General features: G+C 33.3%; 3 protein-coding genes and 1 pseudogene across 7 annotated transcripts; 2 read left to right on the top strand and 2 right to left on the bottom strand.

Annotated features, from left to right (window-relative positions):
• Window positions 1-24,767: 24,767 nt before the first annotated feature.
• On the bottom strand, window positions 24,768-51,259 carry LOC141561105 (arylsulfatase D-like). Its single transcript, XM_074300211.1, is given in 12 exon segments — window positions 24,768-27,581; window positions 32,383-32,504; window positions 33,639-33,801; window positions 34,482-34,616; window positions 38,270-38,406; window positions 38,647-39,070; window positions 42,534-42,656; window positions 45,070-45,103; window positions 45,105-45,195; window positions 47,938-47,970; window positions 47,972-48,076; window positions 51,025-51,259. Coding segments are annotated over 12 exon segments (1,815 nt in total). The 5' UTR covers window positions 51,102-51,259; the 3' UTR covers window positions 24,768-27,210.
• Window positions 51,260-58,470: 7,211 nt separating this feature from the next.
• On the bottom strand, window positions 58,471-90,195 carry LOC141561104 (arylsulfatase L-like). Of its 5 annotated transcripts, XM_074300208.1 has the most exons (12): window positions 89,639-89,928; window positions 79,168-79,348; window positions 77,046-77,102; window positions 75,824-75,973; window positions 75,188-75,309; window positions 74,084-74,206; window positions 71,591-72,014; window positions 70,112-70,248; window positions 63,077-63,211; window positions 61,646-61,808; window positions 60,128-60,249; window positions 58,471-59,425 (listed from the first exon to the last, which is right to left on the bottom strand). In XM_074300208.1, the coding sequence occupies exons 3-12, from the start codon at window positions 77,066-77,068 to the stop codon at window positions 59,067-59,069; spliced, it is 1,758 nt and encodes a 585-aa protein (XP_074156309.1). In that variant the 5' UTR covers window positions 77,069-77,102; window positions 79,168-79,348; window positions 89,639-89,928; the 3' UTR covers window positions 58,471-59,066. The 5 variants fall into 5 exon arrangements, with proteins under 5 accessions (XP_074156309.1, XP_074156307.1, XP_074156310.1 ...); XM_074300206.1 differs by lacking the exon at window positions 79,168-79,348 and having other exon boundaries at window positions 89,890-90,195; XM_074300209.1 differs by lacking the exon at window positions 79,168-79,348 and having other exon boundaries at window positions 89,639-89,774.
• Window positions 90,196-92,241: 2,046 nt separating this feature from the next.
• On the top strand, window positions 92,242-96,124 carry LOC141562000 (ATP synthase F(1) complex subunit alpha, mitochondrial pseudogene; annotated as a pseudogene).
• Window positions 96,125-117,641: 21,517 nt separating this feature from the next.
• LOC141559447 (arylsulfatase H-like) lies at window positions 117,642-143,800 on the top strand. The gene is made up of 10 exons (XM_074297318.1): window positions 117,642-117,661; window positions 123,717-123,866; window positions 126,494-126,615; window positions 130,159-130,284; window positions 131,663-132,086; window positions 133,957-134,093; window positions 136,398-136,532; window positions 138,071-138,233; window positions 139,229-139,350; window positions 143,284-143,800. The coding sequence occupies exons 1-10, from the start codon at window positions 117,642-117,644 to the stop codon at window positions 143,649-143,651; spliced, it is 1,767 nt and encodes a 588-aa protein (XP_074153419.1). The 3' UTR covers window positions 143,652-143,800.
• The last annotated feature ends 379 nt before the right edge of the window (window positions 143,801-144,179 follow it).

Raw genomic sequence — 144,179 nt, 5'->3', positions numbered from 1 at the left:
GAGACTGAACAGTAAAGGCGACTCAAAGCCTTGCCTATGCGTCCCGGTGGGGAGTGGATGTCAGCGGCAGGTGAGGTGAAAAGCCCCTGCACTCAAACTGGAAGTGTCTGCCAGAAACTGCAGTCCCTAGTTCAAAGGTTCTGCTTCTCTGGGACTTCCGGGGCTGAGTACCACAGCCTCCAGACGAGCCAGGCACTATGAGTTACTGCCCTGTCCACTTTTCAATCTCTTAACTACCCCCAGGTAAAAGCCTGGATTGCCTATATCGGCCACACCCACAGTGCTGAGATCTGCTGAGTCACCCCTGGGATCCGGGAAGATCTAATCTGGTTTCAAATTAAGTTGGCTTGATTTCTCTTCTGAACTGCTGTATTATAAGCAGAGAAGAGCTAACAGCCTGTGCCAGATTCTTCTATCTCAGTGGCTTCTCTGATCCCAGAGCCCTCCCCAGCAGATTGGCGTGCCCCCTGTGTGCCACTACCCCACCGTCTGCGCTGGCTTTCTTCTTCCTCCCCTGGGAACTGACCTTTCCTGTTGAAACTCCAGATTCTCTTCAGCTGGTAAATCCTGCTTCCAGTCCTTGTGGATTCTATCAGTCCAGCGCTATTTCTGAGGCTGATTATATCTAGTTGGTTGTGAGGGAAGAAAGGAGCTTACACAGTGGCGTGTATCTTCTCCGCCATCTTGGCTCCGCCCCCTACTAATGATTTCTTAATGGCCAATCCAATGGCTTTTTCTTGTTGCTCAATCTTCTTGACCTCTCAGCAAATTTGACATTTTCACTCACCTCATCTCCAGGTGAGTTTTCACTCCAGGTTTTTGCTCTTTCTTTCCTGATCATTCTGTCATCTTTATTAGATTATTCCAAAAGGCAAATACTCTGTAAGCTCTATTCTGTGTCATCTTCTTTTCTCCCTCTATACTATTTATTTGGTGACCTCATCAGCTTCCATGGTTTCAATTAGCATGTCTATGCAGATAACTAAGCTATCTCCTGATCTCCAGTCTCACATCTCCAATTCCGTTAGATATATCAAACTTGATGTCTTGTAGACAACAGAAACTCAATATGTCCAAAACTGAGCTCATAATCTTTCTTAAAAAAATAAGGAAAAACAAAAAACAAAACAAAACCACCCACTTCCTAACTTCCCATTAAAATTGAGTATGTCTTCATTCTTCCAGTCTTTCAAGCTTGCAGTCTACATATCATTTTTGACTTTTCACTGTATTTCATCATCTATGTCCAATTATTTGCCAAATAATTTCTACCTTTATTCCTTCTCTTGTATATGGCCCCTTGCTTCTCTGACACAGCTGAAGCAGACTCTTATCACCTTATAACTACACTAAAACAGTAAGTGCAAGGTGGTGGTGGGGACAAGGGGAGGGCTTTCTACTTTAAAACTCTTCATTCTCCAGTCTATCCTCCATTCAGCTTTCAAATTAATCATCCTGAAATAAAAGTCTCACCATGGGACACCATCTTTTCAATTCAATAAACTCTAGAAATTCCCTGTTGCCTCCAACATCAAATATAAAATTGCTCTCACTCCTGAACTCTGCCTCCTACATGGCTTCCTCTAAATCTCATCTGAAATTCCACATCTATAGGAAACCTTTTCCTAGTCTTCCTTATTCTTAGTACCTATGAGACCTTTGTGTTGAAAGCAGCAATGAAATAAAGATTCCATTTCAGAAGGTCTCAGCTCAACTATATGTGTGTGTATGTGTGTATATGTGTACATATATATATATATATATATATATATATATATATATATGTGTGTGTGTGTGTGTGTGTGTGTGTGTGTGTGTATATATATATATATATATATATATATATGTGTGTGTGTGTGTGTGTGTGTGTGTGTGTATATATATATATATATATATATATATATATTAATATTATGTAATTTCTGCTACAGCATAGACTTTATGTTTTGGATTGATCATAAACTACTGCATAACATAATTGAATGAGATTTGTGAAAATATAAAACCTATAATAAAAAATGGGCAATTCTGCAAAATAACACATATTCATCTGGAAGAACAAAAGGTCAAGAATATCAAAGGAATTAATGAGAAAAAAAACATATATATATTATATTATATATATATATATATAAAGGATGGTGGCTTAGTAGTACCAGACCTAAAAATATTGCAAAGCATCAGTCATCAAAACCATTTGGTACTGACTAAGAAATAAGAGTATGCATCAGTGGAACAGGTTAGATGCACAAGACACAATAATCAATGCCTGTAGTAATCTAGTTTTTGATAAATTCCCAAACTCCAGCTTCTGTGATAAGAACTCACTGTTTGACAAAAATTGCTGGGAAAACTAGAAAATAATATGTCAGAAACTCAGCACAGATCTACATCTCATATCCCAGGTCAAAATAAGGTCAAAATGGGCACATGATTTGGGCACAGATATTGTAAGCAAATTAGGAGAGCAAGGGATAATTTACCTATCAGATCTTTGGAGAAGAGAGGAATTTAGGACCAAAGAAGAACTAGAGAACATCATAAAAGGTAAAATAGACAACTTTGATTACATTAAATCATAGGGTTTTTGCACAAACAAAATCCACAGAAACAAGATTAAAATGGATGCACAAAGCCAGGGGAAAACATCTTTACAGTGTTTCCGATTAAAGTCTTATTTTTTAAATATATAAAGAGCTGTATCAAATTTATAAGAATGCAAGTCATTCCCCTATTGGTAGATGGTTAAAGGATATGAATAGATAATTTTCAGATGATGAAATTAAAGTCACCTATAATCATATGAAAAAATGCTCTTAATCAGTATTGATTAGAAAAATGCAAATCAAAACAACTTTGAGGTATCACTTTCCACCTCTCAGATTGGCTAAAATGACAGGAAAAGATAATGATAAATGTCGGAGGAGATGTGGAAAAACTGGGACACTAATGAATTGTTGGTGGAGCTATAAAATGATCCAACCATTCTGGAGAGTAATCTGGAAAAATGCCCAAAAGACTATAAAAATGTGCATACCCTTTGAACCAGTAGTCCCAATACTAGGTCTGTATCTCAAAGAAATCATAAAGAAGGGAAAAGGAACCACATGTGCAAAAATGTTTGTAGCGGCTCATTGGAAAATGAGTAGATGTCCATCAATTGGGGAATGGTTGAATAAGTTGTGGTAATGAATGGACTATTATTATTGTATAAAATTGATGAACATACTGATTTTTCAAAGGCCTGGAAAGATATATACAAAATAATGCTGAGTGAAATGAGGAGAACCAGGAATACATTGTATGCAATAACAGCAAGAATGTGAAATGATCATCTATGAAAGATTTGGTTCTTTTCAGTGATTCAGTGTTTTAAATCAATCCCAATAGACTTTGGGTAGAAAATGCCACCTGCATCCAGAAAAAGAACTATGGAGACTGAATGTAAATCACTTCTTTTTTCTGTTATTTTTTTCCTCTCCCATAGTTTTTCCCTTTTGTTCTGGTTTTTCTCTTCTAACATGATTTATAAAGCAAATTTTATAAAATGTTTTTTTTTTTTTTAATGTAAAATCTTATCTAGAAAAACAACATCAGAGCACCATTACCCTTTAGGTTTTCAGGATGTTAAGATCATTATAATGTAAGAGACATTTTCCAAAATTTTAATGTAAATTTTTTAAAAATTTAAACTTAATAAACATCAACTAAAGTGATCTCTTCCACCTGCAAAACAGAACAAAAGAGATTGTATAAGAAGTTGTGAATATTTAAATTTGGAGCTTACTTTTCTATTTAAATATTAAATTGGTATGTAAAACAAGATAATATTGTAAAGCAGTTTGTAAACCTTAAAGTCTTATATAAATGTGAGCTATGATCAGAGAAAGAAGAGGAAGAGGATAATAATGATGAGGATGATGATAACAATGATGATGTAATTTTTCTAGGTTCCTGCTTATCCATCATTCTTTCTGGTTTTTTATATTCTATGCATTCAAAAAAAAAGTTTCAATGACCTTCTTTCTTTTTCTTTCTTTTCCCCTTCCCACCCACCCCTACTTTGGCAACCCTATTCCTAACTCACTTCTCTACTTCCTCTCCCTCCAAAAATGAAGGAGGAAAAGAGGAAAAAATATGTATAATTGAAGAAAAAATGTTTCAGAAGTATATTTTCTCATTCTACAACTCATTTCAGAAGATTTCATCGTCCAACATCAGATGTCTTCTAGAATAATTATTTATTGGATTAATAAAGCTCTTAATTCTTTTAAAGTTGTTTATTCTTTCCTCAACTTTAAAATAAGGATGATAATAACATTCATTTCACAGATATGTTTCAAGGATTAAAGGAAATAATACTTGTAAAGCACTTCGCATAATACCTGGCACATAGTTGGGACTATATAAATACTATGATATTATAATTGTTCATTGAATTAATAAAGCTCTTAATTCTTTCAAAGTTGTTTATTCTTTCCTCAACTTTAAAATAGGGATAATAATAACATCCATTTTCACAGAAATGTTTCAAGGATTAACGGAAATAATACTTGTAAAGCACTTCACATAATACCTGTCACATAGTTGGGACTATATAAATACTATGATGTTATAATTGTTCATTGAAATAATAAAGCTCTTAATTCTTTCAAAGTTGTTTAGTCTTAAAACAGAGATAATAATAGAACCTATTTCACAAAATTGTTGTGAGGATCAAATGAAAATGTAAAGCACTTAGCATCATACCTGCCACACAGAAGGAATTATATAACTATAATGATGTCACTGTTAGTTCTATAACTAACAATAACATGGATAAAAATGGATTATCCATACTTTTAACTAAGCACAGAAAAGGAGAGGACAGTAATTCAGTCAGACAAGGAGTGGCATGAAGCTTCCTTTGACCCCACCATTCAGTGGGAAAGCATCTTGGGTGATGATCCAGATGATCATCAGAGCTTTTTATTCTATGAATCCAGGTGTAATAAATCCATAAGAAACTGATGATGAGGTCAATGCAACACACCTTTGGGGCCCAGGATAATATCCTGCTCTGACTCTATCCATTTTTTTTTCAAAATATTTGTCTCCTTTATTGGCATGAAGAGTCTCTACAAATGTATATCTTCTTTCTCAAAGCTATAAATCAGAAGACAGATTTCTCTTTTCCCAAGTTCTCAACAATTCAGCAACTCCACCCCTCATGGTAACAGAATAATTAATCTTCATCAATTAGGAGAATCCTATACAAATGGGTTTGGGGCCTTGAGTTACCACAATTAATGAGTATGTGAAACAAATATTGAAACAAAGTCAAAGTTGAAAAAACAAAACAAGAAAATGCAAAGTATCTCATATTAAATAAATACTTCTGTATGTTTTCTAATAGATAAATGAGAGATCATTTAAGAATTACTAGATTTTCTCAAAGCCATGACCACAAAAAGCAGGTGGAGGGAGGGGAACTGGAAAGGAGAGGGGAAATAAACATAATTTAAAAATCAATAAGCAAAAAACTCTTAGATTTCTTAGAACCAGAAGATAAAATATACTTAACTTTGCACTGATACAGAGTGATAGGAGTAGAACTATGAGACTACTTTAAAAAATAACATTGAATAAATAATTTTGAAAGATTTAAGAATCTAATCCACAAAATGATCAATCATAATTTCAGATGATTGATGATTTACAATATGTCTATCTCCTTCAAGAGAGATAAGAATTAGATATATGGCATGAAACACATATTTTTGAATATGGACAATATGGGATGTTGTAGGGGTTTTGTTTATGTATTTTCACTGTGGAGATTTCACTGTTATTTTTTTCTGGGGGGAGGAATAAAAGGAAGGGAAAATAGATATTTGTTCATTTGAAAAATAAAATAAATTTGATTTTAAAAACTAAGTTTTGTGTTGTACAGCCTTCTAAATTTTATGTAAACAAATTGTCTATATTAACTCCTATAATCTGCATTAATAATGAAGTCTTTCCTAGCCATAGTTGCAATTGTCCTTCCTTATTCTTCTAATTTCTTTGAGATATCACCTTTTTTATCTAAAGTGTGTATCTAGTTGGAGCTCATATTGGTAATATAATATGAGAACTTGGTCTATCCCTAACTTATATCAAAGTGATCTTCCAATTTTCCCAGTATTTTTTTTATTAGGGTGACATTGCTCCCATAATCCAAATGCTTGATTTTATTATTATTATTACTATTTTTTTTTTGCTGAGGCAATTGGGGTTAAGTGACTTGCTCAGGGTCACACAGCTAGGCAATATTAAGTGTCTGAGGCCAGAATTGAACTCAGGTCCTCCTGACTTTAGGGCTGGTGCTCTATTCACTGCACCACCTAGCTGCCCCATAAAATGCATTTTTAATATAGGCTCCTGGTTTCTTTTGCTAAAAGTAATTTATGAAAATTATTGCTCTCCTTTTGACTTGTAGATGAATGGAAAATAAGTTGCCATTTGTATTTTGTGATATTTCTGAATCTTGGAAATCATGCCGAGTTAAATTTCTCCTGTAAAAACAACACTCTTTACCAGAAGAGTTTTTTGAAGGAGAGAGTAAAAATTATTTTCACAGTTCCCATAGGTAGAGTGATGGTTTCTGAGTGTTTTTTAAGAAATAATGTCAACAGAAATTGAAAAGATGACCCATAATATTTCTTCTTCAGGTGGCATTGATTTAGTCCACAGTATGTAGTCAGCAGTTTTGAACTTATTAATGTCTTTAAAAGTGTAAAGCTAAATTGTTCTTCTATTTTTTTTTTCCCTGAGGCTGGGGTTAAGTGACTTGCCCAGGGTCACACAGCTAGGACGTGTTAAGTGTATGAGACCAGATTTGAACTCAGGTCCTCCTGAATTCAAGGCTGGTGCTCTATCCACTGCGCCACCTAGCTGCCACCTAGCTACCCCCTAAATTGTTATTCTAAAAAAAGCTAAATATATTGTTAGGAACAATATAATGCAGTTTACAAATTCAGTACAGAATTACAATTCAGTGTATAACTAATAGCAAGTATGAATTTCAAATACATATGCTTAAACTAAATTTTTGAAGGTTTCATTATTTCATCAATATAACTGCTCTCCCTATCAATTCAAACATCTTTTATATGCCTTAATAGGCCATATACATGAATTTCTCTAACCAAAAAAAGTTATCTAGTACCTAATATTATAGCAATAAAGCTCTCTGAATTTAGCTAACCTGATCTTTAAATGACATATTTCATTGGGTCTATCTTAAAGGTCTTTTCCAGCTTGGTAGAACCTGCCAAATTTGTATTCCATTGCCAAAGACCATCTGCTTTTTGTTGTTATTGTTATTTAGCAATTTTTCAGTCATGTCCAACTCTTCGTGACTTCTGGGATTTTCTTGGCAAAGACACTGGCATGGTTTGCCATTTCCTTCTCTAGTCCATTTTAGATAAGAAATTGAGGTAACCAGGGTTCAGTGATTTGCTCAGGGTCACATTTAGAAAGTATTTAAGGCCAGCTTTGAACTCAGAAAAATAAGTCTTCCTGATTTCAGGCCCAGTGCACTGTGCCAACTAGCTGCTCAGACTATAGACCATACTTTCTAAAATTTCCATTTCCAACACACACCTGAATTATTTTCATCATGCTACAAAATGGAACTGAATGAAATCATATAATCAAGCTAAATATATCTAAATTTATATCATCCAGCATAACTGTTTGCATTATATAATCTCAGCTATATCTTCAGCACAGCAAAATTGCAGTGTGCTTTCAAGAGCCCTCACACTGGGATGCCAAAATATATCATCTGGCCTTCCTCTCTGGAGTATCTCGAGATAGCTAAGTCCTTGGTCTTAATGGAGGAGTGATGAAGCAGGGGCCCATGAGGATGGTCAAAGATGAAGTCCATTTATTTCAAGTATTCTCAGCCCCTAAGTATTTTAATACAATTACATCACTACAGCACACTGAGCAAGTGCTAACTATAAGCACTCTGCTATTAATATGTAAATGCCTTTCTTACTGTAAGTAACTCTGCTTCAAGTAGAACACAGGGGGTCATGCCCCCCACCCCCACTACTCAGAAAGGGTGAGATGCCCCAAGGGGAGATGAGAGCTGAACCAGACATTGTCAGTAGTTTCCCTCTGGGCTGAAGGGTCTTATACCTCACTGAGAGTTCCTCTACTGTCTGTAGCTCTCTATAAATTATATCAAACCTTCCAAATTAATTCATTAACCCATTCCCCACAGAACCTGTTTCAAAACATTTCTCAAATCAACCCTACCACTCTCGCTCAATACCCTTTCAGTGCAATATCTAGCTTCATACTTAGCCACAAAAGTTGAAATTATTTACTGTAAACTACGTGCACCTTTGATCCTATCTTCCACTTTCATTTTTTCCCATAGTTCACCTATCACCATCATCATGTCTCTCTAATCTTCAGTCTTTGCTTATATTCCTATTTCTTCTGTGCTGGCAGGAAAGGAAGGAAGGAAGGAAGGAAGGAAGGAAGGAAGGAAGGAAGGAAGGAAGGAAGGAAGGAAGGAAGGAAGGAAGGAAGGAAGGAAGGAAGGAAGGAAGGAAGGAAGGAAGGAAGGAAGGAAGGAAGGAAGGAAGGAAGGAAGGAAGGAGGAGGAGGGAGGGAGGGAGGGAGGGGAGGAAGGAAGGAAGGAAAGAAGAAGGAAGGGGAAAAGAAAAGAGAAAAGGAAGGAAGCAGGCAGGGATGGGAAGGGAGGAAGGAAAAAAAAGAGAACTTCACTGGATCCTACTGAAATGGACAAAAGACTGGCCCCCTCATCCCTGGGTTAAGGGGCCTCAGGCTTATAGAAAAATGTTGCTCAATTATGTTCAGACAGAATGCTTGCTTAATAATGTCAGACATCCTGTAAGCTCCCCAGCATCCCCTTCTCAAGTGAGAAGTCAAGTCACTGTTGTAACCACAAAGCAGAACAAGAATTATAAGCCTGTCTCTACTTGGGTTCTGGACAGAACTTGATTCAGAGATCCGTCCTGTCTGGTTAATAAACTATTCTCTAAATTGCAACCACCTTGGCTGTCCTGAATTTTATTGCCTGGGCTATTTCACTATTCTACTCTCAAGTAATCATCCTATATGTCTCCACTTCAATTAAAAAAAAAAAAAAGTCAAACTCCTTGCCTCTACTTTCTCTCCCCTCTCTTCTAAATTCCATGCAGTATAACTTCTGACTTCATCATTGAAGTGTAATTGCTATCTGATTGTTCTCAATCCTTTCCCTCTTAACCTCTTGTTGACCACTGAATTGTTGACCACTATCTTGGATATTCTCTGCTCTAATTTTCTTCAGTGTTTTCTCTTTTGTTTCTTCTCTTCTTTTTCCTTGTTCTTTCTCTTACTTTGATTTTTAAATTCCATTCTGGCTTTAATCTATGATCCTATGATCTTATGAGTCTTTTACTATTCATATACATAAATGACAAAACTGACTTCAGTTACAAAATTTCGAGTTGTAAAGAACTTTATAGGACATCTAGTTCAATCAACTGAAAAAAACTATCACATATTCTAAAAGTATTCATTTAATCTTTTTCATAAAGACTTCTAACAAAGAATCTACTATCTCTGCAGTCATTTTTCAACAGCTCTAATTGGTAGGATGTTTGTCTCTATTTCAAGACCAAATCTGCCATTTTAGAATGTCTTTAAAATTATTCTCTTTCTTTCTATTTTTATCCTCTTGTAATGTTCTGTTTCTCTAAATTGCAATCGTTCTCTGGGAGTAGGATTTCTTGGGGAGCTTCTAGGAGCAGCCTTAGTTTCAGTTCAGTTCAATAATCTCAAAATGCAGCCAGGAGTTAAAAGTCCAGATCTTCTATTGTGCCCTTCAAAATCCTAAATCTTTTCCTGGGACCCAGTTAAGCTTTAGTAGAAGCCTATCTCTCTTCTTGGCTCTGAGAGCTCTTATTCAAATGTCTCCAGACAGCACAAACGTGGAAATTAGAATGAAACAGACTCTTCCTCCCAGAGAGTGGGATTGTGGGTTTCCCAGAAGTCAATCCTAGTTGTGAATATCCCAAAGTCCCCTTGGCCCTGAGAGCTTCTCCCTTATATGTTCCACACTGAGTATACACCAATCATTTCATCACTAGGAAACCATTATTTTTTGTAGGATTAAATCAATGCTAAATTAGATAATTATTGTCTCTTATCCATTCCAGTGACTTAGCACCTTGTAAGAATCCTAACAATCCTCTAGAGCTAAACAAAACAATCTAATTCCTTTTTCACATGTAAAATATGTGAAAGATATGTAAGATATATTATCCATATAAATTGTTTAAAAGTATGATGATTGATGGCTTTGATAGATATCTTTGAAATCTGATCTCTGAAGAAAGGTAGGGAGTCATGGGTTTTACTTGTACCAACATGCAGCTGCTGGAATGGAAATACAGTGGGTAAGGTAAGAGAAAGAAGGTCTCAGAAATACCTTAAGGGAGGGAACTTTTTTTTTTCCAGCCCAACAATTATCATCAATTAACAATTATCAATAAAATCTCAAATGAGATCATAGAGACTCCCACAGGACTGAAATGACTCCATATCAAAAAAGGATTAAAATAGATTAAATATAAAGGCCACTTTCCCAGAAGAGGAGATGGAAGCTTTTAGCTTTCACTCCTCAGTTTAGTCAATTCCCACTGAAAGCTAATAACAAAAAAGACGATCACAAATAACAAGTAGGGAGCAAGTCCATTAATACAAACAAACAGAAAACACATATTGGAGAAGCAATACAGAGTGCTTTTCATTTTTTAGTCATGTTCAATTCCCCATTCAATGATCCCATTTGAGATTTTTCTTTTCTTTTCAAAGATACTGAAGTGGTTTACCACTTCCTTCTCCAGCTCATTTTATGATGAAAAACCAAGGCACTCAGGGTTAAGTGAATTAGCCAAAGTCACTTAGCTAGTGTCTGAAGCCAGCTTTGAACTCCAGAAGATGACCTTCCTTACTCTAGGTATAGCACTGAATCCATTGTACACTTAGCTGCAATACCCGTTAGGATATACCAAAGAATATACAATTGTAAATAAGCTTTTAAACTAGGAAGATGCAATGTCAGCTCAATTAAAAAAGAGGACCTGATTCTACAAGACTATAGGGAAGCAATTTAGAAATCTGGGACATACTGAGAAGTCAACTTTCCCTAAATAGTTACTTTGGAAATAGTTACTTGCCCAAATACTTTCTTTGGAAAGCTATTTCTTTATGAAAGCAGCAATGGAAGCAAGACTTTTACACAAATGACTACACAGAGATCACTCAGTAGAAAACAGAAAAGTTGTTTATTAAAAACCTCAGGATGAGCCACCCCATCACAAGATAAGAAAGAGAAAGCTTGTGTAGGAGGGCTAAAGAAGTAGTAAAGATATACAGTTTTTATAGTTTCTGTTACAAAGGATTACATCATTGGTTGGGGAGCATTAAGAAATAGATACCAAGAGCAGATTAGAACAGAACATTTTCAGTTTCCCTGATTCCGAGAGGAATCATCCATCAGACCTTCAAACTTCAGATTCCTGAGCTGATGGCATTTAATAATCTAAATATTGATAACACTGAACAAGGATAAATGTCATCATCTCTGGTTAAGTAAATGTATCTAAAGTTTAAGTAAATATTGGCTAGTACACACCATACTTATATAGGTCACAGATACAAAGAAATAAATACAGAAGAAGAATTTAAACATTCCTGTAAATTCTTCACCTTTTTTCTCCATTCCACATACTGAGAATCTGTGGCACCAACTCCACCCCTAAGCCATGTAGCCCCTTTTTAATATTCTCTCAATCAATCAAGAGCCAAATGTCCTTCCACATATGTAATAGCACAAGAAGTGGCACACTCTCAGTTATAAGTTTGGTTTTATATAAAAAATTATGTTTTTGACACATATCAAAACTTAAGAATGTTGGCATATTTGTCTAATTGTGAAATGTGAGGGGAACAAGAGGAATTATTCTGAAACTGTTTAGATTAGGTTAAAAAAGACTTACAAAAACCATATTCTTATAACTCTGGTAATCAGCCTATTGCTCTTGATAAAACAACTAAAAGCAAAATTATTTCTTATATTTTTCAAATGCAGGGGAAAATGTTCACAAGTAATTCAACAAACAGTTTTTATGGGTTATAATTATCTTCATTCTTCATGTGGAATCCAAAATTATTCAATCTGCAAGAAAAACCACCAAGGCAGTGCTTTGAGTCAATGTTTTTATTAAAGGGACTGGACTCCTTCAGTGAATGAGACCTCAGATCTTTCTCTCACTCCAGAACTTTAATGTAGTAGAGCTTGATACCCAGACACACACAGAAAGGCAAAAGATAATCCAGATATTCATTGGACCTTGATTTTGACCTTCCAGGAGGACCAGAAATAAAGCATCGGTATATATGGTTACAGAAGATGGCCCCTCCTCATGTTGAGCAAGAAAGTATGGTTTCGAGATACAAAAAAAAGAAAGTTGGGAGGCCTTTTCATAGCATGGGACATTCCACCCACACTGGTCTTGGGTAGTTACTCTTCACTCAAAAGAGTGGAGTTTTTGTCAGCATTCTCATGGTTAGACAAGTGAACTTGTAACAGTCTAATAAGCAGTGATCTTACAGCTTATAGTCTAGGGTTTGGCGGCTAATAAAAGAAAGAAATCTATCTAACCTTATCTAATTATTCCTGTATCTAAGATATGTAAAATATGTGTTAATATATATAATTCCTATATTCATGTTAGTTGAACAGAGTGATTAAATGTATGTTACTAGATGAGTATAATATTAACAACTGTGAATGATTATTATCCCTATGAAATTACACTGAACTGGCTAATACTGATTGAAATAAAATATGGGCCCAATAAATCACTTTTCTTATCAACAACTTCAAAGCTGTGACTATGCAACCTAAGAAGCAAATCAGAAGGCATGAAAACCATTCTCTCTAACTGTCTTCCATGAACTATGTCTATAAGAATATAGCCTATAAATTCAAAAAGTATGCAAGCACACATTTTATATTTTCATAAATTGATTATAAATTCTTGTTCTTGTTATTAATATTGTCATTTATGTTAATTTCCTAATATTAGGACTTTTATTAATATAATGTTAATATATTAATATATAATATAATATCATGATAATGATATTAGTAATAGTAATAGCCAAAATTTAAATAATACATTAAGGCTTGCAAAGCATTTTATACATATCATGTCTTTTGATTCAGTCAGATAATACATAAAAATCTTTGTGATATGTTGCTAAACCTCTTTGCTATTTTTAAAAAAATCAATGTTCATGATAATGTAGAGAAAGTACTTCTCCTAATGGAGAAATGATGAGGCAGGACTTGGGTATATTTTAATCACACCAATGTGGGGGCTCTAGAAAGCACATTATATTTGTCACCCCAACTTGGGGGCTCTAGAAAGCAGGACAAGTAAGGGATAATGACTCAGGTTATATTTAGTTTTCCCTTTTACCAATTGTAACATGATAATCCCAATTCTGTTTTAAAAGAAGCCTCCAAGTAAAAACTTCCAGAATCAAGATTCAGAGTGAGGAAGGAACCTTCTGAAACAACCAGAATTTATTTTGGAGCAGGGAAACATCTTACCATTCTGGAAGGGAAAGTCCATCTCACCAGGGTAGGAAGGAAGCAAAGTCCAAGAGCAGCAGCAGCAGCAGCCAATTTTATAGCACAGACTCTGTATCAGGGCCATTGGCCTAGGACTAACAACCACCTAGGCAGGTAATCAGTCTGTGTAGTAGATCAAAGAACAAATCATGGAAAAACAGATAATTTTAAAGAAAATGACAACAATGAGAAAAAAACAAAATTTATGGGATACAGTCAAAGTGGTTCATAAAGGGAAATTTATGTCTCTAATTATTTATATCAATAAAATAGAGAAAAAAGCAGATCAATGAATTGGGTACGTAACTAAAAAAAACCTAGAAAATGAACAAATTGTAAATCCCCAATTAAACACCAAATTGTAAACCCTGAAAATCAAAGGAGATATCAATACAATTGAAAGTAAGAAAAACATTGAACTAATACATAAAACTAGAAGATTTCATGGAGGAGGGACCCAAAACCATGCATAAACACTTGGTTAACTTGATTTTACATAGGACAGAAGCAAACCAAATTATAGTATCAAAAATGAAGGGGGTAAATTCATTGCCAATAAAGAAGAAATTAAAACAATTGTTAAAAGCTATTTTTCCAAATTATATGCTAATAAATTTGACAATCTAAATGAAATGGACAAATATCCATAAATATATAAATTACTCAGATTAACAGAAAAAGAAACAAATTAAATAACTCAGTTTTAGAAAAAGAAATTGAGCAATCCATCAATGGACTTTCTAAGAAAAAAATATATCCAGGACCAGATGGATTTACAAGCAAATTCTAGCATACATTTAAAGAACAATTAATCTTGATCCTGACTTTCTGGAGTGGAGCCAAGATGGCAGAGTGAAGCCAGGAAGTTGTTCAAGCTCTCCCAGTTTCTCTTGAAAACCACATGAAACCAAATCTCTGAACAGAATTTGATGGAATAAAACACTCTCCAACTCAAGATAGACTGGAAAAACTTGAAGAAAGGCTGGTCTCACTGAAGTGAAGTGTTCAGTTCAGTTCAGAAAGCCAGTGAGAGTGTCTTAATCACAGCAAATTAACAACTAAGACTCTTGGTTCTAAGTAGTGAAATAGGCCAGTGAAACATCCGACAGTTCCAGCTCTGAAGGCTAATTCTAGGAAATCAGACTATTTCCTGCAAAGAGCACTCAAAGCTATCCCCTGAAAACATAAGGGGCCTTATGCTCAAAGCCAAGGCTCAGAGCTGCACAGGAAGTTTGACACAGTGCCCCTGTACCTCAGAAGCAGAGTTTAACCAAAAAAGTAAGAAAAGAGGAAATACAAAAGAAAGAAAAAAAAAAGAAAAAGAAAAAGAAAGAAAGAAAAAGAAATTAATCAAGAAACAGAGGGAAGGAAAAAAAAAAAAAAAAAAAAAAAAAAAAACCTTTGACCATAGAAAAGTACTATTGTGACAGGGAAGGTCAAAACACCAAATCAGATGAGGAAAAAATGTTCACAGAGGAAATCTCAAAGAGTGATATGAATTGGTCTCAAATCGAAAGAGGCTTCTTGGAAGTGCTAATAGAAGACTTTAAAAGGCAAATAAAAGGGGTAGAAGAAAAAAAAAGAGAGAGAGAGAGAGAGAGAGAGATATGCAAAAGACAGTTAACAGCTTGGAAAAGGAAGGCAAATCCTTAAAAAATACAATTGGCAAATGTAAAAAAAAAAAAAAAATCCACTGAAGAAAACAATACCTACAAAAGTAGAATTAATCAAATGGTTAAAGAGATACAAAAGTTTAACTGCAGAAAATCACACATTAAAAATTAGAATGGCTAAATGAAAGCTAATGACTCTATGAGATACCAAGAATCAGTCAAACAAACTAAAAAGACAGAACAATGGAAGAAAATGTAAAATGCCTCATCAGAATTAAAAAAAAAAAAAAAAAAAAAAAAAAGGATTATCTATCCAGCTACACTGAGCATCATCTTTCAGGAGACAAGATGGATCTTCAATGAAGTGAGACTTTCAATCATTTCTATTGAAAAAAAACAGAACTGGGGGGTGGAGCAAAGATGGCGGAGAAGATACAGGCGATACTGTAAGCTCCTTTCTTCCCTCACTACCAATCAGATAATTTCAGCGTCAAAAATAGCACTGGACTAATAGAACCACAAGGACTGGAAGCACGACTTACCAGCTGAAGAGAATCTGGAGTTTCAACAGGAAAGTTCATGGATCCTATACAAAAATTGACCATATATTAGGACATAAAGATCTCAAAATTAAATGTAGGAAGGCAGAAATAATAAATGCCTTCTTCTCAGATCACAATGCAATAAAAGCTACATTCAGTAAAAAGTTAGGGGTAAATAGACCAAAAAGTATTGGAAACTGAATAATCTCATCTTAAAGAATGACTAGGTGAAACAGCAAATTATAGAAACAATTAATAATTTCACCCAAGATAATGACAATGATGAGACATCATACCAAAATCTGTGGGATGCAGCTAAAGCAGTAATAAGGGGAAATTTTATATCTTTAGAGGCTTATTTGAACAAAATAGAGAAAGAGAAGATTAACGAATTGGGCTTACAACTTAAAAGACTAGAAAAAGACCAAATTAAAAACCCCCAACCAAAAATTAAACTTGAAATACACAAATTAAAAGGAGAAATCAATAATATTGAAAGTAAAAAAACTATTGAATTAATAAATAAAACCAAGAGTTGGTTTTATGAAAAAGCCAATAAAATAGATAAACCTTTGGTAAATCTTATCAGAAAAAAGAAAGAGGAAAATCAAATTGTTAGTCTTACAAATAAAAAGGGGGATCTTTCCACCAATGAAGAGGAAATTAGAGAAATAATAAGGAGTTACTTTGCCCAACTTTATGCCAATAAATTTGATAACTTAAGTGAAATGGATGACTTCCTCCAAAAATATAGGCTTCCTAGATTAACAGAGGAGGAAATAAATTGCTTAAATAGTCCCATTTCAGAAAAAGAAATAGAACAAGCTATTAATCAACTCCCCAGGAAAAAATCCCCAGGACCAGATGGATTTACATCTGAATTCTACCAAACATTTAAAGAACAAGTAGCCCCAATGCTATATAAACTATTTGAAAAAATAGGGGAGGAAGGAGCCCTACCAAACTCCTTTTATGACACAGACATGGTACTGATACCTAAACCAGGTCGATCGAAAACTGAGAAAGAAAATTATAGACCAATTTCCTTAATGAATATTGATGCTAAAATCTTAAATAAGATATTAGCAAAAAGACTTCAGAAAATAATCCCCAGGATAATACACTATGATCAAGTAGGATTCATACCAGGAATGCAGGGCTGGTTTAATATTAAGAAAACTATTAGTATAATTAACCATATTAATAATTAAATTAATAAAAAACATATGATCATCTCAATAGATGCAGAAAAAGCATTTGACAAAATTCAACATCCATTCCTACTAAAAACTCTTGAGAGTATAGGAATAAATGGACTATTCCTTAGAATAATCAGGAGCATATATTTAAGACTGTCAGTAAGCAAAATATGCAATAGAAATAAACTGCAACCTTTCCCAGTAAGATCAGGAGTGAAACAAGGATGCCCACTATCACCATTACTATTCAATATAGTACTAGAAACGCTAGCCTCGGCAATAAGAGCCGAGAAAGACATTCAAGGAATTAGAGTAGGAAATGAGGAAATCAAACTATCACTCTTTGCAGATGACATGATGGTATACTTAGAGAACCCCAAAGACTCTGCTAAAAAGCTATTAGAAATAATTCAGAATTTTAGCAAAGTGGCAGGATACAAAATAAATCCACATAAATCCTCAGCATTCTTATATATTACCAACAAAATGCAACAGCAAGAGATACAAAGAGAAATTCTATTCCAAACAAATATTGAGAGTATAATGTATTTGGGAATCCATCTACCAAAGAATAGTCAGGAATTATATGAGAAAAATTACAAAACACTTGCCACAAAAATAAAGTCAGATTTAAATAATTGGAAAGACATTCAGTGCTCTTGGATAGGCAGAGTGAACATAATAAAGATGACAATACTCCCCAAACTAATCTATTTATTTAGTGCTATACCAATCAGACTCCCAAGAAACTATTTTAATGACCTAGAAAAAATAACAACAAAATTCATATGGAAGAATAAAAGGTCAAGAATTGCAAGGGAACTAATGAAAAAAAAGTCAGAGGAAGGTGGTCTAAGTGTACCTGATCTAAAGCTATATTATATAGCAGCAGTCACCAAAACCATTTGGTACTGGCGAAGAAATAGAACGGTAGATCAGTGGAACAGATTAGATACAAAGGACAAAAAAGGATACATATATAGCAATCTAATCTTTGACAAACCCAAAGATACCAACATTAGGGACAAAAATTCATTATTCGGAAAAAACTGTTGGGAAAACTGGAAATTAGTATGGCAGAAATTAGATATGGACCCACACTTAACACCACATACCAAGATAAGATCAAAATGGGTCCATGATTTAGGCATAAAGAATGAGATCATAAATAGATTAGAGGAACAGAGAATAGTCTACCTCTCAGACCTGTGGAGGAGGAAGGAATTTATGACCAGAGGAGAACTAGAGATCATTATTGATCACAAAATAGAAGATTTTGATTACATCAAACTAAAAAGTTTCTGTACAAACAATACTAATGCAAACAAGATTAGAAGGGAAGTAACAAATTGGGAAAATATTTTTAAAAGGAAAGGTTCTGACAAAGGTCTCATTTCCAAAATATATAGAGAACTGACCCTGATTTATAGGAAACCAAACCATTCTCCAATTGATAAATGGTCAAGGGATATGAACAGACAATTCTCAGATGATGAAATTGAAACTATTTCCACTCATATGAAAGAGTGTTCCAAATCACTACTGATCAGAGAAATGCAAATTAAGACAACTCTGAGATACCACTACACACCTGTCAGATTGGCTAAGATGACAGGAACAAATAACGATGATTGTTGGAGGGGATGTGGGAAAACTGGGACACTGATACATTGCTGGTGGAGTTGTGAAAGAATCCAGCCATTCTGGAGAGCAATTTGGAACTATGCCCAAAAAGTTGTCAAACTGTGCCTACCCTTTGACCCAGTATTGCTGTGATTGGGATTATATCCCAAAGAAATACTAAAGACGGAAAGGGACCTGTATGTGCCAAAATGTTTGTGGCAGCTCTTTTTGTTGTAGCTAGAAACTGGAAGTTGAATGGATGTCCATCAATTGGAGAATGGTTGGGTAAATTGTGGTATATGAAGGTTATGGAATATTATTGCTCTGTAAGAAATGACCAGCAGGAGGAATACAGAGAGGCTTGGAGAGACTTAAATCAACTGTTGCTGAGTGAAATGAGCAGAACCAGAAGATCACTATACACTTCAACAACAATACTGTATGAGGATGTATTTTGATGGAAGTGGAAATCTTCAACATAAAGAAGATCCAACTCACTTCCAGTTGATCAATGATGGACAGAAATAACTATACCCAGAGAAGGAACACTGGGAAGTGAATGTAAATTGTTAGCACTACTGTCTATCTACCCAGGTTACTTATACCTTCGAAAGCTAATACTTAATGTGCAACAAGAAAATGGTATTTACACACAGATATTGTATCTAGATTATATTGTAACACATGTAAAATGTATGGGATTACCTGTCATGGGGGGGAGGGAGTAGAGGGAGGGAGGGGATAATTTGGAAAAATGAATAAAAAAAAAAAAGAAATCATTAGTAGCTTTGAAGAAAGGAATTTCAGTTGAATGAAGTTGGAAATCAAATTGCATATAAAGGGGTGACAGCTATTGTAGATGCTCATCTCAAGGAGTTTAGCTAGAATAGGGAGGAGAAAAATAGAATCATATATGACAGGGTGAAACAAGAGAAAATGTTCAAGGATAGAAGAGAATGATAATATAAGTTTTTAGATAGTAGGAAAGCAGCTGGAAACAGAAAGATTCAAGATTAGTGACAAAGTAGCATGATAGAAAGGACAACCTGCTGGAGAATATAGGCGAGAATGGGATTGTTTATGCATGTAAAAAGATTTGTCACTTCAAGGGGAAATGCCCAGCTCTTCATGTGAAACAAGAATGGATTAAGATACTGGTTTATAAGGTAAGGAACTGAGTAGAAAAGTAAGCTCTCAGGGAATGATATAATTTTTTCCCCAAAGAAATATAAATATGTTTCAAGGTTCTCAGTTTAAAGAATTGGGGAATGGATTGTTGTGGGAAGCTTGGATAAGCCATTGGAAAAGCCACTATGATGACTGAGATGGTGAATTTATTAGAGACAGATGAAAAGGATTGCCTTGTTGGAATAAGGATTCATTTGAGGTTACAGAGCATAAAATTGTAGTATACACAATCAGAAATTAATTGTGATTTTCTCCTTTTCCCCCCCCAGCAGCATGCGACTAGGAATAATGGCAGCAGATGGTGAGGATATCCAAATATGAACTTTGGAATAGAAATACCTTCAATAGGATTAAAACACAAAAGCCTCCAAAGAAAATAATACTTTAGAGTAGAACTGATTCATCAAAGGCTCAAAATGGAGAAGGGAGGAGAATGTAGCCAGTGCACATGGCTTATGGCTTAAGAAACAACTGAGGAGGGTGGAAAAGTTGGAGATTGTGGTGGGGATGAAAATAAAGGGTAGAGAGGGGGTGAGGCACAAATAAGAGATAGAATGAAGACAACTTATGATGCTGCCCCAAAGGAGAGCCAGAGAAATTGTATCTCCTAGAGTCAGCCAGGTCTCCATAAATACAAGAATATAAAGGAAGCACGAAAGGAAAATATTTAAGATGAGTTTATACCTTATAGAACACGGGTCCTCAAACAACGGCCTGCAAACCAGGTGCAGCCATCTGAGTTTGTTTATGGGGCCCTCCAGGTTATGGTAAAATCAGACCGGAAGTGACCTTCGACCTAAACTCGAGCTAGCAATGCACACTTCTGGCACTGGGCTGAGGTGGCTGAGACAGAGTGTGAGGCGATACGGTGAGGTGAGTTCCCAGGCCTGGGTGTATGGTGTGGGGAAGAGAGAGAGATGTAGAAGATGGAGAACTGACGGCCTGAGGTCTTGTAAAGAGAAGCCACCACAACAGACAGGTGTGAGGGATGTGCAGTGCATGCTGCGCATGTCACAGCCTCTGCAGGGGGAATATATGGGCTGTGTCTGGTGCTCGGGTATAGTAACAGTACTACAAGTCCCAGCTTGACTCTATCATTGTCATTATGCTGTAATGTAACGGCTTCCTCTCTAGGGCATGTTGCAGTACTGACTGCTATTGTCATCCAGAGTGAGGCTCCTGTTACCAGGCTGTGGCCCTGTATCCATAGTGACCTCATGTCTGGCTGTTGTGGTCGTCAGTTTTATCATTGTGTGTATGTTCTGTAGTTTCATAAAGAGATGGAATATTGCTAACATATGTCATCACTTATCCTGAGTATGAGGGGGTGCAGAGCTGGTGTACTGCTTCATCCTCCTCCAGATTCTTAAGGTCCCCATACACTTGTGCAGCTTCAAGTCACACGATGACTTCCCCTGGAAGCTCCAATGTACGATTTGTCAGTGAAGCTCATGCTGCACATACAATATATCGTGCAGTTATATACATGTATGTCTTGCCTGCGATTATGATAAATTATGAGTGCAGCACATACGATCATGCAGCGCTGGATCATGAGAACTGAATCCCAGGGCATTTGGGAGGGCCGCCTGAGTGGTGACTTGTGTGCAGTGAAGGTCTGAAGCGGGAGAGAGAGTGCGAGAAACGGAGGCATCACAGCACAGAGGCAGCTTGGAGGAAGTTGGGCATTGCAGTCTGTATGTCTCTGTGCGGGCAAAGTTATTGCTGGTATATTGTTTTTGTAGTGCTTTTTACATATATATATATATATATATATATATATATATATATATATATATATATATATATATATATATGTATGTATATAGGTATTTTACTAATAGCAATTTGGAATCCCTTAGAAATAATGATGTCAAGGAAAAGAAAAATTGACTTGGAGTGTAGGATATTCAAAGAACAGTGAACTTATGATTACTTTTTCATGCAGTACAAGGAAAGAGCTGTATGTCTACTATGCCAGAATATAATGGCTGTGTTCAAAGACTATAATTTGCATCGACACTATGAAACTCAACATAAAGATAAATATGATTGTTTGGTTGGAGAAATGAGAAAAGATAAAATATTAAAACTGAAAAATACATTGACAACTCAGCAAAATATTTTTATGAAGCAGAAGCAGTTAAATATTTCATCACTGTGAGCAAGTTTTCAAGTTGCTAAGCTAATAGCACACACTGGCAGACCATTCGTGGAGGGAGAATTTGTTAAAGAATGCCTTCTTTCTGTTGCCAAAGAGATGTGTCCAGAGAAGGCCGATTTATTTAGTACAGTGAGTCTTTCAGGACCTACAATTACACAGAGGATTGAAGACATGGGAGACAATCTGCATCAGCATTTGCAAAACTCCACAAAAATTTTCATATTTTTCCTTGGCACTCAATGAAAGTAATGATGTTCATGATTCTGCACAACTTCTAATTTTTATTCATGGGATGAATGATTATTTTGAAGTCATAGAAGAGCTTGCTGCACTGCAAAGCATCAAAGGAACAACTACAGGAGAGGATATCTATGAAAAGGTTTGCCAAACTATGAATGGTTTGGAGCTGGACTGGGCTAAACTAGCCAGCTTAACAACTGATGGTGCCCCTAGCATGGTGGGATCTAAGAAAGGAATAATTGTTCGCATTAACCAAGAGATGGACAAACATAACCATTCACATCCAATAGCCATACATTGCCTCATCCACCAACAAGTGCTGTATAGTAAATCAGTGAAGTGGGACTTTGTTATGAAAATTGTGGTATCTTATATTAACTTCATGCAATAAATCACAGACAATTTCAGAAATTTCTGCTGAGCTAAATGTTGAGTATGAAGATGTTCTATACCACACAGAAGTCTGTTGGATGAGTCAAAGGAGAGTTTTAAAATGTTTCTATGACTTACTTCCACAGATGGCAACTTTTCTGTTTTCAAAAAACAAAGAAGTACCAGAGCTCAATGATGCAGAATGGAAATGGCACCTTGCCTTTCTGACAGATGTAACAGAGCTACTCAACAATTTCAATATTCAACTTCAAGGAAAGGGGAAGCTCATCTGTGATATGCAATCACATGTCAAAGCATTTGAAGTAAAATTAGGCCTCCTCATCAAACAAGTGAAGGAGGAAAACTTCTGCCATCTTTCCACAACTCAAAATCTGTTAGCAGAAAAACCTCTGATTGCATTCCCAAACAAAACATGTGTGGATTCATTGGAAAAATTGCAAAAGGAGTTCCAATTTATACTTAAAGAGCTTCATCTCCATGAACCGGACAAAAAACTTTTCTGCAACCCATTTTCTATTGACATTGAAAATATGATACAATTTACCAAATGGAACTGGCTGAACTGCAGAATTGTGACTCTCTGAAAGACGTATTCAAGTCAAGAAGCCTTCATAATTTCTATGCATCTCTCTCCTCTGAGACATATCCTAATCTCAGGAACTATGCCCTCAAAATGGCAACCATCTTTGGCAGCACTTATGTCTGTGAACAGACTTTTTCTAGAATGAAACATTTGAAATCTCTAACCAGATCAAGACTAAGGGATGCACACTTGCATCACTTGTTATGACTAGTAGTGACAAATATGGAACCAGACATTGACCATCTCATTAGCCAAAAGCAGGCCCATAGTTCCCATCGAAATACTGATAAGTTTGTTGATTTAACTTTACTTCATTTTAAATATTGTATTCCCATTTTGTTTCTTCACTTCAAAATAAGATATATGCAGCAGGAATTTGTTCATAGTTTATAGTCTGGCCCTCCAACAGTCTGAGGGACAGTGAACTGGCCCCCTATTTAAAAAGTTTGAGGGGCAGCTAGGTGGCACAGTGGATAGAGTACCAGCCTTGAATTCAGGAGGACCCAAGTTCAAATCTGGTCTCAGACACTTAACACTTCCTAGCTGTGTGACCCTGGCAAGTCACTTAACCCCAGCCTCAGAAAAAGGAAAAAAAAAAAAAGTTTGAGGACCACTGTTATAGAACAAGTATTCCAGAAATTGAAGTGAAATGTGTAGGAGATTATGAGGGAAGGGAAGAGTTAAAATGGAGAGCAATATGAGAGTGTACAGTGAAAGATGCAGATTGTGATCTGAACAATGTAACCAGGGGTATATAATCCCTCGAATGGGGTAGAGAGTTATTAATTGCTAATTATATAGGTGGTAATATGATGCCCATTTTTTATGGGAGGTAACTGAGGCTGAAAGGTTGTGATTTGACCAGGATCCCATACCAAGATACTATTTGAGTTAGGCTTCAAACCCACATTTTCCACCTTCCAAGTCAATTATTCTATGCACTGTGCCACCTAACTGCTTTCATTGAAGTGAAGGCAGTGGAAGAGCTGATGTATTTTTTCACTGGATATACTACAAGGCACTTGAATTAAAAAGAGAAACAAGAAGTTTAAGAAACAGGTCACATGTCTGGCACAAAAGAATAATATAATAGACTTCAATTATCTAGATATTTACTGGAGCTCTCTCTCTGCGTGTGTCAAAAGAAAACAATTTCAGTCTTCCAACAGCAAAAAACTAATCAACCAACCAAAAAAGTCAAACAATAAAACCAAAACAAAACAAACACCTCTCTACCCCTCCATATACACACATATATGTACACACCAAAATAAGGGCAATTTCTATTCTGGATCTGACGGGCAAGAATTGGTAGCTGGTGTAGAAATGATGTAAACAAACTCTGGAGGGAAATGTAGTTTGTAACTGGGAAGAGGAAATATAGATGTAGTCTGACCTTCACTTTAGATATTGAAGAAACAGATTTCAAAGCCTGCAGAGGAAAATAGATATAATTTCATGAACTAAGATATTTCAAGAATGGGAGATGGTAAAAAAAAAAAAAAAAGAAATTTGGAAGACAATTCCTATGAAAATTAAAAATGGAATTTATTTGGAGAGACAGATTAATTTACATTGTTAAAAAGAAATATACAGAAGATAGAAGCAAAGCTAGTAACAAAGAGAATGTGAATATGGAATATACTCATGCGGAGGAGCCTCATTCATCACCTTGTAATAAGAACTTGAAAGAGTTGTAAAGTCATTTCTGACTCTTTGCATTTGGGGCTTTTTTGGAAACAATACTGAATGGATTTCTATTTTCTTCTCTAGCTCATTTTAGAGTTAAGGGTCTTCCTGATCCAGGTCCAGGATTGTAACCATTGTACCACCTAGCTGCGTAAAGAGATTGTCTAAAGTAAAGTATCTGCACAACTCAGTCTCACATATCTAATTCATGAACAAGTTAAGTCATCATCTATTATATATCATGACATCATAGGTTCTCTTGGAAAATGAAGGATGGACAACAGCAACAACAATGGCATTTTGGAGTATGTCAATTTTTGTTTAGTTTTCCCCTGGTTTCCAGAAAAAGCTCTCTTCCTACCACTTTAGAGAAATGACTTAATATATGGAGTATGGCAATGTAAATATGTTTTTACCTAGGTAAATTTGAGACTGAACCTGAAAGTTCCTGGTTAAGCATTTTGTTTTGTAATTCTTTCCTTCAATCCAAGTCATTAAATAGCAACTCAGGAAAAATCATCCATGATGATGTAGGCAGGGATAGAAAATCTTTATTTTCTGCCAAAAGCCATTGGATATTATAACTATTTGTGGACCACACAAAATTATAACTTAAAAATTCAAACAAGTTCTTGTATTTGCCTTTCAACTTGTCACCATCTGCAGCTGCCTTGCCAGGGCCAGACCAAATGACTTCAACCTTATATTCCTTGCAGGCCAGATGTTCCTGATGTAGAGCAATCCATGATACTGATTTTAGGATACAGAAGAATGCCAGGAGGAAGCTAATATTGTTACATCAACTAGGGAGATTAATTGTATAGTTTTCTTAGATAAATGCTGACTCATATTTACTTTTGCATTTGATAAGTGGATAAAGATTGTGCCAATTCATGTGCCTACTGACAGTTTAGAAAAATTTTTTAAATAAATAAGAGATGGGACAGCTAGGTGTTACAGTGGATAGAACACCAGCCCTGAAGTCAGGAAGATTTGAGTTCAAATCTGGTCTTAAACACTTAACACTTCCTAGCTGTGTGACCCTGGGGCAAATCACTTAACCCCAATTGCCTCAGCAAATAAATAAATAAATAAACAAGAGAAATTCTAATACCTTCTAAAGTAAAAAAAAAAAAAAAAAAAAAAAAAAAAAGCCAGCAGGGATCTGAATAATCATGAATTGATTACAGTGTTTGTTTTTGTTTTTTTTTTCACAAAACATGCTTTATAAAAACATTTCACATTAATCTTATAAATCATCCACAAATCAGCAGATTCCACATATTTTTGCCATTTCTGTTCATTGATTCCTTTAACTCACCAATGATTACTAACTTCAAAATAATTTTTAAAAGTTTTAACGGTATTTTCCTCCAAAGATTACTGAAAATAATATATATATATTTTCTTGTTATATTCTCAAAAAAAGACATAAGGATACTTCAAAAGAGTTAAGGAGAATTAACTGAAAGGTTGCTTGGTGTGTTGTGGAACAGTCATTTCCTAGAAGTTGGGAGACTTAGGGCCTAAAGTCTTTGTTTTGCTCTTTCGAGATTGCTTGACTAAAGGTAAGTTGTTTTCTTTGGTCAATATTTTATAAGTTGTAGAGTACCTATTCATGAGCTATCAACACCATCATCATCAAAAGGAGGAGCTAGAACCAGATAATCTCTGAGATTCTTTCCAATCTCTCTAAGATTCTAGGAATGTTCAAAGGAAAATTTGGATTAGTTGGTTGTGACGTAGACATAAAGTTCAGCATTTGTGTTTAAAAATTAAAGGACATGAAAAATTCAGGACAATTAAAAGCAATTTTCCACTGAAATATTTATCCTCAAATTTGGAATGGAGAATAAACTGAATTCCACAGGACTGTGCTATTTTAAACATAATTACACATATATAGACACTTTTGCATGTAAAACTACTGTATAAATATAGATTATGCAGTTGTGTGACAACCTAACATTTCAATTTTAAGAGTAAATTAAAATTGATCACTTTATTAAAATATTTATGCCTAAGATGAAGTTGCATATTGTATTCCCCAACTTGGGAAATGCTTTAATTGACATTATGAGACCATTAATTTAGAGATCATATACTACATTTCTGTACAATCTTCTATTATACCTATTTCAAAATTTTGTGCATGATATATATTCAATAATCACTGTGTCCTAACATTCTGTAGTCCTGTCCAAAATAACTTGATTTCTTTAAATAAAATTACCTTAAATAAAAATTTCTGAAACTTACAATGCTCTACTTATTCTTAATTATCTAGAGTGTAATGTGTTCATTGTCAGCTTCCTTGTCACATGAACAAAATGGGAATGTACCACAACATGGCTGAAGCCATGGTTTCCACATGATATTGTTCATAGAGAATTGCTGGGAAACAGGATGAAGTGTTTTCTGATGCTTCCTTATTGCCTCTCTTAGTCTTTCAATCACAGTATGATAGAAGGGCTCAGTATCAGGTGAAAGAGGGCTGGTCTCTGAGGGATCATTTGAGAGATCAAATAGCAAAGGTGGGTCATGGTAAGTCACATGTTCCCCGGAACATGGGCAAACTCCTCTCCCATAGCAAGCTCCAGCTCCTTTTGGGTGAAAATTTGGAGTTACATAATGGACCTTCCAGACTTTGTTACCTAATAAGAAAGAAAAACATTATACAGATGAGAAAGAAATCTCCTATTGTTACCTGCTGTGTTACAAAGTAAATTTTGTCTTTATAATGGAAAAAAAGTAACATTATTAACAAAGAATTTTTTTACCTTACTGATAAGCTACTGTATGCTTATCAAAATCACCTAATAAGCTATGTGAACATAATTTTTGAAGTTTCTATCTTTTGATTCATCATATTTTGAACTCTTTGTTTACTTAAAGTTATCTTAGTTCTTCCCTTTCTAAAAAGTATATTTAATTCCAAATTGTGAAGTGCTTCAAATTGCTACTTATTTCAGATTTCAACACAATTAGTGATGGTGTTTTGCTGTAGCATCTTAGTCTAAGAGTCATATTTCTTTTTCTCCTAATATAAAGATGTAGGAATCTAAATCTATATCTGTCTATATTAAGTTCTTACCATGTTACCAGGTACTATGCTAACTACTTTGAAATACCTCATTTAATACGTTCATTGATAAGAATGAAACTTCCAAAAATAAATAAGATAACATTTTTTTCTAGTCCCCTTTGCTTATCTTTTCATTTATCTAGTTTTTAAAACACCATGTCTATTTCATAGGATCATAAATTTTTAGTTTTATTAAGGTTAAATTTGAATGTTGACTTGAATTTCTATTTAGGTGATCTAACTATTATGTAGTAGTTATGTGATAGAATATTATTTTTGTGTTTTGGAAACTTGATTTTTTTTTCTAGTTAAAAGGCTTCTCAGATGCCTCCCCATTTTCTATTTATCTTTTATTTTTAAAGTAATCTCTCCATTTCCATTAAACATTTGTTCTGTAACTCCATCCTAGCACTATCTTATCTTATCAATTAAATCTTTCTTAAGATACAAATTCTTTGCTCTAACAAAACAAAAAGAAAACTAACCAACTTGTATCCAAAAAGTATTTAAAACTTTAAAATTTATATAAAATGTTTTTATCCATTATAGTCAGTATTACAAGTTAATCTATATTGTTGTTGACATCAGGGAGGACATGCAAGTGAATTGGATTTGGATGAGGGTAGGCTATGTAAAATCACTGGCCTTATTTTCCCCTTTAGAGTCATTTGGGTCCAGTGGCCAGATATAGGTCAGAAGGACTGAATATGGCCTCCATGAAATGGGAGACTTTGTCCTTAGCTAAGATCTTCAACAGGTTTCAATTTGACTGAAGCATCACCCATTCCATGATTAAGTAGCAATTGAGGCAAATAATCTCCTTTTTCAACTAGTCTCTCTTTCCCCCACTCCCCATATAAATAAATAAATAGATGACTGGATGAAGAATCTGGGAGGGGAAGACCCTTGGGGTTGCTGGCCAAAGCAGAAATGATTGCTATTTACATTCAATCTGAATCAAACCGGACCCAAACAATCTCTCCCATTTCACCCATGTTCTATATCTTGCCACTGGGACCTAGATGGCTCTGGAAGGAAAAGTGAGGCAAATGATTTTGCACACCTCTCTCCCCACCCACCTTAAATCCAATTCATTTACATGACATGGCATTACCTCCCTGATTTCATGATCTTCAAAAATGAAAGACAAATAACAACCTCTGTGAATAAAGCTGGCTTGGCATTGGTCAGCTGGAAGGCTCTTTTCTTCTTTCCTCCCTCTCTCCCTCTCTGCCTTTCTACTTTCTTTCCTTCCTTCTTTCCTCCTTCCTTCCTTCTTTCCACATAGGGTTTCATACCATTACCTACAGATGCTCTTAAAAACTTTTTTTTTCTTTTGCATTTGTGAATCCTTCAAATATATCTTGAGGTTCAATGGCTAGATTTTTCTCTTAAGGACCCCACCTTAAACTAAAATAAATCTGATTCTAATTAGTCACCAGTAGGTCCCAGGCCAAGCCCCATTTGATTAGTCTATGTTAAGGTGTTGCCAAATAAGCCTTATTCCCCATATATTCAATGTATGACTAAAGAAATAGTATTTACAAATTTACCTATGTACTCAATTACATTAATTACTATATTCTAAAGCAAATAAATGAGATACCATTGAATTGAATGATTAACAGGAGAGAATAAGCATTTAGACTTATGTCTAGTCCAAATGAGTAAATTTGTTTTATGCTATTCTTTTTTTTAAAAGAAAAATAGGGATGATTATATGAAGTTAAAATCTTGGGAATAAATTACATTTTTAGATGAATTTTGTTAATTAAGGTATCATATAACTATATCTTTTTTTTTTTTTTTTTTTTTTGCTGAGGCAATTGGGGTTAAGTGACTTGCCTAGGGTCACACAGCTAGGAAGTAGTATTAAGTGTCTGAGGACAGATTTGAACTCGGCTCCTCCTGACTTCAGGGCTGGTGCTCTATTCTCTGTGCCACCTAGCTACCCTGACTATGTCTTTTTAAAATTAGCTATTTTATATTGGTTTTATCATTGAACATGTGGTAATATCAAGTAATGATATGCTAATAATGTTCATATAGTTCTTTGTTAAGCCATATCCAATGTTGTATTTTATAATGTCCAGGCTAGCTTTCTGGAGATCTCTGGATGGACCTTGATCTTAGCAGGAGAGTTACCACAAGGATGGTCAGGTATAGAGTCTGGAGTCTGGATTTGAGATCAAGCTCAAGCACACACTCACACTCACTCAAGTCTGCTTATTTCAAGTCCTCTCATCCTTAAAGACCTTAGTACAATTACATCACTATAGCACACTGAGCATGTGCCAACTATAGAACCATTACATCACTATATCACACTAAGTACTAAGTATATGTGAACTACAGAACCATTATCTCATCAATCACACTGAGTAAACACCCTGTTGTAAGTATCTTTGCTTCAAATATACTTTTCTCAGAGTTCCCCAATAACTGCAGCATTTTATATTTTTATAGACTCTTAAGGATTTTCAAATATATTCTCTGTAGGCACAATGTAGAAAGAAAATGATACAGATTATATTTGTTCTCTTTGTTATCCATTAAGTTGACTGATTAGGTTCAAAGTTCATATCGTAAAAAAATGGAAGAACTGTTTGGATAGTAGGAATTGAATGTAAGTGATGTTAATAGTTTTTAGCACATAGTAGGTGCTTTATTAATACATGCATATTGGTCACTGAACACAGGGAACTGAATCATGAAGACAAAAGCTAATTAAATATTGAGAGATCAAATAAGTTGATTACTGAGGAAATTATACTCTCATCTTTACCTTGGCTTAGGCCAAATCAATACAACACTGTTATTAGAGACTTAATTACTAAAGGTTATTATGAGAAGGGTTAAATATTCTTTGAGTGGCAGCCTAATGCTGTATATGGAGAAGTGACCTCAGAGTCAGGGAGGCCTAGGTTTAAGTCCTAGCCACACAAATTCACTGTTTACCTCTGGGCAAGTTACTATATCTGTCAGTGCTCCATGAATTATGACTTGAAGTACTGTGTTAATATGAGGTGGTTTGGATTGGTAAAGGGAATTTCCTCTTTGGGAGATGCCCCACCTAGTGATCGTCAAACATTTTAGTTTCAGGAATCCTTTATAAATTTAAATATGATTGAAGACAACAAAGACCTTCATTCGTTTGAGATACACATATATACACACATAGGTTTTATACACACATGCATTTTGTGTATGTGTGTGTAGAGAGAAAAAAAAATGTTTAGTTTCTAATATGCTAACAGATTACAAATTCTTTAACATATTACAATCTTCTGTATGCTACATCAGGCTGCCACTTAAAGAGTAGTTAAACTTCTCATAATAATCTTTAATGATTCAGCCTTGGATAACAGCATTGTTAATCTAAACCAGAATAAAGATAAGGAATTATAATTGCCTTAAAAATCATTTTACATAATCTCTCAATAACTAATTCGTTTTTACCTTCATGATGCAGTTCCCTATGTTATATCAACCAATATGTATACATTAGATATGTGCTATGGTATAATAGGTTAACATACTGGAAATTACAATGTATTAATATAGTGTGTGTGTGTGTGTGTGTGTGTGTGTGTGTGTGTGTGTGTGTGTATGCGCACGAGTGTGTGCGCACTGCCTGGCTTCAGAAACTTAAAAGTTATGTGACCCTAAGCAAGTCACTTGCCCCTGTTTGACTCAGTTTTCTCATCTATAAAATAAGCTTGTGTACCATTCCATTAACTTTGCCAAGAAAATCCCAAATGGGGTCATGAGGAATTAGACACAATTGAAATGATTAATGACACACATACACATACACATATATCCTCACACAAATAAAAACGTTTTCATTGTCTTCAACCATTTTTAAGAGTGTAAAGAGATCTTGTAATCAAAATGTTTGAGAACCCAGTGGGGTAGAATATCTCCCAGAAGGAAACTCCCTCTACCAATGCAAATCAATTCATTCTATGCAATATTCATGTATACATAGATGTATGTATATGTATGTATATATACACAACATATTAGAAATTAAAACATACTGTCATTATGAAAATAATTTTGATTTTGTGGATACCACAAATGGGTCCCAGTAGTCTCTGGACAATATTTTGAAAACTGCTGGATTATATGAAATCAGCTTCCCTGTAGGACTCCTAGCCTCAGAATTCTTTAATTAAAAATTTTCAATATGAATGAAATGAATATTTTGTAAGATATAATTCATTTGTCTAACAAAGTATAAAGATGAAGTTTCTATTCCTCTTATGAAACTCTAACCTCCTCTTATGAGACTCCAATTTTATATTGTATGAAATAATAAAGAAATGAAATTGTTTGTATTGCTGTGATAAAAGTTTCATACTCACTGTCCTTTTGGTGCCATCGTGCTGCATGTAAATGAATCCCACAATAGTGAAATAGGAAATGGTGTTCTGAGTGCTTAACAATTCCTTGCAACAAAGGTATCAGGTTGTGGCCATCAATCACCCTGGTAAGATAGAAAGTAAGAAATCCAATCAATACCTCCTCTGGAGTGCTACATCAATATCTGCTATTTCAACTCAGGACAAAACTCAAAAAGTCCTGAGCTGTCAAATTTGACCTCAGTTGTTTGATATAGTTATTTAAAATCCCACTGCAGCTGAATGTGTCCATTTAAATAACCCTTCGATCTATAATATTCCCTTTCATCTTTTTCCTTATGAAGCATTGACAAATGTAAAAGAGTTGGATAAAAAAATTTAGTAAAAATCAAAGTTGTATATATGTTTATTCATAAATAAGGATTTTTTAAAAAATTACATTTCCTGAAAGATTCTTACTTGAATTATGTTGTTTATGCAGAATTCAAAAAGAATTCAAAAAGTTTTTCTTCATTTTTAAATTGACTTTGGCTCTCTTTATAAACTTTATAAACTGTGTGTGATTGTACATATACATATATATACACACATTCACACATATACACATGTATGTACATATACATAAACATGTATAGATATAAATATGTACATCTTGCTTGTCCATTTGATAAATATGTTCCCTGGTTATATGCAGGAAAAGCAATGTTTTTTTTTTTTTGTTTTTAGCAAATTGTAACTTTTATTATGATGTCTTCTTAATTTTACAAATGTTATTGTAGACCTAGTCTGTGCAATATTTGATTATTTTAGGTATTACTTATAAAGATGAAATAAATATAATTGTCATTGTTCTTCAAGCATTAACTAGCCTTAATGTTTTATCTGAATTCCTTTATGTTAAAAAAAAGTCTAAAGAATAAAGAATACTGTGCAGGAAAAAAAAGAAAAACTAAACACATTTGCAATGATTTATGACAAAATATTGCATTTGAAATAATTTTATAGAAGAACATTTTCAAAGATATAGAAACTTTAGATATATAAATAAATACCTTTCCAATAGTGCTAAGTTATGACCTATAAACTTTACCAGTGTCTTCCTAAATAAATGGTCTGTCAAAAATGTCATTTAATTTAATGCTACAGACTAGACTATTATTATTCTAATATTTTTGTAATTCTTAAAATCAAATGACTACAAATCATGTTAAATACATGGAATAAAAGAAAAAAATAAACCAAGAAGCTTATTTCTGTACCTGTCATGAGGCATTTCACCTCCTCCTAGATGAACAACAGTTGGGTAGATATCCATCAGACTTGTAGGCTCATCAATTTCTTGACCTGCTGGTAATGCCCCAGGCCATCGAAATATTCCTGGCACACGAATTCCACCTTCCCAGCCTCCCATGCCTTTACCTCCTACAATTTGAATGACAGAGTAAGAAGTTACCAGAACACATTTATATAAACCTAAGTTTGAAGCTACTTTATTGATTCCTAACATAAAAAATACTAAATCAAACATACTAATATGAAAGTTTATTATAATATAAGTTGAACTGAAATAACACCTTCACAATGATCACCTATATTTTATTGTTTTGAATATAGCATGAGGAAGAAGCATTTGGTCATCATTCTTAATACTCTAAATTTTTCTTCAGTGTTGTTGTCAAGATATTTAAATTGTCAGCATTATGTTATCAGTTTTAATGGTACCAAAACCAGAACAAAACAGACAAGCAAACAAACAAACAGAAATTTTGGTTTTGGGACAGCCCCATGTTATTTCTTTGAATGTCAGATTTATTTTTCAAGTTGTTTAACCAAGAGCAATTTTCAAATCAGTCTTAATTCTCTCTATTATATTCCAATTGATGAGAATAATCATGGGAAATAGACCAGAAACAAGTTCTGTTGTAGGAAAATACTAATCAAAAAATTATCCAAAATTACAAAGTAATTAGTAGAGAAACCAGGACTACCACCAAATTCTCCTGTCTGGTTAAGTGCCTCTTTCACTATTTACCAGACATTATCAAACTGAGTCTATTTTTTCCCCTACATTTTAGATCTTTGAACAAATGACTCTTTGACACCTTTGTATATTCCATTTGATCCACCAAGCTGAGTATGTCCTTCTCTAGCTTCCAAATGCCCTCCATGGTCTGAAGTAAAGTAAATGAATGTTGTATTTTTCAAGCCTTCTTTTTCAATAGCATCAAGAATTTTACCTGTGATAGAAAAATAAAAATTTATGCAAAAAAGCAAAACTGACAACCACATGATAGAAACAAGTAAGTCTTAATATGGGGCAGCTGGGTAGTACAGTGGAAAGGACACCGGGTATGGAATCAGGTCAAAAAGATCTGAATTCAAATCTGACCTCAGACATTTATTAGCTGTGTGACCCTGGGCAAGTCATTTAATAGTTTTCTTTTCTCATATGTGAAATATAATAAGGAGAACATAGTAAACTATTCTGATATCTTTGCCAAGAAAACCTCAAATGAAATCATGAAGCATCTTAAATAACTGAACAACGTAGCTCTATTTTCCATCACTCTTTGGTAATAAGGAGGTGTAATGAATCACATTAACCCTAGTGAGCTGACCTGATTATGATTATCATTAAATTAATCTTTAAAACTTCTACCAATTATTAAATATCTTATTGTTGACACATAACTTTGCAAACATGAAATTAGATAGTCAAAATAATAAAACTATTAAGCCAATAAATAAGCAATACAGTTCGAAAAATATTGTATATTGGGGTTGTAAGAGTGAGAATGGAGCAAAGGTATGGAATAAAACCAACATTTTTGAGGTCTTCTGTAAATCCCTGGGAGCCATAAAAGAATCAATGATGCTGAAGAAGAATCATGTGAAAAATGAAACTAAAGATTGCTCTGAAAACCTTTTTTCCTCTCTGAAGGATTGGTCCTTGGATATTTTATTCCTACCTTTAGGAAAATGATGGTTCTCTAGTATACTCCTTTTGGCTGATAATTATAACCACAAGAAATTGTAATATGTTTGGGAATTTTAGTGAGCATAAAAGACATAATATTTGACCTTTAATGCCTCTCTTTATAATGACTTTCTGTATCATAAAAGAATTTTTGAGTTTATTTTAAAGGAAATAGTAGAGATATTTATCTCTCTTTGAGGGTCCAAGAACTTGGTTACTGATTGTCAGGAAAATCATAGAGAGCTTTGACTAGTCTAGGCTAGATAGTTAGATATTGGTATAAAGAAGGAAATGTAATCTAGTGAAGTAATTACCCTCTATGTAAAAACTCAATCTTGCTTCTGACAGAAACTGGCTGGGTGATCACAGACAGATATTTTTTCCCTTTCAATACATAGGCAAATCTCAAAGACTATTAAGCTGAACAACAGTTGTTGATATGAATTGGCAGAGATCACTTTCTCACTCAGAATTCCAAAACACTAGTGAAATCAAGGTCTATAATTCACATATATGGAATAAATCACCAGGATACACACACAATTAAAACAATGAAGGTTTTTTTGTCACAGTGTACAGGTATACATCCCGGTGGCTAAAGAGATTAATATTCATCATTCATATATACTTCACTTTTATTAGTGGTTTTCAATAATTAACTTGATCTTTGGACATATTTTTATCAATGAAGGGTTATAGTGAAAAACGATAAATAAATAAACTGAATGTTCAAGTAATCAATGAGTAGTTTGGAATTAATTTCATTTTTATACAATGGATACTAGTATTATACCTAAGAAGCTGGTGTGGAATGAACTTGTGCAAAGTGACTACAAGTAGAGCAGCTGAAGAGTTATTCAAAGAGTCCAGGGAAGAAAACAAAACACATTTTCAAACAATGTGGTATAATCACAAACAGTTGCACAAACAACCACAAAATATAACAGGCCAGTCTGGTAGCAGGTAGAAGGAAAGGAAAGATAGCAATAATTCTTAAAATAAGGAATTCATACTATTAAAATTTATATGAAAAACTCTAAATCATTTATACTACATGTCCTCAAAGTCTTAATATATTTTATTTTTAATAACTTTGAACTGAAAAAAATATGTTTTGAGATGTTATATGAGAGAAATGCAATCCAAAATAACTCTGTGGTTTCATTTCATATCCAGGAAATTTCATAAAAAGAAAAAAGATAGAAATAATCAGCTTTGGAGGGGTTTGTGAAAAAAATAACAATAAGCAAACTATTCTTGAAACTTGTTAATTAAATAAACTACTAACTATTAAATCAATCAATTGACTTTAATAAAATTAATTTTTATTCTTGAAATCAAGCTAAGGGACTGAGTGAAATATCTATAACTTTTGACCCAGAGATCCCATTACTAAGCTTATACCTCAAAAAAGATCTAAGCAAGGTTCTTCACCAAAATATTTGTAATAATAGTTTTAATAGTAGCAGAGATGTAGAAACAAAGTAGATACCCATTGATTAGGTAGTGGTTAAGCAAATTATGGTGGTGATTGTTGTTTGTCCTTCACTCCCAAAGAGGACCAAGATATTAGGGAGGTGATGCCATGACATGCAAACTGGATTTAAGTGAGGGAAGTCTGTGCCAGGTCATTATCTCATATCCCCCTCCAGAGCCATCTGGCTCCAGTGACAAGATAATAGATCAGGAGCATTGGAGATGGCCCTGGATGAAATGGGAGACCTTGGTCTTTTTAAGATAAAACTTTCAACAAGTCTCAATTTAACTGAGACAGAACCTTCTCAGTGATTAAGGTGAGGTAGCAATCTAGGCAAAGAATCTATTCTTTCACATAGTACAAAAAATCTAAATAAACAAATGAATGAATGAATCTGGGAAGAAAAGACCCTCAGGGTTTCTGGCCAAAGCAGAAAGAACTGCTATTTACAATCAGTCTGAGTCAATCAGGACTCACATAAGACCAAACAAGGCTTGGCCTAGGACTTATTGGTGGCCAATTAGAATCAGTTTGCTTTTTATTTAACCTCATCCTTAAGAAAGAAATCCTACTAGTAAACCCCAAGATAGCTTGGGAGGGTTCAGAGATAAAAATGAAGAGGAAAAAATGCTTTTAAGAGCATCTGTAAAGATATGGTTAAACAAATTATGGTACAGTTGTGTGATAGACATTATGGTACTATAAGAAACAATGAAAAATTCAGAGAAGTACAGTGTGCCATAGATGAACCAAAACAAAAGAAAGTAAGCAAAACTAGAAACACACACATTTATATATGGTAGTTATATTTATATACACATAAATATAATATGGCATCATATTATATTTATATAACTATATAATATATGTAATAATTATATTAAGCAGAATAAAAATAATCATAAATAAAAAGATATATATGTAAGCATATATAGTTATTTATTTTTGCTTATATTTTATATGTATTTCTGATATATATAATATACACATATGACATATTGTATACTTTGGCATACATATGTAGATATTTAAACTACAAAACTGCAAATCTAAAGAAAAACAAAATGCTTTGTTATATAAATGTAACAACCAAGTTTATTCCTGGAAAGAGATGTGAAAATGCATCTTATTCCCTTTGTACAGCTTGGAGTGGAATGTTGAATTTCCTTATTGTTTGGTCAAAGTGTTGGTTAATTTTGCTGAATGACTTTTCCGCTTATGGAGAATTATTATTATTGTTATTATTAGGGATAGCTCTCTGGGTAAGAGAGAATGTAATGATTTACTCTGAAGTTGTGACAACAAAAGATATCAATATTTTAAAAATTGCACATCATAATCTCTGCTTTGTTTTAAGAAAGAGAACAGAGATTATTACTTGTATCTCCATGAAACATATTTTTAAGGATATAAAAATAATTATACCTTTCACTTACCCACTATCCAGTCCATTTCTTCTACATTGTCTCCATATAAACCATGTTTGCTTTTCCCAAGAAATTGTTTTGTGGTAACAAGAGGAATATGGACATGCAGCAAAGAAAAAAAGAGGAGGAATGGCCTATGCTTGTTTCTAAAAGAAACAATATGGATACATTTTAGAAATGCATGACAAGAGATTATTATAGAGTACATTCTTTCTGTCAATTGAAAAAGTTGCATTGGTTTCCACCTGCATTGATAATTTTGTTATGGATTTCTCTGATGAACTTATCATATAGCCTTTAAAAAAAAACTTCACAAGACTAATGTATGATATTCAAGAATCCAAGAAATTCTTGAACATACTTTAAGAAAATAAAAGTTAGATTACCTGGCAATAAATGAAATTGCTTCCTTTAGCATGAGAGTTGCTGTTCTCTCTAAAATCATTGGTTGTTCAGTAATTTCATAGTTTCTCATCAAGATACAGTTCCAGTATCTTATAAATCCAAAACTGGAGTACCAGGAAATGAAAAACAGAAAACTAAGAATAATCAAACACATCAGTATTTTCCAGGGTACTGAGACTAAGCCAGAAAGTTTACCAATGGTAAGTGTTAGCATCCCAAGGACTATTACCTGGGTGTAAACCCAAAGTTTAGCTCTAAAAGCAGCATCTACTTCTGGAGGTTTGTTTATTTGACAATCATTTATAAGTGTGAAAGGCATTCCATAAAAATAATCAAATCCATGGCTTAATGGATGGTGGCAATGATCACTTCGAAATTGACAGTTTACTCCTTGATGCCATTTTCCTGGAAACAAAAGGAAAAAAAAATTAAATTATCTTAAAATTATGTTTTATAGTGCTAAACAGTCTTTCAAAGTATCTCTGGGATCAAAATTCCATAGTTTATTTTAAAGATGAAAATACAATATAAAAATTTTATAGTATGCATAATTATTAGTAGAGTTTTATCAAGCTTAAATATGTCAATGATATTTGATATGAAGAGATTAAGGATCATGGGACCATAATATCCTAAGGAAACACAATTGAAATTTTAAAATTTATTCAATAAAAGCAGTAACAAAAATTTCTTTTTGAATATGTTTACATATTCAAGTAATAATTTGCTCTTTTCCTTAAACTTTTTTCTCCTCTATATCTAACCAGTCTCTTTAGTTTCTTTCTGAACTTTCTTTTGAGTACTCTGCAACCAAAAAGGTAGGAAATGTTTTGATAAAAATGGTCAAAATGTATAGTTAGGAAGAATAAGGATAATTGAAGAACAAAATTTCTCAGCTAGTTAAAAATTATAATTAAACAAAATAATCAAAAATAGATGTTGCAAGATTATAAAGAATATAATGCTTGGCCTCAAAGAAATATGAGAAGACATCTTTTCCCTCACATATTTAGAGAGACAGGGATATAAGGCAGTAGAAATAGTATACAGAAGATATAGTGTCAGTTAATATATATATATATATATATATATATATATATATATATATATATATTACATATATATGCATATATATAATACATATATACAAATACACATTAGTTTTGTTGAAGTATTTGATTTCCTGTTTCTTTTTTTGATTTTTGAGTTTTTTTGCCAAATCTTTACTTTTATTTATTTATTTAGGTTATACATGTACATTCACACTTTTTTACATATTTCCAATTGGTCATGTTGGGAGAAAAAAAATCAGAACAAAGGGAATAAAACACAAGAAAAAAAAACAAATAGAAAAAAAGGTGAAAATAGTATATGTTGATCCACATTCAGCGTTCATAGTTCTCTCTTTTTTCTAATCAAAGTCTATTGGAATTGCCTTAGATCACTGAATTGCTGAGAACCAAATTTATCATAGTAGATCATCCCAAAATCTTATTTTAGCTGTTTATAATGTATTCCTGGTTCTGCTTGCTTTACTCAGATCAGTTCACATAAATCTTTCCAATCTTTTTTCTAAAATCAACCCATAAATAATTTTTTATAGAGTAATAGTGCTCCATTACCTTCCTATGTCATTCCCCAATTAATGGAATTCACTCATTTTCCAATTCTTTGCCACCACAAAAAGAGGTGTTACAAACATTTTTGCACATGGGGTCCTTTTCCCCTTTTTATGATTTCTGTGGGATATAGACCCAGTAGTGACACTGCTGTTTTATAACTATTTGGGCATTGTTTCTAAATGCTCTCCAGAATGGTTGGATCAGTTCACAACTCTTCTAATGAGATATTAGTTTCTCAGTTTTCCCATATCCCCTCCAATATTTACCATCATCTTTTCCTGTCATTTAGATATTGGGTATCTCAGTTGTTTTAATTTGCTTTCTCTAATCATTAGTGATTTAGGGTATTTTTTCGTATGACTATAAATGGCTTTAATTTCCTCATCTGAAAATAATCTGTTCATATCATTTGACCATTTATCAATTGGGGAATAAGTTGTATTCTTATAAATTTGACACAGTTCTTCATACATTTTAGAAATGAGACCTTTGTCAGAAACACTGGTTGTAAATATTCTTTCCAGTTTTATGCTTCCTTTCTAATCTTGGCTACATTAGTTTTGTATGTGCAAAAACTCTTCAATTTAATATAATCACAATTATATTAAATATAAATTATATATTATATTTTGCATTTCATAAGGTTCTCTACTTTTTAAAAAATGTGTTTTGTCCTTCTTGCTTTGTCATAAATTCTTCCCCTTCCCAACAATCTGATATGAATACTATCCCTTGTTCTCCTAATTTGCTTATAGTATCACCTTTTACACCTAAATCATGTGTCCATTTTGACTTATTTTGGTATGGGGTGGGAGAGGGTGATCTATGCCAAGTTTCTGACATACTGCTTTTTAGTATTCCCAGCAATTTTTGTTAAATAATGAGTTCTTATTCCTAAAACGGAAGTCTTTGATTTTATCAAGCAGTAGATTACTATAGTCATTGATTATTGTGTCTTGTGTACCTAATCTACTGATCTACCACTCAATTTCTTAGCCAGTATCAGAAGGTTTTGGTGACTGCTGCTTTTAGTCTGGTACTGCTAGGCTACCACCCTTTGCATTTTTTCATTAATTCCCTTGATAGTCTTGATCTTTTCTTTTTCCAGTTGAATTTTGCTATTTTTTCCAATGCTATAAAATATTTTTTGACAGTTAGATTGGTATGACAATGAATAAGCAAACTAATTTAGGTAGAATTATTATTTTTATTATATTAGCTTGGCTTATCTACAAGCATTTTTTTTAGATATGACCAATTATTTAGAATTGGCTTTATTTGTGTGAACAGTGTTTTATAATTGTGTTCATATAGTTCCTGGGTTGGTTTTGACAGGTAGACACCTATATATTTTATTTTGTTTACAGTTATTTTAAGTGGAATTTTTCTTTCTATCTCTTGCTGCTAGGCTTTTTTTTTCTTTCTTTAGAAAAAAATTCTCCCTTACAAGGGATGGGGGAGGAGAAAGAATAAAGGAAGAAATCTAGAAAATTTAAAAATAAAAATATATTTTAATAATTGTGGTTAAGTAAAGAATCAGTCAATGTTGCTTGATGGTCTAATCTTTTAATTTCTCTCCCTTTATAGACTTACAAATAAAAGAACGGTTCATTACCTGGAGATAAGAATATAAAAAGTGAATGATGATTTTTAAAATGGTAGGAACAATAAATAAATAGTGAAACCTTACTTAGTCTTAGAATCTCAAATTGAAAATAATGGGGAACTCAGAAATACTTCTGTGGTTGATAAGGCATGAGCTTTAATTTTACAGGAAAAAGAATTTCATATTTTCTGACAATACCTTTAAAAAAATAAGATACGGTAAACTGCCATGAAATAAATATTTATTTTAGTAAATTGAAACATGTTCAACAGGATAAGACAATCACAACCTTGTAATTTCTGAATTTAGAAGGGTCAAAGTTTGGGTAAAAGTGTAACTTCTGAAAAATTCTTTAAATTTGTAAGTTTAAACTATATTAGAACTTGACCAATGAAAAAAATTAAATAATCATTTATAGAACAAAGAAAGTAATCATTGCCATAGTAATTTAGATTGAAAAGACTGATTCTCTTGAAAATATAACATAGTTATGAATTATCTAACAGAGCTCAGAACCACCTTTGATTTTATAGTGGATAGTAATTATTTTTTTGTTTGTTTTTAGAAATAAATGAAGTTCTCTAATAATCAAAAGCAATTTAGTGCTAATGTGATTTGGATAAAACATTCTTATATGTACCTATAAGACCTGTTGCATATCCTTGCTGCTGTAGTATTTTTGCGAAAGTTGTTTCATTTGCAGGAAGTCCTCCTGAACCTGCATTCCACTGAAGTGCACGATATCCATTAGTGGCATCCATTCCTATTATATATTAAAGAGAGAATGATTTTCCTCTTTTTTTCCCCTTAGTTATTTTAAATTCTGAATAAAAAAATAAAGTAAGGGTATTCTAAAAACCCCAGTATTAGAAATTGCAGTGATATTGTAATTTGCAAAATTGAAAAGTAGTTTATGCTTTTCTTAACTTTACTTTGGACCTGTGGTATCAAACTCTAATCAAAATGAAGGCCATTAAATCCAATATAAAAGCATCTGCAGGCTGCATATTTACTTTCTCTCTCTCTCTTCCAAATTGTAGCAACCCTACAATTTATTTGATGCTCTTGGAGCAATGGTCTCAATTTAAAAAAAAAATTCCCTCCCTGTTATTAAAAATTTATCCTATACCTTAAACATAAAATGAAGGGATGGCAAGTGGGCTCATGATTCAATTGGTTAAGAAATATTCATTTCTTGCCTCAGGTCAGCAAATTTCCTGCAAACTATAGTTTTAGAAAGTCATCTAAGAGCATCTAGAATTGGTACTTCCTCAGGGACCCAAATCCAGTAAATATCAGTGGTGACATCTAAATCCAAGCCTGCCTTTCTGGATTCGAGGCTATTTTATCTCTTCACTGTACCATACCAACTCTCATGTGCACATTTATTATAAAACTTAAAGAAAATATTAAAGGATTAATAAATGGAAGGTAAAAATGAATTAACACTTGCAAAAATTGACAATCATTAGAGTTTATTGAGTAGGGAAATGGCATGGTCAGACATAAGTTTTTGGAGAAAAAAATTTTTTCAGCACATATGTAGAGACTGGAGAGTTAAGAGGGAAATCAAGTGAAAGGGGCTAATTAGAAGATTTTTTCAATAGCCTAGATAAAGATTATCAGAATATGAATTATGGTGGTGGACATGTGATTAGAGAAAAAAGGGATAGATTCAGGCAGTTAGATGACATCATAAATAAATCAAGAAAACCTGAGATCACATGACTTTGCATATATACTAGCTATGTAACCCCAGGTAAGGGACTTAACGTTTGTTTGCCTCAATTTCTTCATCTGTAAAACAGGAATAATAACTATTTCTCAGAGTTGTGATGAGCATTAAATGAGATAATGATAAAATGCTTAGCATAATGCCTGGCAGATAGTAAGTCCTATATAAATATTATTTATTATTATTTTGGAATAAAAAATGGCAAGATTTAGCAGTTGACTAGAAATAATAAAAATGATAAATAAAAATGAAAAGTCAAGATGACATTGAAATTGTAAACTAGAAGAATGCAGGAACCCTTTTTTTTTTTTAAGGGGGGGAACAATTTAATGAGATCCATCTATGCCTAAACATCATGAAGAGATTTCCTTCTGTTTCACGTACAAGAAAGGGGATTTATTTCTTAGTTTACTGCCTATAATACAGAGCCTACATTCAGAGGGACATTTGCCAAACCCATTACATGATCTAGGACAGTGCCACATTCAAATAGAAATCATATTTTAATTTGGTTCAGGCTTTCACTTGAAAGTTTTGCTGTCATTTATAGACAGTGAATATAACTCCTCTGCTCTGGATGACATAGGTATTCTGGGGAAGGACATAGAATTTTCCTGATAGCACATTCACAGATATTGCTGTGGCTAAAAGTAGGATTACAGCTTTCCTAAGAGGCCTAAGATTAGCTCAGATAGAGGGATAGATAGGAGTGAAAAAAAGATTGAGTTATATTCAAAGATAGCCTCATAATTGACTATCACTCTGTGTATATGTGTGTGTATGTGTATGTATGTGTGTGTATGTGTGTATATGTGTGTGTGTGTGTGTGTGTGTGTGTGTGTGTGTGTGTGTGTGTGTGATACAGCTCATCCTCCTCACTATTTGATTAGTTAATTATATAAATATAATGGCAGTCCACAACCCTTTTGGGATCAAAAGATTACTATTTTTGTATATCATTATCTTAAAGAGCTAGTAGGACCAAAATATTTATTATAATTCAGCTAAATAGTAATGAACCTTTCCAATTTTAGCTGTAGTTTTTGTTAATCTAGATATAACATCCTTCAGAACACTGTATTTCAGTACTTTCTAGTTCAGTAAAACCCATCAGAGCTTAAAATCTTTTGTACAGCCTCTGATAACCAAGGTCATGCCCATATTGTAATGGCCAAAATGAAATTAACTATTACCAGCTCTATAGACAGATGTTTGGTTCTCTAAAAACATCTTAAACATAAATTTTTGTTACTACTAATTTAAAAATGCATGTAAAATAATATCCTCAGACTCAGTGAGTAGAAAACATGCATTCATATTATTTTTATCCTGCATATATTTCCCCTTTAAGAAAGTCCCAGTGCATTTCTTTATTGATAAAGATAGATCCAAAAGATATGAAAATCCAGAATTTACTCAATTATTAATTACCAGCAAGTACTGACTGATCTGAAGGCATGTCTGCCAGTCAGGAAAAGCAGCTCTGCTGGGAGTACACAGAGGAGCAGCAGCTAAATGTTGCAGAAGTTTTATTCCTTCCTTTGCAAGACGATCAATATTTGGGGTCCTAAGAAAAACATTCTGATGTCAATGCATGTTGATGCTAAAGTATTTGTAATATTGAATAAATTTTAAAGGAAATGAACATTGATTGGCTTAAGTGATTTTGCTGAGAAACTATATTATTCTTTTATTTTTCCATTTTAAAAAATATGGTCAACTTCAACAAATATGAACATTTCTATATACAAAGAACAAAGAAGAATTTTCAATTTATACCATAATATTTTAAAGTATATATATGTATATATAATACAATCATACATACATATATAATACATATAAAACACATATATAATGTGAACATTGTGTACTATATATTCTCTGATCCCACTTTTCTCCTTTTAAAATATTTCATTGATGATCTTTTCTTTCCTTACTTTTTCTTTTTTTTCAACTCTATACTATTCTTCCCACTCCTTTCTAAGTAAGGGGCTAATGATAGCCCCCTCCTTCCTGCATTATCTCATATTTTATTCAAACAATCACATTTGTAAATGGATCAAAAAAATGAAGGATTTTTTTTTCTTAATGGCAATAGGCATTTTAAAATTAGATTTTCTCAGTCTCTAATTTACTCATTCTGGAAGCTGCATCATTCTTTTAGCTCACCAAGTACCCATGGAAAAAAGAACACTGGATTTTGAGTGAATAGAAAAGTTCCCATCCTAGCCTCTGTATTTTACTATCTATGTGATTTCAGTGAAGTCATAACTTTCCTGGTCCTGGATTGAGAGGGAATACAGTAAAGTGGAATAGATGCTGAACTTAGAATCCAAAGAGACCTATGTTCAAATTACATTACTGACACTGGGATCAAGGCAAGTCACTAAAACTGGATTAAATTATAGTTTGTTATTGTTTTGTTTGTTTCTTGTAAAAGGCTGAAACTCTGAGCAGATGTACTTGGACAACCTAGCACTTAAGGCTAATTACCAATTGGACAATACTCTACTAACATATGCTTGGAGGATGACTCTATTCAACTACTTTGCTGGCTCCATCTGTGGGTGTGGACAGAGAAGGAGGAGAGAGATCAGAGGGTGGAGAGAGAAAAAGGAGGTGTGTAGATTCCTATATCTAATCCCCTGATGACAACCCCAAAAGACCAAGAATAAAGACTTTTGCTTATCCTAACTCCGGCTGATTCTAAGATATCCAGGGACACAACAGTTTCTGACATCATCTACAGTTTTCTTGGCAATTATACTAAAAAAAGTTTGCCATTTTCTTCTCCAGTGGATTGTGGCAAAAAGCAGTTAAGTGACTTGCTCAGAATTACACAGCTAGGTAGTATTAGAGTCATGTCTTCCTCACACCAAGTTCAGAATTCTATACACTGAGCCACCTAGCTGCCTAATTACAAATTACAATTTGCCTATCTGTAAAATGGGAATAATTATAAAACTAACACCTATAGTAATTGACTTCATAGGTGATTGTTGTCTGAAAGAAGAGAATTTAGAAAAGTACTTCATAATCCTTAAAGTATTATGTAAATGTCAGTTTTTGGTATTATAATTATTAGTTACTTTATACACAAGAGGTGTTTGGGCAAAATGACCTTAGAGGTTCCTCTCAGTTTTAAATGCTATCATCCTTATGACTTTAGACTGATGGAATCATAGAATTTCAGTGCTGGAAGGAATCTTGGATTTTTGCCCCACTTCCCTGATTTTACATATGTAGAAAAAACAAATAAACAAACATAAACAAAACAGGTCAAGACAATTCATATGCACATACAATTATCCTCAAAATAAGGATTGGAATCAAGACATCCAACTTCTAGTCCAAGTTCTTTTCACTATACAAGTGAAAAAGGCAGTAAAAAGACATGAAAGTATGGTGAGGAGTCACTAATTGGTTAGTTCTGATACCTTGGACAAACTATATTAATTTAATTAAATTCAGGAAAAAAATATAAAATGTCTGCTAAACACTAGGGAAGGTGGTAGAACTGTATAAACAAAGACAAAAATGAAGTTGTCTTTTTCTCAATAAATTTATATGCTAAACAAGTAACTTCTTCCAGGTGTCAAGTTTTCTTATCTAATGGGATTGGATTATATTACATAATTCTTAAGGCCCCCTGAAGCTCTAAAATTCCATCATTTTATATTGCTGGAATATTTCTCTGTTGCCATCAGCTGTTATGTATTCTTGTAGTGTCAAATAATTTTATTAAGTGGACCAAAAGAATGAGGAAGGCTACGTGCTCCTTAAACAGTTTCTATGCATAAGAAAATTCATTCCAATGCCAAATATAAATGATTTGGGATTACCCACTTTGAATTGCTCACACCATTACAAACTCTCAGTCATCACAAATAATTGACAATTGACTATATTTAACAGGAAGTTTTAATATATTTAGAAATACTTGCTAGTACTCTGATTTTTAGAATTGTTATAGTTGCTAAAAGTGAAACCTTTGTTTCAAGAGACAGTTTAGCCACTGAGAGTATCTGAATTATGTTACATGAAGATTTATGCAGAAACAAGATGAAGTTGAACATGTATGCATTCAGTACACTGATTTCTCAACAAAATAAAATCCTATGGTAATTTCTAAATTCTTCTTAACACTAAGAGATGTGAAATATAAATTTCACAAAGCATGATTCCATGCTTATAAAGGCTTGGTTTCTTCTTTTTCTTGAAATAAATGTCAGCATTTTTAATTCTTGTCCAGCAAGTTTTCTTTTCAGTAAATAAAACTGACATGGTCATTAAGTGTAGCTCTTACCTTAATGTGTCATTACCATAACATCCCACATCCCAATGCAAGGTCATCTGCCATTATCAAGACAATGTTTGGTTTTGAATCATTTGCTGCACAAATTCCTAGAAGTAGATATGTGACAAGTAGGATGGAGAAGTAGGTTCTAAAAATGAAAAATAACACATAATAAAAAAGACAAATGACTCATGACAAACTAATATAAGGCCCTATATATTTTAGATAGATATTCAAATGTCTGTTCTACTTTATTGTGTAGTAGATAAACCTGAATCACACGGATGATTGATGTCACCCTTCATGATTAGCAAAAGTATAGTAAAGGTTTAGAATCCCTCTGAAATAATAGGCATTTTCTATAAGATGCCTTTAAAGCCATTCTCAACATCTGATTTTTAAGAAAATATGGAAGATAATGGCATATCACAATTGCCATATATTCTTTCTTTCTCAGGAATTTTAATCAGCAGAATGAAAGCAGGGAAGATGTCTAGTTGCACCAGTAGTCTTAGCATTAGTCTCCATATAATGTACTGATTGGAACATTTCTATCTTTCCAGCTGTTAGATCTTAGTCTGACATCAGCTGCTTCCATAAAACTGGCTCTTTTTGAAAGTGACTTTGGCTTTGAGTCTTGTGTTTCCATTCTTTGGTGGAACATCTTAGTGATGTGATTTAATCTTAATGATCACAATCTCAGAGATTCTGTTCAAACACACTGAATTTCAACTCACATAATGCACTTCTACGTGTAACTTCTCTGTATAATTTAACATTAATAATTTAGTTATGAACTGTGTGAAGATATCTGACACTGTGACAGAGACTGTTGGAAAAAAGAGACCAGACAAATAAATAAGGAAGATTCTCCATTTTGGAAACTAATCTTTAATTCAAAGAGACTTGAGGATTCTTGCTGTTGAAAGCAGTTTAGCAGGTGTGGTAACTGTGATGGTTAGGATCAAAGCAATAAGATGCTACAGTACTGAATAGATCTGGTTTGGTGAGTCACTTCTCACCTCTTTAAAGACATTTTCTTTTTACCTTTTACTTTCAGCTATATATGAAGTTGCTGTGTTAACCATCTTTTCTCAGCTGTCTGAAGAGGGTGGGGGAAGGAATAAACACAACCCAAACCTTGCTTTTTTCTTGCTCTTTCAGTCAGAAGTATTAAAGCATTAGTGCTATAATTCTAATTAAGTACATTGTTAGCACTTCACAAGCCCCTTCCCTTTTTTGATTTCTATCCATTCCTTTTTGTTCTTGGATTTCAAACTGCTAGATAAAAATAAATCAATGCTATGCTTTCTTCTATGTTATTTGTGTAATAGAAGTTGGGGATGAATGGGGATGGAGGTGGGGGATGAATGAATATGGATTGCACCAGCTGGGGAGGCTGGTATTATGTTGTGGAAGCACCTTTCCCCTAGAACTCATTTGGTGGTGCTACCTGTAACAACTTTTGTTCCTCTCCTACATGAGCAGGAGAATTAAAACAAATATGGAGATTTAAGAAAAGAATATGCTAAGTTGATCAGTATAGACAACAATATGAATAATGCAGTAAGGCATTTCCCTTACTCCTTTTTGACAATTCTGATTCTAAATGCTAGATTATTTCACTAAGATGATTTAGTCATACCCTTAAAGGAGAAGTTGTAGATTTTTATTTATAGTTCTCAATATCCTCAATCTTTGCTTTGGCAATATAACAAAGGCATTCTGACATAAGGACAAAAGTTAAGTATTGCATTTGAGAAACCTGGACTTTGATCTTGTTTCTGATATTTTCTAGCTTTTTGATCATGAATGTGACATTTAACCTTTTAAAAATCTTAGTTTCTTCACTGGTAAAATGGTATTAATTCTGTTATGATTAATAAACTCTGCATGATTCTAAATGCCACACTTTTCATCCCACTATTATTTTGCTGAAGTATAAAGCATAAAAAAAAAAAAAAAAAAAAAAAAAGCCTAGAAGGAGTTACAGAAAACAATGAAGTTATAAGGTTGGCTTTCTCCAGGGATCAGCTATATGAGATGATGCTTAAATTTAAAAGGCAAAAAGCTTATTTATTTTTTTTTAATAATGCATTTTTCTGCAAATAAGCCAGCAGATGTCCCTACACCATCATCAAAGTTTAGAGAGCAATAAGTTTGTTTGCACTGCAGCCAAACCAGTAAAGAGTTCAGAAAGTAAATTTATTAAAACAAAAAGGAAATAGATTTATCGCTGATGAAGGGGAACCAAAAGACAGCTTAGGAGGGCAATGTCAAACATGTGTATAACGTGTTCGGGCCTATTTGTATTTTCCCAAGCTTAAGATATTGAAAACCAAACTGAAAATGATCTCAGGATCAGTACCTGTGAAAGAAAGCCGTCAGCTCTGGGGACTTGACAGTTTCAGTTTTTCCACATTCCTTATCTTTTATTTTACTTTCACTTTTTTTCCTATCTCCAGTTACATTTTCCGTGTTGATAACTCGGCACCCCTTCCCCACCCGACCCCCAATTCCAACCCCTCAATGTGCAGAAGCATATTTTCAATTTATAAAATATACTGTAAATGTTTCCTGCGAAACAATGGCTGATTTTTCATAATAGTAGCCATTTTGAAAATAAAGCTCACAAAAGCAAGTCACAGTAAAAACAACAGGAGCAAGGAGTTTGGAACATTTTGTAATCTCTGCCCGAGTCAGAACACCGGAATCTCATTTCTGCGCAGAGCAGGGCAGAGTGACCTGGACATTGCCAGGGATGCTCACGCGTGCCCCGGGGAACAGAGGAAAAGAAAAGAGGGTGCTACCTCCAGGCGCCCTAATAGTCACAATCAGGAACCAGAAGACGTCACAAGAGGAGAGAAACTGAGCGAGGGTAGAAACATTCAAAAGGAAGCATGCCTTGCAAAAAAGAAGCATCAAGTGACTAGACTTGGAGGTAGTTTCTTTGTGTTTTGTTTAAAAGAAAAAAAAAAAAAAGCCCGACTTTAAAATGTCTACATATACAACCACACAAAACAAGTGGCTTCAGGGTGAAAAACACAGGGTGGGTGGTTTAGAATTCCCCGAACACCAGCACAGTAATTTACACACCTGCAAGGAATAAGGGCGTCATTCAGTCTGTACCTCCCGCGTCTTTCTGTGATCTGGGTCCACCCGCCGACCCCCATTCGCAAAACAAGCGAAAGAGCACAGGAAAAAAACAGCAGGGTCCAAAGGCGCCAAGCCAGAAGTGAGAAGCAGGAAGAGCTTAACCTGTGGCAATGAGATAAAACCTAGGGAAAGGGAATTGTAAACCTGTACCAGTCTGGCGTAATAGCCCTTTGAATGAACACTGGAAAATTCTTACGGCGTCTTTAAAAAAAAAAAAAAAAAGTGTGTGTGTGTGTGTGTGTGTGTGTGTGTGTGTGTGTGTGTGTGTGACAGACAGAAAAGCAGACAGAAAGATAAAGTGTTTTGTGTGTGAGAGACAGACAGAGCAACAGAAATAGAAAAGAAATGTAGAGACAGTGTGAGTGTGTGTGTGTGTGTGTGTGTGTGTGTGTGTGTGTATGTGTGTATGTGTGTGTGTGAAGGACCAGATGCTTAAAGGAAAACTTTGTAAAGAAGTGCTCATTTAGCAGAACCAGAAGATCACTATACACTTCAACAACAATACTGTATGAGGATGTATTCTGATGGAAGTGGAAATCTTCAACATAAAGAAGCTCCAATTCACTTCCAGTTGATCAATGATGGACAGAGGTAGCTACACCCAGAGAAGGAACACTGGGAAGTGAATGTAAATTGTTAGCACTACTGTCTATCTACCCAGGTTACTTATACCTTCGGAAGCTAATAATTAATGTGCAACAAGAAAATGGTATTTACACACATATATTGTATCTAGGTTATATTGTAACACATGTAAAATGTATGGGATTACCTGTCATCGGGGGGAGGGAGTGGAGGGAGGGAGGGGATAATTTGGAAAAATGAATTAAAAAAAAAAAAAAAAAGAAGTGCTCATTTGAAAGTCCAGTTTGCTTTCTTGCAAAACTATGTCCCCTTGTAAAGCATTAGACTTTATCTGAAGCTCTAAGAAAGTTAGCTATATTTAAAACTCAAGGAGTTATTCCAGGCATAATAGATAACACCAATTAGTATCAACACAACTACTTTAGTCAGGAGCCAAAAGGTTTTGTGCAAAACAGTTAACTTTCAGTATATCATTTTTATGTCTGGGTTCTTCACAACTGAAAAGATCTAAATATTAGAGTGTTAAGAGATTGGCTTAAGGCAACACAGAATAAGGATTATTTCATCCATACCAACATTTAAAATGTCTATTCAGAATGATGTATTTCTTCAATAATACATAGCACAGCATACTGTTTTATAGCAAAATGAATAGCAGATAAAGCATAGAACAAAAATCCTGTCTTCTGAAGTTTACAGTACATCTCAATTTATTCTGAGGTATTTTAGCACATAAGTTGGTGCAGAGAATAAAGTGCTGGGCTTGGAGTCTGAAACATCTAAGGTCAACTCTACCCTCCACATATTTATCAGCTTTGTGGTCCTAGGTGAGACATTCAACTTTTGTTTACTTCAGGTTCCTCATTTATAAAATACCTCCTGAAGTTGTTGTGAGAATTAAATTAAATAATAATTATAAAATGCTTGGCAGAATGCTTAGCTCATAGAAAGCACTAATAAATATAATCACCATCATCAACATCATCATCATCATTAACATCATTTTCATTATATTGAGTGTTAATTTAATCATTCCAAATAAGAACTTCTACATTTTCCAGCACCTTCAACTTTTGAGCCCTGTTTTATGTTGTTTTTCTACAGTAGAATGTGGGATCCTTGAGGGCAGAGACTGACTTTTTTTTTTTTTTTTTTTTGCTTATTCATTCTTGCCCTTGGCCAGAGGACCAAAATAGCATCACATATTGGGGTCAAGTGTATCTGATTGTAGCTGATCAGACCAATACAAGCCCAGAAGCTTTGCCACACGTTGGACACAAATAGACCACATGAATATTTGGAGTGAAATTATCTCTAAATTTGCACATCTCATGTTTCTTTTGAGCCCTAGACATTCTGCTTTGCTCTTTTTTCTTGGAGTTAATTGTTAGACCAAAATTAACAAAATAACAGAGAATCAATTCATATTTTGTTTTCTCTCAGCCTCAGAGGCTGCAGTGAGTACACAATCATTTGCAAACAATTTGTAGCCTTTTCAAGTTAAATAATTTATCATCAGCCTAGTAGTTGATCTTGATATCACTTTCATTCTCATTAAAGTTGTCTGATAACATCACTAAAAACATGCTAAAAAGTGTAGGAGCACTTCCTAGCTATGTGATCCTGGACAAGTCACTTAACCCCAATTGCCTCAGCAAAAAAAAAAAAAAAAAAAAAAAAAAAAAAGGAAGGAGCAAGCACACAGCCCATGTTTCATTTCACTGGTGACTAGAAAAGTGCAATAGTATTGTCTATTTTCCAGAACCTTGGAAAGCATGTCTTCATGAAACTGATGTACAAGACTGATAAACTTTTATAAAGAACTGAATCTTGCCATAATTTTACACAAGCAACTGACAATATCAAAGGTCTTCATTAAATCAGGAACCATTGTGAATGTGCTCCTGAAATTTCTCTTGATGTTATCAAGCAGCAACTACCATATTGACCATTGCTTGACCACTCATGAAACCACATTGCCTGTTGGGTAGATGACTATTATCCAGGTGAAGAATGAGTCTATAAAGGAGAACTTGTCTGTGGCAAGAAAATTGGCAACAATAATTAAGAAAGAGAACACCTTTGTGAATGTCAAAGGACAAATTATTTTCATTTCCTTTATAGAAATAGACAATGAAGACATACTTGAACCCCTGGAAAATAATCTATGTAATACAAAATTTTTCTCTCAGCTTTTGTATGAACAGTAGACCAACTGCCTTTTAAATCTCAGGTGGAATAGCATCAGCATCACATATATTGCCACACAAGAAAACCTTAATAATAGCATGCAAAACCTCTTCTTCAGTTGGAAACTCAGCTAGAGAGGGACTGACTTCAACCTGTGGTACTGTAAATAGCTTCAGTATTGATTGATAACAGTCTGTTGAGAACACTATGGAAGTGTTCATTCAGCCCATCTATACAGGACCATTCTCTTATCAGTAATCAATGTGACTCCATCAGTAGTTGTGATGCACCATAGGTCTTTGGCTCATAAATAGCTTTCAGGACATGATAAAAGTCCTTTGGCTTTTTACCATCAGAATAAGACTGAATTTCATTGCCCTTTTACTGAGCCAAGAATTCTGCAATCCAGCTTCACTTGCATACTTTTGATGAAAAGTAAATGCTGCCTTTTATAAACTGTGAGAGTTTCTCATTTTATGCTTAACAACTTCCGAATTTCCCTATCATTTTTATCAATCCAATTTTGATGTTTCCAAGTGTTCTGGCCCAGATGAGTAAATCTAGTGCTATACACTTAATTTCTGAAGGCTGCCACTCCTTTTCTGCTCCATTGTTCCCAACTATGTGCTAGCTCAGCTGACAAGAAACTCTTCATGCTTGGACAAGTGTTCTAATCTGTAGACTTTAAGTCTTCTGGTTGTTGTTTTGCATTGTCAACACTTTTGTTGAATAAGAATGCTTACCTTGAAGAGGTTAAGTCAATGATTGGTGTAGTACTCAACACTACACCTTTACTTCATTTTCACATCTTTTCTGTTTCTTCTTACAATGGCATAATCTACATGGAACACATACTTAGCAGATTTATGGGCAGGCAAATAACTTATAAATAAAAAAGAGATGGAGAGCAAAATTAGGTGTAAAATGGATTTTTTTTTTCTTTTGCTGAGACAATTGGGGTTAAGTGACTTGCCTAGGGTCACACATTTAGGAAGTATTAAGCATCTCAGGCCACATTTGAACTCAGGTCCCCTTGACATCAGGGCCAGTGCTCTATCCACTGTGCCATCTAGCTGCCCCATTCCTCTTGTAGTTGTTCCCTTTTGCTCTGATATTTATTTCCCAAGATGATTCATAAAGAAATGTGTATTAAAATTAATATATATAACCAGAAAAAAAGCAATAAAATTAAAAAAAAAAAAAGGCTGCTCCGAAGTAGCTAGATAGTATAGTTGGGGCAGCTATATGGTACAGTGCATACAGCACTGGCCCTGGAGTCAGGAAAAGCTGAGTTAAAATGTGACCTCAGACACTTAACACTTCCTAGCTATGTGACTCTGGGCAAGTCATTTAACCCAAAATATATTCAGGGTTAATGTGTGAAACTTGCAAGTTTCAGGGACATATAATTTAACCCCTGCCAAATTATCCCTTAACAAGCATTTATTAAGTGCTTACTATATACCAACCACTGTGCTAAATCCTGAGAATACAAATATAATACAAATACAAATACCAAAATCTCTCCCCCAAGGAGCTTACATTCTAATAGAAGACAACTCAAAAGGAAGCTGAAAACATATCAGTTATGGTCTGTAGGCAGGAGACAAGGGTGTCAAAGACAAAGTTTGGATTGAGTGCAAACTGGAGATGAATGAGACATAACTAATCTGGGCATTCTCCTTAATTGTATATTCTGGAAAGACTCATCTAATCAGAGGGACAGTTTATATGCAGGGTTAGAGGGAATTTCCAAAGTACCAATTTCAGGGTTGGAGTGAGCTTTCATGATGAAGAGGTCTTGGGAGCATAGTAAGGACATCTAGAGTGCATCCTGGAAAAGAATGAGAATGTCTTTTGGGCCACCTAGAGCATAAAAAAAGCTAGATTTCAAGAACTCAGGACCACCTCAGACAAAATATATTCCATTACTGAGTAAATCAACATTTGCTTTTTTTATGGAGAATAGGGGAGCTGAGCCCATCTGATCCAGTACTGTATCCCTCCTAAATATACCTTCTAGTCTACTCTTCTAAGTGACTGGAACAAGAAGAAGTAGCTGGCTATATGTAGTCCAAGGATAAAGCCCGATTTTAAATACAAGTTGAGAACTACTTTTGAGTGTGTGACTTTTTGAAATTTGCTTTAGCAAAGTTTATCTTCCCATTTGTAAAATGAGACTAAATTTTTCTCATGAAAAGTTCAGAAGTTATTTGGGTCAGCAACCAAAGAGAGGGCAACAAGATCTGACTACTGATGGACTTGCCAGTCATGTCTTTGCCTCCTCTACATTTAAATAAGACTCCAATAATGGTGTAGTCCAAGATATGTGCCACTTCTTGAACTCAGAGATCCTTAATTAGCAAGGACATTCGTAATGATAAGTCACTTATCAATTTGCACCTTTATCCTCCCTATACTTGCTCATCTCTTACTTTTAGTTTTCCCCTAAAAGGGTTTAGAAACATTTTCTAAGAAAAGGTTAAAAATTTATTTTGAGAAATTCTGGAGCTTTAAATAGAAGTGATCATTTTATGATATGAAAGGCAAGGCATTTTGTTTGTTTCATTTTTACATTGTGGTAATATGGGGGGGCAGAGAGAGTACCTGGTTCTAATCAGGAGTTTAGAACCTTATTTGAGATTCAGTAGCTGGGCTATTATAAACAATTCACCTCTCCTTTCTAAGCCTCAGTTTTCCCCTTTGTAAGGTGAATATAATTCTTGAAGTATAGACTTCATAGTATCTATCAAAGGACAAATGAGGTAAAAAATATGTAAACAACTTTGTAAACATTAAATGCCTTGTATAAGATCAACAGTTATACAGATAAAGTGAAGTATAGATTTGAAGACAACAGGAAAATCAAGGAAGGACAAGCTCATTATAGGAAGCTAGGTTATGCAGTGGGTAGAGTGTTGGACTTTAAGTCAGGAAGACCTAAGTAAAAACTTTTCAGTTCCTAGCTGAATGAGTCACTTCCCCTTAATTTCTTCACCTGTTAAATGGAAAGAATAATAGCATCTACCTCCCAGGTTGCTGTAAAGATAAAATTATATACTATCTATGAAGTACATGGTTCAAAGCCTATTACCAAAAGACTCGCCTCTTTGTTAGTAAGAGCTGAAGACAAGAGACATCTTGGTCTTCTCGCTTCTAGCTTCCAGTGAGAATGCATATAGCTCCAGATTCTCCTCAGGAGGAAGGAAAAGACTCCGAAAGAAGCTGACATATAGAGAAGCCAGCACCTTGATCATGTCCTTATTACCAATTTACTATCGTATGAACTTGGGGGAGTTTGCCTTTGGGGTGAGATCTGGGAGTCAGTATCTTTTTCTCTCTGTCTCTCCCTGGAGCTGGGATAGTTCTCCTCCAGTGGAAGAGTGTATTCATTCTGCGTATTGTCTGCTTTATTCTCATTAGTGTATTTTGTTCTAGTTAAGGTGTGATAATTGTAGAACTGGCAGTTGGTGGAGGGCAAATCCTTGGATAAATAGCTTGAAGCATTCCTTCCTTGTTAAGGGATAGCAATCTGGAGCTCAACTTTTGTCTGTAAATTATTTCCCTTAGACTACCTATCTACCTACACACACACACACACACACACACACACACACACACACACACACACACACACACGTTTTAATTTTTTTGGTGGGGTGCAGATATAATTCTAGCCTAGCACTCATTCTTTGAGGAAAACAGAATGTCCAGACTGTGGTGCTAATATTCTATTCCCTTTTTGGGTCAGAATCAAACTTTCCTTTGGAGAAGTGTGGGCATAGGAGGCTCTAGAGAAATCTATTCATGTCTATCTTCCTATAAACTACAAGTGGACAGATCTACATGGACATACATAACTTATAGGGTAAATACTTCCCTCTACACACATGTCCCCTACAATTTGCAGTCTTTAAAGTGCTATATAAATGCTTGCTACTGTTATTAGAGGGAAATAAAGCTTTACTGATGCAAATACCACAGATTAATTTTCTATATGATCAAATTAGTCAAATAAGTGTTAAGAATTTTACCTTTTCTATGTAGATAAAATGACTTGCTTTCTTTCCATACTCTTTATTCTGTTGATTTCTACCCCTGTTCATTTTTTTTGCCCCAAGTGTATTCTATTTATAACTTCTATTCAGAATTTAGACTGGAATTTTCTACTGCCTTCTAAATATTTCTATATGAAAATCCCATAAGTACCTTGATCTCTAAATTTTTAAATCTATGCTCATTTCCTCCCAAACCCAACTTTAATTCACTATTGGTCCCATTCAAAATCTTCCCAACTCCATAGGGCCTAACAGGTTATATACCACTGACACAGTTTTTGAAAACCTGGGATTGGATCTACCAATTGGGGATGGGGGGTTTCTGGAGAATTATTAGCAGGTAATAAATGTCATACTTCATCATATTTCAGCATTTTTAAAATGTGATTTTGGAATGATATATATTTTATCTTGCCCATCCATGTGCAATGTAAAATGGAGAGTTATAGAAATTACTAAGAACATTCCAGGTTTCAACCTGTCATCTCTGATCCTAAAGTTACTTTAGTTGTTTGGTTTTATTTGGTGATTGTCATCAAAACTTAAATAAGAATCACTGAGTCAGCAAGAATTTATTAAGTGAATAAAAAATGCCAGGCACTTTGCTAAGTTCTAGGGTGCAAAAAACAAAAACAAAAAAACCCCAACCCACTTAAAAGCCAGCCCTTGCTCCCAAGGAGCTCACAGTCTAAATGGGGAAAATAATATGAAAACAACTGTATACAAACAAAATAAATTGGAAATAATCAACAGAGAATATAGACTGTTATAAACATTGAGAAGCTTTTTCTGGCTCTAGAGACTAGGGGCAGACTAAATTCAGAGTCTACATCTTAAACTCTATCCTTGAGACTATGTTGGACATGCTCTAGCCTTTGGAAGTATAAAGAGAAGATTTTATTTTTAAACTTGTTTTCATTTTGTTATTCCTCGTATTTGTTTGTTTTGTGATTATTTGTCTTATGGGATTTGGTGCTTTTCAATATTACAAGTTTTATAGTACTAAGAATTTAATTAGTGGATATTTTAAACATACTGCATTTCATTTTAGACATCACATTTTACATTGGTAATTTTACAATGGTTCTCCATATGCATCCCATGTGAAGAATCAGGGACTTTTGTAACTTGTACATTGACAAAATTCTCTTATATATGGTCCTCTTCCCAATCACACCAACACAATGGGAATGTGCCACAACATGGCTGAAGCCATGGTTTCCATATGTTATTAAAAGTGTTGAGCTGTTCGGAAACTGGTGTCAGTGTAGCCTGATGATCTTGTATAGCACGTTCTACTTTTTCAATTACTAAATCAAACAAGGGCTCAGTGTCAGGTGAAAGGGGGTGAGTCTCAGAAGGATCCTTTGAGAGATCAAACAACAAAGGTGGGTCATGGTGAGTTACACCCTTTCCAAAACATGGACAAACTCCTCTTCCATAGCAGGCACCAGAACCCTTTGGGTGGAATACTGGGGTCATATAATGTACTTTCCACACTATACCACCTGAAAAAATAAAATACAGAGTTTGAAGCATTCCTGATTCTACAAGTTGTTCTAGTCTGACTCCTGAATTATTTGAACACCTAAAGATTTTCATTCAGATTTTAACACCCAACAAGAAGCAGCATGATAGAGTTGAGAAAAAGTCATTCACGAATCCAGGAAGTTTGTTGTTGTTATTTGTTTTTCCAAACACTTTCTGACCTCTTTTGGGGTTTTATTGCCGGAGATACTAGAGAGGTTTACAATTTCCTTCTCCAGCTCATTTTATAGATGAGCAAACTGAGGCAAACAGGGTTAATGGTTAAGTGACTTGCTCAAGACCACATAGCTATTATGTATCTGAGGCCAAATTTTAACTCAGGGAGCTGAGTCTTTCTGATTCCAGGTCAGGCACTCTAGTCACTATACTATCTAGCTGTCCTAAGTCCAGGAAAATCTGGGTTCAAATCACAGCTCTGATACAATCTCACTACATTATCTTGGGCAATTCACTTAACTTCTCAGTGCTCTAGCTCACTCTCTGAGACTAGCCTGAACAGGTCCATGGAGTTTTCTCACTCAGTAGTTCCCTATATTCAAGAAATTATAGTTCTAACAGAAATGTAAGGATCTCCAGTTTTCCAATTACTTTTGTAAAATTGTAAATATATTCTATTTCTATTGACTTTTTAGAGCTTTGAACAGAAAACACTTTCTACTTACTGTCCTTTTGATGCCAACGAACTGCGTGCAAATATGATAGACAATAATGAAACATGAACTCATGATCTGATTGCTGAACTTCTCCCTGCAGAAGAGGCATCAGGTCTCTGCCGTCAATCACTCTGAGGGAAGAGAGATAAAAGACTAGAAGTGAAGAGCACAGTATGTTCAAACATTTCATCCAATGCAGAAGTATCACATAGTGGGTAAAGTATTGGGCTTGTAGTTAGGAGGATCTGGGTTAAAATCCTCCTTTGGACACTTACTAGTGTCATGACACTTGGCCATTTTTTATTTATTTAGTCCATTTTGTTTCTGTCTCCTTTTCTATAAAATGAGGTGACTGGAGTTCATAATATCTTATATCCTTTCCAGTTCTAAAGCTACAATTACATGAAAATGTTTAGTTTCTTCCTGTAAGGAAAAGAACTATTAAAGATCACTTGTATTTAAGTAGCAAATAACACAAGGTGATACAATCATTTAAGGAAGCAATTCACATAATTTACCTCCAGCACTACTTTTGACTGAAACACACCAGAATAAATGGAGGGAGGGGGAATGGCTTAAATTAATTTATTCTCTGCATATTTCTGAATATAATTCTTGTTTTTTTTTCCTGACTACAAATCATTGGATATTTTCTTCACTAATAAGTGTGTCAGAGTGTGTGTGTGTGTATGTATGCATGTACATGAATGCATGTTTTTTGAGGCAGTCTTTTTACAAGTTTGTATTCCCAGAAACTGTAATGGTATTTTGAAATTGGCTGGCACTTAATGTATATTTGTTGAGTGAAATTACTTTAGCTGAGACATTCTGCTAAATAAATTCTAGTTTCTTCATCTGTAAAAGGTTGTTGACTACGATGGTCTCCTCTGATTAGCAATAATAATAATAGATAGAATTTATCTAGTGCCTAGGAGTTAGATGCTATTATTATCTCCTTTTTATAAATGAGGAAACAGAGGGTAAGTAATTATATAGCTAATGAATGTATAATTCGATTCAGGTTTTCCTGTTCTAATGCAAGGGCTCTTTCCACTATACTATCTTGCTCACTAAAATAATAATTCTATTGCATAATACATCATTTAGATTTAAATTTTATGTATACTAGTGTCTTAATCAGACTCCTTCAGCTCTAAAAATCTCTCATAAATTCAGGCAAATGCAAAATTAGGTATTCATACTTTTTACCTTTCTCTTAAACATTAATTTTGTGTTTTACATGTTTGATATTAAATCATATGAATGCATTTTTTCTTTTAAAATGTTAATAATAGCTTTTTATTTTCAAAATACATGCAAAGATAGTTTTTTGGCATTCACCATTGCAAAACTCCTAATTTTCTTCTTCTCTTCCACTTTCTCCCTCATCTTAACAGCAAGTAATCCATTATAGGTTAAACATGTACAATTCTTTTAAACAGTTTTTCACAAGTTAAAATTAGGATAAGAATTGATATATCTTTTTGTAAGTGATATGAAATTAATTATATATAAAAATGTCTTTACCTATCTTGGGGCACTTCACCCCCTCCCAAATGAGCCACCGTTGGGTAGATATCCATCAGGCTTGTTGGGTCATCAATCACACGACCTGCTGCTAAGACTCCAGGCCACCGCAATATTCCTGGGACCCGAATGCCACCATCCCAGCCTCCCATGCCTTTGCCTCCTTTGTTTAATTTAATAAAATGAAACCCAAGATTAAAAAAATAGAAATGTGACAATGTTTTTGAATAAGATATCTTTCTTCTTTGTGTTAGAGAAACTTTATCATAATTGGTATCTTCTGGAAAGAAGGCATTAAAATATCTTTTTGGGGGATAGGAACTTATTCAAACCACATTTGTCACAAACTTTGTGACAAATGGGAATTTCAATTTCCATTGTTGATTCTCATAACTAAAGACTTAAACATTCTCTTCCCAAGTGCTAACATGACTCATTATTACTCATATTATTAACTAGCTTGTCAATATCTTTCTCATGATTATATTTTATATGTTTGTGCTTGTATCTGAAATAAATATGAAGATTTATGGAGTTTGGGCTCTCTCTCTCTCTCTCTCTCTCTCTCTCTCTCTCTCTCTCTCTCTCAATCTTTTTCTCTCTCTGACAGGATCTTTCAGGATCATATGTAAAATCTCCTATTTGGCCCTTCATAATGTGATCTCTTCCTACCTTTACAATCTTCCAACACTTTATTCTCCTTTAAGTAGTCTGTGATCCAGTGACTCTACCTCCTTGCTATTCCTAGTACAAGATACTACATCTCTCTACTCCATGAACTTAAATCTACTGTTTCCTTTCCTTTCCAAATACTTCTTTCTTTATAGTTTTATATTAATTTTTCTTATAATCCACACATTTCTCTCTATTCTATTTATCTTTTTTCTTATTTTTTCTTTCTTCTTAGTATCTTTATATTCTTAGTATGTTTGTGTATATATCACTCCTTGAATTTTTTCATATATAATGAGTATTCTATTATTTCAGAATCTGTTTGCAATTTATATTGGTAAGTAACAGAAGCTCATAATTACTCTATTTTTGTCATCATTTCTCCAACTGATTGGGGAATAACACTTTAACTTGTTTGTCTCAGAAGATCATCTTTTTAAAAATAAGATATCAAAGTCTAGAAATTTTAAGCTTTTCTTCTTATATAGTGATTTCTAAATTAAGTTCTACATAAAACATTGTAATGAAATAAAAGGAGTTGCCTGTTGTTTCCACTGTCTAAACAAAGATTAACAAATCAGAAAACACCACATCAGGATTCCTTGAACAATTAAACAGATTAGCTTTCTTTGAATCAGGTTACACCTTTTCTCCAAACAGGTTTTCTTCATTCAAATGAGGGAACTTTGGAAAACTGAGCAAGGATTACTCTTCCACAGAAATAAATGTCTGAAAATGAATTAATATGAAAAGGCTCACCTTTATATATTCCATTCCAGCCACCATGCTGTTCACTTCCTATTTGAGACTCTAAGGACCCACCATTGTCAGAAGTAAAATAAACGAGTGTACTTTTGGTCAGACCTTCTTTGTCTAAAGTCTCAAGCACTTCACCTAAGGAGAAGGGTTATATTTTGAGCTGGTTAGACAAAAAGAATATTATGCAGTAAGAAATCCAGTAAAAATATAGTATTTTTAAAATACCAATTAGAAGTAATTTCCAATTTTATAGTCATTTAACTCACCATTCTTATAAATAAGTAACTGATTGTTAAGTCTGTTAAATTTTAGTTGCTTCTGACTTCTTTTGGAAAGCTACCTATATGAAAACTCTGACCTATTTTGCTTCTTAAAATTCAGAAGTCAGTAACTAAAATTTTCTGAAAATAAATCAGATTAGTGTAGACAAAAAGAGAAGAAAAGAATCAAGAAATTAGGGTGCTATTACATATCCTTTTGAGTTGTGGATTCATCTTTATGGAACGTCACTATTGAAAAAATATTTTAATGTTTCCTATTCTCATTTTTGTTTTCATTTAATCTGTAGAAAAGAAAATAATATAACATTAACAAAATTTTGAATTTGGAGCAGCTAATTAGAGGACACAGTGAATAGAGGGCCAGGCCTGGAGCCAGAAAGATTCCATGAATTCAAATCTGGCCTCAGACATTCATTAATTGTATGATCCTGGACAGGTGACTTAACTCTATTTATTCCACATCTGCATTATAAAAGATGGCCACTTTAAAGGAGCAGAAGAAGAGAGGACATGGGCTTCACACTAAATAACAAGGTTTAGTCTCACCTTGAAATACAGATATGTTTACACACTCATCCATTTATTCATTCAATGCAGATTTACTGACTGAGCACAAAGTCATAGAATTCTAGAAGTCTCTTGAAGAGTGGGAAATAGATAATCCAACATGTGTTCTTAATCTAGATGCATTTTAGGGCATCTGTAAAATTGGATTTTATTATTTTTATTAACTTCCAAAATCAATCAATCAATATTTATTAAACACCTACTTTGTGAGAGGTACCATGATAATCATTGGAGAATTTGAGCATTTCCCTTAATTATGAATGAAGACAACAAAAATTATCCCAAGAAGGGGTCCATAGAGTTCATCAGATTGCCAAAGGAGTCTATGATAGAAAAAAATTATAAGACTTCTGTTTTAGACACTCACCAGGCTGACCAAAATCAACTTATTCAGATAATTCTTGAGACAACTAGTATAGGAGAAAGGCATTTTATTGAGAATCAGGAGTGATGTATTTTAGTCTTGATTCTGTCTATAGCAAACTACCTGGATAATCTTGGGGAAACCTTTTCCTGTTTTTGTGTCTCAGTTTCCCCATCTGTAAAGCGAGGATTTTAGACTTCATGCAGTTTCCAACTGGCATAAGAAACTTGTTGATATATATGGGGAATATTATCTTCCTGAAATTAATTCCTCTATTTAATTTCTTATGTGCTCATAAACCCTATACTCTAATATTTATTTGTGTTTCTTTTAAATAAGGGGTAAGGAAAGTTGGACTTCAACTCTCAAGGACTGAAAAGGGTTGGAAACTCCTAGACTAACTGGGCTTAAGGTCCATTTGAACTTTGATATTTTATTGTTCTGAGACCATCATCTCAAGTCATCTAGGCAAGTCAAAGTCCCAAAGGCTGTTTAGGTTGATAAGGTTTAGGGTTCTCCTCTTAGAGAAAAAGCCCTTTTATAGGGATTACCTTGAACAAAAACTTGAGAACTGCTTCAACTTCAAAGGTAAAATTTGCACTTAAATTTGCACCCAGGGAATAGGATGGGTTTCCTACAGCTTTATTACTCAGTGACTATAGACTGCTCCTCTCTTTGATTATTTTACCTTTCCACTAAACTCATTCCTATGTTCCCTAGAGCTCTAAGAAGAAAACTTTCTTATTCAGGAAAAGGAAATGTTTGCTTGTTTTGCTGAAGTAAAAATACCTGCTTTATTTTTAAAAGAGCAGACATTTGTAAAAAGTGAATAGCATAATTTCTACAATATCAGGCCAGTTAGCTGTTAGGAGGTACTGAGCATTTGTGTGTTCAAATCTAATTCATCTGCTCCTACTCAACCTAGAAACAAACTTGTCAGCCTACTCCTAACTACCAAACCAAAACAAGTAAAACCAAACAAACAAACTAAAGCTAAAACAAAACAGATATCCACATCTTCAGGTAGGTTCTTTTTTCTCCACATAGGATAATGGAAATAATTTCTACAGCTGCTCTCAGAGCTCTTCAAACAGATGGCCACTTCTAAGAGGATGAGTCCAACCCCAGACCTTGCTTACGAGAAAAAAAAATATTGTAAGTGGGAACAGAAAGGAGCCATAATACCTACTCAGAAGTCCTGAAAATGCTTTATGTTTAGTTAGATTAATAAAACATTTATTAAGCATTTATGCATCAGATACTGTGCTAAATGCTGCAACTGCAAATAAAGGCAAACAAGAATGTGCCTGTCCTCAAGGTGAAGAAGTGTGAAAAAATAGCAAATTTCTGAGAAATTGAATGAAAATGAGAAGTTAGCTGGCCTAGGGAATATGACACAAACACTAGCCAACAGCAGTAACATTATAAGAATGGGGGCTCTAGCCAATAAAGGAGAGCTCAGTCCATCCAGCTTATCCCTAGAACTTTGAGGACAATATATATTCCATCTTCCTCTGGTACAACAAAGTCAGAACATGTTCACTAAACCATCAAAAAACATTAACATTTCTTTAAAAGAGGATTATATGTGAAGCAATGAATCTATTATACATAATTTTAAACAACAGCAAAAACAACAGCAACAACTACTACTATTTTACGAAGTAACATTATATTTGTATATTTTAATATATATGTCATCATAGTATATTTATACTACATGTTATATATTCATTATAATAGATATATATACATTATGTAACCATATTATGATAAAGCATGTTTATATACTTGTCAATGTCATATTTATGACACAAATGTCATACATGCTCAATTTAGTCATATATGTATAAAGCCTAAAATCTAATTTCAACATTGTCCTGCTTGTCTGTATTCCTTCTACCCTCCAATTCATGATTTAAATATTTCATCAACACCTTTTTCTTTTTATATCACTCTCATTTCCCTCATATTCCCTGTTAACTTTCTTCTTAACTTCGCTATTGACTCTCCCTTCCCCAATAATAGTCTTTCTCTGCAAAAAAACTAAATATAGTCAATCAAAAATGTATTGGACATGTCAAAAAATGCATGTCTTATTTTATCTCCTCAAATGGGGGATTTTCCACCTAATTGATTCTTTCCATTACCATTCCAATATATTATTTTTATGCAAAAAAACTCACAATTTCATAATAAAAATATCAATTTCATGTCATATGATCATCAGCTCTGAATAAGTCTTCCTCTTCTGATAATCTCTTTTCTCCTAAATCCAATGTCCTTTAATCAGTTCTTATTCTACTTAATTTGTCTATAATATGTCAGCACTGATCACTTCCCTCATTCTGTATATTCTCCTTTTATTGGATTTTCCTGACATTATTGTTGTCCTTCTCCCCCCCCCCCACTTGTATTACTCATCCTATTTACTACCTCTCTTTTTCAGAATTATCATTCCTGTCCAGCTTATTATTTATGAATACTCCACAGGGCCTAGTTTTAGGTCTTTCCTATTTTTGTCAAGATAATCTGTTCAACTACCATCTCTAATTGCATTTCCAAGAGCTTGATGAATAGCTCTACTTACATATACCATAGAAATATTAAACTCAATATTTCTAAAACAGAGTTGTTTCCCTCCCCAAACCTAACTCATCTTCTAATATTCATATTTCTGTGAACACAAGCCTTCCTTGCTCATATAGATGCTGAAGAGTTTTCTCATTTCATTCTATGAGATGTCTTTTCTAACTTGTAGAACCTATATTGTATATTATTCAGCTATTCCCTAAATGATGGGCAACAATTCAACTTCCAATTCCTTGCCTTCACAAAAAGAACTGCTGCAAACATATTTTTTCTATATGGATTCTTTTTCCACCTTTATGATCTCTTTGGGATACAGATCCAATAGTGACACTGCTAGACTAAAGAGTATATACAATTTTGTACTCCTTTTATAGTTCAAATTGTTCTCCAGTATGGCTGGATCCATTCATTACTCTATCAACAATGCATTGGCTCCAATTTTCACACATCTCCAACTTTTATCATTATCTTTTCCTGTCATCTTAGCAGATCTGATAGATGTCAGGTACTATCTGATCTAGCACTATCTGTAAAAATTATTTCCCAGCTTTCTATTTCCCTTCTCATCTTAGTTTCATTGGTCTTATAGTTGAATATATTATCTCCTAATTTGCTTATAGCATAAACCTTTTTTGTATAAATCATTATCCCTTTTCCATTTTATCTTGGTATAAGGTATAAAATATTGGTGTATGCTACTTCCTGACATACCACTTTCCAATTTTCCCAGAAGTTTTTATCAAATAGTGAATTATTATCACAGAAACTGGAGTCTTTGGATTTGTCATCCCTTTCTTAAGTCTAGACAAGCAACTAAAAAAAAATGATTATTTTCCTCTTATAATAATAACTAATGATTGAAATAGGATTAAGGTTTTCCTCCTTTTTCCTCATTTGAAAATCAATCTTTCTGAACTACTCAGACAATCTTTGAAGTTAGGGGCTGAAAAGGAAATGAAATATTAGGCAAAATTCACTCAACTGAGGAATTTTAGATTTGATTAAAAGAGAAAGAAATTTTAGTTTAGGTGAATTAGTGAAATCTGACCAATTGTGTTTTAGTGAGTCAGGTCTAGATTAATTGTTCTAGGCCGAGGTAGTATAGATAATAGTTAAGTCTCTTTGTTCAAGTTGAATAGTTGGTATACTTTGAATAAGTATAGCTTTCATAATATACATCTCTTTTGTTCATTGCTAATCAATCAGATTTGATTGCTACTTTTAGGAATACCCACTCTTCCAGCATATGTACTTTCAGTAGGTTCCATGAGGGATCATTAACACTTCAGGATGTTACTGATTGCTCTTATTAATTATCATGGGGCAACAATTAATAAAATGATTAATTACCAAGAAACTGTTTCAACATTTTATATATCATACAATAAAACAATTAATTAGCAGGCTAGATTCATAGAGAAGTTTAGCAAAAATGGAAGCAGATCTTTTACAAGGAAAATATAACCTGGGGGAGAAAAGTTTGACTTCATAACTTGGCTTTCTGATCAGATAAGCAAGATTCCCATTTGGGGTGGGATTGTAATCAAAAGTCCACTTGACCAAATGGTCTATTTAAGAACAGAAGACCCACTTAAGACTGAGAAGATCTTATCAGTGTTTATTTCAACTTGTCTCAGGGAATAGCTAGACTTCCAGATTATTTATGGTGATTCAGGTTATCTCTGCTAACTCCTACCTGGTTACTCAAGACTTCTTTACTTTATCTTCCATTAACTTATAATGTCCTTAAGAGACTTGTCTGTTTTTTCTTGGTATCCCTAGAACAACATAATGTCTGAAATGTAGAGAATAATCCTAAATACTTGTGATTTAATGTGCAGAAGTCTCAAACTATAAGCAAGGCCACAAAACTCCCTTGTGTGGTTAGAATATTAATTAAAATATTATTTTAAGATGTTTAACAAAATAAGTTAAAATACTATGTTTTCTAAGTGAATAGGCAGCCATAGATATATTGAAATTGAGGCCATTAATAGATGGGATATGATTTTTTCTTGGTATCCCTAGAACAACATAATGTCTGAAATGTAGAGAATAATCCTAAATACTTGTGATTTAATGTGCAGAAGTCTCAAACTATAAGCAAGGCCACAAAACTCCCTTGTGTGGTTAGAATATTAATTAAAATATTATTTTAAGATGTTTAACAAAATAAGTTAAAATACTATGTTTTCTAAGTGAATAGGCAGCCATAGATATATTGAAATTGAGGCCATTAATAGATGGGATATGATTTTGACATAGCTGAAGAACAAAATGTATATACATAGAGAATTTGAAATTACACATCTAATTTGAAAGCATAGATTGTTTTTAACCTCTAAGCAACATACAGTGTTGAGAGAAATATTAATAACTCATGATTTGGGAAGATCCTGAGTTCCCCTTTTCTCAAATTTCTCAAATCCTCATTTTCAAAGATTAATCTCTGAAGGTTGAACTTTCTTCTCAATTACAGTCAGATTCCACCTAACTTTACAAGAAATCTAATCTAAAATGAATTCCTGTCCATTGTGTTTTTGGGTGTCTAGATTCTTTGTCTAGCTTGTCCAAGACTGGAGGTGATCTGGGTATACAGATAATCTTTTTTTTGTAGGAATGATGTGATATCTCTCCCCAAAACACTCATTGAAGTGATTCCACTTCTCTTTCTGAAGCCCATCTTTCATTAATTTTTTGTTAACCAATCAGAGTTGATTTCTACCCTCAAGAATATTCATTTTTCTAAGGGCATATAAGTCAATAATTTGCTGCCAGTATTGTCTTTTGTTCAAGAGATTAACAGCCAAATATCCATTTCTTTTATTAATAAAATTCTAATATTATTAGTGAAATGGTTAATTACCCAGAAATTACATCTCTTGAATTTTTTAAATGTCACTATGTGACTAGGTATTTTCTCAACATTCATTCAAATTGTACAAGGTAATATGATACAAATATGATACAAATTCTGATGAATCTTGATGGATTTGTTAGAATAATTATAATAAAAAAGTAATAATGATCTAGATTTCCTAATCTAAGAGAGAAGTTAAAAATATACAAGCATTTCAGAACTTTAAAAATTTACTTATACATTTGGCACTTTTTAGTAGTTATGTGGATTTCACTTGAATCAACCTATTCTTTGCATCCCTAACATTGTTTTCCTAATTGATTCATTGATTAAATAGCAAAAATTATTTATACTTGCAGATATTTACTTACCCACCATCCAGTCCATCTCCTCTACATTATCACCATATAATCCATGTTTGCTCCTTTGGAGAAACTTCTCTGTAGTAACAAGTGGTGTGTGCACATGTAAGAAGGAAATGATGAGAAGGAAAGGCTCATGCTTGTTCCTAAAATTAAAAATATAATACATATGTGTATATATATACATATATATACATACATATATATGCATATATTATATTTGAACCATTTAATTATAAAAAATGGCTAACAAAGCAAAGATATCAAATGCTGATTTTAATATTTATCTTGATATGTTCAAAAGTCAATTATTTATATGTGTTGCTTTGTCAGTCATTTTTTCAGTTGTGTTTGATTCTTTGTGACTCCATTTAGGGTTTTCTTGACAAAGATCCTGGAAATTTGTCATTTCCTTCTCCAGTTCATTTTACAGATGAGGAAACTGAGACAAACAGGATTAAGTGACCTGCTCAGGATCAAACAGTAAGTGTTTGAGGTCAGATTTCAACTCAGGTCTTTCTGACTACAGATCTGATGCTCTATTTATTGTTACACCTATTCACATATTCTCAGTTATGTTTGACCTATATTTTAAAAGATTCTTTGGAAGCTGTTGCATTAAATGTTTTGCTGCCATATAATAATTCTTCTAGAATATTAATGTTGAAAGCAAGGGATTTTGCTTTCATAGGAAGCTTGAAGTCTATAAAATATTTTCCCAATTCCCTGAAAACAATCTAATCTTCTATTTACTTTCTGTTCAAATGCAAATCTTTTGGAAGAATCAAAAATCATTATCATCTAAAGGACAATGGAGAGATATATCATAAGAGTGAGCAGGCTTTTAAAAAATATGTCCAATGAGAAACTGTGATAAACAGGAATAAAATATATTATTCTAATAATAGGAAGAGAAGATGAGTGGACAAGATTGCAGGATGACATCTGATCAGCCAATGATCCACCGTTAGCTTGGCAATGTCAGCAGAAACAAAGAAAGATCCTCTCTGTTCTTTTGAAGCACAAGGTCTACAGTTACATAAAATGAGTTGACCTACATGGCATTGGAACTATAAGATTAGAAGGAAGTTCTGAATCAATGAGAACATGGATCCATTTGAACAGGTAGAACTTACAGAAGAAAGTATGCATTGGAAACAAGGTACTACATCACTGAAACAATGAAATATTTTCAGGTCATATAAATTAACACTCAAAAACTTCAGGCAAAACTGAACAAATTTTAATCTATAACCAATTTACAAATATATGTGTGTATATGCGTGTATATATATGTATATATATATATACATATATATATATGTATATGTACATATAAACACACACATATATAGTATAAATCTGTCTATTTAAAAAGCCAAGATACCTTAAACATTATTTATTTCCTAAGACTATATATACTGTTCTATTCTTCATTTACCTGAATAACCGGCATAATGTAGATACAATGCTATGGTTATAGCTTACCTTTCAATAAATGAAAATGCTTCTTTCAGAATAAGGTAAGTAGTTCTTTTGAAGTTCATTGGTTGTTCAGTAATAGTATGGTTTCGCATCAGGAAACAGTCCCCATACTTAATCAAGATATAAAGGAAGTGCTGTGTTAGGAAGAATAAGAAACCAATGATGGCAATGCCTATGGTTATCTTCCATGGAACTGGAAATAGGCCAGTGAACCTACCAATGGTAAATGTGAATATAGCTAGGACTATGATCTGAATGTAAAAGTTAAGTCTCATCTCCAGTTTTTCACGCTTCTCAGATAATACAGAATATTCACAATCGCCCATTAAGGAAAACGGCATTCCATAAAAAAAGTCAAAACCATGGTTCAATGGATGATGACAGTGGTCAATTCTGGATTCACAATTGAGTCCCAAGTGCCATTTTCCTGAAAATGGAAAGTTAGAGTGAATAAACTGCTTTCATTGTTGTGATTGATATTGTAATAACTACTGTTTTACACTATAATTGTGATCCTCTTATTTAAGAGTACTCAAATTCCTTAATGTGAATGGATGTTATCCCTGGATTCTTCAAACTTTGACATGAATAGAAAGGTCAGAAATTATGGCAATATATTTCCTATCTAGCAATCTTAGATTACTTCACAAATATTAATTAGCTTTTGTTTTATTAAATTTTTAAAAAGTCCCTGAAATGCTTTCTTTAACTGAACCACCATAGCTGTATTAACTATTAATGCTGCTATGATATCCATCTTCAGTGGAGAACTGATGAAGTCTAAATATAGAATGAAACATAGTGTTTTCCCTTTCTTAATTTTTCTTAATTTTTTATTTATTTATTTGTAACATGGCTAAAGTGAAAATATACTTTACATGACTTCACATGTCATTATTATTATTACTGAAATTATTACAAAAAATAAGTAGCAAATTCTGAGAAGACAGAATTTTGTCAATAAAGAAGAAACTTTTAAAAATTATCAATATGTTGGTAAAAATATTAATTGATCTAATCATTTTAAAAATAATTGGGAATCATGTTGGAAAAGTGACTAAACTTTATATACCTTTTTATCCAATTATAAATCTGGTAGCCTTAGACTTTAAGGAGTTCAGAAATAGAAAGATAGGTTCCATATATACCAAAATATTTATAACAGTATCTTTTGTGGTAGGAAAAATGGAATATGATGTGAGTGCGCACAAATTTGGAAAGGGCTGAATAGATTGTAGTCTATGATAGTAATAGAATATTACTACATTTTAAAGACTAAGTATGCAAAATTTATACAAACTTGGGAAGATTTGCATGAAGTGATAGAGAGCACAATAAGTAACCAGAGACCAATATATATAATGACTAAAAATAAGGCAAAAGAGATAAACAGTATTGAAAAAAAAATTAGAATTAAGATCAGCACAATGACCAATCAGCTCCAGAGAACCAATGATAACTGAGATAAGGATCAGTATACTCTGGATATAGAATGAGGCACGTATCATAAGAATTAATCAATATGCCATTTTGTTTTATCTAGGTATACTTTTTTGAAACAAAAAGAGCTATTCATAAAGGGAATGTGAAATTATAGCACTTATCAAATAATAATAAAAGCATTAGTAAGTCACTAAAGTGAAAGCCCAAGCAAAACTTACTTCATTTTGAAAAGTTTGCATGCTCTTTCAAGCAGAGAGCTTGATCTAGACAAGTGATCTTACCAAGTAAAATCTTTGTTGTTGTTGTGTTTTTTTTCCAGTCATTTTCAGTTATCTCTGACTCTTTGTGATCCCATTTGGGGTTCTCTTGGAAAAGATATTGCCATTTTTTGTTTGCTATTTTTTTCTTCAGTTCATTTTACAGTTAAGAAACTGAGGCAAATAGGGTTAAGTGACTTGTTTAGGGTCATGCAGCTAGCAAATATCTGAGGCCAGATTTGAACTCAGGCCTGACACTCCAATCACTGTGCTACATGAGTAGGAGAATTCAACGGTTCTGCTAGTTTATTGTCCTTACCCATAGAGATAACCCATACTGGACACATGATGATTAATAAATGCTTTATGAACAGGAAATTTCAAGCAATTTTATGATTCTATTTAAAATTATGTCTGCTACATTTTAATCAGCATATTTGAATATGCAATGATTATAATGAACAGTGAATTATCTTTCCCTGTAAAGAATGTTCTTTGATAGTCTTATTTCATCTATGGTGCCCTATTGTGATCCACAGAAAAAAAGTAATTTATTCATGATTATTTTATTGAGGCTTATTGTGGCTTATTTCTATGTGGAGAATTGTATTATGAATTCACAGGTGGCAAAGTAAAAGCTTAAGAGTATAAATTTTAAGATTTTTAATAGTATTATTCATGACACCTGGATATGTTTTATTAAAGATTTCTCATACTTAAAATTTTATCCCTACATTTGAGATGTTAGACTTTCTCTAAATTGTAATATTATGGATACCCTCAAAAATCTACATACCTATTAGTCCAGTAGTATAACCTTCTTTTTGTAGTATCTTTGCAAAGGTTGTTTCATTGGAAGGGAGGCCTCCAGATGCCGCAATCCATTGAAGAACAGGAAGGCCATTATAAGAAGTCATGCCTTAGATGAGTATGGTTTATAAAGAACATGATTCTTTTAAAAGTTTGTTTTTATTACTTAAAATAAGTTACTAATATTCTAGGACATTTCAGAACTATAAGATTTAATGATCAATTTAATATTTAGTTTTTGACAAGAAAAAATTAAGCTGACATATTCAAAGCAATAATAGTATTGTTATTATTTAAATAAGCCATAAATAAAAATATGATCAGTAAACCAAGAATTAGAAACTTAACATTTTTGACATAGGTTGGAATGTACAACTTTGAGATTGATGATTCTTTCAAGCATAGTTGCTTAAACTGAAATTCATGAGACAGGTAGCCTTGATTCAAGCAAAATAAAGAAAAATCTAAGGACAGAATGATTAGTATAGAATATCACAACAGATATAACAGCGTGGTTAGGAATATTTGAGTAGGGCTTCATGGATGAGGTAATGTTTCATATATCTGAGACACTGAACTGCAGTTGTGACATTATGATTTAGAATTGGAAGGGGTCTACAACTCATTTAATATAGCTTTCTCATTTTACAAATGAGGAAACTATCTCAAAGAGCTTAAAAGATTTGCCCAAGTCCTCAGTTTTCTGATGCAAAATTCACTCTTTTATTTAACACTAGTTTCTTATTTCTTGTCAAAGAATGAAAATAATTTAAGACTGATGGATATAAAGTTTAGGTAATGATTATAGGAATGTAAAAAATAAAAATGCTTTTTTTTTGGTAAGATTATTTCTGAGATGACAACTGAAAATATCTAATAGAAGAAAAATATATAAATTCTACATTAGAAAAATTCTATTACACATTTAATTTTATGTCAAGACATAAGAAGTTTATTTTGATCACAGATTTTAAAGATGTTAATTTATCTAAATAGTCAAAAAAAATCAGCTCCTTGATAAGAATTTCTAAAAATTAAAAAATATTAATGGGAAGCATATATGCTGTGGTAATGTAAGAAAGTTTCTAACCTGATCGAATAGGGTATCTTCCAGTTAAGAAAGCAGCTCTGCTGGGGGTACAAACGGAAGCTGCAGCTATGTGTTGAGTAAATTTTACCCCTTCTTTTGCAAGCCTGTCAATATTTGGCGTCCTAATAAGGAAAAAAAATGATTTAATTCATTTTAAAATGAAATATAAATTACATGTTTACAAAGAAAAGGAAACTATTGAGTTTCGTTACATTAAAAAATATTTCTATCTAGTAAAAACATATTTATCAGCAACCTCTTAACTAACACTTTATATATTCATATAATAATGATTTAAGATCTTGAAGATGACAAAACTCTGAAACATTGCAATTTTCAATAGAATATCCCCATTCAAAGAAATATTAATTCAACTCAAGAATTTATCAAATTTTTAATGGATTAATGAACTTAGTAAAGCAGGCCTTCCCTTTATCAGTGCACATCTCATTCAGTTTAAAGACTGGGTAAGTGCTTTTGAGAGCTCCATAGGAAAAAAAAAAATGTTATAACTCATCTTTGAAATGTTTGTGTAGCCTTTGTAGTCTGGACACTGTATAACCATTCCTTTCATCTTTTCAGTATATTATGTGTACATAAAATAAAGCAGAGAATTAAATGTTCTTTGTTCTTTACCTTATTGTACTGTTACCATAGCAGCCTATGTCTCCAATACCAAGATCATCTGCTAGTAAAAGGACAATATTTGGCTTCAAGTTGGCTAAACAGTTTGATTTCGATGGTTTCAAAATCAGGAATGTTATCATTGTAATGGATAGAGAGGTCCTGAAATATAAAATAAAGAAAATATAACCCAGGGTTATGCTGGAATCAGTTCATTCCAGTTCTAAAAGCCAATTATTAATTATTCAGTTTTTATAAGTGATACCTCTTTAGATAGGCAAAGGAGAGATATATATTTGGAGATGAAAATAATTAAAAAACAAATTATATACATAAAAATAAAACACTAAGAGCTTATGGCTTTACCTATTATTTCTCAGCATGAATACAAGAATAATACAAGGTCTCTCTTCACATGGTCACATTGGTTACTGATTGGAAATTTTATTCAGAGATTTGCAAGGATATATATGCTCCTGGGAATTTTTTTTTATTAAATGGTGCATAATTAGTCTTGAATATTTGTGAACTTGATCAGAATTGAAGTGTTAAAGATGGACAAATAAGAGAGGAAAAGCCACTCATTACAGTGGAATAATTTTTAAGAGCTCTGATACCTCTCTTCACACCTTAAAATTATCTTTTAGTTTTAATATGAAAGTATTAAATAACTTAGATTTAACAAACCTCTGAGTCAAGGTGGAATGACTCTATTAATTCTTGATGGGAAGATAAAAACTCAAAATCTACAGGGATAAGTGTTTTGGCAATATCTATAACTCCTTAAAGACAGTATTATCAATGGAAGTAATGGGATGATTATGCTTTTATGCATGTATCAACAGAGTTATTGGTTGTTCTTTCTCTGCCAACACACATTGTCTGTGCCAAGGCCTAGGGAGCAAGGGAAGCAGCAGATTGATTGCCACATATACCATAGAATTTAAGTAATTATACTTTTCTAGAAAGTAGTGACATGAGACAGATTAATTTTAAAAGTTTCCTAATCAGCTTCCAAATATTTGTACATCATTAGAGTTTTATACCTCTTTGTTTTAGTTTACAAACTGGGCCTAGGAGGCAATAATTTGAAATATATACCCAATTCCAGAAAATTGAAACATCCTCTGGTGATAGAGCACTACAGAGTCAGCAATGCAATAGAAAATCATGCCAAACATGTAAAAATAAATAAGAACAAATGTCATAATTAAGAATATCAAACTTATCTTACCAAGTATTTTTCTGATGTAGCATGCTACCTACTTTCTTGGAAGAAGAAGTCAAGATTCTGCATCAGAAACAAAACCAAGCAAAAATATATAAATAATCCAAGAGATTAAAGAGAAAATGCAAAATTAAGAAAGAAATTTTAGATAGGTATAATTTTATGCCTTCACTCACAATGATTCTACCCTGTCTCATTCTTTCCCTGGTGTACCTAAGGGCTTTCTTAGTTCTTAGTTAAGCAGTTTAAAGGGAGCAATGGAAAACTCTAGCAGAATGACAATAAAAAATGTCCTTCTCAATAAAAACTTAAATAGAAAAGTTCAGTAAATTGAAAGAAAAAGAAAAGATATATGAAAAATGCTCTAAATTACTATTGATTAAAGAAATGCAAATTAAAACAACTCTGATATACCACCTCACACCTCTCAGATTGGATGATAGGAAAAGGTAATGATAAATGTTAGAGGGGATGTGGGAAAACTGGGATACATTATTGATAGAATTGTCAAATGATCCTTTCTGGAAAGCAATTTGGAATTGTGTCCAAAGGGCTATATAAATGGCAGTGCCATTACTAGATCTGTATTCCTTGGGAAAAAAGGACCCACATGTGCAAAAATGTTTGTAGCAACTTTTTTTTTTTTTTTTTGGTAACAAAGAATTGGAAAATGAATTGGGGAAGGGCTGAAGAAGTTGTAGTATATGAAGGTAATGGAATATTATTCTTTAAAAATGATGAACAAACAGATTAGAGAAAGGCTTGGAAAGATTTACATGAATTGGATGATGAGAAAAACAAGCAGAACTAGAAATACATTGTACACAATGCCAGAAGGAATATGTGATGAACAAATAAAGACTTAGTTCTTCTCATTGGTTCAGTGATCCAAAGCAATTCCAATAGATTTTGGATAGAAAAGGCCATCTGCATTCAGAAAAAGAACTAAAGAGACTGAATATAAATCAACACATGCCGTGTTCATTTCCTTTTCTGTTTTTTTAAAAATATCTCCCATATTTTTTCCCTTTTGTTCTGATTTTTCTCTCCCAATATAATTCACAAAGCAATGTATATAAAAAATAAATTTACTAGAAAAAAAAAAAAGAAAAAGGGAAGGAACAGTAAAGGAAAATTTCAGATTGTAAAGAATTAGCTTTAAATATTAAATGAAGAGAATTAAATTATGTAACATTTGTAGTTTATAATTGGGATTGCATTAGTGGGTAGGAAGTAAAATAAAATTCCTAGGACTTTTATTCAATTAGAAAAACCTCTATGGGCATGATAAGATTTTAATAGACTTTGAGAAAGGCAAGTGATAAGAAGCTTCCAGTTAAGAAAAGAGTGTTTCCTGTTTTCATTCATTCATTTCATCCCTCTGAGCAAGTCATTGCTCAAGGGGCAGAAAGCATCATGAAGTATGAAGTGTGATGAATGAGAGGGGACATGGAAATCTACTCTGACTCCTTGTTATGCTAGTCACCAACAATTCTCAATGAAAAAGCAATCCTAATATTTACACAATTAAGTTCTAATCATTATGATTACAGTGAAAGTTACAGTGAACTTTTCATTCCAGTGTTAATGATCAGACATAAGAAGGTGATTTTCCAAAGTACTCTTTTATGGGGTCAGTGTGATTTGACAGTATTTAAAATATGGTTGGTATGAATCTAGAATAAAACAAAATGAAATAAAACAGACAAGCAAGAAAGGGTCTTCCTCTCTTCATTGAAAAATGGGGGGAACAATAGGTGTGAAATGCCATATATGTTGTAAGTATGGCTAATATGTTGGTTCTATTTGCTGAATGACTTCCCTTCCTACTCTCCTATCTCCTTTATTACAAAAGATGAACACCTGAGTGTGTGTGTGTGTGTGTGTGTGTGTGTGTGTGTATGTGTGTGTGGAGGATATTTTTAAAAATGATGATATGTAAAAGCAAAATTCATCAATAAAAATAAAATTAAATATTTTAAAATAGCAAATCTGAAGGTCTTCCTTTTGATTCAGCAGTCTCTATTCTGTTGTAACTCTGTCTTCCCAGAAATCAGCTGGAGTCAGGATCACTAAACGTCTTTATTCTTGCTTTCATAGTCAAGGTCAGGGGATTAGGCCTACCTACCTCACACACACCTTCTTCCCTCAAACACCAGGAGAGATTGAGTCAGCTTTTGCATCTCACTTCCACTTCCTCTCTCTCTTCCTCTTCCTTCTCCTCCTCCTCCTCCTCCTCCCACACACATCACTCCCCTCTTCCTTGTCCCACCAATCAAGTCAGCACAGAACAGCTGGGGAGGGTCAACCTTCAAACAAGTTAATAGGGAACCATCCAATTGGCAATTAGTCTCACGTGCTTCATTATCCAAGTGCATTGCTCAGTTCTAGCCCTTTACACTATTCTGGGCATTTATCTTAAGAAATTCAAAAGCAGAAAGGAATAGTTCATAAATAACGATTTTTCATAGACATCCTGTAATAACCAAGAATGGAAAACAAATGAGAGTCTATAAGCCAGAGAATGACTGAACAAACCATGAAAATTAAAATGAAATATTGGGCCATATGAAATTATGACAGTAATTCAGCAAAACATAACAAGATTTAGATGAATTGATGTAGACTGATGTGAGCCAGAACTGGGATAACAATAATTATAATAACTATAGAAACATAAATGAAAAGAAGATTAAAAGCAAAATGAAATCTGGGGTATTATAAATTACCTATATAATGACATTGTCCCATGGGACCAATAATGAAATATGGATAATACTGAATAATTGAAAATATGGAATAATTGAGATGATGAAATCTGTACACTTAACAGACAGATTGGGGACAACACAGGACTCAATTTGAAGGATAAGATACTGTGAAATAAGAACTTTATTTCTACTCTCTATCCAAGGCGCAAATAGAGGGAAATATAAACTCTTAGAAAAGGGGTGAAGAATATTTCTAATTATCTACTGGATAATTCTGTCTTATGTTCCCCATTCTTAATTGCTATGCACTTAGCATAAGATCAAAATCTCACATAAGATACATCTTGATATGAAAGGATAAAGGTCTTCAGATCTTCATACACTTATGTAACTCTTAATGAAGGACTCAGACTATGAATACCCAAATAAATATAAACAGTGTCACAATGCCAAAAGGATTAAGAATTATTGCCCCTGGGAGAGAGACCTGTAGTTTATTTTTCTGGGTCACTCCAATTATTATTATTTTTTTTAACTTTCTCTCTTGTATTAATTTTGTACAAGTCTCTGAGAACCAAGTGATGACCCCAAAAGCTGTCAAACTGCTGCTGGGTACATCAGTAAAAGTAGAAACCAAAGTGCTGGAACTATCTGTGTTTGACATGCTCAGAAAGGCCACCCTTGTCAGGCTTGATTGGATAGTTAATGACAAAGAATTTAAAACCTGGAATGGAATTTTCAGATCACCTAGTCCAAAAAGTTCTATGGACTTCTTAAAAACAACAGCATTTTGATAAGTATATTTCAATATAACTGTTTTCCTTTGTAACCCTATATGTACTTATATCTTTATTTTAATGTATATTAAATATTATTCTGAAAGAGGTCCATTATTTTTTATTAGATCTCTAAATAGATCCATGACACATAAAATGTTAAGAATTTCTCACTGTCTGAATCTTTCTCGCTGAAACTATGCTCACTGATGAGTATAATTACAACGTAGTTCTCTAATCATAGTTTAAAAGCAAACAAACTTCTGGAATGATGAATCCTGACAAAATCAAGAAGTTTCAAACTGAGAGAGTTGAGCCTAATTCTAATTTTGAACAGATGCAAACTCATATTGAAATTCTAGCTCAATTTTTAATTCTAATATTGAAAATTTATGAACTAGCTTCCTTTCCTAATCACATATTGACTTGACAGGGAAGCTAAGTAAATACCATAATGTCTCCATGAGGGAGGTTTCAGATCAAGATACCCAGACTATATTATATTGGCAAGATTTAATAAGGGAGAAAGAAAATCTAGTAAGAGGAGACTTTTTTTTTTTTTTTTTTTTTAAAGAAGGTTATAGATCATTTTACTTCTGAAATTTAGGTATAGTTATAGTTTTGTTCCTGGAATCTTCCTGTTCTTTGTTAGTGTGTAAAGAAGAGCAGGTGAAATTCACCAAATAGAGATTATATATGATTCCAGTAATCTTGTTACTATGTGTGCCAGTCAAAACATCCAATTTTAGCCAGAACCTTAATTATAGCTTTTGAGTGGCAGAGAGTTAGACAAAAATGTACATTCAACATGGAAAAATAGAAGATTGTCCATCTTCATAGCAAATAGTACAGATTCAAACTTTGGGACACTGAAGGAAATTGGGATATTGAATGCTAAATACATTCCTAAAGGAACTGATTTGACACAACAATATTAGTGGGTCCCAGGAATCATAAAAAACATTGGTTCATATTGAGAAGAGACCTTTAGAGAGGATTCGAAACATAGAATTACAAATTTCATTGTTAAAGAATTTCAGTGGCTACTGAACCTAGTAAATACCTGAAAAAGAAAATGGTAAATGATCATAGTCTTTGCTCGAAGATCTCCAATGTAAGGGAGACCTCTTGAGGAAACCCATTCTACTTCTACATTTCTACAGTTTGTAAATAAGTTTTTCCTTTTTATATTGAGCTTAAGTTGTCCTCTAGGCAACTTCTGTTACCTCTGATTGTTCATAGTTTTGGCCTGTGGAAAACATGAATCCTTCTTCTATGACAAGAGTTCTTCAAAAGCTTGTATACATCTATCAAGTCTCCTTTCTTAACATCTATCAATTTTTCTTTCTTCAAGACATTTCTCCTCCATTTAATATCTATAGTTACTTCAACTGAACTTGATATGATATGATTTAGGGATACTCTTACCATTCTGGTTATTTTCTATATTCTACAACTTAGTAAAGCTTTTCCTAAAATGGAGCATTTTAAATATGTTAACGTGGTTTTATCAGATCAAAGTACAATGAGACTATGATTTCTTTATTCCTGAGTATTGTATTTAACTCAACAACCTCATTTTAATGAAGAAGAAATTGAGGTCAGAGAATACAAGTGACTTTCACAATGCATATAATTGTATTGTGAGTAATACTGTAGTGTCAGGATAAAAACCTAGGTTCTTTAGCTCAAATTCAAATTTCCCCCCTCATTTGATGCTGTGCAACCTAGGTCACAATCTTCATTACTTTGTTTTCCAAACTAAACATTTTTAGTAACATTTTCATAGGTAGTCATTGAGATACAGTTACTTCTATGTAACTGTAGAGTTTCTTGGAGAAGAAAGAATATAGACTAGTTCCTCTAGCAAATCTCTAGAAAATGTGCTAGATTGATTTTTTGATAGAGAAAATCAAGAAAAAGTCAATGAATTACCTTTTCAGGCCAGGGAGGTTCAGGGAATGAGACAGATCTTCAGACACTGGGGATTAGTCTGGCCAAGAGCAGGGCCTAAAAGAGAGCCCAGACTGGGCACCAGGAGGAAGCCTCTGGGGAGGAAGAGATCCTAGAGGATCTCCAAACTAGTGCAGTAATGTGCCTTTTGGCAGCTCTGTACACCCTACCCTGTTCTCAGTGTGCATCTATAAACTCAGGAGGTGTGTCTATAAACAGATAATAGAAGTGTTCCTTAATGGGTCCTACCCTCTATACTTAAGCAAGAAACAAGCTCAGAAATAATCAATAGTGGTGTGGCTCTGATTCCATGAATAGAATTCTAGCCTCCAGCCCAGAATGGAAACCTAAAAGAGTATAATCAGAGTAGGAGTCTTAAGCCAAAGAGGAGCCCTTCAGTTCAGTTTCTAAACCTGAAGAACCTCTTGAGAGATTATTTCTCACTGATTTGAATAACAGTTTTGTGAAATTTCTAATTAGACATGTCAATAAACCCAGACATGGGTTAGGAACTTACAAAGCTTGAACCACAAATATAATATAGTGAGAAGACTTAGTCCTGATTAACAACTCAAAGATTATAAGCCACCAGTCTGAGCTGGGAAAACATAGGGAAAAAGACAGTTCAGGCTATACCTTTCTCATTAGAAGTGCCCAGATCCTAGAACTATTACAAAATTTCATAGATTACAGCTTATCTGACAGCTAACAATGGCACCTAGAATCTGGAACACCTGTATTCAGCTCTGACCTCAAATTCTTATTAGATGTCTGATTCTATCTAGGATTCTGTAAAGTGGAACTAACACCTACCTCCCAGGGTTGTTGTCGAAATAAACCAATTTTTAAAAATAATTTTATTATTGCTAGTTTATTATTATTATTGTCATTAAATAGGAAGGCCAGGTAGACTCTTGCAGTGTTCTATGTTCTAGAACTGTAAAGGGCTAGAACTGAGCAGATGCACTTAACTGAGATAAACTAGCACTTAAGGCTAATTACCAATTGGACAATTCTCTATTAACATATGCTTGGAGAATGACCCTCCCCAACTATTCTGTGCTGGCTCCATGAGTGGGTGTGGACAAAGAAGGAAAGAGAGAGAGATGAGAGGGTGGAGTAGGACAGGCAGGATCATTCTTTGGAGGTGGAGAGAGAGGAAGGAGGTGTGGAGATTCCTATATCTAATCCCCTGAAGTCGACCCCAAAAGATCAAGACTTTTGCTTATCCTGATGCGGGCTGATTCTAAGATATCCAGGGTCACAACATGGACCTCTGGTAAATCTAAAAAAAGAAATAAAATATTTAGTAGGATTTCTCTTTTGGAAGTCATTAGACTTCCCAAATTACCAATGGTAATTTTTTCACTTTTTATTGGGCAAAGGTAAAAACAATTTGTTCCTTGGAAAAAACAAAATCCATGCTTTATATTTTTTCACTAGCTAGCAAAACAGAACATTTTAGAAATAAGAACCTAAACTTTAGGTTTCAGATTAGAAAATCTTTGAGAATACAACCAACTAATAAAATTCATAGTTTCTTAACATTTTAGTGAAGATCAAGTGAAGATCTATGTAGGCTAATTACTTTCTCACCTTTTCCTTTCTTGCAATGCTTCTCATCCCTAGCCTCCCACAGGCTTAATACCCAATAATTTGTATATCTTAAAGGCATTAGGAAAAATAGAACATGTATCAACTATTGTTAAATAAATCATTTGTTTTGCTTTTGCTTAGTAACAAAGAGATTACTATTGGAGATTACAAGATAAAATGGGACTAGGAAGAGGAGAAAGTAGAGGAAGACATTCTGAGAAAACAGTAGATGTAATGGAAAATAAATTGAGAAAATCAAATGAAATAGATTCATAGCCTAATTTAGCAAATTTTCAGTTGTTTCCCTCCCATGCTTTCACTTCATATTGTTGTCCCACAGTTCTTTTTAATTGTCCTGACTCAGTTTCCCTAATTGGTTCTGCCTCTGTTTCCCTTATTGTCCTGACTGAGTTCTACCTTAGTTTCCTTAACTGTTCTGCCTCAATCTCCTAGTTGTAAACCCAGCTCTGGTTCGTTAAGACTGAGGACCATTTGCTCTAAGGTTGTAAATTGTCAATGTGAGGCTCAAGATGAGGGGGAGATCAGACTTTCTGGCTCCTAACTCCTGCCCTCAAGAATTTATGACATTGCCCCTCTAAAATATTCCAAAAGATAAGACTATCCAGGATATCTCATTGACATCTTTACTTCTGTTTATTCAAACATCCTGACTCTGGCTTTTAGTAAGAATTTATAGTCTTCCCCCCATCCTGGCAGAACCAAATGGTTCTAATAAACTTCCCACTCTCAATGTTCTGACTCCACCCCTGCCTTGGTCTATTCCTGTAGCTGAGCCATGTGGGTATATATGTGTCATTGTGACCTCACATTCACCAGTGGTGAAGAGTCCTGTCCTGTCAATTATGCTCTCCAATTAATAAAATATTAAAAACTCTCTAATCTCTATCTTGCCTCAGTTTCTCCAGCATTATAATATCTCTTATCTCCATTTTTTAACCAGATTTCCCAATCTTCTTTCTTCAATCCAACCAGTTTATCATCCTTCTCTATTGTTTCTATATTATTTTGTTTCCTTCTCTGGCTCTTCCCTTAGCTTCCTCTCCATGATTTCTTAATCCCGGTCAGGCTCCAAGATTCCAGGAGTCCTGCATGGATCTTTCTTTTTATGGTACTTTAAAGCTTTATCTATAATCCGCTGGATATGTTTGTGTTTCTAATGATTTCCCTAAGCACCATTTCTGCTTATCACTAGTCCATCCTGAGCTCTCTTGGTCTCTCCCTGGAAGACAAAGGACAAGCTTTAATATTTGAAGACAAGAAGTATATTCTTCTTCAAGTTTATGAGAAACAAACCGCAAGGGAGAAGAGGTCTTGAGCACTTTAATATTGTGTGGTAAACAGACTAGAATATTGGATAAAGTCAGGAAACCAGAGCTCAAATCTGGCCTTAGATGATTACTAGCTATGTGACTCTGAACAAGTCATTTAATTTCTCTCAGCCTTATTTTCTTCATTTGTAAAATCAATGATTTCTAATGTACAATCTCGTTCTAAATCTATAAATATATTATCTGCCTTAGGAGTTTCATGTTCTATAAGAAGAGAATATGGGACAAAACTAGCATAGGGAAATGTATTAATTGGCAACCTAATCACTTCTTCCCAAATTCTTCTTTGTAATATATTCTGAATATTCTCTATGTTCTGAAAGAAAATCTGAATTTCATGCTACAAGATAGAGACAAACTGGCACTTCAAATTCTTCCTTTTTGAGGCTACTTTGTAGTTCAGTTGAACTTTAATATTTGCTGTCTAGTCCTTCCACTCCTCCTCTTCCCTCTCCTGGCTCCTACCACATTCCTGCCTCCAAATACTTAAAATAATTCTAACACAACAAACAAGTTTGCTTACAAATATCTTGTCAACATAAATTCTCCCAAAAGTCTCTTATTTAATCTTTCAGCTAAAACCTGCATTTGATTTAATGACTTGAATTTATAAGAGAGTTTTATAATTTTCCCCCACTCTAGTTTTGTAACATTTCCAATGAGAGCTTCCAAGAAACTATAAAATTGAAGTGAATTGGCTTTTCTTTCTACATGGTCTCAATGCCTGGCACAGGACACAAATAGACTGAAAAGTTACTTAGTAGATGCTAAGTACCTGTACCGGGCTGCTATTACAATGTCCTATGTAGATCTGCGATGGGCTTCATTCACTTCAAAACTTTCAGAGAAATGCAGCCACATCCTTTGCCACAATCTAAGAATTCTCTGGTGGTTTCAGCCATTGGTCAAAATAAATCAAAGCAGCCAGGATGGGAATGCGCATGTGCACTGCTAGGTGGCCTGAGGGGAAATCATTTTTCAAAAGAACAAAGTTTGGTTGCACCAGGCAGACCTGAGCAAAATAAATCTCAAGTGTATTCTTTAATCCTGCTGCAATTTTAAAAAATTTCACTTCATCACAATCTACCTCCTTTTCATATATTTGTAAATAGTAACAAAAAAAGGTTGTGAGCTGCTCAGTGAAACAGTACTTCTTTCATAATTAAATATTGGTTTTAAATGTATCTTGGAATTTTCCCAGATCCTGTGTACAGCATGTCTGGCTTTTCCCCAAAGCTGAAAAGCAGTTGAACACAAACTGCTTTCCTTTAAATGAACTGGCAAATAACTACTCTTTAATTTCAGACTTTCTCTTTTTCCTGGCATATGATGTTGAAAACAAGAGAAAGTACTCAGAAAGTGGAAGTTCATGGCAGATTTTATTGAAATCTGTCACAACACACACACACACACACACACACACACACACACCAGCTTCTTTATTCACTTCTCAAGAGGATGATTTGATGTGTTTGAACAGGCCCTAAATTTTAGGTACTTTGAAAATAAAATGCTAGTTTTCTAAATAATACTAGATAAACTGCTAGATAATTAATCAGAAGATAATAATTAGATCAATTTTTAAAAAATATAAAGCAACACTATTTCTCTTTTTACTTCATAAAACTCTTTTCCTGTTATTTTATGGCAAAGTGCCATCCCTTGTTCAGTGATGACTAAGAAAATCTGGCACCATTGAGATGAATACCAATTAATTGCCACTTTAGGATGTTAGATTCTTATACAATTCCAAATACCACACTCTCAGAAAGCTCCAGATTATTCATTCATGGGCATCAAATATCTGGATAAGTTCCTGGTGTAATAAGATCCCAGAAATGTTATCTTCCCTTCCCTGACTCTTCTCTACATACCTGAGACCTGCAGCCAACTTGAATAATTGAGTCAATGGGATAGTCAGTGATCACTCAAATTACTCCTAGTCCATGGGCTATACTCCTAAATGTTTGCCTAGAGCATCTTGTTAAGTGCCATTAGGAATCTGATCAAAGAAGCAGTGTGATATAGTGGAAGGGAATGTTATAGTTACAATTGAGAGAACCTAGGATCCTAAAGTTCTTCACAAATATTATCTCATTTGACCTTCACAACAACCTGTGTTGCAGGTGATATTACTTTTATAGATGAGTATATTGAAAGTGACAGAGATAAGGGACTTGTCCAGGCTCACATGCATAAAAACGTATTAATCTAATTTTGGACACTTCTTATTGTTAGCATCTTTTTCTTTATGTTATGTTTAAATCTGCCTTTTTTCCCCTTCCTTCCTTCCTTCCTTCCTTCCTTCCTTCCTTCCTTCCTTCCTTCCTTCCTTCCTTCCTTCCTTCCTTCCTTCCTTCCTTCCTTCCTTCCTTCCTTCCTTCCTTCCTTCTTTTCTTCCTTCCTTCCTTCTTTTCTTCCTTCCTTCCTTCTTTTCTTCCTTCCTTCCGTCTTTCACCCATTGGTACTAGTGTTACCTTGCGTAGCCAAGCAAAATTAATCTAATATTTTAAGATAATAATTTTTTCAAATACTTGAGTTCAAATCTGACCTCAAATGTTTACTATCTAATTGACTCTGGGCAAGTCTTAAGTCTGCTTGCCTCAGTTTCCTCATTTATAAGATTATCTGGAAAAGGAAATGGTAAAGCACTGTAAAATCTTTGCAAAGAAAACCCCAAATGGGGTCACAAACAGAACTGAAATGAGTTAGAAAAAATAACAACATTCAATTCTAGGCCCAGTGGCTCAAGTCATTCTCCATCTTTCCTATAGAAATGTTTACTGAATAACTTAAAATAATTGAGTAACTAATGCAATGATGTCAAGCTTAAATGAGAGGTATTTTGGATTAGAAAAACATGTTAACTTTATCTACATTGCATTGTAATTTTATATATTGGAAAGTATTATTAAAAAACTTGTTCAACATTCCCCAATTACATTTCAATCTGTTTCATTTACTCTAATGAATTTGATACCTTAAAGAGTTCCCCTTCCAACTACATGTCATAATATGGACAATATACATCATGTACTTTGCATTTTTTTTAATCAGATGAGTGAAATATGTTCTAGCTGTTTATAGGCACAGTGGATAGGGTAGTGGGCTTATAGTCAGGAAAACTTGAGTCAAAATTCAGCCTAGTCACTTACCTCTGGAACTTAGACCCCTTCTATCATGTCTGCTCCATCCTTCTAAGACTAAAAAATATTTTCACTAATGGAGAAGAGTCAAAGTCCTTCTTCCTATTGTCGTTTTCATCTTTCTACCCATATTAAGCAGAAGTACTTGTACTTTCTTGTTCTTCCTCTTGCCCAAACAAGGCTAATATTAATGTTTCTAACATTAATTGCAAGCCATAACTCATCCTGGATTTTGACTTTCTGTTACCAGTTTGTTGTTGTAATTGTTCTAAAATTAGTAATAAGTAAATTATTCAAGAAATAAGTAGAACTAGTAATAAGTTAATAAATAAGGAAAGTAATAAGCAAACTTTTAAAAATTAGTAATAAGAAAAACAAAAACTCAACAAGAGGAATAGTTTTGGTACAATGCTGGAATGCATGACTGTGATAAACAGTTTCTTCCACATCACAAATCAGCAGCATACATGTTGTCAACCAAAAGAATAATAGAAACAAAAAGAAAAAAAGGAAAGAATTCATCACAGAAAAAAATTACAGAAAAACAAATAGATATGGTAACGAAAGGAGCCAACAAAACAAAAGTTTCCAATAGAATGAATAACTAAAGTTAAATAAAAGAAAAGAAGAAATCTCCAGGAAGGAAAAACATTACAAAAGTAACAGAATTCTAGAAGAGAAAATGGAAAAACTGCAAACATTTTCAGTGTGGCTGGGGAATGATAGGAAATCACTCAATAAAAGATATAAAGGAAGATCAAGTAACTATATTAGAAAAAATAGATACAAGAAGAGGAACCTATATGGCAGGGATCATCAACCTTCTTTTGGTTGTCATGGAACCCTTTGATGAAAGCTATGTGCCCTTTTCAGAATAAGATTTTAACTGCATAAAATAAGATTAATTCTATTACAAAGGAAAATATATATTGAAAGATTTCAATACGGTTTTGAACATGTATATGGATCTCTTAGCAGAAGTGGAACAAGATAAGCAAGACAAACTTGAAATAAACAAGGAATATGCTTTAAATGAAAAAAAAAAAAGATAATTGTATCAACACTTACCTTGTAGAAGGCTCAAGAATTTAGTGAAGATTTTCATAGAAGAGGAACAAATATAGGAACAAAGTACAGAGGGAAAAGATACTAAGAGAAAAAGGAATAAATGAAGAGAGTTAATAATCTATCCAATGGGGGTCTTAGATCACATGGTGGAGGGAAGAGGTCAGGGCTGGAATAAGATAAGAAAGGAATCAGGCTGAGGTGAATGTGGATCACAGAAAAGAGAGTGGGGTCTGGGCAGAGGCATAGCTTACTCTTCCACAGTCTGCAATTTTTCACCACTCAGAAGAACTGGAGAAAATCTGGTGTGAATCAATAGGCATTGATTTTGGGTTGGTATCCCAGATTTCAGCAGATAATGGGATACTCCTTGTCTCAGCTTTATCAAGTAGTATCTCTGTTCTGTTTCATACTGTCCAGGTTCTACCATCAGGCAGTATGTGGAGAGGAGCCTCTGCCCTCTGAGGGAGTGAGATTTCCTTTACTTGCTCTTGGGGAATAGGGAGGAACTGGGCCTCTTCCCCTGTGCTTCAAGAGTTTGTCTCCTCCTGTGAAGGGCTATTGAAACACAAATTTGTCCTTCCTTTATTATACAAATTCAGCTTACTTAGTTTGAAATTTTATTTTATGTGGTTTTGCTTCACTGGAGGAAATGTATTTTGTGGATGTTTTTCTATGATTATCAATTAAAAACAAAAAACACATCCTAGTGAAATAAACAAAGGCCCTTTTAATACCTAAATAAAATAAATGTGATCATACATAAAACTTAATATACTGTTGTCTATAAATTGTTTAATGATGTAAAAATTAACTTTATGAGAGAAATGCCATATTTGCTTTTGAGTCTTTTTTTTTTGCATATTTGGGGATACTATTAAATTTATAATTATCCTTACTTTTATATAATAATGAATATACTGTTTCAAGTCTACTTTCCCATTTTCCATCTCTTCATGTTTTTTTGTGTTCTGCACATTAACCACATATCCTTGAGGATAGCTAGCTGGTACAAGAGATTCAATGCAGGGCCTGAGTCATAAAGATTCCTCTTCCTGAGTTCAAAACTGACCTCTGATACTAACTAGATGTGTAACTCTGGGCAAATCAGCTAACTCTGTTTACCTCAGCTTCCTTATCTGTAAAATGAATTGAAGAAGGAAATGACAAGCCAATGCAATATCTCTATCAAAGAAACTCCAAATAAGGTCATGAAGAGTTGGACACAACTGAACACTATAACCACATTACATTTTATCCCTGATTCTATTTTTACCACCATTTTGTAGTCATCCTTAGTTATCTACCCATGTTTCCATGTTTTATACATAATTTCTTTAAATTTCATATGGTTAATGATATTGTTCTTCAGCTATATTGATGATGTTAACTATTTGCCACTTTGTCTCAGAGAGAAAGGAGGATAATGATGCTTTTTAAGTGGTCTAGATCCCTAGTGGTCTAGAGGTTAGTAGCTATAAGAGAGTTATCAAGAATCCCCTTTAAATCAGCTGCAGGTTCTAGGAGTAAAATAATTCACTCATTCCAGAATATTAGTTGTGAAATGAAAGTTTATTGTTTGATATAAATAGATTACTCAGAGAATGACTTGAATAGTGGCAGATCTATGGAAAATAGAGTTTTTCACTGAGAATGCAGTTCTAAGTGGACAGAAAGTCCTGGTAGCTGAGTAAGCTACCAAGGTCCATTTGCAAAGACCTTAATTAATAGAAGCTCATTATATTGGTTGTCTTAGTGGGGATTGGGAAACCTGAGCAGATCAGAACCAATGGGGGCTGGGCAACTCAAGCAAGTCAGAATGGGGGCTGGGAAAAGCAGGGATCTCCTATTGGAATTCAAAGGGATGCCTTTGACCAGGATTTGTAAATCAAAGGCCCTGATATCCAGGAAAGACAACTTTGTCTGGGGAGAATATGCCTAAGCCAGGAGGGGCTCGGAATCTGAAAGGAATCAGATCAATCTGAAAGACATCACAGATCAATAGGAAATACAATTTCTTAAGGGGACCCCAACCTGCTTCATTAGGATAGGATGTTTGTAGATAGATTGAAGAAGATAGTGGAGAGGAAGCTACATAGATTCCAAAGAAAAAAAAATGAGTAGGTGATTGGTGGGGAAAAGGGCATAAAAGGGGATAAAGTAAAAGGAAAAGAGAGCGATAATAACTTTTTGATACAAGAAGGTGAAATTTTGAGATGTAGATTTGTTTATATTTGATAGTGTTTATTTCATAATGGTAGAATGTGAGGTCATTCATGTGACTGAAAGATTTGTGGCTCAAATAGAGAGAAAAAGTCCAAAATAATTTCTATAAAGGAGGATCAAAAAGGATTTGAGGATTTTGAGGCTTTCTTTGACAAAAGTTTTTTAAAAGATAGTATCCTTTAAACTTTTTTTTTTTTTTTTTAACCTGGAATCTTAGCTTAGGTGGTTGAATCAAAATAGGAAAATCTGTGAATTCATACTGATGGGATTCTGATTGTTACCTGTAGCTTACCTCAGCCCAAACCTGTCTCTGGCCCTGAGCCCTACAGAAATGACTATTAATGGGTTTCACTAGAACAATTTTCTGTAACCACATCACCATGTTACCACAAAACATAACACAGAAATCAGCCAATAAGAAAGTAGCACCAACAGGATACAGAACAGGATATTGGACTGCAAACCTCAATAAGCCTTTCCTGCGACATGACACCTACACAGGTCCCCCTTCTTTGTTGTTCTTGGGTAAATCTATGCTAGTTATAATATCATTACTGTATATTAATACTCTCTAAGTGGGCTTTTCTGTATACATTCTGGGTAATGACATGTATAGTTTCCATCTAGGTTTTAGGACCTCCCCATGTTAACAAACTCCTTTTGTAACCTCAAAATTCATATCTTGTGGTATAATCAGCACCATTTACTCTTTAAAAATCCCTGTCTTGCTTTGATATGCTGCTGACTCCTTCAGGGAGCTTGGCCTGTCCACAAAGTACATAAAAATCTTGTTAAAATGCCTTTGCTTATACTATATAATTGTCCAAGATAACTGCAGTAAAATTGAAATTTTAATCCAAATTTCTGGACTCTAAAATATTTAATCTACTACTCTGTACCACCTACAATGTGAGAAATGAATATTGCTCTTTTATGTTTAATAATTGATTATTGAATCACGAAAAAGGTTTTTCTCTTTTTCTGTTTCCTTATCCAGAAACCAGCCAGTTTGGGAAATCTATCTTAAAGATTTACCCAACCCAGGATCTAATCAGAGAGTAAAAGAAATTCTAAGAGCTAATAGTTCTGTTTCTGTTTACTCATTGTGTTTACTCAGATAGGGTTGGAGAAGTGTTGGTTCTTCCTTTTGCCAAGATAAGTGATAGCCTTAACAACACTATTCTTGGGTAGGAGAATATTATGGAACTAACTTTTAGGAACACTCATTTGGTATCTCAATTACTTTGCATCATCAACCTCATCTTTTGTCTTACTTTGTTCATTTAGCTCACTTCTAAAAAATTATATTCTTGTCCTTCTTCTTATGAGAAAGATTCCTCTTTGTAACTCATTTAAAAAATATCTTATCCTTGGCTCCCTGACAGAAATGCCAATTCACAGAACTAAGACCGTTTAATATAGTGAATAGAAAGCTGGATTTGGAATTTTGAAGATTTTTGCATTTGAAAATTGATTTGGTCTTTTGCTGGTCATGTAACCTTGATTTTCAGTTACCTTAGTTGTAAAACAAAGAGGTTAAACTAAATATCTAAGGTCTCTTTCAGGTCTAAATCTATGATCCAATAACTTGGGTACTATTTTTTCCAGTTAATCTCTCTGATAAATCTTACTCTTCAGCTTCAATTCCTGTGATTCAGTCTTCAATATATGCTGTCAGACTTTTTAAATGCTATTTTTGTTTATCTCCTTTTATTGCAATTAGTATTAACAGATTTCTATGGAATTTTCAAATATACAAATTTTTTTTTCCTGCAGAGATGTTATAAGATAGACCTCATACGTATTTTTATTTTTATAGACTTTTAAAGGATCCCACTTATGATCCTTAGATCATATCTTCAAGAGATGATGGAAAGTAATTATTCTCAATTTTCTTATTTTGTAGAGGAGAAAACTGATGATTTATGATAGAGTGTATTAAAGAAAGCCATGAATTTTGAATCAAAGGACTTGAATTCAAATCTTGGATCCATATCTATGTAACATTTGGTATCACTTTTCTTATTTGTAAAATGAAGGAGTTAAACAATATAATTTTCAGCTCCTGCACTAAATGAATTGTCCAAGGTTACTATAGTAAAATTGAAATTTAAACCCAAATTTCTGGACTCTATTTCATCTACTACTCTATACCACCTACAATGTGAGAAATGAATATTGCTCTCATGTTTAATAAATGATTATTGAATCAGGACCAAGGTTTTTCTCTTTTTTCTACTTCCTTATCCAGAAACCAATTAGTGTAGGAAATCTCTCTTAAAGATTTATCCAACCTAGGATCTAATCAGAGAGTAAAAGAAATTGTTTTTGTGGAGCATGATGAATATGGAAATATGTTTAATAGAATTGCACATGTTTAACCTATATTGGGTGACTTGCTGTCTTGGGGAGGGGGGCCAATGGGAGAGAGGGAGAAAAATTTGGAACACAAGGTTTTGCAAAGATGAATGTTGAAAACTATTTTTGCATGTACTTGGAAAAATAAAATACTATTTAAAAAAGAAAACAAAAAAATAAATGACTGTCCTTTTATTAATAAATTTGCTGGCTTTATCAATAAAATGATTGTTACTAAGAATCTTTCTCTTAAACATTTAAAATTGATATAATAGTAAGCTATAATGTCTTAAAATATGATAAATTAAAGACTAACTTCCTGAAAATTCATTGATTAAATTCTCAGATTAGTTCATCTCAATCTGGTTTTCAGTTAGCCAAAATGGGTATTAACTAGCTGGCTAGTTTCTTGTATCACATGAGCAATCATGAAGCTTTATTGAAAATGTGATGAGGAATAAAGATATGTTTATTGGTTTCCATAATTGGTAGGGCATGCTTATGTTCCTTCATGGAGTTCTTTGTAAATGTTATTGGGTATATATGAGGAACACATACCCTTTTGTTGGAACTGTGCTTGATGGGGGGGAGGGGGCGGGAAATCACCAAAAATATTCCAAACTAAATTAAACAACATATATGTTTTCAATTGTTCGAGGGAATTTTTAAAAATATATATAATTAGGATTTTCAAGAAAAATTAAATCAGAATCAAAGAATTGAATTCTAAAGGGAATATAAGCTATCAAAAGGGGAGGATTTGCTTTATCTAATCTTATTCAAATTTGCTTCTGTATGAAATTGATTAATTTAAAAATAATTGCCTCAGATTAAGTCAGTGCATTGCTCAAGTCACAAAGCTAATAAGTGTCTGAGGCCAGAGTTAAATTCAGATATTCCTGACTTCAAGTCTGAGACTATATATACTCTTATTTCTTAGCTGCTCAAATAAATATTGACTGTTTAACAGTTTTCTGTTAATCTCCTTAATGCCTTTGATAACTTCTTATAAGAAACCAGATGATCCCAGCCAATCAGGAGGCAGCAGCTGCACAGGAACCCTGAGGAAGAGCTGCAAGGATGCTGTGTCGCTGCTGCCTTGGCCCGCACTCTCCCCCCCCCAAGTTGGGCTGGTCTCCAGAAATGCCTTATTTTGGATGCTCTATGGGAGAATATTTCCGAGATAATGGCAAACATGCTCTAATTATCTATGATAACTTGTCCAAACAGGCTGTTGCCTACTGTCTCTGATGCGCCCATGTCCTCCTGGTCATGAGGCTTATCCTGGTGATGTGTTCTACCAGCACTCCCGTCTTTTTGGAGAGAGCAGCTAAAATGAATGACACTTTTGGAGGTGGCTCTTTGGCTGCCCTTCCAGTGATTGAAACACAAGATAATGATGTGTCAGCATACCTTCCCACAAATGTCATCTCCAACACTGATGGACAGATTTTCTTGGAAACAGAGTTGTTCTACAAAGGTATTAGCCCTGCCATTAATGTTGGTTTGTCTGTGTCCTGTGTTCGATCAGCTGCTCAAACCAGAGGAATGAAACAGGTGGCAGGTACCATGAAGTTGGAGTTGGCTCAGTATCGTGAGGTGGCAGCTTTTGCTCAGTTTGGTTCTGATCTAGATGCTGCTACTCAACAACTGCTGAGTCATGATATGCATCTGACTGAGTTGCTGAAACAAGGACAGTATTCTCCCATGGCAGTTGAAGAACAGGTGGCAGCCATTTACACTGGTGTTCGAGGGTATCTGGACAAACTGGAGTGCAAAATCACCAAGTTTGAGAGTACTTTCTTATCTCATGTCATCAGCCAACACCAGTCCCTCTTGAATAACATCAGAACTGATGGAATGATCTCAGAACAGTCAGATGCAAGACTTCTTGGCTGGATTTGAAGCTTAAATTCCCACAAATTTTATCAATTTGGTTTTTGTTGTATCTTCTAGTGATTCGGTTCTATTCATTATGGGACTTTATTGTATTCTTGTGTCTAATGTACAGAAATCCCATTATGAATAAAGGGTTCCATGTTAAAAAAAAAAAAAGAAACCAGATATTCTGTTGATTTTACATTTCCTAAAATCTATCCTTTACAGTTGATGGTTGTATTAACCCTCCAAAGTTAATGAGTCGCAACTCACAGTAGATAGAGAACTCTGCTCTGGCTTGTAGTCAAAAAGATCTGACTTCAAATCTAGCCTCAGATATTTAGTAGCTATGTGACTCTGAGCAAGTCACTTAAATTTTGTCAACTGTAAAATCTAGATAATAATAGCACCTCCCTCTCAGGATTGTTGTGAGGTTCAAATAGGATAAGTTTACTAAAGTAACTAGCATGGTGCCTAGCACATTGTACACACTTAATAAATTCTTATTTTTGCCTTTCTCCATTTCCTCCCCCTGCAATAGAATAAGATTTACTAAGAAGAAGAAAAGTTAAAAGAATATCCTGAAAGCTATTATGTGAAAATGGAATTAGACAGTTCTGTTTGCTTCACAGGGAGGAACTGGATGCATTGGGGGTGAGATACATTTAGTCTTGATATAAACAATTTTCCAATAATTAGAGTTATCCAAACTGAAATGATCTGTCTGTTTTAGAAAATACTTTTTCTACTCATTGAACATCTTTTAACTAGAGTGCCTCTTGATTCTATACATGGAATTCTTATTTAGGGATGGGTTGGACTACATAGGATATTTATATAGTCATGTTGTCTAAAATATAGAATTCATGAGAAAAATAGAATATGATAGGTCTTGAAAGTTAGTCTAGAGACAAACTGTTGAATGTAGATAAAGTTTGGGTAATAGAACTAGGCTAGTGGTTTTGTGATAGTAAAGCCAGGGAAACAAACTAGATCCATTGTAAAGTGAAAGCTGACATGACTTGGTAATTGATGGGTTTTTAGGGAGTAAAGAGGAGGAAAAAATGAAAAAATAATTCCCTTGTTATGAGCTTATCAAAATTTTGGAATTGGGGGTTCAATTTTTACGATTAACAGAAAGATGGAATTTATAGGAAAATAAAACTTAAGTTTCAAAATTTATAAAATTTTATAAACTGGAGTTCAGTTGGTTCACATACTTCTCTTAATTTCCTCCTCTGATCAATGTGGGATGGGGGCAGTCCACTCTTCCAAGAATTGCTTATCTGAAAGTCAAATGTATGAAGTTGATATTTCATTTTAATCTAAACTTAAATATAAAATAAGAAAAAAAATACATTGTCATGTGCACGAGAGCATAGGAGTCAAAATGTGACGCAATACATTTCCTTTTCAAAAAAGACTATATAATAAATACTATAAATACTGCCCATTGTGTTCACAACTGTTTATCTTTTCTTTGTTTCCTTGTTGGATTTCTGTTTTTCTTTGCTGTATAGTTCTTGCTTTATTTTTCCTCCTTCTTCTCTAACCTCTCACAAAAATCTACAGTTAAATATGTGTATATATATATATATATATATACATACATACACTATGTTCATTGTCCCGAAAGTGAAAACATCTTCATTAAGAAGTTCAAGTCTTCCTATATTTTCCATCATTTTCTACATCACAAAAACGCTATGCTCTATGATTATTTTAGTCTAAAAATATTGACTAATATGACTAACATATAATTTAGTTTTCTTTTGATTAAATCTATTTTAGCTTTATCTTTGAGATCATAATAATCATGCTTGTTTTTTTAAACAATAAAATTTAACTCCTGATATTTACTTTATGTTTGTATGCATCTCTCAATATTATAACATTTCCTGAAAACAACATACTGTTGAATTCAAAATTTTAATCTACTCTCTGTTTTCATTTTATGGGTCAGTTCACCCAGTTCACATTCTAAGCTATAATTTACATGGTGTTTATTTTTCTCCTTCCTATTTCCTTCCCTCCTCTCACACAAAATTTTAATCTGCCATCAGTTTCCATTTTATGGTTAAATTCATCCCATTCACATTTCAAGCTATAATTACTTGTTTTATATATTCCTCCTCTCTTTCCCCCTACACTATCATTTTCATCCTGTTCCTATAGCTCCTCATTCCTTTATTTTTACTTTTATCTATTATTTTGCCCTCCTATTCCTTAACCTATATACTCCTCCAGGAATCTCTCCATTGTCCTCTGCCCACAGCCTATCTCCTTGTTCTCTTTTTTGATTTCTGAATTTAGAAAACTTTTACACTATTCCAGATATATATACTGTTCTGTCTTTACCCTACTCCTGATGAGAACAGGTTTCAGTCACTATCGACCTTCTCCCTACTGACTTCGCTATCAATTTCCCCTTTTTTTTTTGCCTTACTTGTATGAGATAATTGCTACTTTTTATCTCTGTCTATAATTAAATTTTTTTTCTAGAATCACTCAATTATACTCTGTTAAGCCCAAGCTTTTCTTTCAAACTACCTAAGTAAAAATGATAATCATAACAGAACTGATATATTTCTACATATAAGATGTAAATTATTTGACCTTATTGAGTCCCTTATAATTGATCCTTAATATTTATATTTCTCTGGATTTTATATGTCAAATTTTCCCTTAAGTTCTGCTGTCTTTATCATAAAAAAAACCTGAAAGTCTTTCAGTTTTACCTGCTATAGTCCCTCTGGTGACTGCAAACTACAACTATCCTCTGTTCCTTGGAACTGAAACCAGGGACTCTGTTCTTCAGCTGATGTCAACAGCTAGCAGAGGCCCACTTCTTTGCTACTGCACTCACCAGATGGATGGTATCTCCTTCTTCTGGGAGCAGCAGCACAGCCTACCTCTGTTCACCAGAGCTGTGTCTCTTGGTGTCTTTGTGTCTCTTATAGTGTCACTTTGCAGTGGAAAGTCTTTCAATTTTCTATCCTGTCATCAGAACCCAGTATTGGCTGAGAGATGAAAGTTTCTAAAGCTGTCCCAGGACTTGTTTGTTGATTTTACAGAGCTTGCTTGGAGGTGTTTGCACTCTTCATTCAGTCTAAACTTCTGGCCCTGAAGATCTGATTTTCTTGCCATCTTCTTAAATGTTTAAGCAGAACAACTGCTTTAGGTTGACTTTTCTTTATTTCTCCTGCTGTACATTCCCTTTGAGGCAATGTTCTGTCTTTCTGTGGAAGAAATTTGGAGAAACAGACTTTTCTGACCTATTCTGCAATCTTTTCAGAATCCTATGAATGAGGTTTTTAATATTCTCAAGTTCACTATCACCATTACTTACCAAGTGTGAGACATCCTTTCAAATATCTTAGTATAACAGCTAATACAAAGCCAAAGAACAAAAATGATGATATTCCTAAGGAGACAAACCCTGTTAAATAGGTTCTATATATAAACTAGATCAGGCTATAGTTCCAATTATTTAAAAAGAAGATTTATATGTCATTGAGGTAACAAAGAAAACTCTGCAAATTATGAAAAACATTATGAAACAAAAGTCCAAAGCAATACAACATCAAATCTCCTTATACAATGTACTAATATTTAGAGAGATTTACATGTATATGTCTTAGTTCTTAGAGAAAACAGTTTGATCCTGTTGCTTTCTCAATTTTTACTATTTGATTAGAAAATATTTATGCCTTATTACTTTGTCTATATTCCCCCACAAGAGGATATTATTCCTATATGATCAAATAATATGACCAAAAATAATTCATATGTTTCTTAATTTATCTAAGAACTAAGACATATACATATGTATATCATGGACCTCAAAATGTTTCTAATGGGAAATTTAATCTTTGAGTCTATTAAATCCTCCAAATTAATTTAAGGATTTTACAAAGAAAATTGGGCTGATAATTATAAAGAAAGTGAAGTTATTTTTCCATTCTAAAGTATTTGAATGATAATTTTAAAAGACAAAAGCATTCATTTTACAAGTGAGAGCTTTAGATTATCATATCAGGTAGAAGATTTAGCAAGTGGTATATAAAAGCTAAAATTAATATGCTGGGTAAGATTAATGAAGTTACACAACTAATAAATTTCTTAATGTCATACAATAAATCCAGTGTGTATTCAATTTCATCAGTTGATTTAGTTTCAGAAGAAAATTTTGCCCAAATCAAATCTGTATTTTTAATCCCTAATGCTAACTTTTCAAATCTAAAATAAAAATATTTTCAAGAAGCACTTGTTGGTAGCACTTCAAAATTTTAGAGTAAATTGTTATTAATTAGCTCATTTTCAAAGATTTGTAGTAGCACTCCCAACTCCCTATAACTTTTACTTTATATTATTTTAAATCACCCCAAAAGTCAAATCAATTCCTTTTGTGTCCATAACCTAACACCATCCTCTCATCTTTTCTGAGATTTTTAGTTTCAACCATGGCAAAAAGGCATGAAAAGGCTGTAGATTTATCGATACAATATGTAATTCCACATTGATGGAGGTGGGCTTTGCTATCCCTCCTTAAAAATCTCTCTTTCCATATTTTAATTGAATTTTTTAAAAAGTTGCTCTATGGTTTAACAAGTTTTTCTTTTTCATTGGTCAAGAAAGAGTTAATAAGCAGTTATAAGACATCAGATAAATCAGGTATTTTCCCTCTTTATTTTTTTTTAATTGGTGCAACTATTTTCCTTTATTGAACTAAAGTGTTAGTTTTTTTACTCTCCTGAGAATGAATGGTGATAGTTCTAAGTCCTGTTTTCCCCTGTAACTTTAATTGACCCATCTCAAATCTCTTTCCTAACTTCAAATGCTTTTCTCCAGAAAGGGAAGAGTATTATTTAAAATTAGTCTGCATCTGTCTAAAATCTATTAAGATTTTTTTTAGCAATTTCCATAATTTGGAAATTTACAGTAAAGATATTATATTTCAGTTACAAGTTAAGTCTTTTATTCCTCTTATGCCACAAATTTCTACAAACCAAGCAAAATTTTTCCTTTCTTTCATTATCTGACATTATTTCTGTAAGCCTAACCTAAGCAGGGCTAAAATGTCACAGAAAAAAAATATCTTGCAGGTTTTTTTTTTTCTTTTTTCTTTTTAATTTAATTTCCTGCTGAAAAAGCTAAAGTGGGAATTAGTCTTAGTTACATGGACTGGGAGTTTACAATCTTACTAACTTGGATTATGGGGAAATTGCAGAAAGTTGAGAGAACTGCTTAAAGTATGAAACTTTATTAATCTCCCCCAGCATACTAAACTCTTTGGCAGTGTCTTTTCAGCAGTCTTTTTGGGTGGCTGCATTTTACCCTTAGAACTCTTTCTAGGTATCAAAATCTACAAATACTAGATATGACAAAGACAAAGATTTTTTTGAGCATTTTACAAAGAAATGAAAACACAAAGTAATAAGACAAAACACAGACTTGCTAGCCTTCCTTATCTCCTGGAAGTCTAATCTCAAAGCCTTTGATTTGCCACAATTAATTCCCTTCTTCAGGCCAAATTTTGGAGCAATTTGGATTTTCATATATTTTAGGGTAATTTGAGGGCTCTATCTTTTTCCCCCTCATTTAATATTAATTTTATCCCAATTACATATAAAGATAATTTGCAACATTCACTTTTATAAGATTTTGATTTCCAAATTTTCTTTCTCCATCCCTCCCTTTACCCTTACCCAAGAGAGTAAGCATTTTGATATAGGTCATACATATACAAATATTTTAAACATATTTACATATTAGATATTTTGTGAAGGAAAAATCAGAACTAAAGGGGAAAAATCACAAGAAAGAAAAGAAAAAGTGAAAATAATATCCTTCAATCTGCAGTCAGACCAGTCAATTTTCAAGTGTGTTCTTCCCTTAGCTTCAGATTAAAAGGAATTTTTCCAGGAGGATTCCCAACAGTAAACTGATACCAAATTTCATTAATCTCATTTTCAGTATGTCAGTCTCTCACCAACTATGGTTTTTTGTGGCCGCCAGCTATACCACTTGCAAATATGGTTATTTGTGACATATAGTATACTCTTCAACTTAAGTGGAATTTTATCTTAAATCAGAAGAATTGAGAAGGAAGGGGAATACAACCTCTGAAACAGTCTTCCACAAAGAAGTCCACAAAATACCTGAGCAAGCTGAGTGGGGAGCAGGATTTCTGAAAGAGTATATAGGGTTTTAGATTTTTTTTTTCTTGTCCCATCTGTTTTTGCCCCAATCTGTGACATGTAAAATCTGAAATAACTGAGAATTTAAAAGCTCAGACTTTCAAGCATATCAATTGACAATTGCAAAACAAATTGGGACAAGACCTCTCAGTTGGAACTGAACCCTAAATAGAGGGAGACATTTTTATGCATTAAAAACAAGCAATTATCAGAATATAGAAAAGAAACAAGATTAGGTAATCTGGTTTCTAATTGGAGGAACAACTAGGGTTTTTCTGAGTTCAGAGAAGGATGAGTGAGTTTTGGGGATTGGGAAGAAAGATAGTGACTAAGTAGATTCTCCTGAAAGGGAACAAGGATGTCACACCCCATAATTAACAAGCACATGGAATTTCCAGGAAATTGAAACTTCAAGTTTCAAAATTTAATCATTTGTACAAGAAGAGTGTGTTCTCCTTAAAAAAAATGGAGATTTGTTTTTAAAAATTGTCTTGTGTAAACATAGCATCCTTATTCTTTCTGTTGTTTGCTTGCATTTTGTTTTCTTTCTCAGTTTTTTTCCTTCTTGATCCGATTTTTCTTGTGCAGCAAGATAACTATATAAATATGTATACATATATTGGATTTAACATATATTTTAACATATTTGACATGTATTGGATTACCTGCCTTCTAAAGGAGGGGGTGGAGGGAAGGAGGAGATAATTGGAACAGAAGGCTTTGCAAAGGTCAATGTTGGAAAAATTACCCATGCAATTAATATGGCAGAAACTAGGCACTGACCCATACTTAACACCGTACACCAAGGTCAGGTCAAAATGGGTTCATATCATAAAGAATGAGATTATAAATAAATCAGAAGAACATAGGATAGTTTACCTCTCAGACCTGTGGAAGAGGAATGAATTTATGTCCAAAGAAGAACTAGAGATAATTATTGATCACAAAGTAGAAAATTTTGATTATATCAAATTGAAAAGTTTTTGTACAAACAAAACTAATGCAGATATGATTAGAAGGGAAAAAATAAAGTGGGAAAATATTTTTAAATTAATTTTATAACTATAACATTTTTGACAGTACATATGCATAAGTAATTTTTTACAACATTATCCCTTGTACTCCCTTCTTGTTCTGAATTTTTCCCCTCTTTCCCTCCACCCTCTCCCCTCGATGGCAGGCATTCCCATACATATTAAATATGTTATAGTATAAGGAAAACATTTTTAGTCAAAGGTTCTGATAAAGGCCTCATTTTCAAAATATATAGAGAATTGACTCTAATTTATAAGAAATCAAGCCAATTTCCAGTTGCTAAATGGTCAAAGGATATGAACAGACAATTCTCAGATGAAGAAATTGAAACTATTTCTAGTCATATGAAAAGATGCTCCAAGTCCTTATTAATCAGAGAAATGCAAATTAAGACAACTCTGAGATACCATTACACACCTCTCATATTGGCTAGAATGACAGGGAAAGGTAATGCAGAATGTTGGAAGGGATGTGTGAAAACAGGGATACCAATACATCGTTGGTGGAACTGTGAATATATCCAGCCATTCTGGAGAGTGATTTGGAACTATGCCCAAAAAGTTATCAAACTGTGCATACCCTTTGACCCAGCAGTGTTACTACTGGGCTTATATCCCCAAGATATCTTAAAGAAGGGAAAGGGACCTGTATATGTAAGAATGTTTGTGATAGCCCTCTTTGTGGTGTCCAGAAACTGGAAACTGAGTGGATATCCATCTATTGGAGATTGGCTGAATAAATTGTGGTATATGAATATTATGGAATATTATTATTCTGTAAGAAATGACCAACAGGATGATTTCAGAAAGGCCTGGAGAGACTTACATGAACTGCTTCTGAGTGAAATGAGTAGGACCAGGAAATCATTGTATACTTCAACAACAATACTATATGATGATCAATTCTGATGGATATGGCCATTTTCTTTTCTTTTTTTAAATTTTATTTATAATTTTTGACAGTATATATGCATGAGTAATTTTTTTTTATAACATTATCCCTTGTATTCATTTTTCCAAATTATCTCCTCCCTCCCTCTACTCCCTTCCCTTGATTACAGGCAATCCCATACATTTTACATGTGTTACAATATAACCTAGATACAATATATGTGTGTAAATCCCATTTTCTTGTTGCACATTAAGTATTAGATTCTGAATGTATAAGTAACCTGGGTAGATAGACAGTAATGCCAACAATTTACATTCACTTCCCAGTGTTCCTTCTCTGGGTGTAGTTGATTCTGTCCATCATTGATCAACTGGAAGTGAGTTGGATCTTCTTTATGTTGAAGATATCCACTTCCATCAGAATACATCTTCATACAGCATTGAAGTGTACAACAATCTTCTGGTTGTATTCATTCACTCAGCATCAGTTGATGTAAGTCTCTCCAAGCCTCTCTGTATTCCTCTTGCTGGTCATTTCTTACAGAGCAATAATATTCCATAACCTTCATATACCATAATTTACCCAATCATTCTCCAAATGATGGATATCCACTCATCTTCCAGTTTCTAGCCACTACGAAAAGAGCTGCCACAAACATTTTGGCACATACAGGTTCCTTTCCGCTCTTTAGTATTTCTTTGGGATATAAGCCCAATAGCATCAATGGTGGATCAAAGGGTATGCACATTTTGATAACTTTTTGGGCATAGTTCTAAATTGCTCTCCAGAATGCTTGGATTCTTTCACAACTCCACCAACAATGCATCAGTGTCCCCGTTTTCCCACATCCCTTCCAACATTCATCATTATTTGTTCCTGTCATCTTAGCCAATCTGACAGGTGTGTAATTATATCTCAGAGTTGTCTTAATTTGCATTTCTATGATCAGTAGTGATTTGGAACACTCTTTCATATGAGTGGATATAATTTCAATTTCATCATCTGAGAATTGTCTGTTCATATCCTTTGACCATTTATCAATTGGAGAATGGTTTGATTTCTTATAAATTAGGGTCAGTTCTCTGTATATTTTGGAAATGAGACCTTTATCAGAACCTTTAACTTTAAAAATATTTTCCCAATTTGTTACTTCCCTTCTAATCTTGTTTGCATTAGTATTGTTTGTACAGAAACTTTTTAGTTTGGTGTTACCTTCTGAATCCAATTCTTCCTGTGCAACAAAAAATTCGGTTCTACACACATATATTGTATCTAGAATATACTGTAATATATTTAACATATATAAGACTGCTTGCCATCTGGGGGAGGGGGTTGGGGGAGGAAGGGAAAAAATCTGAATAGAAGTAAGTGCAAGGGATAATGTTATAAAAAATTACCCATGCATATGTACTGTCAAAAAGTGTTATAATTATAAAATAAAATAAAAATTAAAAAAAAAATCCTACTTGATCATAGTGTATTATCCTGGGGATGATTTTCTGAAGTCTTTTTGCTAATATCTTATTTAAAATTTTAGCATCAATATTCATTAAGGAAATTGGTCTATACTTTTCTTTCTCAGTTTTCGATCTACCTGGTTTAGGTATCAGTAACATGTCTGTGTCATAAAAGGAGGATTCCTTCATCCCCTATTTTTTCAAATAGTTTATATAACATTGGGGCTAATTGTTCTTTAAATGTTTGGTAGAATTCACATGTAAATCCATCTGGTCCTGGGGATTTTTTCCTGGGGAGTTGATTAATAGCTTGTTCTATTTCTTTTTCTGAAATGGGACTATTTAAGCAATTTATCTCCTCCTCTGTTAATCTAGGAAGCCTATATTTTTGGAGGAAGTCATCCATTTCACTTAAGTTATCAAATTAATTGGCATAAAGTTGGGCAAATTAAATCCTTATTATTTCTCTAATTTCCTCTTCATTGGTGGAAAGATCCCCCTTTTCATTTGTAAGACTAACAATTTGATTTTCCTCTTTCTTTTTTCTGATCAGATTTACCAAAGGTTTATCTATTGTATTGGCTTTTTCAAAAAACCAACTCTTAATTTTATTTATTAATTCAATAGTTTTTTTTTTATTTTCAATATTATTGATTTCTCCTTTTAATTTTTGTATTTCAAGTTTGATTTTTGGTTGGGGGTTTTTAATTTGGTCATTTTCTAGCTTTTTAAGTTGCAGGCCTAATTCGTTAATCTTCTCTTTCTCTATTTTGTTCAAATAAGCCTCTAAAGATATAAAATTTCCCCTTATTACCGCTTTAGCTACATCCCACAGATTTGGTATGATGTCTTATCATTGTCATTATCTTGGGTGAAATTATTAATTGTTTCTATAATTTGCTGTTTCACCCAGTCATTCTTTAAGATGAGATTATTCAGTTTCCAATTACTTTTTGGTCTATTTACCCCTAACTTCTTACTGAATGTAGCTTTTATTGCATTGTGATCTGAGAAGAAGGTGTTTATTATTTCTGCCTTCTTACATTTAATTTTGAGATATTTATGTCCTAATATATGGTCAATTTTTGTATAGAACCATGAACTGCTGAGAAGAAAGTATATTCCTTTCTATTGCCATTCAGTTTTCTCCAAAGGTCTATCATACCTAGTTTTTCTAATGTTCTATTTATTTTTTAAATTTCTTTCTCATTTGTTTTGTGGTTTGATTTGTCTAAATCTGAGAGTGCAAGGTTGAGATCTCCCACTATTATCGTTTTACTGTCTATTTCTTCTTGCAACTCTCTTAACTTTTCCTTTAGAAAGTTAGATGCTATACCACTTGTTGCATATATGTTTAGTATTGATATGGCTTCGTTGTTTATGCTACCTTTTAGCAGGATATAGTTTCCTTCCTTATCTCTTTTAATTAGATCAACTTCTGCTTTTGCTTGATCTGAGATAAGGATGGCTACCACTGCTTTTTTGGCTTTACCTGAAGCATAATAGATTCTGCTCCAACCTTTTGCCTTTACTCTGTATGTATCTCCCTGATTTAAGTGTGTTTCCTGTAAACAACATATTGTAGGGTTCTGACTTTTGATCCAGTCTGCTATCCGTCTCCATTTGATGGGAGAGTTCATCCCATTCACATTTACAGTTAAAATGACTAATTCTGTATTTCCTGCCAATATATTATCCCCAGATTATGCTTTTTTCCCTTGACTCCCCCTGAACCCCTTCCCCAATATTTAATTTATAGACCCCACTTGTGACACGCAGCCCTTACTTTTTTAGTATCCCTCCCCCCTCCTTCCAAGACCCTTCCCTTATTCCCCTTTTCCTTTTCCCTTTTCCTCTCCCCCCTTTTAATAAGGTGAGAGAGAATTCTCTGAAAAACAAATATGTCGATTATTTACACTTTGAGCCTGTTCTGATGAGAGTAAGATTCACACAATGTTTCTCCCCCTCTAAATTCCCTCAGATATGGTATATTTTCTATGCCTCTTCCTGGAATGTAGTTTCCCTCTTTTTATCACTCCTTCCCCTTTTTCTGATACTACCCCCTTCCATTTACTACAGCCCCCCTTTTTTTATATCAGTAAAATCAAATTATCCATGCAGACTTTCTCTATATCCACAACAGAGATACAGTTCTCAAGAGTTCTGTTTACCTTTTTCTGTTTCTCTTCAGTTTTGTGGATGTAGATCAAATTTTTTTGTTTTAGTCTGGTTTTTTTCTTAGAAACAAATGGAATTCCTCTGTTTCATTGAATGACCTTCTTCTTCCATGGAAGAAAATGCTAAACTTAGCTAGGGAGTTTATTCTTGGTTGCAATCCTTGATCTTTTGCCTTTTGGAATATCAGGTTCCAGGCCCTTTGATCTTTTAATGTGGAGGCATCCAGATCTTGAATGACCCTTATTGTGGCCCCTTGATATTTGAATTGCTTTTTTCTAGTTGCTTGCAATATTTTTTCCTTTGTGTAGTAATTCTGCAGCTTAGCCAGAATGTTCGGTGGAATTCTTTTTTTAGGGTCTTTTTCAGAAGGTGTTTGATGAATTCTTTCAATGCCTGTTTTCCCTTCTTTTTCTATTATCTCTGGACAGTTCTCTTTGATGATTTCCTGTAAAATAGAATCTAGGCTCTTTTGTTGGTCATAGTTTTCGGGAAGTCCAATGATCCTCAGATTATCTCTCCTAGATCTATTTTCCAGGTCTATAGATTTTCCCAGTAAGTATTTGATGTTATTCTCTAGCTTTTCATTTTTTTTTTTTTTTTTTTTTTTTTTTTTGTTTTGTTTGACTGATTCTTGGGTTCTCAATGAATCATTCTTTTCTATTTGTTCTGTCCTGATTTTTAATGAATTATTTTCTTTATTCACATTTTTTAATTCTTTTTGTATGTGTCCAATTGAGTTTTTAAATGAATTATTTTGCTCTATTGAATTTTTTTCATTTCCCTAATTTTTTTAGAGAATTATTTTCTTTTTCCTATTCAGAAATCCTACTTTCTTGAGACTTTTTTTATCTTTTCCAATTCAGAAATCCTACTTTCCTGTGATTTTTTTAACCTTTTCTAATTCACAAATTTTGTTTCCCTCCATCTCTTGTGAATTCTTTATTTTTTCCAACTCCAATTTCAGGACGTTGTTATTCTCTATCATAGCTTCTCTTTCCTTTCCCCATTTTTCTTCAAACTCTCTTAACTTTTTAATAGACTCTTCTAGGAGAGAGTTATGTGATGGGGGGCAGGTATCGTTCCCCATTAGACTGTTATCTGCTGACTCTCTGCTATTAACTTCCTCTGGGTTGGATACCCGCTCTTTCTCTGTGTAGAAGGAATCAATAGTTCTCTTTAGTTTTTTACTCATGATTAAAAATCTTTTGGGGTCTGTCCTTGGGGTAAGAAGTTTATTTATTTATTTCTTTACCTGCTTCCTCCCAGACCAGATGGATGCCACAGCCCCTGTGCCTAAGCTAAGAGAGAGCTCTGGGAGAGAGTTCCCCTCCCCCTCCCTGGAAGTGCTGCAGAGGTGATTAGTAAGACTGCGCTGTGAGGATTGCCCGGTGAAGGAGCCCTCTGTGTGTCCTAGAGACTTCCCTGAGGTTTAAGACTGAACAGTAAAGGTGACACAAAGCCCAGCCAATGTGTCCTGTGGGGCGTGGATATCAGCAGCTGATATGAAAAGCCCCTGTGCTCAAACTGGAAGTGTCTGCCCAAAAACCGTGGTCCTTGTTTCAAAGGTTCCGCTTCTCTTGGACTTTGGCGGCTGAGTTCCACAGCCTCCAGCCAAGCCAGGCACTATGTGTATTAGATGTTGCCTTGAGCTGTGTCCCCGCTGTTCAAGCTCTTAACTACTCCAAGGTGAAGCATTGGACAGCAGAAGGCGGCACAGCCTTGCGGAGCTCTATTAGGTCACTTCCGGATTGGGGTGGTTGTAGTATCTGGCTTTATATTTTAAAGTGGCTTGATTTCTCTTCTGGACTGCTGTTTTATAAGCAGAGAAGAGCTAACAGCCTGTGCCAGATTCTTCTATCTCAGTGGCTTCTCTGATCCCAGAGTTCTCCCCAGCTCGATCGGTGAAGTGTGCTAGCACCTAACCCTGTCTATGCTGCCTTTTTTCTTCCTCCCCTGGGAACCAATCTTTTCTGTAGAGACTCCAGATTTTCTTCAGCTGGTAAGTCTTGCTTCCAGTCCATGTGGTTTCTATCAGTCCAGTGTTATTTTTGAGGCTGATTTAGCTAATTGGTACTGAGGGAAGAAGGGAGCTTACAAAATTGCGTGTATCTTCTCCCCCATCTTGGCACCGCCCCCTGGATGTGGCCATTTTCAACAATGAGACAAACCAAATCAGTTCTAATAGAGCAGTAATGAACTGAACCAGCTGCACCCAGTGAAAGATCTCTGGGAGATGACTATGAACCACTGCATAGAACTCCCAGTCCCTCTGGTTTTGTCTGCCTGCATTTTGGATTTTTCACAGGCGCTGTGAGGGTTGCCCAGTGAAGGACCCCTCTGTGTGTCCTAGAGACTTCCCTGAGGTTTAAGACTGAACAGTAAAGGTGACACAAAGCCCAGCCAATGTGTCCTGTGGGGCGTGGATCTCAGCAGCTGATATGAAAAGCCCCTGTGCTCAAACTGGAAGTGTCTGCCCAAAAACCGTGGTCCCTGTTTCAAAGGTTCTGCTTCTCTTGGACTTTGGCGGCTGAGTTCCACAGCCTCCAGCCAAGCCAGGTACTATGTGTATTAGATGTTGCCTTGAACTGTGTCCCCGCTGTTCAAGCTCTTAACTACTCCAAGGTGAAGCATTGGACAGCAGAAGGCGGCACTGTTTCGATTCTTTTTGTGCAGCAAAGCAACTGTTTGGACATGTATACATATATTGTACTTGATTTATGCTTTGACATGTTTGACATGCATTATTTAGCCTGCCATGGGGGGGGGGTGGAGGAAGGAGGGGAAAAATTGGGGCAAAAGGTTTGGTAATTGTCAATGTTGTGAAATTATCCATGCATATATCTGGTAAATAAAAACTATTATAAAAAAAAAAAAAGAAAAGAAAAATTACCCATGTATATGCTTTGTAAATAAAAAACTTTAATTAATTTTTTTAAAAAATTGTCTTGTGTATTAAAGATAAGCCAAATAGGGTCTACAGGGGAAAGAAAGTCACTCTAGCCTTGGTCAGGGTACAATAAAGCAAAAAAAGAGACTGAAGATAATTAAGTAATCATGGTTGATTACTTGAAAACTCTTACAAAAATGACTTTTGCCCAAAGATGCTGTTTTTTTAGTGTGAGCTAACATGTTTGGTAACTCAACGGCACTGAGTTGCTATTGTTGTTGTCTCTACTAGTAGTTATATATTGGAACTTACTTTCTTATAGCCACTGTGATCAAGATTTTGCTTTTAAAAAGTGCCTAACCCAGGAGAATGCTTAAACTTGATTTCTTTAGCTAATGATTTCCTAAAGAAACAAAAGAAAGAGAAAAGTAAAAGAACATAAGGATTGTATAAGGAAACAGATTTTTGATATAAAGTGTTGTCCTAGTTGAACACATGATTTTGAGATTCATTTCAATATTCTAGCAATATATGGGAGCCAAAATGTATTAGTATGGCTTTAAGCTTCAATAGCTTTTTATTTAAATTTGAAACTATTAAACCTACATTAAGATGTTTGGAACACTCTAGATATGAACTTATATTTAGGACTTCCCAGTGTTTCAGTTCTCTCATTAAATAAATGAGGTTATAATTCTTAGCCACTTCAGAGGTATGTGATGAGGCTAAATTATATAATGTTTATAAGATGTTGAGATCAAAAGCTACTATAAACTACAAAGTATTTTTAACCATGTACTTTTCCACTGTTTTCTTTCTGGATGTAGTGATCAGATGATTTAAAAAAATCTGTTGCATTGATTACTGTTAATTATAGTTATATTTTAAATAGTGATGAGGACAAAATAGATGTCTAGTCATTCATTTCCTAAATAACTCGGTAACTTTCTTTATAGGTTTTTAAAAAAATAATTAAAGTAACTAATAAGGAGTCTAATACCATGTTCTGCAAGATGACCTGTAGTTCTGTGGATGTTTAATAAATATTAACTAAAAATAATAACTATCTAAGTAAGATCATCAGAGTTACAAGAACACTGGGAGTTCTTGCTGCTTTCACAAATGTAGGAGTAACAGAGACTAACTGCTGCAGGTAAGTGAAATATGCCATATTTGATTTTATCTGTCATTTTACAAATGTGATATTTTTCTGTTGGATTAAAGAAGGGATTAGGCTCTTGTCTGACCTGGGAATTGTGTTCAAAGTCTCCAGATTTATTATTTAATACTGAATGGATACTATGGATCTTATAACTTCACATAGCAACTTGTGTCTAAAAAGTGATTAATGAAATTAATATAATATGCAGATGAAAACTATCACAGTCTCACTGGATCAGTCTTAGTGCTATTAATTCATGTTCTATGAATCTTATTTTATATGGTCTGGAGAAAATGAATCTGAGGGCAAACCTAGCTCTCTCAGGAGAAAAATAGTAAAAATTCACTGGAAATATATATATATATATATATATATATATATATATATATATATATATATATATATATATGTTGAAGAAGGGACAAAGAAATTGAATATGACAATTGATTTGATAGGATTAAAAAGCTTATGTGAGTAAAGTTTATTAATTCCAAGAGGTATTATTGATCTGTTTTACCTATATTTTGGTGACTTGGGTCATATAATTAAATTAATTAAGTAAAATTTGAAATATACATAATTTTGTTGAACAAGGATTGTTTTTCCTACTAATTTTGCTATATGTCTGAAAAGGTCTCTGACTACAACAATCAAAAAGTTACCTAAAGTAAATTATAAATATAGTATTAATCAAGGTGTATTTCCATGAAGGTTTTGGTCAGAATCTTCACTTTTTAATTGTTCAGCATATATTTAAGAAGATATGTTGGTATTTATGTGGTATCTTTTACCTAGTTTCTTCAAGGATAAGTGTTTTTTTTTTTTTTCTCATGGGTTGTTATAACATCCTCATAATATTACCTCATGGTAAAAGACAAGTATTCATTGCTCCATTTCACAGATTAGAGGCTCAAAGAATATATTTTCTTAAAGTAATTTGAGCAAATGCCAGAATCTAAGGTATCCAACTTCCTTACTAATACTTATCATTGATTGTATAACTTTACCTCATATTGTGTATCTGAAAAATGACTAACATAATCTGATATTCAAATGATAATTATTACAGTGATAAAAAGAGAAAATGAAGATGATGAGAAAGTTAACTATTATTAGATGAATTGCTTAATTTTTCCCAGGATAGATCATATTTGGTCTTGAATGCAGGAAAAAGATTAAATCAAAAGGGGATTCATAGTCTTATAACATATATTCTTGAAGTTAAGGCACTCCCTCTTTTTATTATAAACTTTTTTATTTACAAGATATATGCATGGGTAATTTTTCAGCATTGACAATTGCAAAACCTTTTGTTCCAATTTTTCCCCATTTTCCTCCCACCCCCTCCCCTAGATGGCAGGTTGACCAATACATGTTAAATATATTAAAGTATAAGTTAAATACAATATATGTATACATGTCCATACAGTTATTTTGCTGTACAAAAAGAATCTGACTTTGAAATAGTGTACAATTAACTTATGAAGGAAAGCAAAAATGCAGGCAGACAAAAATAGAGGAATTGGGAATTCTATGTAGTGCTTCATACTCATCTCCCAGAGTTCTTTCGCTGTGTGTAGCTGGTTCAGTTCATTACTGCTCTATTGGAACTGATTTGGTTCGTCTCATTATTGAAGAGGGCCACATTCATCAGAATTGATCATCATATAGTATTCTTGTTGAAATATATAATGATATCCTGGTCCTGCTCATTTCACTCAGCATCAGTTCATGCAAGTCTCTCCAGGCCTTTCTGAATTCATCCTGTTGGCCATTTCTTACAGAAAAATAATATTCCATAATATTAATATACCACAATTTATTCAGCCATTCTCCAATTGATGGGTGTCCACTCAGTTTCCAGTTTCTGGCCACTACAAAGAGGGCTGCCACAAACATTCTTACACATACAGGGCCCTTTCTCTTCTTTAGTATTTCTTTGGGATATAAGCCTAGTAGTAACACTTTAGATCAAAGTATATGTACAGATTGATAACTTGTTGAGCATAGTTCCAAATCTAGGCACTTCCTGTTTTGAACACAATATCAAGCTTTCTGGATTTGGAGAGGATAGGAGGGCCCTTTGCCATAAGGAGAACTTAGTCCTTCCAAAATAACTAATTTTTAATTAATGGGAAGAGTAAACTTGAATTGGTTGGTAATCTAGAAGAAGTTATCTGATTTCTCTTGCTCATTTTTCTTCACACAAAAGCAATAATAATAATAATATTGTCAACTATTTCCTCATTCAAATGCCTTAAGGTTTAATGAAATATTATCCCTGTATCACTCTGATGAAATTGTAAAGGAATTGTTATTATTCTTTGCAAGATTAAGAAATGTCTTCTCTTCCTACTCTGTTTTGATCAGTATGAAAATAATGTTTTGTAAGATTATTATCATGTGTTTCCTATTTTATGTAACCTTTCCCTTTGGAATTATAAAGAGGCAAAAGAAATGAAGATGGAAGTTGACATAGAGTTATTTTAAAAAAAATTATAAGTAAAGTTGATTGGTCCAAGAGGAAGTGCTGATCAGTTTTACTTATGTTTTCATGACTTAGGCAACAAAATTAAATCAATTGAGTAACAAATTACATTCAGGCAGGGGGTATTATGTTGAAAGTATACTAACCTACAGGGAGAACAATGAGGAAAGGGAATAGGAACTGAAATCTCATCAGTGCAGACATCATTCATCACTCTTTGACATCAATGCGGGTTGGCAACTTCTCTATAACTTATACTCTTGAATTGCTTAGAGAACTGAGAAGATAAATGGTAAACTCAGGGTTATGTAATCAGCATATATCATAGGCAGTACTTGAATCTACTTCTAAGTCAGTGTACTATGAAAAGGCAACAAGCTTCTGGATGACTACAGTTTTCAAAATCATCAGATGATAATATTGCAATAGTGCTGTAAATTGGGGGATATTTGATCATACTCTTTTAAGGGAGAAATTCCTTATAAGTTATATTGAACAACATGGCCGCTATTTTATCAAAAATATGAGAAATCAATAACAAGAGTTTATGTTATAGGGGAAATGGCAGAATTATTAGTGTTTTGATTACAAATATACAAATAGAATATCAGGCCTATGATAGTCAAATGAGTGAATAGGGTATTGCAAAATACTTTATACAGGTATTCCAAAAGAATTCGTAAAGTTTTAATAACTTAAAAATTCACTAATTTTAACTATCTTAAAATAGTTTAAAAAAGCATTTATTCTATACCCACACACAAATACAAATACTAATTACCTTCAAGTAGTTCACCTTCTAATCAGGGAGAACAGATATACATATACACATATATAAAAGTACACATCTAAATGTGAAATGCTGTACATATCTGTATATACATATGTGTATAGACACTCTTATATGCACACAAGACACATGAAAAGTACATCAGACCCTTCATTTGAGAGGACCACCTATGTTTCAAGAAGTTCATTCAACATTTAGATATCTTGAATTGTTAGGAAGTTTTCTCATAACAAATCTAAAGGATGATACATTAGAAAGGATATAAGATTTGATGTAGGGTAAACTTGGTTCCCATCCAGATTCTGCTTTGTATCATCTATTTAGCCCTAACTGAGTCATTTATTTCTCATGACCTCAGTATAACCATCTGCAAAATGAGAAGGCTGGCATAAATGACTTCCAAAGTTCCCTCTTGTTCCAATTCTATACCTAGTTGATAATTTGTCATTCTTATCAACTACTTTCCATCAATTTAATTCAAGAGGATCTCTTAGGCAAAATTAATGTGGCCATTTTTTTTCCCTTCACAAATATATTTTATCTAAAAAAATTACATAAGAAAAACAAACTGATAATATTTCTTAGCATTTAAAAGTCAACCAGGAAGGCTAGGCAATTATGTACAATAGTTTAATTTACAAAATTGTAGGTAAGAGTCATGTTCAGTTACATATTGGTTGAGAACAATCCAGGGATTACTTTTTTCTGGGTTTTTGGGTGTGGGGTGTGTGTGTGTGTGTGTGTGTGTGTGTGTGTGTGTGTGTGTGTGTATTTTGGGGTGAGTTGCCACTGAACTAATATACACACCTGAGGATGGATGAGGGAAATAAAAGAGATAAAGTTTAAAGAAATCCATTTTTACAATTTACAAAATTGTCAGCTTCAAAATCAAAACAAGAAATATTTTTAGATATGAGGGTAAATTTTGTGTAAGATGCTTTCCTACCTCTATTTCCCCTTCTTACTTAAACTTAGGAACTCAAAATCCTATACCTAGGCTGACCTGTTCATGTCATTGTTTATATTGATTTCTCTTTGCTTTTCTCTCTTGCATTTTTTTTTTTATTCTCTAGATGCATACACTTGGTTACCTATTAAGGCAAGGAGTAATTTGGTAAAACTAGCCTGTATTAAGTTGTTAAATAAAGCTATGATTAATCAAGCTAAAACTCCAGACCTTTCTTGCTTAAACAGGAACAATATTTTAATACAAATATATAAATATTGAAGATAGAATTTCAGAAATCATTGACAGGTCAGTGGGAAAGATATCCCAGAGGCAAGAAGACCTTCTTTAATACCATCATATAGCACCATTTATTTCTCTGATGGTGAAAGCTAAACCTGTTTCTGACTTGCCAAAAGGAATGAATAGCTATTTACTATTGAAAAACATCAGTTTACGAATATGATCATAAGATGTGTTTCAGAATAAATGGAGGACGATTCTAGATATTGATCATAAAAGAAGACACATATACTGAATCAATAATTTGAATTCTATCACTTACTTAACAAAAATCCTTTTTGTGCTAGATGTTGAGTCGCTTGAGATATAGTAAAGTAAAATCTTGATAAGGCATATAGAGCCCTTCTATAACCATAACTACTTTTAGCATAGAGTTAAAAAGGCTACAAAAGAGCTTTTTAAAAAAATTATTTAAAAACATTTTTAAAGGTTATGTCTGGGGTGGGTTGGCAGGAGAGAATGGAAAGAGATTCAAGGGAAAAATTAAGATAATGAAAGAACAAAAATATAACAAATTTTTCTAAAAATAAATATACATTACTTTGGGGTTAAAAATGACACCTTTAGTTTTCCTGACTTCTCAATCATTTGGAGCAGATTGGTCATCTCAATGTCATCTGGATCCTTTTACAAATGGGTTTCATTTCAATTAATCCTAATTGGAGTTGGCAAACACATTCATGAGCCATGATGATTTTGACTATAAAAATTACATGTTATTCATAAAAATGACTCATAATAAATATAATTATTTGCTTTCCAGATGGGAGGAAAGTGATATCACTAATTCATTATTAGTAGAGCATGACCTTTTTATTGAATACCTAGGAGATTGCCTTCTGCACTCTAGGTGGAGATGGATTTGTATTTATCAATCTGATATATATATATATATATTTTTTTTTTTTTTGGGGGGGGGAGGAAGGGAGAATATACTACATAGATTTTATTATTCTAGGCTGTCTATCAATGTTTTCATTTGCTCTATGAACCTGGTAAACTACAGAAATTTATTTGTAATGAGGCTGAGTGGTGAGACAGGAATGTGGGTAATGTCTGTTCTAGAACAAAGCTAACAGATTCATGTAAGGTTTGAGACATCAACCTCATTAACCTCAATCATAAACCTGGATAATTATGGCAATATTTTTTTACTTTGTAGATGAACTTAATTACCTTGTTTTCTTAGGTAAACTAACAAGAAGCCATGAACTCATCAAATGACTGGTAAGTAAGGAAGTTTGTACTTCCTTGTTTTTTTTATGCACTAAACATTAATAGGTATGAGAGGGCTAGGTTGGAATTAGGACACTTAACAATGTTTGATCTGCTTCCTATTTATTACTTTTATGATTCTGAACAAATATCATATGCTTCATCTATAAATAGAGATAATAATGTACTATATCATTGAGTTTTTTGAGAATCAAATGAGATAAACTATAGAATGATTAGTAAACCTTGAAAAACTATATAAATGTCTGGTATCATTTTCACCATTATTAAAAACCCCATTTCCCTTCCCTTCCTTTTCTTTACCATTTCCCCTTCCCTTCCCTTCTCATTTCCCTTTCCATTTCCTTTCCTATTTCCCTTCCCTTCCCTTCCCATTTCCCTTTTTTTCCTTCCCTTCCTCTCCTCTCTTCTCTTCTCTTCTCTTCTCTTCTCTTCTCTTCTCTTCTCTTCTCTTCTCTTCTCTTCTCTTCTCTTCTCTTCTCTTCTCTTCTCTTCTCTCTCGCTCTGTCTGTCTCAGAAAGACAACTTTCAAATAGAAGTTGTCCTACTCTTGTTGCTGTCCTACTATCATGGATAAGAGTAGCTAGAATGAGCATCATACTAGCTATGTGATTCTGGGCAGGTTACTTAAACTTGTTTGCTTCTGTAAAATGAGCTGGAGATTGGTGAACTACTTCAATATGTCTGTTAAAAAAAACCCAAATGTGGTTACAAAAACTGAACACAAGGGAAATGAGTGAACAACAAAAATTATTCTCTGTTGAAGAAACTCTCTCTAACAATGAAAATTGCAACTTCTCTGTAATTTATAATCTTAGAGACTTGCTCAAAATAATAAAATGTAAGAGTTATTTACCTAGAGTTACACAGTCAGTATATATTTTGATTTCAAAGCCAGCTTTCTATTCACAATGCTATACAGCATCTGTCTTACTATAATTTTTTAAAAATTTAATTTTTTTTATCAATAAAATAGCAGCAATATAATATATCCCTCTTTTCTGTGTTTTCATGAGATGTAATGTAAGGTCTCTTGATTCATGTTAGTTTTGTCTTTTTTAACCTTAGGGAAGAACAAAATGTTTTCAACTTAAAATATTAACCAACAGGATTATATATATACATACATACATACATACATATATGTATATATATGCTTTAAAAAGTTTCTCATTTCTTGTAAGGATTGTGAAAATTTAAAATAATAACAAAATATTTAAATTAGAAGGATACATTAAGTTGAATCTCCCACAAAAAGGAGGAATTTATTTTATAGTATCACTGACAAATATCCACTCAGCCTCTGTTTGAATACTTCCAATATTTGAGAATTCTCCATCATGAAACTGCTATTTCTAATGTTGGATAGCTGTAACTGCTAGAAAATTCCTCTTTGTAGTGAGCCCAAAGTATCTTCCCTGTAGTTACTTCCATTTCCTGTAATTATACAAAATAGGAATTTCTCTCCTCTTACCCCCGCCCCAGGACAGACTCTAAAATATTTGAAGAAATTAGCTATATATATCTTCTTTTAAAATTTTCTTCTCTAGATTAAGCATTCCAAGTTCCTTTAACCATTTAACATGATTCCATGCTTTCAATCTCCCTATCTCCCTCTTCTAAATACATTTGAGTACATTTGTATCCTGAAAATGGATCAAAATTTTTGGAGTGTTCTCACCTGTATAGAGTGTGGTAAGACTGTTACTTTCACTAATCATAAATGCTTTATAAAAAGGAAAAAAATTATATATTTTACATGAGGGTTTTATTTTATTTTTTAAAATTAGTTTTTATTGTTGCATTTTGATTTTTTTATGCCACCATAATTTCCCTCAGTATCCTTCCTTTTACTTCTTGATCAACTAAATGCCTACTATGTGGTAAGAACTTTTTTTTTTTTTTTTTTTTTTTTTTGCTAAGTACTGGGGCTATAAAAAAGAGGCAAAGGCAGTCTGCCTTCAAGGAGCTTACAATCTAATGAGAGAGACAATATCTAAACAAATTCATACAAAGCAAGCTTCATACAAGATAAATAGGAGATAATTTACAAAAAGAAGGCCCTAGAATTAAGAAAGGTCAGGAAAGGCTTTGAAAAAAACAATAATTCCTTACTTTCATGGCCCATTGGCCAACTCCCCACTAAGCAGTCCAAAACTTCTGGCCTTACTTGCTACCAGGGAAAAGAGATATTTCATTAATTAGAATCTTTTGAATTCATACTCAATTATAGCTCAGCACTAAACTAAAGACTTTTTGTCATCATGCAATAAACCAGTAAGATATGGTAAGAATACCAGTAAGTATTCTGAATCAGGGAAGAAAAATGACCCCTCCAATAGGGATTTCTGGAAGCAGGCTCACCCAGTCTCCATGTCAGTTGTTGAAGTTGTCTGCTTTTATGGATACTTGTTGGCTTCTCTGTTTTACCTTGATTGTATAGATATCTTAATTGTAAAGATATAAGCTGAGGAAAACATTTCTAATGTTATCCTAACTACCTTTCAGCTTTGATAGTTTTTCTTCCCTTCCCAATCCCCCTTCCAACTGCTCCTCCCTTCTAATCATACACACTGAGAAAAAAAAATAAATTTCAGGTAAAACAAGATACAAACCCCATTAAATATGGAAAGGTGGCCCCAGAGTTGTGAAAATCCATTAAATACTTTTGACTGCATTTATGCAAAGTTTTTAATAGTTTTCTGTCATTTGATTCTAAGTGCTATTTGTTTCTCTGTGTCATATCATCATGTCTCTCATCTGTTTCTTTCTCTTCATCACCACCCTCCTTACTATTTTTTTGGATTATTGCAGTTATCCCTAATGAATATTTCTATTTCCTTCTCTAATTCATTTCCTACACACAAAATAATTCCACCAAGTCATAGTCCTAAACATTTCATTTCTTTATTCAAAAATCTTGACTTCTTCTTGCCTCTAGTATGAAATAAAAACTTCTCTGTCTAATATTTAAGATACTCCACAATCTGGTTTGCAATCTTTCTTTCCAACCTGATTTTATATTGTTTTAGGTGCCCTACATTTCATCCAAGCAAGTTAATTTTTCACTTGCACTTTTGTGGGAGCATATAGATTCAAGCTAGCCATCCTTTTATATATTTTTTTACATTTAATTTTTTTATTATATTAAGTTTATTTTTAATATATAATATTTTAATTTATTTTTATTTGCTTTATGAATCATGTTGGGAGAGAAAAATCAGAGCAAAAGGGAAAAACCACGGGAGAAATTAAAAAAAAAACAGAAAAAAGAAGTGAACATAGTATGTTTTGACTTACATTCAGTCTCCTTAGATCCTTTTCTGGATGCAGATGGCATTTTCTATCCAAAGTCTATTGAGATTGCTTTGGATCAAGCTTTTCATAGTTCATCACTGCACATTATTGCTGTTGTGTATTATGTATTCCTGGTTCTTCTTGTTTCACTCTCTATCAGTTCATGTAAATCTTTCCAGATATTTCTAAAATTAGCTTGTTCATCATTTTTATAGAACAATAATATTCCATTACTTTCATATACCGCAACTTGTTTAGGCATTCTCTAATTGATGGACAACCACTTCTTTTCCAACACTTTGCTACCACAAAAAGAGCTGCTACAAACATTTTTGCACATGTGGGTCCTTTCCCCTCCTTTTTGATTTCCTTGGGATACAGACTCAGTAATGGCATTGCTGGGTCAAAACATCCTTTTATGCTTTTATTGAATTCTCTTCTGAAGCACATTTTTCATATTTGTATTCATATTCACATATCTCATTCCCTTCCTCCATATTTCAATAAGTTGTTGTGACCCATCGGTTTTATCTTTATAATGTCTTTTATATGTGTCCCTTTTCTTTGACACTGCCATCCCTTTGACGCAAACCCTAATCATTTCACAGTGGCAATAGCCTGCTGGTAAATCTGCATGCCTCAAGGTTTTTTTTTTTTTTTTTTTTTTACCATTTTAATTTATTCTTCACATGACACTGGCTTCCTTGCTTTTTCCAAGAATAAAATATTTCATTTCTTGGATTTTTGGCATTTTCTCTGGTAATCTGGAATGCTTAGAATGCTCTCGTTCCTTATATTTATCTACTCATCTCCTTTAAGTCTTAACTAAAATCCTTTCTTAAAAAAACCTTTTCCAATTTCTATTAATTCTATTATCTCTCCTCTTTTAATTATTTCCTATTTACTCTTGTTTGTATATAATGTTTGCTTGTTGTATCCCCCATTAAATTCTAAGGTCCTTAAAGGTGGAAGTGTCTTGCTTCTTTTTTGTAATCTCAGCTTGACAAACACTCATTGACTAGCTGCCCTGACATAAGGGAATTTTTCATGTAAATACCACCAAGTTTGATGAGTTTCCTTCCTTGTCCTACTCATATTAGATCCATTAAGAGATAAGAAATATGAAAACGCCAAAAACATTCAGAAAATTTCTCTTATGTCAAAAGGACCTTTGCTACAAATACTATCTGGAACACTTCCTTGAGATGATACAAAAGATATAAAAAAATCTTACTTCAAATTCAATGTATTCATTGAAATTCAAATTCAAATTCAATAAATGCCATACTCTAGTATGCATAGACTTAAAAAAAAAAACTAATCATACACATATAATCCTTAATCACTCAAGCACCTTAAGAATTCTAGGAAAATTAATTTACTCTTAAGGTAATTAACTTCTCTCCAATACAATAAAAGCAGTCATTCAACATTACTGTGCTGTGAAAAGCAAAGCTATTGATGGCCTCTGCATAGAGCTTAGACAGAACCACTAGAATAAAACAGATCATTTTGGAGAGCACTTATTGTGGGAAAAAAGTCTTAATATTTCATTGCATTTTCAGGAGAATATGGCATCAAATAGGCAGGTAACAGGGAAGTCAGCCTGGGAGGTCTGACAGCAAGTAGATACACACTCAGGGACTGTTGTTTTGGGGCTTAGTTCTAGTCTCAACAAAAGACACAAGATATGAGAGCAGGCATTTAATGACAAGGGAACAGGAGAGTGTCCCTATAAATAATAATTATAACAATAATGAAAGCTAGAATTTATATATTTAAAGCTTGCAAAGTGCTTTATACATGTGATTTCAGTTGATTCTCAGAACCTGATAAGTAAAGAATATTATTATCTCCATTTTACAGATGAGGAAATAGTCTGGGAAAGGTTAAATGACTTGTCTAAAGTTGGAATTAGGATTTGAAGGCCAGAGCTATATCATCTATGATAGTAATTGTAAATGAAGTACAAAGTGAAGGGACTGGACAACTTGACCAAAATGGAGAAGGCCAGGTTTTCACATTGTAGTTCAAGATTGCAATAGAAAAAGCAGAAGAGTTCCTTGATAGTGAAATAGCTTTTATGGATCATTATCACTCTTTTCCTCAGGGGAAATGACACAGTGTCTCCAGAGAGCTTATTCAAGAGTTGCTGGCTCCAGCTGAACAAAGATAGGAATGGAGATAGGCTGTTCTTTATTGACCTACCATTTGGCTACAAGTATTTTAAATGAAAAAGAGCTGTGCTCTAAATGTGAAGATTGTTTGCTTGTAATTAGCTTTCTTAGATTCATTATACAATTCTTTTACTTATATATTTATTGCTTGATATGAAGTAAGGAGACTTTAGGAATATTGCCAGAAGCAAATAATTCATACCAAGATAGGCAGCATACTAGTAGTAAATTTCTTTGTACTCAATTTGATTCTCAGGAAGCAAACAATTTTATTTTGGCCAATAGAGGATCTGAATGAAGCTTGTCTAGCTTGGCAGAAATAGCCAGAATTTATGCTTTGATGTAATAAATCTTCAAGAGTCCAAAGTTACTTCAAGATGACAAATTTTACTATTAGGGCAATGTTCATTACCAATAGTTGGATTTATTTGAACTTTTTTTTTTTAAACTGCAGACAATAAAATGAAGGCATGGAATAATGTAATTGACTTTTTTTTTTTTTTTTAAGTTGCCTGAAATCAACCCTTAATGAAAAATTCAATTGACAATTTAATAATTTTTGTTTATTTCAGGAGCTGTTGGGCTTTAATATCAATTTGTTTCTTATTTTGGAGAGTGAGTGGATCAAACCCATCAATGAATTCTAGGCCCAATATTGTACTCTTCATGGCAGATGACCTTGGCATTGGAGATTTAGGTTGTTATGGTAATAATACAATAAGGTAAACACCAGACACTGTTTTCTATTCCTTTATTAACACAACAAATAATTCAAGCAGGGAGTTTCTTTACTGCAAATTATGACCTCTTTCTCCTCCTCTTTCTCTTCCTCCTCCTCCTTTTCCTTTTCTTCTTCCTCCTTCTCCTCCTTCTCTTCCTCCTCCCTGTTCTTCTTTTGCTTCTTCTGCTTCTTTTGCTTCTCGTGTTTCTGCTTCTTTTACTTCTTCTGCTTCTTTTTTTCTGCTTCTGTGTCTTCTGATTTTTTTTTTTTTGTATTCCCTATAAACCAAGACCCATAAATAAAACTGACAGTGGTCAGTGAGGTAGTCAGGCTACTCCTAGGCAAACTTAAGAACAATTGAAAGTGTCTCTGGCATCCCCTACTTTCATCATCCCCTATCCTTTCTTTATAATTTCTTCCCATAACCCTTGCTCTCAAAAAGTATTTATTAGCGATTTGTATTTTGGTATGAATTTAACTCAGTATTATTAGTATCAGTAATATTTAAATTTCAGAACATTTCTCATTGTGGAAGGACTTTGTCCTGTATTAATGTAATGTTAGGCATACTTGAATAGGTGAAGAGATTTTTTTTTTCAGAAATCTCATTACCCCTAGAGTCACAATATACAGAAAGCCACATACTTTGCTCTCATTAAGCACTTTTCTGCAATATCTGCAGTCACTGGAGATTAATGGAGATTAGTAGGTAGAAAGGCACAGCTAGTAATAAGGACACCTGTGTTTTCACCATTTTATGTTGAGCAAGGTGCTGATTAGTGCAGATAACAAATCATGAGAAATGGCTGCATATATTCCAAGTCATTATTTATGTTATAATTATGTAAAATATAGGATCGATCCCATGCCAATGGAAGGATGCAATGCAAATTCTAATAATGTGACCAGTTCTGTCTAATAATGTGACCTTTCTGCCAGTTGAATAATTCTGCTGCCATTTTTTCACTCATCTCTTGCTGTCTTCTTAATTGTCCTGTTCCTTTTCCTGTTGAGTTTTTCAACACTCTTAATGGCTCAAAATAAAACATCTTAGTATTTGGTGAATCACCTTTCCTGAAGTAAAAGTGACAAAAATCAACCTCACTTTTAGTTATGCAATAAACAGTTCTTATTTGATCATCCCATAATTTCTGAAAAGTTTTGTATCATAATGTGAGTTTTATCCAAAAAAAACTCTAAAAATAGTTACATGCAAATGACCTGAGAGAGCACAATAGACAGCAAACCCAATTGCTTTTCTTTCAACTGTTCCTCTCATATCTCATATCCTCTATCAGTCCATATCTTACAATTGAGTAGGAAAACCATTTCTTTACACTTGAGTTTCAAGTTTTTCTTGCACAAAATTTTTTTCCCTTGTTACAACCAATATCTTTACATATGGATAAAAACTTATATACTTGATGAATTAATTTTTCCTCACAGGAGTTCATTTTTCCCTCTAAAAGTACATTTTTTGTTTCTTTTTCATCAATCAAACTGAATACATGAGGAAGGACTAGTACTTTACACATTGATGATAAAATTGCTTATCTTTTGTTTTCCAATCATGTTCATGCAAATGCTTGTCAAGTACAAGCTGTATGAACCTGAGTATATTACTTAACATTTTATGTCTTAAGTTTTTTTTGCTCTGATCTATAATATTCTATAACCACTATCACTGACAACTGGATATTCTTGTAATGACAGGGGGGAGGGGAGAGTATAAACATAAGAACTAGAAACAGAAATAAACAATGACATTAAAATAAAAAGTATTTCAGCTACTATAAATAGCACAATTGAGTTACAGATCAGGCTAATTTGTTCTATAGATTTTTTTAAACTTCCAATCTAAATAGCTTAGGTATCACTTTCAGCTCTATCTATATAGTGCATTGTATTCCTATTAATATTGTTTGCTATTTTGTCAAAAGAAATATATTCTTTCTAACTATGAATAGAATTTAATATTTTTTCCAGTTGTTTGATGATAGCTACTATTTACATAAATATTTGTCAATATTACTTCAAATATCTATCATGATAGTGAATACTAAAATATTCAGTAATGAACTCAACTCTACTACAACTTGAGTGTAGCCACTTTCTAGCCAACATGATTCCCTGCTCCTACTAAAAATGGTCCTTGAACAAAATATATGCAGTATATCATCAGACCCAAACTAGAAGACATCTTAGTTTGTAAGGAATTTCAAGAGATTGTAGCTCACTGGCAAAATATTTAAGAATATTGACTCACATCCATTCCAAAATAGTACAGCAGAGCAGGGTTAGAGAGAGACAACATAGTGCAGTGGGAAAATTGCTGGATTTGTAATAAAAGGACATAAGCTAACTTTGCTACTGATTACCTTGGTCAAGTCTGCGTCAGTTTCCTTATCTGTAAAATGAAAGGATTGGATTAGATGACCTTAAAGTTTCTTCTATTTCTAAAACTACAAGGCTGTCATTCTTATTGTAAGTATATGAAAATATATAAAATGAATTACTGGAACAGAACAAAAAGATCATTTTCTGAGTTGATAATCATTAAATGCTGATCTATTTTGTTGGAATGAAAAATCTCAATGATTTATAATCTTTTTTTTTTTTGGATTTTAGCACCCCTAATATTGACCGCCTTGCTAGAGAAGGTGTAAAACTCACTCAGCACCTAGCAGCAGCTTCAATGTGCACTCCTAGCAGAGCTGCTTTCCTGACTGGCAGATACCCCATCAGATCAGGTTTGTAAACTTTTCAATATAGCAATATTTTCTAATAACAAGACACTTTCTGTATAATTATTTTTCAAGACTATAAAATAATTGAATAAAGTTTTCAAAGTCTATGAATTATGGCTTGTTTTTACTTCTCAGATAACTTTCCTTTGCTTTCCACAAACGTGGGATTTCAGTAATTTTTCACATTATTGAAACTGACAGATAAGAAAGTGTTACAAATACAAATATGTCTGAGTTTCTCCTCCAAAGTTTCATTAGGCAAATACATATATGATCTATAGGAATCTATACTATTTTTAGTGATCATTACATGAATATTACCTTAAAAGACAATCTGAAATCCAGAGTCAAGCCAACCCTTTGTTTTTTGTTTGTCCCTTTTCAGGGCCTTTCTCCCAAGTCGAAATGCCCTGTAGGAGGCATACATCAAAAGAAGACATTGACAATTGAGGAAATTGGTCTTGAGAGTTGTGTAGGGAAGAAGTACATCTTTCCCCATCATTTATGGGTTTTAGGTGTCCCATTTTATTTTTGGTTCTAATTTTAGATATATGAAAACTAATAAGAACCAACATAGATTTAATTAGAAAGGAGACAGAACAATGTTCTAATTTCTGTCACTCCAAGATTCACCTCTTCCTTCCCCATCAATAAAAGGCTCACATTTCCCCAAATTTTACAGCTGTAATTTACACTTCAAAATCTGTTTACATGTGACTCTTCTTATTAGTGAAGATTGATTATGAATTGTCTCCTATTTGAGGAACTGAGTTGGTAAGAGTTTGGAAAGAAGAGAGATCCTGATTTTCTTGCTTCCAGATTTGGAAGATAAGACTCTCTGTTTCGGACATGAAAGAAAGAGTCTAGGAAGAAGTCAACATGTAGAGGAACTAGTAAGTCAGTCTTAGACCAATTCTCAGCTTATTACACTATTGATTTTTAAGACTTCTCCCTATTCTTGTTTGTATATATTTTTTTCTAATTTCTATTTGCTTTTGGCTTAGATAAATGGGTTTTTTTTAATGGATTATGTATATTCATAAAAGAACTGGAATTTAGTTGGAAGGGAATCAACCTTCTATATAGAGTTTAGCTGTTACCTCCTGTTAAGGGATAGAAATCATATGCTCAGCTTAAACCTGAACATGAATTTCCTTATATTAACATTATTTTAGTGGAAAATAGTTTTCCATCTCAGTACCTTTTCTCTGTCTGATAATTGAAGAGAGGTCAATTTCTGTCCTCAGTTTCCTACATCCCCTTTTGACAGAAAGGTTCACTTACAGAAAGTGAGAGGGGGGCAGATGGATGGTACAGTGGATAGAGCACCAGCCCTGAAGACAGGAGGACTTGAGTTCAAATCTAACCTCAGACACCTAATACTTCCTAACTATGTGACCTGGGCAAGTCATTTAACTCCAATTGCCTCAGAAAAAAAAAAGAAAGAAAGAAAGTGAGAGAAAATTTTAGAGATACTATTCATTCTTTCTGTGAAATGCATCTAGAAAGACTCATGTATACATACATAATTTACATGGGCAAAACAGTACCATACACTCTTCTACAGGGAGTAGCCCTCTATCTAATTAAATTCTAAAGTAGTCAGTCCTCAGTTTATAGATAGATTGTGTTCCAAAATTTCAAATGCAAATTAGTTGTTTGGAATCTAACACATTTTCCCACAGAAATGAACTTAAATAGTATTCATACTCCCAGGCTAATAGATAAATGTCTATTTAATTCATGTTGTAGCTCTACCATATGGAACTGAAGAGACCCTAATCATCATTTATAGCATTATCTAAATGGTTCTAAATTGAGGTGCAAGGGATATTTCTTCTGCTGTCTCCTTAGACTGTATGATTTTTGATATCATGAACTATCTCTTGCCTTTATTTGTGTCTGGCACATAATAAGCACTTAAATGTTTGTTTATTAACTGTTATCCCATTTCAAAGGTCAATCATTAATGTGGCAAGGCATTTTATAATTTATTTTTATTATTAAGTGAGAATTTGAAGAAATAAGTCATTTCTAAGAATTTACTTTTGAGGAAGGCTATCCTATTATGTTATTTGTCATGGCATCTGATTAAAGGACCATGGGGCATAAAGAAAAGAGCACTGGACTTGGAGTGAGATCTGGACCTAAATCCTAAATTTGATATTCACATTGGAGACTTTGAATAATTCTTTTCTTTGAGTCTTGGGTTTCTAGTTTATAAAATGAAAAGTTGGCATTAGATTATATCTAAATTTCCTTCCAGGTTATATATTACATCTCCTTCTAAGATATCTATTCTATTTTTTTCTAGTTTTTACTGAAAAAAAATATGTAATGGTTGAATCATTGAGTTAAATAATACCATTTTTTTAATGCTTTAAAGATATTTATATCACATAGGTATTTTAAAGCATTTCATCTGTTTACCAAATATTGTGTTGCTTATTATAGGACGTGTCAGGACATATTGGATAGAAAGCTAGTCTAAGATGAACTAGATTCAAATTCCAATTCTGATGTTAGCAAAATTCTTAATTTATAGTCCCCTAGGCATCTAAGTTTCTAAAATTTCAAATTGCAGAATGAACATCTATCTATATAAGTAAGGGGATTTCCTAATGCTAATGAAATCATGGATACAGCACCTATTGCTGTAGAAATATGATGGTGGTGGCCAAGAGAGTGGTTTCATGACTTTCATGTCTGTATACCCAGGTAGCTAAAGCGTGTTCAATATGTTCCTCCAACTCATAAAAAGATAGGATCTAGATTCACAGAAATGGTACAGAAATATCTACCATATACTCAATCCTAAAAGATACAGAACTGAGAGTTGATAGAAACTTTTCTCTCCTTTGATGACCCAATAAGTGTTGCAGACACCAGAGAAGTAAAAAGAGATTCTTCGTGTAAGCTATAAATATTCTATAATGACAGATATAGTTTCTTCTGCATCATATAATGGGAACAGAATGATGCTGCAGTGCAACTTAACAAGAGTAAAATCTAACCATTTAAGACTTATTTCCATACAATGGAAAACACTGCAGAAACAATATGTGTAATGGCTACACTTCTGTAGTTAAGAAGTTATATTTTCCAATCTCAGATCTGACACATTTTAACTAACTGACCCTGGGCAAGTCACCTAAACACTCAGTATTTCAGTTAACTTTCTTGAATTTATTTCCTAAAATGTAGATAGATTATAATGTATGTAGTAAAGGGAAATTCTCTACTATGATGCAATTACAGATTCTCTCATATTCACATCCACAACATATTAAAATATTTCTTGTTCTTACAGTCAGATTGGTTAGTTACAGGTAAATGACAAAAATCCCTTACTTTAAAAGAAAGTAAAATATCTGAGATTTTGTAAAAATAAAAATAAAGCAAAAATAATTAGGGTGAATCCTTGGCCGTTGGCCTTTAGTGTATGGTAAGAGCCTATTTTAACTAAAACTTTTCTGATTTTCAGGAGAAATCTGGACCAATCAAGAAATGCAATTTGATATATCCTTCCCTTACCATGTATTTCAGGTATGAGTTCTTCCTTCAATATGAATCGTGCCATCCTTTGGCTTGGTGGTTCAGGAGGTCTACCAACAAATGAAACCACATTTGCCAAGCTGCTTCAGCAACGTGGCTATAAGACTGGATTGATAGGTACAGTTTGAGATCACTAGTTTTAGATGAATAAACATAAAATTTCTACTGCAATTCAGAAATCCCTTAGCACATCTCAGAATTGTGGAGTTAAAGAAACAATTAGAAATAGGGCAATGTAAGGGGTTATGAAGATCACATCTAAACTAATGCAATAGATCATGGTGGTAAGTTTAAAGATATTATATATGACTTTATATATATAGTAAAACCTGAACTTGCAACTTATAATTCAATCCATATCAAAGTAATATGATCAGTTAAAGGGGCAGATAGATGGAACATGTATAAATGCATAAAAAAAAATCACAGAGGCATTTTAGGGGCATGCTAATAAATGTTTAATAATTTGCTCTCTGAAAAATGTAAATATAACACATATTTAAATGTAATATGCACTATGATGTTATATCCATCACTTTTGTAAGTCTGGAGCATCAACAAAACAATAATTCAAACCTTGATTTGTAGATTTTTGCAAATTTCAGTGAACATTGTACACTGAAAATTTAACAATTTCTCTTTGTGGTGTTAGATATAGATCAAATTTGTACTTTATAATTGTTTGGGAGAGGGAATTTCTTTAGCGATTCATCACAAGGATTCTAGTTCTTTAAACCAATTTGGTTCTGCTTGTTTTGACCTTTAAGGATTCAACAGATAGCTAGGAAGTAAAGGTCCTAGTAGTCATGAAGTTGAGGCCATTAGTAGTAACCCCTAGGTGTTTTTCTTGGAGTGGGTAATACTTCATGTATTATATCTTTGTAGATAAAGAGCTAACCTTATAGTCAGAGGAATCTGGTTTTTCATCTGATACACAGAAACTTCATCTCTCAAAGACTCAGGAACCTCCATAAGATTATAAATTATAATGATATCACTAGTCTGCATCAGTAGAGCGATTTTAACATTTGTAATTCACTACAATATTGAAATTAAAAATCTCAACTTCACTATATTAACTATGACTTCACCCTCAAGTATTTGATGATGCCAAAAAGAAGAAATAGCAAAAGAGATAGTTTGAGTCTTGATTATGACACTTTGTAGATATGTGACTATGACTAGTTACTTTTAGTATGATAGAAAAACTCTGTTCTTAGAGTCAGGAGATTTGATCTTGTTTTTCCTTTCTGACATTGTCTTTGTGATTCTACCTGACCTCTATGAACTTCACCTGACTCAGTTTCATTTTATAAATTAAGAATTGCTAATAATGCTTTCACTTAAACACATGATGTGGTTTTTATGAGTAAAATGCTTTGTACAGTGTAAATTGTGATTTTATTATGTATTTCTAGGCCAAACTATAATTATATTTGACCAAAGAAATATAATAATTTATTTTTGTAACTTTTTATTCCTATTTTACTCCCAGGAAAATGGCATCAAGGTTTAAGCTGTGCCTCTAGAAATGACCATTGTTATCATCCACTAAACCATGGGTTTGATTACTTTTTTGGGATGCCTTTTACTCTCCTAAATGAATGTCAGTCAACAAAAACACCAGAGATACACAGAGCTCTCAGAATCAAGCTCTGGATTTCCAGTGTGGCTCTTGGCCTTGTTCCTCTCCTCCTTCTCATTCCCAGATTCGCTGGATGGTTTAAAGTTCCATGGACTGTTGTTATCATTACTGCTCTTGTGGCCATCTTGTTTTTTATTACCTGGTATTCTAGTTATGGATTCATTCGTCGCTGGAATTGCATCCTTATGAGAAACCATGAGATTATTCAACAGCCCATGAAGGAAGAAAAAGTGAATTCTATGATTTTGAAGGAGGCTCTTTCATTTATTGAAAAGTAATAAATTGTTTTATTTTCTTATTCTTTATCATTAAAAAATTAATATCCATTTCAGAGCATGCCAATCTCCTTGGTCAGAATTTTTTTTGTTATATTTATATCACATTTGACATTTTTTTGAATCTTTACAAAGTCAAAAGAAAGTAACACTTTACCAGAAGACAGCATAATACACTGGAAAGGGCACTGCCTGTTGAGTTAAAGAATGTGGGTCAACTCCCTTTTCTGACACTTAAAACCTGGCTCTAGATACATGATTTAGCATCTCTAGTTATGTATGAGAATAGTCTGAGAAAACAAATTTATTGTCCATATCTGAAATGCGCATTTTATTCTGTGTCTACTGTCCTTCACCATTTCCACATCTTTTCTTCTGAAGTAATCCTTGGTAACTGTATCAAAGTCATCAGGTCTTTCAAGTTCGTTTTCTTTATATCACAGTTCTCATCACATAAATTGTTATTTGTTCCTATTTATGTTGCTCTAAATCAGAAATTCATGTCTTCCCAAGTTTTTCTGATTTTTCATATTCTTAATTTCTTATGGCACCATGATTTTTCTTTTTTAAATAATTGACATTAATGATATTAAGACTCCACAGTTTTTTCAGCAATTTTTCCATCAGAGGAGTTCACTTTCAGTTTTTTTATTACATAAAATGCTGATATGTATATAGGTGTATACTGTGAACATTTCCTGGGTCTTTGACCCCTTTGGAATATATGATTGGCAAATGATATCACTGGATCAAAGAACAATGAGTTGTTTTTTTTTTCCCTGAGGCTGGGGTTAAGTGACTTGCCCAGGGTCACACAGCTAGGAAGTGTTAAGTGTCTGAGACCAGATTTGAACTTGGGTCCTCCTGAATTCAAGGCTGGTGCTCTATCCACTGCACCACCTAGCTGCCCCCAACAATGAGTTTTTAAATATAATTTACAAATTTTCTTCCAGAGAGGATAGTCTTCAAGCATTCTCATTCAAATCATCAGTGCTTTTTGCATTTGTATTTGAAGAGATACTTTAAAAATTAGTTAGACATATTCAACTTTCTCTAGATGTCATAACTAGGATTGTTACGTGAAAGTTACAAGGAAGCATATTTTGGCTCAATCTGAAATGGGATGTCCTAAAAGCTAGAGATTTTTTTTTTAATGTATAAGCTCAAATTAGATATTTTTTTCATCACTGAAGGTTTTTAAATTTTTATTTCTTTGATGATTTTTAAATAGCATCTCAATTGTAGTTTTTTAATAAATAATATCATCTCAAAGTTCTTTTCTAACTCAAGGATCCCATGATTTAGTGTAGAGCCAATCATTCTGAGTTTTCAAAGGAAAAATAAGTTAAAACAATAATAACAGTTGACATTTACATAGTGCTTTTAACAACTAATCTCATTTTAGCCTTCCAGCAAACAATGTTTTGAGTTAGGTATTATAATTATTTTATCCTCACTTTTCACATGAAGAAAATAAGACTCAGTTAAATTATTTTCCCTTAGTCACACAACTACTAAGTATTTAGGGCAGATCTAGCTAACTCCAAACTGCATAGTTGATTGAAAGGCCATAATATTTCTCAACCAAAAGTTTGTTCAATTCTAGCATCATATTTTAAAGGACATTAACAAGCCAGTGAAGAGTAAACAAGAGGATTAGAACTTTTCTAGCATCAGATTTTTTTTTCTCCGTTTCTTTTTAAGACAAATATCCTTGCTATAATTATTTAAAAATACATCCACTATTTCAATCAGCTTTCACTAAAACTTTCAGAGTATTCTAAGATTTTTCATTTCATTGTAGCTTCTTTAAATGCCAATATATTTTTTTTCTAGTGAAATGAATTGAATTATTATTTTTTTTCTCAGGTACAAACGTGGGCCCTTTCTCCTATTTGTGTCCTTTCTTCATGTGCACATTCCACTTGTAACTAAAGAGAAGTTTGTTGGGCGTAGTAAATATGGATTATATGGAGATAATGTAGAAGAAATGGATTGGATGGTAGGTAAGTATCATTCTGTGAAATAGTGAATAAGTTCATTCTATATGTTAGGTGACTTGCGATCTTATCAAAGTGGGCGCTAGGCAGGAAGATTGTATCTCACCCATATTTATTTATGCTTTCTATCTTTTCCATAGGTCTTCCCCTAAGTCACACAAGGCTTCCCTTGCAACATTCTTCCTCTAGTTCTCTTAACATTGTGGAGATATAAGGGGAACTCCACTAAGCCTTTTAAAAAGTAAGCTTTAGGAAAGAAAGATTGAATTGAATGAATGTTAATAAATACATGAATTGGTATATTTTATATATGCAACAATGTTTTTGGTGCTAGGCTCACCATCATCTCATACAGTATTTATACTCAGGCAAGTTTTTTTTTAATACTTTTGATAATCAACCAATTGTTACATTTTCAGCATTTATAAATAAAAAGGGGGACAAACACTAAATCATAGGGCTTTATTTGTTTTGCTGATTTTTCTAGGTTTATGAAAGGAATGGAGAAAATGTTAATAATGCATATTAAAAGAAAATGTGTATGGTGCCTAGATATTTTTTGGATAGTTTGGTTGTTAAGTATTTATCAGCACACCAATATATATTTATGGTGTGTACATATATACGCACAAAAATTCTTTTCTTATATATACATTTAGATAAACAAATACATATATGCATAAGTATCTGCATGTTTATATATATGTATAAGCATATAGCTCCATTTATGTATTTAGGGAGAGAGAGAAAAACAAGAGAGAGAGAAAGAGACAGAGACTGAGCAGAAGGAGGAGGAAGAGAGAGGGCAAGAGACAGACAGACAGAGACAGAGACAGAAGCAGCGATTTAATGACTCATCTAAGAAGATCACAAAAAGCATCAGAGATAAGTTATCTTTAATTGATAATATCTAGTCACTGGATCATGATATTTAAAGTTGCTAATTATCTTTGAGATCATCTTCATCTTCAATATCCTTACTTTACAGATAAGGATACTAAGGCTTAAAAAGGGAGATGACTTTTTCCTACTTCTCTAAAATTCTGCATATTACTAGTATCACTTAATATTTGAAAACTTGTAAATTATTTAAATAACTATTTGTTCTTATTTTTTGTATGAAATTAGTGAATATTTCAACAAGATGTGGTGTTAGTTTTATGACATCATGGTTCAAATAGTTGTTTTTATGCTTAACTGAAAAATATTCATATTTTTAAAGAAAATCACTTTTTGCTTTTTTTTTCTAAATGCATCATTTCACATGTCCTTTAATTTTACTACAATTAGCGATCTAAAACTAGAATTTCAAGAGTTAACAAGAAGAATTTATTTGTCTGTATAATTAGAATGTTATAAGAATATCACAAAAGTAACTAACACAACGTCTCTCAGATCAGACTTTTCAAATGTTTTGCGGTTGTACATGATATCATAGCTCATTAAGGATTTCTTTTTTAGTTTCTTTTATGTAGCCAGTGGCTTTACATCCCTTAGCAAGGACATGCCTCCCCAGAATAACCAGAATAACTTTCTGCTTTTTTATATATGCCAGAGGAAGAAGAGAAAGGATTAGATTAGCATGTTGGTACTAGCCTGTGTAATACCTTGTGATCTCTGTTCTCAATTGGTTTATAATCCACCTTATTAATTTGTGTTTCCTCCTTTCTGATTGATACTCTACCTTGGTGGACAAGTTGATAATGTGATAGAATGGAAATTTTCTTGGTATGGATTCAGAGAACTAGATTCCAGTCCTCCTGGACTATGTGTGTGATCTTGACAAAGTTATTGCATTTTTTTCTGGGTTATTGGTTTATAGATTTAGAGCTAGAAGAGACCTTTAAAGTCATCTTGTTCAACTCCTAATTTTACAACAAAGAACCTAGATTAACAAATTATTAATAACCATTAGAGGTCTAACTACCACACAGAGAGAGTAAGGATAGGCTACAATTCATATGAAACTTTACTCAAGGGATTATTTTAAATTTAATTTAATAATTTAATTATTTTGAATTTAATAAACATTTAATAAAAGGTTATTAACTTAATGACCTTTGAGTATCCCATTTTTTAAAAGTGTAGTGATTTTTTTTCCTTGGAGTGAATTTAGGAATTATTTCTGTTTAAAGTTCTAGTATCTGAATTTCTATTAAACAAGGTGTACTTAAATTATCTTGTGGCTTCTTTCTATTAATATAGAGACTTATCTAATCTATATTATGTTTTTAATGAGATTACATTGTTTTATTAGAAAAAAAAGCAATATTGATTCACATTGTTTTGATTCATCTGTTCTTATCACAGGCAAAATTCTTGATGTTATTGACAATGAATATTTGAGAAATAATACACTTGTGTATTTTACTTCTGACCATGGAGGTCGTTTGGAGTCTCAGGAAGGAAAATTCCAACTTGGTGGTTGGAATGGCATATACAAAGGTAGTAATAATATTTCATTTAAATGCCTTCTCTTCAAAATTGAGATTTTTAATGGCTTCAACTATCAACTTTAATACCCAAAAGTATTGCTTGTTTTATCTGAAAGGTTTAAAATGAGAAAATATAAAAGTAGAATATTTGATATACAAGAACATCTATCTATAGAAATATGAAATTTTATAATTAAATAATGATTCAGAGTCTCTAATTTTGGAATATTTTGAGAGAGGAGATTTTTGGTGTTATTTTACACACATACACATACACACACATACAAATATATACATAAACATTCATACACATGCAAACACACACTTATATTTTCTTTCTTTCTCTCTTCTTCCTCTCCCTTGGTTTCCATATATGCACATCAATATCCACAAAACAATTCACAATATGTGCCTGTACATGCATGTATGATACATGTATATACACATATACTATGTATATTCATGTGCCATAGACATGTTCTATATACATGCACATGACTAAGGAAGGACACAGTAGTTTTTGTGAATATGCATTGATCTAAAGAGCTACCTTAAGAGCTTTCTGATTTTTAAAAACCATCTGTAAGGCTGGAGAGTTTTCTGTCTATATTTTACAATTTAGTACTTATTCTGTTTATTAATCACTTTATGTACTTGTGTATATGTTCTCTTTCTCCAATTAGATTTTGAGCTATTTTTAGTCAAACCATGTTTAATAGTACTTTCATAAAATAGGTGTTCAATAAATCATCATTAAATATTAATCATAAATATTTTATCTATATGATCTCAATATTTAATATAAGTTAGTTTTATTTAGGTATTTCCTAGTGAAGAATTGGTTTTAACATTTGGCATGAGAATACCCTCTGTATTCTACAATTATGAATTTCTAATTTGTAAAATAATTTTTTTAAAACCTTGTTTTGATGATATTAGTTCCTCGCTAAATGGTTCCCAATTGGTTATGGAAACTAAATTCTGCAGCCTACAAAAGAACTGATTTATATAGATTTAGCACTTACTATTCGCTTATGTGAATCCTTGGATCCAGTCAAAATTATCTACTTCTTATCCCAAAGTATGGTTTGTGAAATCTAGTTGCTATTTTTGATTATTTCCTTCTCTTATTTTTTTCTCAAAACTCTAAATGCCTTTTCCCATTCTCTCTATCTCATAAACTACTATACATTGCTTTCCTTCATGAAAATGTCTCTGAACACTCTAGTCTATGTTGATCTCTGAATTTATAACTTTCTAAATCACCCATTGCTAATTTAACTAAATGTAACTCTATGGCAATTTCAGTGCTCTTTGTGCTATGCATTAAAAATTTAAGGTATTAAATTCCCAGGTATATACACTGAACCTTTATCAATTACAGGATAATGTTCTTAAAACAGAATGCATCTTATATTACTTTGTAGTCTCTATACCACCTAGAAAATATATAGTATATTTTCAAAAAATTGCTTAAATTTTTGCTTCATTCAATCTATATAAATATGATTATATCTTATTATTTGCACTACTTTTTTTGAACTTTAGGAGGCAAAGGAATGGGAGGCTGGGAAGGTGGAATTCGGGTGCCAGGAATATTTCGATGGCCAATGATTCTTCCAGCTGGCAAAGTGATCAATGACCCTACAAGCCTCATGGATATTTACCCAACATTGTCTTATGTTGCTGGAGCAATATTGCCACAGGACAGGTACACAGATTTATGTAATTTAATATTTAAATGCATTTTCCTGCTTATATAATATTTGAGACCATATCTATAAAATGTATAATTATACTATATACATATTTGCACATATGCATTCATATACACACAAGGGATAGGAAATGAAATAAATATTGAATATGATTATTTTTATTTTACATTTTCACAGGGTCTATGCTGTACAAATATAAGATCTTAGTCTACTGTTATACCTATAGGGGCATATCTATTCCCATTCTTTAATTCTAAGTCCATATGCTTATGCTTGAGTAAAGGAAGGCAGATTTGATCATTCCAAATAGTGAGCTCATGAAAATAGTTTTTGTAATGTAGTTTTTTACACATTACAAAAGGTATTATTAAGGGTATTATTTCCAAATTCACACTGCTTTCAAAGTTCAAAAAATATTGACATTCAGATTACCTGGATGATTTTCAGATTGCCCAAATTATATGGGCAAGTCTGTGCCAATAGAAATACAATTATATATTGTATTCAAAGAGGTATAAATTATACTTAATATCTAATTCAAACTATAAAATAAATTTGGGAGGAGGGTAGAGTAAAGAATGCTGGAATTTGAATAGACAATTCTACTTTTTATCCCCAACTGATAATTTGTATGTTCTTGGGGAGTTGATGACTACTTGCTAGGAATGTTGTAAAAAGACATTTATGTTTCTGATATGATTTGAACTAGCTCTTCAAGGGCCCTTAAAATTGTGAGAGAACATTTCTTGCTTGGAGATAGTAAAAGGACATTAGGTATATAATGATGGTTATATTAAAATATTTAAGGTGAGAAAATGCCTGATCTTTCTTTATGTTGCTTGTATATATTTTTGAATTGATAAAATATATCATTTTTGAGTTGATAATATATATTAGATTTTTGAGCATAGTATATATTAGTTCATTGAATTTACTATGTATCATCTAGAACAGTCTTCATTTTCATTCTCTTTTTTTTTAATTTTAGAGTAATTGATGGCAAGAACTTGATGCCTTTATTAGAAGGCAGAGTTTTTCAGTCAGAACACGAGTTCCTTTTCCATTACTGTGGAATATATTTACACACAGTACGATGGCATCAAAAAGATTGTAAGTATTGAGATATACATGAATGTATACATGAATGTACCTAAGATTTGTTTTTGCTGGGAAACTTCCTAGATTGCCCAACAATCAAATTATAATAACACAAATTAATGGAATAGTTTCTCATTTTAATTTTATCTACTTGAGACTAGACAGCGTGGCACATAGAAGAAAAAACATAATTATGAGATTTAGTTCTTTTAGTTAAATATATTTAGATAAGCATTTTGGTTTTAAAACATATTCATAATTAGACTATTAGTAATGGTGCTTTGTGTATGAAAGAGTGCAAAAGAAGTGTGTCAGTATATGTCAAATTGGGATAGCTGACTAAATTTTTTAAGTTTCTTTGAATTTTTTAGTGTGGTATTCCCTGTTGTCTTCTTTAAAATTTTTTTTCCCAGGATTTAATTTCTCCTGTCAATTTTTGTTGACTAAAATTCACTTAAAAATAGAACTCAGTCAAAGGAATAGTTGTCCTTGTCCTAGTAGAGTGATAAATGAAATGTGAAATAACTGAGGCAACAAATGTTTGATTTTCTGAGCATAGTGATTTATCAAGCAAAGCATGTCAATTGCATTGCAAAACAGGAACAATCATAACTTAGCACTGGACTCTAAATATAGGGGGAAACATATTTTTATTCATTGAAGAAAACATTTAATAGGATATAAACCATTATACAAGATTAAGTGATTTTATTTCTAATTGGAGGAAAGACAATGGACTTTACAAATGGGATGGGGAAGTGATTTCCAGTCACAATGGAGGAGGTGATTGGCTTTAAAAGTCTTTACTTTCCTGGGAGATTCTGATTGATTACATCATTTTATGAATATATTTTTTTAAATAACATGTGGCAGCACATGATGGAATCATTGTTAATCTGATTGATTCCCTTGATTCTTCCCCTAAACCAACTCCATTTGGTAACCAGACTTTGCTCTGTTTCTTCAAAAGAAATCCCATTCAGGATTTTTGCATATGTGAAGAAGTATAAATATATTGTATTCTCCAATCTGGATTTTTATCTAACAGAAAATTACATGATTTGTCTTTATGCAATTTATTATATCTATCTAATGGGATATCTATGTCATCAGTATAGGAGTTTGTCAAAGCAGAGGCTTATCTGGATTAATACAATTTCTGTATTGTTGACAGAAAGGTGCTCAGAAAGTTCTCTCCACATAAGGACTGAACTATTTCATATTTAAATATAAATATTTCATATTTAAATAAAGGTGAATTTCCTTTTCTTTTCTGTTTATTTTACTTTTATTAACAAGGAGTATATATTTCAAGAACAGAATGGGTTTCCTTTGATCTAGACTCAAATAGTCCTAAATTCTCATTAGGAAAAGTGAGAATTAATGGTAGAATCTCATAGCAATGAAATGGGATAAATAATTGCATCTTGGGTTCTCATTAGGTCCCCTTAGTGACTGCTATTATTTGGGCAAATGTCAATCCATTACACATTGGTCATGATAGATGAATATCATAGCCATCCTCCTTGATTCCCAAGTTGATTTACAATGTATGTGAAGTTTTCCCAACATAAGCTATTTTTTCTTTGAATTTTCTTCCAGAAAGATAGGTGGAGATGACTGTATCTCCACTCATTCTTTCTGTATTGCTTGAGAATTATTTTGTAAATGGTACAAATTTTGAAAAATTTTATGATACAGTTGCAAGATATTTAATCCAACAGTAACCCAGGAATGACAGTCAACAATCAGTTCATGTGAAAAAGAAAAGAACTATGAATAAATGTTCCATGTTATATTAAAAAAGAAAGGAACTATGAATAATCTTTTCATATTTATATCATCTTCAAATATGATAGTTTTAAAAGTGATTTTATAAAAAGGAATAAAAAGCATAATATTTATTTAGTAATACACACCATTTCCTGCTATTCATGATTGAGTTGAACCTGATTCTTTATAGAATCTTTTAGTTCCTGTGAATATGGAATCCAAATTAGGAAGCATTGTCCCAAAGCCTGTACCTCACTATACTGTGAGGTCTAAAGATTATACATTGTATAACTGGGGTTCAGTAGTGAATTTTTTTCCTTAGCTACCTTGATTTTTACTGCCAATATGTTTCTTTATTTTAAATTTTAAATTATTTTTGATAATTTTTGTTTTTATATTACTTCAATTTCCCTGAATCCTTTTCTCTTTCCATTTTTCATCCCTTTTCCAAAGAATTAAAAAAAAATTAAAACAGAAAAAGAAAAAAAAAATGAACAAAACTGATCAGTGCATTTAAAACAAAATTAGACAGTATATTCAGTGTTCCAAAATTATGTAATCTCCACTTCACCTACCACCCCTGACTCCTGCAAGGAGTAAGAAGAGCTTTCTCCTCATATATCTTCTTGGGAGACAAGTTTGTTTTCTTCAATTTTGTAACATGCATTTTGATTGTTTTGTGATGGTTGTTCTTCCCATTGGCTTTGTTGAGGTCATTGTGTATTGTTTTCTTGGCTCTGATTACTTCACTTTGCACCCTTTCATGTATGTTTTTACATACTTTGCCTTACTCTTCATATTTGTTTTTTCTTACAAGATTTTAATATTCTATTCTATTTATGCACCATAATTTATTTAGTCTTTAACAATTGAGAGATGACTACTATTATTACTACTATGACTACTACTACAACTATGATTACTACTACAACTGCTAGCAATAATAATAGACAATTAGAGGTTACATAGTAATCTAAGGTGTGCAATTTTGTTGTTCAGTTATTTTCAATTGTTTCTAACTTTTTGTATCCTCATTTGGGGCTATCTTATTAAAGATAATGGAGTAGTTTGCCATTTTCCTCTCTGACTCATTTTGTAGATGAGAAACTGAGGCAAAAAGGGATTAAGTGGCTTTTTCAGTGCCACACAGCTAGTAAATGTCTGAGGGTAACTTTACATTCAATTTTTCTGAATCCAGGCTCAATTGTCTGTCTACAATACCACTTAGTTGCCCTATCGAGTTTGCAAAATGATTTATAAATATGATCTTTTATTTTCTCAGCAACCCTGGGAATTTTTTTCCAGTGCTATTTTTATCCCTGTTTTTATTAATGTAGAAACTCTAGAACAGGTTAAATTATCTGCTCAAAATTGCGTAATGTCTGAATCTAGAAATGAACAAACATAGGTTTTACTGACTCCATGTCGTAAGTGTCACCTAATTGTTTGGTTCAGTCCTCCATTGTTTGTCCATGAAAAGTGCTGCCACAAATTTATTGGCATATATGAACCATTCTTTTTGCCAATGATTTCTTTGGGGATATTTGCCAAGCAGTCAAATTTCTAACTGAAAAGGTATGGACATTTAGGCACTTTATTTACATAATTTTAAATCACTTTTCAAAATGATTTGCTAATTCCCAGATCCACTAAAATTTAATTAAATAATAAAATGAAGACTAAATAATTCTAAAGGTCCTCTCTAGTCTTAAACCCTGTGATCTTTATAGAATTCACTCAAATGAAATCAGCAGCCTCACTGGATTTGCAAGTTTTTGGCTTTATTAATCCTTTCTGGAGATTGTCAAAAGGGCCTTTAAAAATCCTCCAACATTGATTCCTCCCATCTAACATCATCTTTGTCAATTTTCTGGGCTGTCATTTAAAATCTTAATTTTGCTTTCACTTTTCCCCCCTTATTACTAATTTAGAGATTTCTTTTATTGGTGGTTATGCATCTAATATATTTTAAAGTGGTTTCCCCACTCCCCTCCACCCCCAGTTTATTGAAATGAGAAGCAAGGGGAAATAGTTTTAAGTGATTTTAAGTGATGTTTTAAAGATTTTAAAGATTTTAGGGAAAATAATTTTGAGTTGAGAATATTTTAGAATATTGTAATTAGTTTATATTTATTTCTATATCTTAATATTTGAGTTACATTTTTCTTCTAGGTGGTACAGTGTGGAAAGCTCATTATGTGACTCCAAAATTTCAGCCAGAGGAAGGCAAAGCCTGCTATTGGAGTGGACTTTGTCCATGTTCTGGGGATGTCAACTATCATGATCCTCCTTTGCTGTTTGATATTTCAAGAGACCCCTCTGAAGAGCATCTTCTTACTCCTGACAATGAGGGACTCTTTGATTCTGTGATAAAGAAAATGGAAGAGGCAGTGAAAGAGCATCGGAGAACATTGATGCCAGTCCCACAGCAGTTCTCTGTATTCAATACAATCTGGAAACCATGGCTCCAACCTTGCTGTGGGACTTTTCCATTTTGTGGCTGCGATAAGGAAGATGACCCTATTCTAACTGGACTATGAGGAAAATAAGCTTCTGGTTACTGGGATCTGTTGGATATATTATGTGAAAGTAAAAGTAAGCATGTATAGAACAAATTAACAGCTTCTTTTCATTTGAAATCTGAAAAAATGGTTTTAGGATTCTTTTTCTTCAGGTATCGGCTCTATCACCCCACTCTTGTCTTTCCCCTAAAGAGCTCAATAAATTAAATATTTATTAGTAATTTGGTATAATTGTTAATTTAAAACATTTCTAACTTAAAAGTTCTAACTTAAAAAATATCAAAAGGACATTGCTTTCAAGATGACACTTTGAGAAATTCTCTAATTCTTCCAAAATTGCTTATACTTGTAATATCTCAATTTGAAAATTTGAAAATATTTTCTCTGCCAACTTATGTTTGCAACTTATAACATGCTCAGTTTTGTATGATCTATTCAAGTTGGTGGTAAATAATAATTAGAATTTAGTTTCCATTTGAAACTCAAGATTCAGTTCAGTTACTGACAATGGAAATGTGTGGCACTAGTATTTCTTTGGAAATCAAA

This window comes from Sminthopsis crassicaudata, chromosome 3 (genome assembly GCF_048593235.1).
Source record: "Sminthopsis crassicaudata isolate SCR6 chromosome 3, ASM4859323v1, whole genome shotgun sequence".
Lineage (NCBI taxonomy): Eukaryota > Metazoa > Chordata > Mammalia > Dasyuromorphia > Dasyuridae > Sminthopsis > Sminthopsis crassicaudata.
The sequence above is the reverse complement of the archived record's forward strand: the minus strand, read 5'-3'. Positions and strand labels throughout refer to the sequence as shown.

Excerpts from the sequence above, each read along its gene's own strand:
- LOC141561104 (XM_074300206.1), bottom strand. The coding sequence starts at position 90,065 with ATGGTAGAACCTGGACAGTATGAAACAGAACAGAGATACTACTTGATA. Across the intron at positions 61,809-63,076 it reads CTGGAATGGAATATATAAAG|GAGGCAAAGGCATGGGAGGC; the intron begins GTGAGCCTTTTC and ends AATTAAACAAAG. Across the intron at positions 59,426-60,127 it reads TCGTTGGCATCAAAAGGACA|GTGGTATAGTGTGGAAAGTA; the intron begins GTAAGTAGAAAG and ends TTATTTTTTCAG.
- LOC141559447 (XM_074297318.1), top strand. The coding sequence starts at position 117,642 with ATGAACTCATCAAATGACTG. Across the intron at positions 126,616-130,158 it reads CAGATACCCCATCAGATCAG|GTATGAGTTCTTCCTTCAAT; the intron begins GTTTGTAAACTT and ends CATGTATTTCAG. Across the intron at positions 138,234-139,228 it reads GCAATATTGCCACAGGACAG|AGTAATTGATGGCAAGAACT; the intron begins GTACACAGATTT and ends TTTTAATTTTAG.